The sequence below is a fragment of the Podarcis raffonei genome, chromosome 13 (assembly GCF_027172205.1).
Source record: "Podarcis raffonei isolate rPodRaf1 chromosome 13, rPodRaf1.pri, whole genome shotgun sequence".
Taxonomy (NCBI): Eukaryota; Metazoa; Chordata; class Lepidosauria; order Squamata; family Lacertidae; genus Podarcis; species Podarcis raffonei.
The window spans coordinates 29,257,731-29,385,362 of NC_070614.1; the positions used below are offsets into that span (position 1 = coordinate 29,257,731).

The 127,632-nt window shown below is 42.1% G+C and overlaps 8 protein-coding genes and 2 pseudogenes across 10 annotated transcripts; 4 read left to right on the plus strand and 6 right to left on the minus strand.

Annotated features, from left to right (window-relative positions):
- Positions 1-943: 943 nt before the first annotated feature.
- Positions 944-3,707, minus strand: LOC128400340 (olfactory receptor 14J1-like). The gene is made up of 2 exons (XM_053362491.1): positions 3,636-3,707; positions 944-1,924 (listed from the first exon to the last, which is right to left on the minus strand). Exons 1-2 carry the CDS (start codon positions 3,705-3,707, stop codon positions 944-946), a joined length of 1,053 nt encoding a protein of 350 aa, XP_053218466.1.
- A 5,557-nt stretch (positions 3,708-9,264) lies between these two features.
- Positions 9,265-11,577, minus strand: LOC128400341 (olfactory receptor 14A16-like; annotated as a pseudogene).
- Positions 11,578-16,851: 5,274 nt separating this feature from the next.
- LOC128400342 (olfactory receptor 6C4-like) lies at positions 16,852-17,805 on the plus strand. Its single transcript, XM_053362493.1, has one exon. It carries the CDS (start codon positions 16,852-16,854, stop codon positions 17,803-17,805), a length of 954 nt encoding a protein of 317 aa, XP_053218468.1.
- Positions 17,806-24,075: 6,270 nt separating this feature from the next.
- Positions 24,076-42,269, minus strand: LOC128399280 (albumin-like). 2 transcript variants are annotated; one of them, XM_053360565.1, is made up of 15 exons: positions 42,117-42,269; positions 40,683-40,740; positions 38,621-38,756; positions 37,330-37,541; positions 36,428-36,560; positions 34,981-35,078; positions 33,649-33,778; positions 32,290-32,501; positions 31,167-31,299; positions 30,639-30,736; positions 29,789-29,927; positions 27,715-27,938; positions 27,432-27,564; positions 26,039-26,095; positions 24,076-24,293 (listed from the first exon to the last, which is right to left on the minus strand). In XM_053360565.1, the coding sequence occupies exons 1-14, from the start codon at positions 42,199-42,201 to the stop codon at positions 26,048-26,050; spliced, it is 1,839 nt and encodes a 612-aa protein (XP_053216540.1). In that variant the 5' UTR covers positions 42,202-42,269; the 3' UTR covers positions 24,076-24,293; positions 26,039-26,047. The 2 variants fall into 2 exon arrangements, with proteins under 2 accessions (XP_053216540.1, XP_053216539.1); XM_053360564.1 differs by having other exon boundaries at positions 24,076-24,297.
- Positions 42,270-44,212: 1,943 nt separating this feature from the next.
- LOC128399285 (olfactory receptor 14A16-like) lies at positions 44,213-50,340 on the minus strand (annotated as a pseudogene).
- Positions 50,341-52,466: 2,126 nt separating this feature from the next.
- Positions 52,467-68,514, minus strand: LOC128399279 (albumin-like). Of its 2 annotated transcripts, none has more exons than XM_053360563.1 (15): positions 68,374-68,514; positions 67,782-67,839; positions 65,868-66,003; positions 64,626-64,837; positions 63,702-63,834; positions 61,752-61,849; positions 61,105-61,234; positions 60,184-60,398; positions 58,811-58,943; positions 57,989-58,086; positions 57,261-57,399; positions 55,996-56,219; positions 55,015-55,147; positions 53,921-53,977; positions 52,467-52,642 (listed from the first exon to the last, which is right to left on the minus strand). In XM_053360563.1, exons 1-14 carry the CDS (start codon positions 68,456-68,458, stop codon positions 53,930-53,932), a joined length of 1,842 nt encoding a protein of 613 aa, XP_053216538.1. In that variant the 5' UTR covers positions 68,459-68,514; the 3' UTR covers positions 52,467-52,642; positions 53,921-53,929. The 2 variants fall into 2 exon arrangements, with proteins under 2 accessions (XP_053216538.1, XP_053216537.1); XM_053360562.1 differs by having other exon boundaries at positions 52,467-52,647.
- A 4,821-nt stretch (positions 68,515-73,335) lies between these two features.
- Positions 73,336-74,319, plus strand: LOC128400343 (olfactory receptor 11L1-like). The gene has a single exon (XM_053362494.1). It carries the CDS (start codon positions 73,336-73,338, stop codon positions 74,317-74,319), a length of 984 nt encoding a protein of 327 aa, XP_053218469.1.
- A 10,310-nt stretch (positions 74,320-84,629) lies between these two features.
- LOC128399282 (olfactory receptor 6B1-like) lies at positions 84,630-85,619 on the plus strand. The gene has a single exon (XM_053360569.1). The coding sequence runs from the start codon at positions 84,630-84,632 to the stop codon at positions 85,617-85,619; it is 990 nt and encodes a 329-aa protein (XP_053216544.1).
- A 4,371-nt stretch (positions 85,620-89,990) lies between these two features.
- Positions 89,991-118,319, plus strand: LOC128400344 (cytosolic phospholipase A2 gamma-like). The gene is made up of 20 exons (XM_053362495.1): positions 89,991-90,235; positions 91,767-91,785; positions 92,088-92,276; positions 97,442-97,492; positions 98,151-98,194; positions 100,339-100,377; positions 100,502-100,613; positions 101,344-101,486; positions 101,739-101,941; positions 102,816-102,929; positions 103,735-103,875; positions 104,109-104,162; positions 105,459-105,491; positions 111,791-111,919; positions 113,153-113,278; positions 113,546-113,587; positions 115,316-115,408; positions 115,841-115,995; positions 117,289-117,460; positions 118,067-118,319. Exons 1-20 carry the CDS (start codon positions 89,991-89,993, stop codon positions 118,216-118,218), a joined length of 2,256 nt encoding a protein of 751 aa, XP_053218470.1. The 3' UTR covers positions 118,219-118,319.
- A 2,125-nt stretch (positions 118,320-120,444) lies between these two features.
- LOC128400959 (olfactory receptor 5B21-like) lies at positions 120,445-121,407 on the minus strand. Its single transcript, XM_053363711.1, has one exon. It carries the CDS (start codon positions 121,405-121,407, stop codon positions 120,445-120,447), a length of 963 nt encoding a protein of 320 aa, XP_053219686.1.
- Between the last annotated feature and the right edge of the window lie 6,225 nt (positions 121,408-127,632).

Here is a 127,632-nt window from a genome sequence, read left to right on the forward strand (position 1 = left end):
GTAAAATTACTTGTACTTATACTGCCAAATCGTGAAATTAATGTCTTTTACCCAATAAAGAAAAAGAAATTCTCTCGACCTTAGTTAACTAGTCCTTGCTTTAAATTATTTACAAGACGGGGAGGCGGACTTCCTGTTTGCGCCTTCCCCGATGGTGCCAAATTCAAAAAATAAATTTTCTTTAGAAATCCAATTTCCGTACTACTCACAGGTTGTTACTTTTAGAGTCCAATTGTTCACAAGAAGAAGTCAGTGCTCTCCGACCATGGCACGCGGCTTCACTCCACAGGAGGAGCAGTCGACTCTCAGCACCGCACCGCTCACCCCGTCCCCCGTTCCGAAGCCTTTAAAAAGGCTCCTTCGCAGGTCGGGGGGCGCAAATGGTGCCCGCCGAGTCACCAGGTTCACAGGCTTCAGCGCCTGTGATTTCTAAGGGTCCCCGCATCGCCGCAGCGGCAAGACCCAGCTCCTGTAGAGCCGATTCCTTCTGAAGCTCGGAGGGAATCCACCATTAGCCGATCGTGCTAACCCGGAAGTCTCCCCTACATTTTATTTTGAAGATTCAAAACAACCACATTTTCTTTACGTGGCTAGGAAAAAGAGATTAACTGGAAGAACATGACATCGTTCCTAATTGCTTTCTGTGTTTTCTAAACATTTATATTTATTTGGAGAAAATGATTTCAGATGGAGGGTGCTTTAAAAAGGTATATGGGAAAACTGGTGTAAAGTGAAAAATGGGAAGTTTAGAAACTTTAAACATATGTTTCAGAATACAAGAAAGTTAAGAGATTCACTGGAAGATAATAAAATAGAGATAAACTAACATGTAAGTTGCTAAAGGTTTATACCGTATTTTCTTGTAAGGACATAAGATTTCACAGTGGTAATTAAAAACAGGAAAACAAACATAGTGGTAATTAAAATGAGAAAAATTGCATTATTATTTCCTTAAGAGCATTGATGATTGTGCAAAAAAATGAGCAAAAACGTTGGAAATAAACTTCCATAATGCTAATTTCAGTTCCCTATTCCTAATGCTATAGATTAGGGGATTCATGACTGGTGGCAACATGCAATAAAACACTGAAAGTACAAGATCTATTGATGACAGAGACTTAGAAGTTGGCTTTAAATATACTAATGAACCAATGAGAAAATATAATGATGTTACAACAAGGTGTGGCAAGCAAGTTGAGAAGGCTTTTTCCTTTCCCTGGGCAGAAGGAATTCTTAGAACTGCCCTGAAGATCTGAACATAAGAATACACTATTAGAACAATATAAATGAAGGCCAGAGAAGCAGCAACACACGTATTCCAAAATGCAATGAGATATGATTCAGAGCAAGCAATTTTGATTAACTGTGGAATTTCACAGAAGAACTGATTGATGTTATTGGAACAAAACTCTATTGTGAATGTACTAGCAGCGTATGATGCAGAATACAGAAGCCCAGCAATCCATGCACCGATTGCCATTTGGATACATGCCTTTCTATTCATGACAGTCTCATAGTGCAGCGGGCAGCAGATGGCAATGTAGCGGTCATATGCCATAATTCCAAGGAGGTAAAAATGAGATCCAGAGAAAAGGACAAAGAAGAAAACCTGACAGATGCATCCATTGTAAGAAATGGTCTTGCTGTTCATCAGGGAATTTGCCATGGATTTGGGGACTGTGACAGATATGGAGCCAAAGTCTTGGAATGCCAGATTGGCTAGAAAGAAGTACATGGGTTTGTGAAGCTGAGCACTGTAAGAGATGACTGTGATGATGATGAGGTTTTCAGTGACAGCGATCAGATATATGATCAAAAATATAATGAACTGAAATGTCTCCGATCCCTGAGTATCAGAGAATCCATGCAGAATGAATTCCACCAATCCTGAAGACTGGTTTAACATTGTGTGAGTGTGTGGTACCTGCAAGGAGAAGACAAATCCATTTTAGAAAGGAGGCGGAGAATGCTTTAATGCATGTTCCCCAATATGATCGTGTGGATTGACTTAAGTAAGCAATAAACAATTGATTAATAAACAATTCTTCAGGTTTTTTTTAGTTTTAAAGAAAATTAAATGGCATTAAATTGCAAAATAGTAAAGCAGTCAATATGAAATATAGTGAAATGCTTTTTTCAAGGAACACTGATAAAATCATCAAAAAACAACATTTTTATCAAAAAAATATAACATTAAAACAGCAAGTCTGGGCATATTTCATTGAAATAAAATGATTTTTAAAAGCCATTTAAAATAGTCCACTGAGGGCTCTTGTCCAGAATTATGTCATTAGGCAGGGAATTCCTAACTGCCCAGTGATCCTTGGACATAGAAACTTAATGTAATAAAGAACTGTAGGGGCTACCACAGTAAAAGTCAGTTTCTGTAAGTGTAGATTGACTATTATGTGTCACCTGTAACACAGCCAATTCTGCAGACTGAAATAGTTGAGTGGGCATGTATTGGTAAACAAATAAACAAGCTCTAAACCAGGGGTCAGCAAACTTTTTCAGCAGGGGGCCAGTCCACTGTCCCTCAGACCTTGTGGGGGGGGGCAGACTATATTTTGGGGGAAAAAAGAACGGATTCCTATGCCCCACAAATAACCCAAAGATGCATTTTAAATAAAAGCACACATGCTATTCATGTAAAAACACCAGGCAGGCCCCACAAATAACTCAGAGATGCATTTTATATTAAAGGACACATTCTACTCATGTAAAAACACGCTGATTCCCGGACAATCTGCAGACCAGATTTAGAAGGCAACTGGGCCGGATCCAGCCCCTGGGCCTTAGTTTTCCTATCCATGTTCTAAGCTGTAAAAGGCTTAACATACTATTTATATTACTTTGAAATTCAATGCTGCCACCAAAATTTCGCTAAATTGAACTTCAGAAAATGAACCTGCAATCTATCTTCCAGGAGAAATATCTGAGAGGCTTGAAGAGAAACTAGGGGACCATTGACTTTATTTATCTACAAGAGCAGCACTGTCCCAGTTTTTTTTTTTTTTTTTGGTGTATGAATGTCTTGCTTTTGCTTAATCTAAGTGGAGGTCTGAAATTCTTACCCCCACACCTGATATGAATCCACCACTCGTCCTTTCACTCCCAGAGGCAAGAATGAAAAGCAGGCATCAGTTCTCAAAATGATCCAAGTAACCCCAATGATCATCAATCTTTGTCCAAATCAGGTTTCTGAGATGCACAAGCAAAGTGGGACTTCATGGGAGAGGTGCCCCGTTTTCTTCTTCCAGTGTGTGCATGTGTGCTTCTGCTCATTCTGCTAACAGGAAGCCTAGAATCATGCCTTCCCAAACCTGAATAGAAAGAATACAAAGCAGACATCAATTTCCAACATAATCCAAGTAATGCTATCTGTCATCTTTAACCGTCTTTGTCCTTGCCATGTTTCCAACATCCATAACCAAAGAGGGACTTACTCTGGCCTGTTCTCTTCTATGTGCAGGCAAGAATATTCCCTTTATTGAATGAAATTGTATCATTCTTGGTGACATGGTGACTCTTCTGCACACCTAATCTTTGCAGACTCTGGACTAGATAATCAATAAATAAATTGTGATAAAACTTTATTTCTATTATGTAGGTCACCAATAACTGAAAAGACTTACCATGCTGTTCATGGGCAGAGATTGCATAATTTTATCTGCTTCATTTTCATACCTGATTGAGATCTGTGGCATTTTTTCCTGGGCAGCCAATGTGATTTGCCCTTTCAACGTATCACATCCTTCTCTCTCCACAGCTGTTTGAGAGGTGATACTGTTCTCTGTACTGGCAGAAATGTAAAGGAGAAGCTGCAATGGATATTTATTTCCACCACTCCCAGGAGTCTAATCAAACTCAGAAGGAAACACTCACAGGTATTTGTGGTATATGTGTGTATTTTACTGTTTAAATATAGAAACATTCCATGTTCCATGATAAAAGGTCATTTCTGGCCAAGCAATGTGATTTGCCATTTTCTCTGTGGATCACATCCTTCTCTCTCTCACTGTTCTCTGTATTGGCAGAAGTAAAAAAGAGATACTCCAGTTAATTTTACCCATATTTATTTCCTTCACTCCACATGAGTCAGGGGTTCCAACTTGAATAAAGTATTGTGGGGGCAAGGCACATAAGCCCCACCCCACATAATCAATCACATGGTACAACATGCACACAACTTTTGAATGGCAATGCCCATTAATTTTGGGGGCTCACATATTTTATTGGGGTGTTTGTGTGAAAGGACTTCAACTCCTAGAGTTAGCTCCTTTGACATGAGTCAACAGTTTTATGCAGCAGCAGCAAAAAAGCTAATATTATTCAAGGCTGCAACAGCTTTTTGTCTACTAAGAAGGAAGCATATTCCCACCCACCTCTGCTTTAAAAATCACTTCAACAAGTTTGAAAATTTTTCAGATATCCCATATTCTGTGTTCTATTACCATCTGGACTCATAACCTTTTGTAGGGTGGAAAACAGCTATTGATCACCTGTGTAGAGTAATCAAAAAAATTTATTTTTTTTTAAAAAAATTTTTTTTTACTGATTTTCTTTCCTCATAACAAATATCCAATATCCTTACTAAACATTCATTTTCCGATTTCCCCCCTCCCTATTGACTTCCCTCAGCTTCCATTTCAGTTTTGTTACATCAAATGATACATTCTGCTGTTTATACATAATACTATGTTATCACATTGTTATACTTCTTGTTCTCTGTAAATAAATTTGTAAATGTTTATTTAAATCCTGCCAATGAGTCCATTTTTTTTGTTTCTGCAAATATACTGTAAAAGGTTCCCATTCTTTTTCAAAATCAGTACTGTATTGTCCTTTTCACACAGTTTGCCCGTTAACTTTGCTAACTCTGCATAGTTCATCAATTTTCTTGCAGTCGGTCTTTTGATGGTACTTCTCCAGCCTTCCAATTTTGGGCTATTGAAATTCTAGCTGCTGTTGTAGCATAAATAGTGTCCGTTTTTCTTTCGGCAACTCTTGTCCTAAAATACCTAACAAAAAAGCTTCTGGTTTTTTAACAAACATTATTTTAAACACCCCCCCCAGTTCATTATATATCATTTCCCAAATGTTTTTAATAACGAGTAATCAATTAAAAAATTGGCTGGATCTCTAGATCCAAAGGATGGCGCTCGGTAGCTCAGGCACCATGCAGGCCTGATTCCCACAAGCAAGACATATGCATCACTGGCTGAATGTGATTGTCCTCAGACTGATGTGAGTTAGTGGAGATGGCCCCATGTGGAGTAATCACTCAGCAGATCAAATTTTGGCGTAGAATTGGACAGTACTAGAGAAGGGAATATCTGCTTTAGCCTGGAAAGGCAAGAACAAGACTACTTTTTATTAACTCTGTGAGGGCACATTCACTCAAGTTCTATGCTTGATCACCTCCTGCATCTCACCACAGAAAACAGCCATTTGGCAGGGCTGCTTTTACGAGGCCAACACCAACACACATCACTATATATATATACACACTATTTACAGATGTTACAAGTAGTCTTTGCTCTCTGAGCCCAGAGAGGGTTCTTTGCTGCAAAGTCCTTGCTGTGTTAAAAGTCCACAGCCAAGTCCTTAGGTTCAGTTGCTTGCACAGTCCTGCAACTTCTCTGAGTTCTCTGAGTTCTGAAGTTTGGCAATTTCTCAACTTCTTCCTCAGACAATCTCTTCAAAAAGTCTTCTTTCAGACCCACCGTTCCAACATATTGCAGGAATTGTTGAAGGCTGTCTCCTACCACAAGCCACACCTGAGCCCTTTTATGCACAAAGTTACTTCCCAAATCTGTTCATTAATACAGGTATCAGTATCACAAGATGCCTGTAGGTGCACTGTGGGGAATGAATGATCTCTGCTAGTTCATGGAGAATTAACCTATTAACTGTATTCCTTAACAAACATATTGGCAGTATCCGTCTTACTTTGGGTGCAATAACAGCACCATTTGCTGATCTGCCTCATAGCAAGCTGTTTTGGACTGAGCCTGATTAGAAAAAATATATATTTGCAATAGTTTCTAATTAGCAGGTGCATTTTTTTTAAAAAAGATAAAAATAATTTGCTTGGAGAAATAAGGATTCAGATCACAACCAGTTACAGATAGGTAGCCGTGTTGGTCTGCCATAGTCAAAACAAAAAAATTTTTTTTCCTTCCAGTAGCACCTTAAAGACCAACTAAGTTAGTTCTTGGTATGAGCTTTCGTGTGCATGCACACTTCTTCAGAAGAAGTGTGCATGCACACGAAAGCTCATACCAAGAACTAACTTAGTTGGTCTTTAAGGTGCTACTGGAAAGATCACAACCAGTTTCACACACCCTTTTTGAACGACATGGAGAAAGATGGTCAGACAGCTTTTCTCACACAGTTGGTTAGAGTGTGGTGCTGATAATGCCAAGGTTTCAGGTTTGATTCCTGTATGGAACAGCTGAATATTCCTGCATTGCAGGGGGTTGGACTAGATGATCCTCTGGGTCCCTTCCAACTCTACAATTCAATGATTCTATGAGCTACATATGGGATGTACACAGGCCACAATATTTGCCATTTCACTGTGTGATTTGTTTTGTTTTGTTTTCAAACTGTTTCCGAGTTACCCTGAACTCTCTCTATATTGATCTGTGTATTGAGTTCCATGCCACTCTGTTTAAAATGAATCTGTGTGTTCTCCATTCAATATAATGGGAAATCTAAAAATGCATATAGCCTTTTCCCTGGAGGATTTTTACAAACACAGCAGCCTGTTCAGGGTGGAATAAGGCCGCCAGATTGCCAACACTTTGGTCCAAAAGCTTTTTGTGCAGAAACTAAAAGGGATTCACTTTGCTTCATTTCACCTAGAATGCTAACAGCTGGGTTCTGAAGACCTATGGACTGCTAAAGCAGAGCACTTTAAGATCTGAGTGCAAGAGCAAAGTCCCTAGTAATAAATAAACATGTAACAATAACAAACAGGTGGCAGCAGATAGCAACAGTCAGAGAACCAACAGCAACCAAAAAGCCACAGCTAAGTAATCAATACAGAAAGATACATTTTAAACCTTAATTTTCAAAGCAAAGTGCTATTCCTTATTAATTAATTTCATGAGGGACACACATCCCTCAAGGAGCTAAGCAAAATTATTGTGGATACAAACATTCCCCAAAGGGATTCATTAGAAGAAAATGAAATAGTTTCTAATTAGGAAGTGTGTTTTCTAACTGTTTGCAGCTTTGTCAGAAGAAACAATGACTAAAAATAATGTCCAGTTTCAGACACATTTTTAAAACTTAAGTGAGCAAAACCCAGAAATGTTTGGTTTTATTTAAAAAGTATTTATTCTATAATAGTTTTAATAAAATATTAAGTAAATGTCAAGTGCCCCCCCCTACAATCCAGGAAAGGGGATCTGGATGGTCGACCAGATATGCTATCTCCCTCTCCCATCATGCTCCAAGTCTTACAGGTGGACAGAGCTTCCCATCTGTCAAACATCTTCTCATCTGTCAATCTCAATGGCATCCGGTGACCCTTTTTTGCCTGCAAGGGTCTTGCAGACTCCCTTTTCAACATGGTGTCTTGCACAACAACTTGAAATGGGCTTTTGATTATCTGGCAGCATTACCTTTCATAATGCTTTGCAGGCACCCTTGAAAACCCCCTTGTGGCTGAGCAAGATTTCTACCCCTCAAGTCATATCTGAGGTTAGATATAGGTTAGGTGAGTGTGTCTTTGCCAAAATGGGATCAAATAAGGAGGCTTGCTGAGTAATAGCTGGCTAAGAATTTGGGGAAAAGACTAGCCATCAAATTCCAGAATGCCACTTTCAGTTCCTTATTCTTAATGATCAATAGGTTCATTACTGGTGGAAACATGCAATAGGACACAGAACTCATGAGAGCCATTGTTTATAAAGACCCAAATGTGGGCTAGGCAAATGAACCACTTATGAAATATAAGTATATTACAATAAAATGCAATTTTCAATGGCATTTTGCTTTCTCTGGACAGAATGGATTCATAAAATGACCTGTAAAATCTAAACAGAAGGAAAAATGATTAGAACAAGAACATTCCACAGACCCAACAATTCAGACAACACATAATAACTGTGGAATTCCATAGACTACTATTGACACAGAAATTTTTTCAGACTATCTCCCATGTATGCTGTGGAATAGAGCTCTGCAGTCCACACACTGATTGCGTTCACCTATGTGCAGAAGGTATTCTTTGAACTATCCTTAAGATCTGGACATAAGAGCAACTATTAAAGAAGGAGGACAAACCTAGACAGCATCTTAAAAAGCAGAGACATCATCTTGCTGACAAAGGTCCGTATAGTTAAAGCTATGGTGTTCCCAGTAGTGATGTATGGAAGTGAGAGCTGAACCATAAAGAAGGCTGATCACCGAAGAATTGATGCTTTTGAATTATGGTGCTGGAGGAGACTCTTGAGAGTTCCATGGACTGCAAAAAGACCAAACCTATCCATTCTGAAGGAAATCGGCCCTGAGTGCTCACTGGAAGGACAGATCCTGAAGCTGAGGCTCCAATACTTTGGCCACCTCATGAGAAGAGAAGACTCCCCGGAAAAGACCCTGATGTTGGGGAAAATGGAGGGCACAAGGAGAAGGGGACGACAGAGGACGAGGTGGTTGGACAGTGTTCTCGAAGCTACCAGCATGAGTTTGACCAAACTGCGGGAGGCAGTGCAAGTGCCTGGCATGCTCTGGTCCATGGGGTCACGAAGAGTCAGACATGACTAAACGACTAAACAACAACAACAATTAAAGAAGGGTTATTAAGGGCCATGGTCTGTAGATTAATTCATTATATTTGTCCCTTTTACATCTCTGTTTGTTCTGTTGGTTTCTAGCAATCCAATGGGATTTGTCATTTTCTCCATTTATCACATGTTCCTCTCGCCACATTTGTTTGGGAGGTGATCACATTTATTCTTCTTTCCATTAGCAGAAGTGATGTGGACTGAATCCCTATATAGTTCTTTCACCTCCACAAATTTAATCAAGTGAAATAATTTCTAAGAAAGAAGTCTGAAGATTTACTTGCAAGATTTCAGACAAGTGCCAAGTTCCAAAATCTTTTTATATGTAGAGGAGAAATGCTGTCCAGCTTTAAAATAATAATAATAATAATAATAATAATAATAATAATAATAATAATATTTACAATTTTAGAAACATTTCAATGAAATTGAGGGAACTTTGCAGATACTAAGACCTGTCCACTAGTCAATGACAACTGGGTAAGAACGGAGTGGAAAGATTGGCAGTCAGCTTCCAGAATGCCATTTTTAGTTCCTTATTCCTAAAGCAATAGATTAATGGGTTCATAAGAGGTGGCAACACACAATAGAACAATGAAGCTACAAGATCCATGGTTGATAGGGACCTCGATGTTGGCTTTAGATAGGCAAAAGAACCACTTATGAAATATAAGGATATTACAACAAGGTGTGGCAAGCAAGTTGAGAAAGCTTTTTTCTTCCCCTCAGCAGAAGGAATTTTTAAAACTACCCTGAAAATCTGAACATAAGAAAAAACTATTAATGTAAGGTAAATAAAGGCCACAAAAGTTCCAACCCAGACAGCAAAAAATGCAATGATATATGAGTCAGAGCAAGCAATTTTGAATAGCTGTGGAATTTCACAGAAGAATTGATTGATATCATTGGTACAGAACTCTATTGTGAATGTACTTCCAGTGTATATTGTGGAATAAAGAAGCCCGATGCTCCATACACTGATTGCCATTTGGATGCATGCTGTCCCATTCATCACAGTCTCGTATTGCAGTGGATTACAGATGGCAACATAGCGATCATACGCCATGATGCCAAGGAGGAAAATGTGAGATGCAGTGAAAAAGACAAGGAAGAAAACTTGACAGATGCATCCATTGTAAGAAATGGTATTGGTCTTCATCAGGGAATTTGCCATGGATTTGGGAACTGTGACAGATATGGAACCAAGGTCTTGTAATGCCAGATTGGAGAGAAAGAAGTACATGGGTTTGTGAAGGTGATGACTGGAAATGGTAACTGTGACGATAAAAAGGTTTTCAATGGCGGCCATCAAATAAATGGCTAGGAAAGTAGTGAAATGAAATGTCTGCAACTTCTGATCATCAGAGAATGCATGCAGAACAAATTCAGTCACTCTTGATGATTGGTTATGCATTGTCTGCTTCTTCAGTGGCTGTAAAAAGAAGACATATGCAGTTTAGAAAAAGAGAAGATGGAAAACGTGCTGATGGAGACATGCCAAAATGCTCAAGTAGATTGAATTAGGATATTAGGTTCTTGCTGAGAATGTAGTGCCTTAGAGAAGAAGGAAGTCCCCTACGTGGTCAAGAAACTATCATTAGACCTGGGGATACCTATTTTGCAATTCTTGCCCAGAAATTAGCCAGGTGGGTTTGAGCATTGCAGAGTGAACTAGATCCTAAGTGGCTGTTCTTTCTGCGCTATTCCCAACAGAGGCAGTGCTTTCTTATACAAGTTGGCAGTTGATACATGCCTATGGAAAACTCTCCTCTAGTAGAATTCTGAATGAAATTATGTTTTCCCTTCCAAACAAATTATTTGTGGAATTTTAAGATATGCTACACAAGTTTTGAAAAGGTTGCCAACATTTCTCACTACAGCACTACTCTGCGTTGACAGAGCTATAATTTGGTTGTCACATCTGACTGTGGAGCACTGTTCTGAAACAATTCATTCTCAGAATGAAAAGCAGAGTTGAACACGACTGTAATTCATGTATCGCTTTCCTTGCAGCTAGGTAATTTAATATTTTATTCAATGTTCTTATGAGGTGCAGGTCTTTAGACGGTAAATGTATAATATATCACCCAAAAGTGATGCATTTAGCACCACTTGGTTTGAAGGCCCTTCTGTTCATTCTTCTGCATGGAAGCCTGAAGTTTTGTCTCAAAGTCCTGTGCTGATGGCACCACTGCCACTTTTTAATTCCAGAAGCAACAACATCAGATCCCATCCCATCAGATCCCATCACAATCCAGCTAAACCCTGTGAGCCTGATCAGTCTATTCCTTATGGTTCTGACATGCACAAACAAAGACGAATTGCTGAATTGCTGCCACTGTCCTGTTTTCTTCAATTTTTTTTGAGAAATGAGTGTGCACTGGTAGAAATATTTTCTTTATCAAAGCCCCAGTTTAGATGGTGGCTTTATACACACCTAACCCCTGAAGATATTTCTTGAGAGTATTCAAAGTATAATGAACTTCTGATACAATCAATCAAATTGGTAACAAATAAGATAACTGAAACCACATGAACTTACCTAGCTGTGCATGGGTAGATTCTGGGTTACCTAATCTTATTTTATTTCTCTCTCTCCATCGCTGATCATGCAGTTCATTGGTGTAGCCATCCACCAAATGTGAGCTGCTGTTTCCTCCATTTATCATGTTTTTCTCACTCTGTCTGTTTCAAAGATGATCTGTCTAATTGCTCTTTGCATTGACAGAAATGAAAGAGACATGGCAATGAAGTTTATATTTGGTTCATTCATTCCCATGGGTCTAATCAAGCATTGAAATAAATATTTAGAAGTGATTATGTGTGTTCTGTTGGTCATATATTAACTGGCAGTTGTTGAAAGACAATGTGGCAAAGAACTTTATCAATATTTGCCTCTTATAGCTCTTCAGGAGCTTCACTCCCAAGAGGCAACTCAAGCTGAGAAGAGAAGATTCTGTAGGGGTGGGGGTGGTATGTGTACTCATGGGAGAGGGAACCTATTTTACTGTTTGATTTCCATGTGATATATGGTTATAGAAGTCTGAAGCATGCAGCTTCATTTCAGATACCACATGAATGGCTGTTGAGTGAATATTCACATATTCACTTAGTCAGTGGTTTTCAACCAGTGTGCCATGGCATCTTGGGGTGCCTTGAATTATAATCAGGGGTGCCACAGGCAACACCGGCCTCTGTCCCTCTTTCCTTTCCTCCCTCCTCTGATGTCCGCTCGCATCTCTGCCTCCAAAAGGCTTGCACAGCTGTTTGTTGCAGCAATCTTGACGACAAGCTCTGTGGGCAAATTGTGCCTCTGGGGCTGGCCAGAGGGTGCTGGTTGCCAGAAGCTGATGTGGCCCCAGAATAAGCAAGCAAGAGGGCGAGGGAGCCCAGCCAGCCAGTCTGTCAGCCCTTGCTGTTGGGAATGGACAAACCCCTGTGGAACAGTGTGAGGAGGCACCTCTCTCTGGGGCGGGGGGAGGCACCTCTCTTTAGGGCAGGGGGGCAGCTCAGAGACCAGGGGTGGCAGCAGTGGCTGCCAAGAGGACTCCCAAGGAGAGGGTAGAGGAGAGGAGAATGAGGGAACACTCCACAATGGAGGGTGTTTAAGAAAGAGCGAGGGGCTGCCACCTCTGCAGGCAAGGGGTGACATAACTGGGCTTCTGAGTCCCACAGGGGTGTTGCAGAAAGAATGTAGTTGGTCAAGGGAGCCATGGACTCAAAAAGGTTGAAAACCACTGACTTATGTCACTTGATTGGTTTCTCTGTCTTTTACACCATCTTGACACCTCTGGTCAATCCTTATATATACAGCCTGAGGAACAAAGAGGTGAAGATGGCCCTGGGGAGAGCTATCAGAAAGTGGGCAAATTACTTCACATTGTAGGCTTCTTCAAGCTTTGCTGCTGTGAGGAAGCAACATAGATACAACAGTACTGCAAGCCCACACCTTTACCTCACCTCCATGGCATTTTTTTGGTAGCTCCCATGTTTAGTTGCTACTTTTGAAATGGGGTCATTACTGTACACATGGAGGCTCCTTGTGTAAGGCACATGGTTTGTTGTAATGTGGATTTGCATTCACAGATGTGGGAGACACAAATATCTAAGTGTCTCCTGTTAAAATGGCTTCAGAGGGCACTTTGTAATGTGGTTAAGATGCAAATGTTCAATAGCATTAAGATGTAATGTTGTGAGACATGCATGGAACTTTTTAATGAAGTACAGTCATACCTCGGGTTACATACGCTTCAGGTTACGGATGCTTCATGTTACAGACTCCGCTAACCCAGAAATATTACCTTGGGTTAAGAACTTTGCTTCAGGATGAGAACAGAAATCATGCAGCAGTGGCGCAGCAGCAGCGGGAGGCCCCATTAGCTAAAGTGGTGCTTCAGGTTAAGAACAGTTTCAGGTTAAGAACGGACCTCCAGAATTAATTAAGTTCTTAACCCAAGATACCACTGTAGTGATTCAGGATGACTCAAAATTCACATCCAGCAGATGGCAGCAGATTTTACCAGCAATCTTGTTCCTGTGGTTTGACAGCACATAACAAAATGAGCAAGGAGTCAAAATCCCCACCCTATACTTTTGTGGTCTTGTGTTTTCATCAGGTGTCTCTATTAAGTGGATTCTATTTTGGATCTTGCTGGGGTTGGATGACTTATTTTGTATTCATCTTTGGCTATTACTTAGGGTTGCTTTTTTTGGCAAAATCACAAAAGAATGCAGTTTGTAAGCTATTTTCAAGGGAAATTGGCAAAAATGGTGTATGGCAACCTTACTATTTCTGCAGTCTTTTGCCTAAAGCTACTAGGAAACTGAGCTAAAATTAATCAGTGTCCAACCAGAAACTGTGTGTGTACAACAAAGAACTTGCGTTTGTGAATTGCAATGTAAAAACTCAGCTTTGGGCTCCATAGAACCATTCACCATAAATTTTTAAGAATTGGATGCAGGGGGCATTGTCAGGGTGCTGACGGCAGCTGCAGCCAATTCCCAGGAAAGCAGTGTTCTGTTTATTAATACAAGCTACAGAGACAAATTGAAGATGCTCCATGATGCCTAACGTTGCCTCCAGTGAAGCTCCACCCCTTCTACGTTACTTCCCTATTCATCGCTATTCATCTGACTCCTCCTCCTGCCTCCAATGGTGGCTGGTACGTGACAGTTGCCTCTGAGCTCTCTGTTCTCTATCCTCATTCAACTGCTGCTCAGGCTGTGCCAGTTGAATGCTCTCCACTTCCCCCTCCACCTCTCCTATTATTTCCCAACTTTTGCCCTCATCTCCCTCTGAGGTATGCCCTGTGCCAAACCACTCCTGGAGGTCTATGCTATCTGCCTCTTCCTCCTCTCTAGGCAATGCCTGGGGCAACGGTCTCCACCATTTCCTCTCATCTACCCAGTCCCTGACAGGGGTGAAAATTCCCAAAGGATCCAGGCTCATACTAGGCTGCAGCAGCATAACAACTGGTGGTGTATTTTTGAAGAAAGCTACACCGTACTTCATGGTAGTGGAACTCTTCATTCTACCCACAATTCCCTGGGAACAACACAACTTCCACACAGAAGTCTCTTCAGAATGACATTATGTGTGATGAAGCATCATTTCCAGAGCATTGTCCATATATAATAATCTTAATAATAAGCACTAATCAATCTTTTTGTTTGGTTTTTCCAAAAAAAGTGACCGAAAGTGATTTACATAATGAAACAAAGGTTAAAGCAAAGTATTGTTGCAGTCTACCACCATCTCCAAATGGTGCAAGATTCCAAGGGTTCCAGGCACTTACCAAGGGTTCGTGTTTCCTTTGGAAGTGAGGCACAGAAGAGACTAGGGTATCTTTATGAAATATGGTTTATTTAAATAAACCACCATTTCTTCAGCTGCTGGCTGCTCCTCCAGCATGTTCACACATACAGTACCTCCAATTCCTCCTGCTGCACCCCTTCTTCCACAGCAGGCTCCCAGAGAGTGGCAAAATCAATCAGCTGCAGCTTCTCAGCCCCAGTTAGCTCACCCTTCTGAGGCACTTTCCTCTTTGCATCTACACTCTGGACCGCTTCAGCTTGCTGCTTTGCTTCTGACCCAGATCACTACAAAACTCTAGGGAGGGAGGGGGCCCACCCATTTCCCATCTCACACCAAGGCCCTTAATCCTTTGTCCTCTATTTTATTTTTTCAAAAATAGTTTATTTGACAAACAACAGTAACTTACACGACAATCCACCATACGCCACAATATACAACACTGCACAACAATACGGTATGTACATTACCAATCAGAAATTTTACCTATATCTGTTTTACAGAACGATAAGAAGAAAAGAGAAAAAGAAAGAAGATTAAGAAAAGGTTAAGAAAAAATAAAATTGACTTCCGATTAAACTCATTGTACTGTTACTTATTTTGTTGTTTTACACACAGCATCATATTATTATTTTGCTTTCCTAGTTCTTATCAAAAGAAATTTATTGTTTGTCACCTTTATTTTACAAGAATCATTCAAGGTCTGCCAGGAGATTTTTGTTGTAGTAGTAATTTTTCAAATAATCTTTGAATATATACCATTCTTTATGTACCTTCGGTATCAGATACCCTCTAACTCTCCCTTTCATCATAGCCAACTGTAAATATTCTATCATTTTGACCTGCCATTCGGTTATTGTAGGGATCTTTTCGCTTTTCCAATTCCTTGCTACCAGGATCCTATTAGGTATAATGTCATGAGATTTTTTTTATATTTTTTTTAGTGTTAGACCACTCTTCATGTATGCAACAACAGCAGCCAGGATCCTAATCCTTTGTCCTCCTAATGGCACATCACCCAAGTGATCATCTCATCAATAGCCTAGCCTGGCTTATATTTTAACACTTGCTGGATCCAGGGTTTAGAAGACTATTCACTCCCTACTCATAACAGTATTAAAAACCAGAATGAAATAAAAACCTAGAGATCTAACTCAACCAAGCTGCTATTGATAAACAAAAGCAAGCAAATCATACATCGAATATCCTCCATTTTACCTTGGGTAAAATAGAAATGTATACACCTGACACCTAAAAATAGATAATTGTGGTACCACATGTGGCCCCTGGGGGAGCATTCCACAAGCAGGGAGCCACCACTAAAAAGTTTCTTCTCATTTTTGCCTCCTTCCACACCTCCCTCAGAGGAGGCATGTGGAGAAGAGCCATATGATTTCACTTTTTAAAGCCTGAATTTAGTTGTGGGTTTTATGGGCTTTTCAGGAAGTGCAGGCAAGCCAAAAGAGTGCAGATTACCAGAGAAATGATCTGTAGAACAAAAGATAGGAAATTCACAAAAGTAAGTGCAACATAAAATCTTCAACCCACTCTTGAGAATTTCACCAACATTTTTCTCTCAACAATTTCTGAGTGTGTTTTATTTTTTTGTGGAGAACGGGTAGGGGGAAAACACAGAAGACATTTTTCACACAGCACTAGTTTTTTTAATGAATTGTACTGGGGGTACATATTCCTTAAAGGGTAAAACAGATTTGTTGGAACTAGGAGCAGCAGTACTGCCTCAAGAGTTCAATTAGGACAAAAATATTTATTTTCCTCATAAACAGTAGATTCAGAACACAGATCAGGAACAATGGGAATGGTGACTGCCAGATCTGAGAAGATAATCAAGTCCTTTTGCAATAACAACAGAGATTTAACTGCTATATAAGTACAAGTCCCAAGCTTTAGATTTTCTGACTAAGGAATACAGGTAATTTCTATTGCTGTTAATTCAGGTGAGCATCATAATTCACCATACTGTGACAGTGAAATATCTGAGTGAGATACTGAAATATCTAAATAGATCATATTCAACATGCCTCTTTAATGAACTGAAAACTCTGGCCTGACCTCCTTCCTCCCCCACCCCACATTAATTTACAGAACTGGAATGAGAAACTGGGCCTCCATAGAGAAAACTATATGATCTATCCTAGAACCATATGTTCTATTCACCAGAATTGCAATATAAACATCATTGCATGTCTTTTATTTTATTTGCCTCTAGGAAAAAAAAACATGGTAGAATCAGAGTGGGTGAATCGAACTATGACAACTGAATTCATTCTCCTTGGATTTGGGGATCTCCAGCACCTGCAAATTCTTCTTTTCTTTCTCTTTCTAATCATCTACGCTTTGACTATGACTGGGAACATCCTTATCATTGTCCTAATTGTGACCGATCAGCGCCTTCATACTCCCATGTACTTCTTTCTGGGGAATTTGTCTTCTTTGGAGGCCTGCTATACCTCAACAATCCTGCCCAGAATGTTGAATAGTTTATTGACTGGGAAAAGAATAGTCCCTGTCCATGGCTGCCTTATGCAGTTGTGGCTTGCAGCATCCTTAGCAGCATCCGAATGCTACCTTCTTTCGGCGATGTCTTACGATCGCTATGCTGCAATATGTAAACCCCTGCATTACACAAGAATAATGAACAACAAGGTTTGCCTTCAACTGGTAGCTGCATCTTGGCTGTGTGGTTTCATAGAAAACACTATATTGATCGTTTTTGTATCTGAGCTAACATTCTGTGGCCGCAGTGAAATAGAACATTTCTTTTGTGATTTCCTCCCTATCATTCAACTGTCCTGCACTGACACCTACAAGGTTCAACTTGCATTGACCATCATGGCATCCTTCTGCACACTTCCATCATTTATCTTAACCATTACATCATATGTTTACATCATTAATGCCGTTTTGAGAATTCCCTCAGCAACTGGTAGGCAGAAGGCTTTTTCCACCTGCTCTTCTCATTTGGTTGTCGTGTCCATTTTCTATGGAACAATCATTATTGTCTATGTGCTACCGAAAACAAAAATACTAAAGGAGCTGAATAAGTTTTTTTCTGTATTTTACACTGTCCTGACACCTCTGGTCAATCCCCTTATATACAGTCTGAGGAACAAAGAAGTGAAGGAAGCTTGGAAGAGGATTGTCAGCAAATGTAAAAGTAATGCAGTGATGTGAGGGTGCTGAACTCTTATGGGTGAAGCCCCTTTGTGGGATTTGCACATCATTTGACTTTCAAGGACTAGTAAGCATTGCAAACAAGTACTGAGTATATCTTTATTTCAGGAGTACATGGAATGAAGCAGGGCCTTTTTGTTATTTCCATGCAACAATGGCAATGCCAACTCTCCTTTATTGACATACAGTGGTACCTTGGGTTACAGACGCTTCAGGTTTCAGGTTACAGACTCCGCTAACCCAGAAATAGTACCTCGGGTTAAGAACTTTGCTTCAGGATGAGAACAGAAATCGTGCGGTGGCGGCGCCAGCAGCAGGAGGCCCCATTAGCTAAAGTGGTACCTCAGGTTAAGAAGAGTTTCAGGTTAAGAACGGACCTCCAGAATTAATTAAGTTCTTAACCCGAGGTACCTCTGTATTTCCTGGATTCTACATTCTAACTGTACCCAAACTCATTAATTGTGGGAATTTACACTATTGAATTTGCTGGATCATGGCTGCTTAAAGAGATATTTTAGTGCCTTCAATGTATGCTGTGGATTTGGTCTGAGGACACTGACAGACAAAATATATTTGTTGTGATTATTATTCTGTGATATCTTCTGCCTGCAGATGAACCAAATTTATTAATTCATATTTTCATGACTGAGCCATGTTGAGGAATGAAATGAACCACCCAGTTTTGTCTGAAGTTTAGAATAGCTATGTTTTCTTCATTAGAGGGGGAAAAAAACTTTGGATAATGAAAAGTTAGTTTTATTTAAATGGGTAATGTGCTATGGCTTGCTGTATAAAGAAGAGGTATGGTTTTGGAAATGGTATGGTGTCCTTCTCCCTACCCTCAAGTCAGATTACCAGTTCAGTGGTGAACACTGGCGAAGGAACGGGGTGGGGGGTGGGGGGAGCACACCACACCCTGCACCATCGGGGAGGGGGGTACCATCACGCCATGCGCCCGCCTGCTCTCCGTCCCCGGTGCAGACTATGCAGCTTCACCACTGGTGGTAGGCTTATAAATGTCACCATTAGAATCACTCTAAGCAAGAAAGCATGTATGCAAACAAGGAAAATACGGATGTGTGTAGCCATGCAAATGACAATCACAAACCACTGGGCAGTTCTAAACTCACCTTTTAAAAGCTCTGCAATGAACAAGGTGGCAGCTGCTCTCCTCTCCAGCATATACTCATGCTATTTGAAAGGTTATGGGTAGAATTCTGAAGAGATCAAAAGCCACCACATACTTTCTTTTGAAGTAATAGGAGGGATAGGGAACCTTTGGCTCTCCAGATGTTGGTGATGTACAACTGACATAGCTCCTAAGCACCTGCCATGGTAGCTGGAGCTGATGGGAGCTGGAGTCAAACAACATTTGTAGATCCACAGGCTATCTATTCCTGCACTATGTTCAAAGACATGTTAAGCTTCCATTCCCCCACTGAGCTTTCTGCAAGGGCAATATCAAGCAGAATAGCCTCTCCTCTCTCTTGGATGTAATTCTACCTATCATGGTATGTATTGCTGTGAAAAGTTCTCTAAACTCTGTGCTTGTGGAAGCCAATGTGATAGAGCTGTCTAGTCCCCTTAATGTTCCCAGCAGGACCTTTCTGTGTACCTGCTTAGCCAGTGTCTCCAGGCTCTATGTATGTGTGTGCATGCACACCTCTCTGTCTCTCTGTGTGTGATTACTTCTGCAGAGGCTGCAAAACTGCACAGCCCTCCAGAGCAATACACATGCATGAGCCCTAACTGTTTCCCTGTGAAAAATTTCACCGTATGTCACTGCTGCTAGAGAAAAATTTTACGTATAAAATAGGCACATAAAACAGTTTCTTCAAGTATATCAGATAAAATTGCAGAACTGCCTCCAGGTACAGCAAACATGTTGCCAGAGGAGATAACATCTTCTGTTGTAACATAGCTAATAAAGTCCAGGCACAAGCAGGCTGCCTTTCTGTCTGGCATAAAACCATTCCCAGCATTCTTGGAAGCGTAAACAACTTTTCAAAAGGAGACAGGATACCCAATAAAAGTGAAGTTGTAGGGGAAGCACAAATAACAATCTCTTTTCTGTCAAGGAAAAAAAAAGAGAGAGGCTAGTTTCATCCTGTCCTGGATCCAAGAAGCATGAAAGTGAAAGTGATTGTGAAGTCATTCTTGACTTGATTCTCCTGCTCTAACACAAGTGAATGTAGCTTTGCCCATTTTTGATATTTCTGTACATAGGATGAGTGCACAGAGTGGCCCATTTCCAGGTCAGAATTCACTCTGATTTCTGTGGACTTCACCAGACACCCCCCTTTTTAAAGTTTTGTGCTGACATACTGAGTAACAATGGCAATGTTCTTCTTAACTCTATGAAACCATCCCTAGCTATTTTATATCAAGCCACTGAAACCCGCAGCCATTGATAGTAGGATATTTTGTATTCAGATGTACATAACACATAATAGCAAGTCACCCCCAAAGGCAAAGTACCAGAAAATACAAGAGATGCTTTCACTAATGCTCAATAAGCAGCCAGTTAAGAATGCACTTGACAAACCTTCACTGCCAGGGCTGCTACCGGGGGTAGCACAAACACCTGAGACGAGGAAATACATGATTTATTAAATTAATAATGTAAGCATATCACATTAAGAAAGAAACAAAGTAACCAAATGGTAATAAGGTATCACATTGCATACAAGTATAAGACCTGTCATTCAAGAAATGAAATATATATTTCATTTACATAACATAAAAACAATAATACAGTGGTACCTCGGGTTACAGACACTTCAAGTTGCAGATGCTTCAGGTTACAGACTCCACTAACCCAGAAATAGTACCTCAGGTTAAGCACTTTGCTTCAGCATGAGAACAGAAACCACGCGGCAGTGGCGTGGTGGCAGCGGGAGGCCCCATTAGCTAAAGTGGTGCTTCAGGTTAAGAACAGTTTCAGGTTAAGAACAGACCTCCAGAACGAAGTAAGTTCTCAACCCGAGGTACCACTGTATTTAGATGGATAGAAAGAGTCATAATTAAAAGCACACTAAGTGCACAGTTTCTGTGTATCATTTCTTATGATCTGTGTATCAAAGACGTGCCCTCTCAACTAAATCTCACCTATTGTGTAATATCCAATGAATTCAGTTGGTTTTTTTTAAACAGAGCATTCCCCCCGACACACCGGAACACATTCACCTGGTTGGCTAGAAAGCATCAGAAAGGATTTGAAAGACAATGACAAATGCTGAAGGTGCAAATGCAGACAATTTCAACGAGAAAGAAAAGAGGAAGGCATCTAAAGAAAGTTGTGTGGCTGCATGAGGAGCATACAGTTTAACTGAGATTTAATAAGGTCATGTATAAGAAATGGAAGAAAGAGGAAATCACAAAGGAAGGGTATATACAAATAGCCAACGTCTGCAGGGAAGTCGAGTGGACCAAAGTTCTAAATGAGCTCAGGCTTGCAACAGAGTTCAAAATAAAAGTTTATTTGGCTATGTTCAAAGCAAAAGGAAGAACAAACAAATGGTAGATCCTCTGCAAGGTGAAGACAGAGAAATGCTATTGGGTGACAGAGAGAAGGCGAAACTGCTCAACACCTACTTTCCCTCTGTCTTCACCCAAAATAAAAGTGCCCAACTTGGTGATATCAGAATAAATTATGCAAGGAGGGAGCTGTAGCCCACGATATAAACCCCAGTTGTGCAACAACTTGGGGAAGGCCCCAAGAAGTCAGACCGTGCACTGCAGCTGGTAGCACATATGTGTTTGCATTGCTCTGCTCACTGTTGCTGTATTGTGTCATCTGTTTAAATGAGCAGCAAGCAGGTGTCAGGTGCAACAATGAGCACATGGTATCCTGTGCTACTTTTTGTGTGCTGTGTGACCTGTTGTGCACCCCTCAATATAGCCTGAAACCTTCATATGAAGTGAAGGATGCTATCGCTTTGCCTGTGCTAAAGTAAGGTTCAACTACCACTCCATCCTGCTTATCTATATAGAGGTGCAGGCATCTTGTCATTCACACAGGCAGCAAAATGTCTACATATTGGTTTGCGCTCTCTCCCTCCCTCCCTCCCTCTCTCTCTCTCTCTCTCTCTCTCTCTCTCTCTCTCTCTCAAGGCTTGCCTGCCAAAGTAAATTGGCAGGACACATAACATTGGTAAGTTAGTCCAATCAATAATGCAGTAAGTGATTTCTTCATCAGCCTATAACTTTTATACCACCCTTCCCCCTTCCATTAATGTTTCATCCAAAGCTGAATTGAAATGATGGCAATGGATCACTAGTTAGAGTCCAAGTTCAAAGAAGAGTTCTGTGTTCTTGGCATCCAAGGCTGCTGAAGAGTAAATATTTGATGTTTAACAACATACTCTGGAAACTTGTACTGGGATGAGATAACGAAACAGGATTGTGATAGGGATCTCCCCTCTAACCTATGCGCATCAGAAAAAAAATCCCCAAACTGAAACAACTGTGGTCATGTTCAGGCCATTATTCTGATTGTGCAATGTAGAAAACCAGGAGTGGATGTAGGGGTGCAAATGCAAGCCCATCGCTCAATGACCCTGATCTTCCATAGTGTGTGGTCAATAATAATAATGTGTGTTTACATTTTTTAAAATTCTAATTTTGAAACTAGGCATTTTAGTTCAGTAGTTTACTCAAACCATAAATGCCACTATTTCTACTTACCCCAAATTAGAATACAAAGCAAAACCATCTTTTCTTATCAGCTGAAAGAATAATTCACTTGGAGTACGTAGTGGGACTTTGCCATGCATTGTGGACATTGTAGCTCTATATTTTTGCTTTGTGAGGAAATATAACAGTAATGGAGTCACCATATCCATATAGGAGGCGGGATCTGGAAGGGGTGTAAAGGTCAGAAGAAAGCAATGCAGCCTGCTGAGGTACACAAAGCCAGGGATGAGGAATCTGTTGTTCTCCAGATGCTGATGGACAGGGCCTTAGCTAGGGAGTGGTGAGGTGGGCCCCCGACAGGGGCACATGCAATGGGGGTGGGGGTGGGGCTAAATCAGATAAAAATATGTCCATAAATATAAATATTGATTATTGCCTCATAAGAAATGGTTTTAAATAGAGGGTGAATTGAATGGGTGGAGGAGGGTGGGTTGAAGGAGAGGTGAAAAGAAGAGCTAATTTGTCCGTGGCTAGGGGGCGCAATCTGGATGGTTCTACCAAGGGCGCAAGATCACCTAGCTACAGCTCTGCTGATGGACTACAACTCCCTTCATCCTCGGACATTTGCTATGCTAGCTGGGGATGATGGGAGTTGGAATCCAAAAATATAGAGAGAGCAACAATTCCCAATCCCTGCACAATGCTCAGATCTAAAGGGAGGGAACACAGCAGCTTTTTCCTGCTTCCAACAGTTGCAGATTTATCTGGCTCAGAGTTTCTGACTCATTCTGACCCTTTTGTGATTAAGGACTGTGTGGAAATGAACTTTAACCAAAAGTATGCTTTATGGAGATCGAGTAAAGAACAAGAGCTTTTGGAATGGCGCAGCAATAAATACAGAGTCGCCATCTTGGCAGGTTTTGCCGAAGGATTTATAACCGGGAGGAGGAATGGATTTGTTTTCAGACTGTATTCCTGGTGAATCTCCTCAGAGGTTTGAGAAAGGCAACAGATTTGTGAAGATTAACGACGGTAAGACTGTTTTGATTTATGGAAGTGATGTTATACGGAAAACGTCTGGATATGGCTCTTGGATAAAAGAATATCCACACAGGATTATAAACTGTTTTAACCCGCTTGTGGAGATCATCAGAGGTCATAAAGAGAAAGGAAAAATATATGAAAATAACAAGAAGAGATGTGGAAAATAATAAGAAAGGACTGGATAGTACTGTGAACATCATATGGACAGATTTGTGGACATTAAAGCAGCAGCAAGAAGATGATTGGATCCCCTTCAGAACTTGAAATATGGGTACCCCCAACAAAAATTCAAAATTCGGCTTTGTAATTTGGAATTTATGTAATTTGGTTTGATTTGATGTGATTGGTCGGTTAATAATTTTTTTCTTAAAAAAAACAACACATTCTGACCCTTTTGCCCTGCTCTGCACACACCATGATTAAAGCCCAGATGTGGGAGAGCAGACACTCTAGGGATGAATAGTCAAATAGAGAGAGCAAGTCCATGGGAAACAGAATCTTCTGCTTGTCTGCTTGGTAGCAATAGTTACAGAGTGCTCCCAAACTTCCAACACACCTCCTCCTTTCACATGCACACACACACACAAGCCCATATGTTATATTTTTACTTAACTGAATCACTGTACTACAACAGAGGAAGATTTTATTTAAACACTTTATTAACTCTCAACAGTAAAACTATAGTGAGAGATGAAGATTATGGAAGAATCAAATCCTTGTTTCCTGTGAATCAGAAAGGTGATGCGTCACAAGTGAAGAAGCAACCAAGGATGTTTGAGCTTATTTGGGCTTTATTTCCAGCGTTCTTCCTTTCTTGAGCAAGAAGAAAACAGCAAATAATTATTTGCAGCAATCAAATAAGAACAAGCAGAACAATTTAGAGAAAACGAGATACCCCTCATTTCACATCTAGTGGTCAGTTCACACAGTCCCATTATTTTGAAACGACAATAATTTTAATTTAAAGGCACCCAGCACACACACACTTGGTGTACTTTCTTGTAAGTTGGGAGACTAAACTCACCCTGGATGGACAACTACTTCAGCAAATTCTATCCATTTATGTCAAAAGAAAAAGAAGTGATAGCTGGGTTATGTTTTGTTTTCTTTGTTTGTTTTTTTACTAATAATGAAGGGGAGAATTTGACATGCCCTTCTGGGAAAAAACCCTGCTTCTATTATTCTGAATTTTTCCAGGATTCATGCCTTAAGAATGAAAGGTACTCCAAGGGCAGGGAGAGGATATAAAGCATAAAAAAGAGCAATAAATTAGGAATAAGTATAGTTGGACAGGCAAACTGAACTAAGCAACCTACAAAGCAATTCAGTAGCAAGTAGTATGTTTTAAAAGCCCAAAATTGAAATTTTTCAGCCCTACTGACAATCAGGTAGAAAATTTGAGAGGGAGGTAAGACCAGAATGTACACTTGAAAATGTAAAGTGTGAACTATGTTTCTGTTTGTTTCTGTGTATTATACTTGGATTACCTCTGAGTGTATGTTTGTTGGCAAATGTGGGTTTGCCGCTGCATAATCAGAGGCCCTTTAAGTATTTGGTTTGGAGAAGCCTCCCTACGGCTGTAGACATAAAAAGGGGGGTGGTGAGAAAGGCATTGGTTCCTATTGTGTGTACAGTTGTACATTGGTTCTTGAACGGAATCTGCTCTGGAAGTCTGTTTGACTTCCGAAAACCAAGACATGGCTTCCGATTGGCTGCAGGAGATTCCTGCACTCAATCGGAAGCTGCGGAAGCCACGTCGGATGTTTGGCTTCCAAAAAAAGGTTGCAAACCAGAACTCTCACTTCCGGGTTTGTGGCGTTTGGGAGCCAAAACCTTTGAGTCACAAGGCATTTGAAAACCAAGGTATGACTCTATATACATCCCCTCTTTGTTACCTCTCATTAGAGGCACTATTTTCTCAAGAGCCTGCCCCCCTTGATTGAGGGGACCCAGGTAGCACATGATGTCACATGTGCAATGTTGTGCAACGTCCTGACATTGTGTGTGCAACACTGCGAGGAGCCGGGGGCAGAGCCAAAAGCCCTCTGAACATTGAGGGGGCCTGGACCCCTCAAAAAAAGAAAACATGGGGGGCTGAAACTGCCTTGGCCTCTAGGAGCTGGCACATATACCTCAACTGGGTGCAAGCTTCTGAAATAATTCAAAACTCTGAAAGTTTTATTTCTTGGAGGCAAATATGTGATAGATGCAATAGAACCTCCAGGGCATGATCCCCTTTGAGATATCTGAGATAATAAAATGGGTCCCCAGAATCTGAGTCTCTCTGTATCCTAGAGGAGGAAGTGTTAATCATGAAGACATGCATTCTGAGTGGTTCAAATATCCATTCTTTTGTCATAATGCTATGTTCTGGCTATAAATAGATACTCCAGACCTTGGGTAGTGGTATAACATAAATAAGAACAGGGGTTAAGCAAGGCCCTTCATACGTAATACTTTCACTGCAAGTAGCGGCAGATAACATTCATCCTACATTGTCAATGTTGAATCAGTTAAACCTTTTCACACAAGCCATGCTTGCACATCAGCTCACCTGAGATGGCTACTGCTCTCCAAAAACAGCTCTACTGCGCTCAACCAGTTTTGGCCCCTGGAAGAAATGACAAACACCCTTTGACATTCCTAGAGAAAGTGCTCCAAGTTGACCATAGATCTCTGCATTGAACAATTGTGCCAGTTTAATTCTAGTAGCCTATTGTGAACGATACAGGGGCTCATTCCGGCACCTTGCAGAAACTTAAAATCTCCACCCACAGCCTCCCACTAATTTTATAGCAAAAATGGTGATTCCAATTATATATTTCTAGAGCAGTGCATTCAAATACAACCATGCTTTCTTCCTAAGCCCCTGTTGCTCCCACCTCATCCTCCAAACTTGGCCTTGCATTGCTAAACACACCACCCCATCCTAACCACATTCCTATGTAGGTGGGCATATTTTTTACATGGGATACCAGTTTCTCTTTCTTTTCAAGAGAGAAATTCTGACTTGGTTCTGCCGGGGGGGATAGAAGAGGGCAGGAACTGCTGTTTGAATAGTGCTGTGAAACCTTAGGAGAGTCGTGTGGGGGTAGGGGTGGGGTTGGAATGCTGGAGACAAGCAAACTCCAGGCAACAAAATATATTGGACTGGAACTGGTGAAATCTCCTTTTCCATCACATTCTCTAGAAAGCTTGATCAGGATACATTTTTTCTTATGACAGTATTTACTGTAGTGAGCAACTACTGCCTGGTTGCAAATACTCCCTTTGGCGGCAAGGTATTCAAGAGGGTAATGAGAAAGCAGCTGCAGGCATTCCCAGAGGAAATCTAGACACATTTCAATTTGGGTTCAGACCCAGGTTTGAAACTGAATCTGCCTCGGTCGCCCTGACAAATGACCTATATTGGTAGAGGAACCAGAAGAGCATGACACCATTGCTTTTACTAGACTTTTTCATAGGCTTTTGTTACCCCTAACAATAGTATCCTCCTGGACCAGAGGTGTTGGGTTGCCCCCAAGACTGGGGTGGGGGATGGGTGGGCATCATATGTTGCATGTGTGTGACGTCACTCACATGGCATGCAGTGTCACACATGTCTCTGGATGCTGTGCAGGCCAGTGCAGCCTTCTGCTAGGCCACGCCAGTTCCTGCAGCATACTCTTCCTCCACCTATGGCCTCATTTTATTTTTTTAAAGCTACAAATAGCAATTGCAATGCTATATTTCCAGAGCCCCACTTTCAAAATATGGAGCTTTTCTTCCTCATTTCTTTTGTCCCCACCACAACCCACAACCATGAGAGCTACTTTCCACTCTTGTCATTGAGGGGGAGTCCAGGCCTAGGTACTCATATCCCAATCAAGCACTTGGCTTCAGCCTCATCAGGCTGTCAGTGAAGAAGAAGAAACTGTCCCAGACATTTGTCTTTCTAAGAAGTTTACCTCTGTCATAAAGCATTCCTCATGATTTTCAGCTTTGCAGCATTGTGTCACCATGGCAGTGAAATATCCTGTCACTTCTGCTATTTGCTCAGTGGTGCTATTGGGTTGGTGTTTTATTAAGTGGACAAGCTGCCTGCAATGAGAACAGTGAGTGATAGGTTGGAAGCATATGTGTAGAGACTGAATAAAGGACAGGTCTTTGTGGTTAGGAACAGAGGTGAGGAAGGCTAAAGGTATTAGATTGCTTTGAAGTAGCCAACTAATTATTGGGCTGATTTCTTACTTTTGCTTCCTTAGTAGCAATTCATCTGGGGTAGCCGAGCATAGATCTTGGTGGGAGGTGAATAGTTCGGAAGAGAATGGTACAGGGACATAATCTGGATCTACTCCTAAATTGCTAAAGCAGTCCCGGCGGAACTCATAGGAATCTTCACAGCAGTTGTGCATTTGTTTGTTTAGTGGTTTAACTTCATGTCGCTGACATACTTCTCCTAGTAAAAGATCTGTCTAGAGAAAGAGAGATAATATTGACCTTTGATGAACAGAAGAGTGATCAAAGCAACTTGCTTGCCACATAAATTAACCACTATTTCAATACAATGAATGCAAGTGATGTAACTTTTGAAGACACGGTGCTTATGAGATGCTAAAAGGTTGAACAATCCCATATTGCCACATGCATTGAATTTATTTCAATTTTATAAAATTACAATACCAAGTGAATATAAATAATAGGAAGATAGACAATAATAGCCATGATCAAGATTATCAATGAAATTGGGGAAGGCGGGGGGGGGGGAGTCTAATGGAGCTGCACTGGCAACTACAGAACAAATTCAATAATGAACAGACTTCACCACACAACACACACCTGAAGTTCTATATTTTCAACCAATCCAGGTATGCGTGTCAGCCTGTTCTGGATAAGGTAGCACACTTACTGAAGGATCAGATACACAATGGTAAGCTAGTTGAGAGGCTGTTGAGGTCTTGAATGCTTTTTCACAGTTTTGGCTAGCACACAGTGGTGAACTACCAAGCTACCAAACTTTCCTCAGTAACTCAACATCCCCCATTGCCAGAGGTTGGACTGAGGAGGAATGGTTGGAGCTGCTGCCCCCTTCTCCTGAACCTTCCCAAGGGCAGGAGGACAGTATTGATTTGGAACAGTGGTTTGCAGAGGGGCATAGTCCAGAGGGGGAAAGTTGGGAAATATTGGGTGAGGAATGGCTAGAAGAGGAAACACCAGGAGAGAGACAGCTGGCAGATTCAGTGTCCTTGGATAGCATTCTTGACCCCCCCCCCTTCACCTAAGACTAGACGGGCTTTGAGAGTGATAGAACAGAGAGCTCACTGGCAACAAGCTCAAATTACCTGACACAGGAGTGACGTAGATTAATGGGGATGGAGGGGGTGAACCTTTACTGGGACCAATGCCATTTCTAGAGAGATATGCATTTCTTTGTCTCTTGCTGTGATTATTAAAGAAACTTACTGGTAAGAACGCTCTTTTCACCTGATCTACTTATTTACTGCCACTGGTGGGAGGGATCTGATTCCCCGAAGCCTGACACCCATCCAGTTTTCTGTCTGCTGCAATATGGCCCTTAGAAAATAAACTGTGGAGAGCACCAATGGATATAAAGTGATTCTCACCCTCACTGTGGCACTCGGATGGGCAGAAAGGTTTCAAGCTCTTCAAAAAGCACATTGCCACAATGGGAATGGAATTGATCTCCTCCTACTCCTATTAAACATTTGATATGAATGCAAGGGCTGATTTCTACTTTCATCCGTTCTCAGATGTGCAGGGAATATATTCTGCCCTCAACTGATCTTTACTGATCAGCAGATGAGCTGTGTGTGCCATGTGTGTGTGTGTGTGTGTGTGTACTCTTTGTCTTGTAAGCTTGTGTGGAAGAGGTGTGTGTGCAGGGTGGCCACACCTACTGAAGGCATGCAGACCATAGAGTATTCCCAAGGGTGGGTGTGGTTCTCCAGCCAAGAAACATTCAACATATATGTAAGTGGGTCAGCTGTAGACATACCGGGAGAAGTCAAATTTAAGCCATTGTCAAACATCCCTGTCCTTTAGGTCACATTCAGGCTACATTATGGGAAATAAGTTTTAGAACATGTTCAGAACTGTCAAATTCCATGTAAAAAAAATCAATTTGAAATGGATTCCTCCCCCATTCCTAATTATTCCACTATTAGTTATGGCATATTTGTTTACTTGTTTTTATCTGAGCCCAATTCAAAGACATTACATTTAAAATAGTATTTAATAAACCCTGCTGAAAGAGAAAAAAATGTGGATGGAGGAAAGAGGGCAATAAGGAGGATAAAATACTCACATTCTCATCAACACACACCAGTATGTGTGCGTCATCCTCCTTACAGCATTTGGCAACAACACCTGAGAATTTCATTGTGTACTGGTACAATTCTTCAAATGCCATCTCGGGAGCTCTCTTCGTATAATGGACAAGGACTCTGCAAAGAACCATAACCGAGAAGATTTTAGTCAATGAGAATTTGGGATGCAACCCTTGTCAGGGGTGGGGGGTTGCAGTAATGCTCAAGGTCTCAGAAAACTGCATTGTCTTCCACAAGTTGACAGGTTATTGGAACAAGTGAAGTCACTTTTAGGGCTGCACTGTTGGGACCATTGGAGCTTCAATTTAAGAGTTCTCCCCATCTCGACAAAGTCTTGTGTGCCTATGCAAACAAACAAATTAATCACTATCCTGGATTTGATACACAGCTGCTGGAAGTTCATATAACTTGCATATGCAGACAAAACACAGTTAACCGCTGTTTTTTTCCTTTCCTTCAAAATGGGAGTAGGAGGAAGCAATTGTTGTTTCTTTGTGCCAACAGATTTTATTTCAGACTCATTTCAGTTTCTGCGTAGCATAGATTCCTCTAATTAGGTCTGCTTAAACTCCACACCATCCTGGTGTCAAGATACACCAGCTATAGACTTTGTGCCTCATACATCATGCCCATATTCTCCTTCCCACCCCACATCTTTTGGGTTAACATCCATCCACATGAATTCTTCTCGAGAACTCTAAAGCTATTCTTTATTGCCTCTAATAAAAGTATCCATCCTCTGCATTCTGTCTGTACAAAGAGGTTATCTAAAACTAAATTAGCCCAACTAAATTGACCCCTATTCACAAGCTATAATCTGGAGCATACTCATTTTGGAAGCCGTGGTCTCCTGCTTTCTCATACAGATTGCAGCGCATCTTAAGTGTTTCCAGGGTATTGTCAGCGTATTGTCTTAGCTCTCCTTCCTAAAGGAAAATATAACTGCTATTAAATATTTGGAAAAGTGCCTAAAACCAAAATCTCATACAGTCAAAACACACTGGGTTCAATGGCAGATGTGATTGTCAAAGTCTTTTCCCCCCAGATGCCTGTCCTCTTTCCACCCCGTGTGTGTGTGTGTAATTTGCCAAGCATGTAAAGCTGAATGCACACAAGTTAAATGTGTGCATGTTATGAGTCATTTAAGGTGACCACTTTTAATAGGGAATGGTAGCTTCAGCTGCATAAAAGCTTCAGTTCTAAAATAATGATAACAATAATAACAACCCTCCATGTGTCAGTTCCAGTGAACAAAAAGATCTGGGACTTGGATCTGTTTGTTCACTGGAATTAACACATGGATTTATTTATTTTCAAATGAAGCTATTAATTACATGAAGATGACACGTAACTCACCCCTTGATGAAAGCATTCTTCAGGATGCTCACTTTCACAGCACTTTTCCAACAAACCCTCATATTTACTGCCAACTTTCAACAGCAGCTGCCTAGAAAACTCAGGGTTTCTCCTTCCAGTCTCATAAACAAACCTGGAACACAGGGAAGAACACATGGTGATTATGATGTTGTGTTATCTACAACAATAATAGCAATACACGTAGAAAGTGTTGAAAGTACTTCGAATACATCAACTTAGCAATTCATTAGGCAAACGCTGTAAGTTGGGTATTTAAATTTTATTGCTGCTGTTTGTTTTTTATCAATATAACTTCAATATTGCAGCTGCAGGAGAGTTGCAAACTAAAACCAGGTTCAAGGGCTGCAAATTAAAATCAGGACTAGACTTTGAGCATCCATCTCCACAAAAGTTAGGAATTTTTGCAAAGTGATAAGGTAGCATGGTTTTTAGGTACACTGTATGAGGGCAGGGGGGTGGCTGTTTCTCATAGACCCATGGGGACACTGGTGCCATATCTAGAGGGCCCTGGGGGCCTGGGCACCCACGATTTTTTTGTTGTGGGTCCCCGGCCTCCACTTCCAACTGCCGCTGCCTACTGTCCACTACCATGCACTGTCTGCCGCTGCCACCCACTGCCTTACCTCTGGTGCTCCAGTGCTGTGGCAGCAACTGGGACAGGTCTCTGTTGGGGTCCACTGCCCCCACACTGGGCAACCACAGTCTGGGGCCCAAGTTGGCACCATTGCATGGGGCAGCCATTATTTCCCCTGCAGAATTGCTCTGAAAATAATGCTACATGATCACATGGTGTCACTTCCAGGGACATTCTTCTTGGCCTATTTGGATAGAGCACAGCAGGAACTGTGCACCTAGCTGTTCAAGGTAGTTTTTTTTAATTTTTAAAGAACTTTACCCTCCCCTCAGAGGGGGAAAAATCATGGGAAGCAATCAGATTGGTTTTTAATTGTAGGTTACAAAGTATCCATCACATGATAATGAAGTTACATTTCCTCTTTCCCTTCTGATACCACATGCGTTCTTCTTGCCCTCAGTATGCTTGGCAACCCATTATGCTTTATAGAGTTAGGATTGAGACCAATCTGAATTCTCTATACCATACTTTTCTAGAAGAGTAGACTTGTTCTCCGTGAAATTTTGGCACACTTCCTTAACCCCAAACTCCTTGAAAGTGGAAGGCAAATCGGCAGGTTTGTCATCATTTTCCGCATTTACGAGACATTCTTCTCGATCCAGCAGTTCCCTGTCACAGCAGTCCTTCACTTTAGTAGATATAGTGTCTTGATGGGTACAGATATACTCTGTCAAATCTGCCTGTAAGAAAAGAGGCTCAGAAATAACTGCCGTATTTTTCGGTCCATAAGACGCACCCGACCATAAGGCGCACCTAGTTTTTAGAGGGGGAATGCAAGAAAAGAAATATTTTTAAAGGGAGCACTGAGCAGAGCCTGTATGCATCCCAGGCTCTGCTCAGCACTCCCTTTCACGAGCCGCGTGGAGCGTGTGTGTGGCGCTTGCAGGATTTTCCCCAGGAGGGAGAAGTCCCCAAGAGCCGCACACACGCTCCTCGCGGCTCATGAAAGGGAGTGCGGCTCTTGGGGGCTTTTCCAGGAGGTGGGGGAAGGGACTGAGGGGCTGCCCTCTGTCCGTTCCCCCACCTCCCACAAAAGCCCCCAAAAGCCACACTCCCTTTAAAGAGTGCACGGCTTTTGGGGGCTTTTCTACGAGGTCGGAGAAGGACAGCCAGTCAGTGAGGGGCTGCCCTTCTCCCTCCTCGGTGAAAAGCCCGCAAGAGCCATGTGGAGCATGTGTGCGGCTCTTGGGGGCTTTTCCTGCCTGCCTCCCGCCTGCATTCGCTCCATAAGATGCACACACATTTCCCCTTACTTTTTAGGAGTGAAAAAGTGTGTCTTATGGAGCAAAAAATACGGTAGTTATTTTAAGGCAGGAGCTTTCAAGCTGACAGACAAAGAGCAGCTTGGTGTGCCTGATCACTGAAATGCTCGCATTAGCAAAATAGGCCAGAGTCCACAGCTTTATACACTCAAATGGAATCCGATTTACCCCTGGTGCCACCTGACCCCAGCTGAGGTAGAAGAAGCAATAGTATTCTTTAGCCAATTAGAGCACTGTTAAGTGAAGTGAAGCAAGGAGTAGGTCAGCAGCTCCATCTTCTGTCAAACAACCAGTGTAGTATAGAAGAAAGCAAGGGAGAGCCCCACCAGGATCCTGTTTGAGACTCATGGTGTTTTCACCAGAGGACACTTTTGTATTCTGTGAGGCCTCCGTTCTTCACAGCTCAAAGTCATTTAACTAAGGCTATGCAAAGCCCCCAATTTGCTCCCTGGCCAGAATTCTTCCCATAAGGCTTTGGGCCAATCTGGAGATTATGACTAGACAATGCCAACATCCATGTTATTCTTGGTTTGAAGTAAGTTACATTAAAATTAACAAAACTTACAACATCAAGGAAATACTCCAGAGTATCACCCTTGCAGAACACTTCATGGATGTGTACAATGTCACCAGCAAACTTGAGAATGATAGGAAAGTCTGCCTTTGGGAATTTCCGGCTCAGGTCAGCAACTTCCCTGGAAAGAAAGCAAACAAAATGTTGAGATTGTTTCAAGACAGATGCATATATATATATATATATATATATATATATATATATATATATATAAAATTTATTCCCAGCAACACTGGCAGTTTATTCATATTGTGTCCTGTAGTCCACTATATACCTACAGTACCACACTTCTGAACAGTTGCATTCAAGGCTTCATGTTTCTTTCCTTCTATTTCATACAAGCAGAAAAAGGTGCGGAAATTGGCACCGGCTGCTTAATTCAGTGCCCTGATAATCACAGCTTTTTTCTGGAAAGAAAGTTTTTATCACTTATTGGTTAATGTGAGTAGACAATGCCAGGGCCAAAGAACTTTACTCCTGGTCATTTTCAATGTCATACATGCCACATTACACTTTTTTTTTTTTTTACCACTAGCAGAAAGCAGACCATACTATGGAAATTTTGGAATAGCTGCCTAATTCTCAATCCAGATCCTGGAATGCCATTGGGGATTGTTATCCTTTAACCAAAGTGTACACATGACCCTATTTATATCACTGGCTACATTTACGTTTGAATGGCTGAATCACAATCTAATAAACCAAATGTTGATGCAAACGTGATAAACAAATAAAGAGAAAACAAAACCTAAGAGGGTTTAAAACATGTGAATTGACTTTGCTGCCTGAAACATCAGAACTATAATTCTTTACATCCCCAGGCACCTTTCAGTAGCACACCACAATCCAAATTCCTGTGGGGAATGTTAAATATAGGGGTTTTGTTTTTTGTTTTGCCCTTTTCTGATCCAATATTCCTGTGGTTCTTTGTGGGGGAAGCAACATGCTTTCAGTGTGCCTTAAATGAATGGGGTGGATGTGACCAGATGCCTCTGCTCTCTTCTTATAGCACCTCATGGTTTTAATTGCAGTACCTGGCAATATGTTTTATGTGTGTTAAATAAAATGCATTTTGCTTTTCCCCAATGCTACAATTCTATGAGCATCTCACCACCCAGGTAGGCCTTCCAAGAAACTGCTGTGTAAAAGAGATGCTGAGCAGGGAGATATATCTAAATGAGCCTCATCTGGGAAATTGTTTCTGATACCTGAAAAAGTTTAATTTGTGCTCAAATGTTCCTGTAATTCTCAAGAATACTTGATCATCCATGTAGCTAATGTCACACCACCATCCCCCCCAAAAAAGAAAGCACCCAGACTCACTGAAACCTCAGGGATCTTTTCCCAAACTCTTTCAGGATGGAACAGGTGTGTTTCTGCAATCCGATGGCATAATTCTTTTGCTCTCTCACAGCCGGCAACTGTCAGAGAAAACAACATATACAAAGCAATGAAAATTAATTCATTGCAAGGAGCAACTTGGAGAAAAAGCAAAACAAAGGGTTTCTGATAGTGGCCCAACCAATACCGGGCAACCAAATCTACAACTGGTTTACAGCTAATTGAACTGAATTCCTTCTCCTTGATCTATATCTCCTGATGAATCCAAGCTTTCAGAATTCTGACTTCTGCTCTGATAAACATATCCAGTAAAGTCTCGGAAAGAATTGTGGGAGGAATTGCACTTCAGTGAGAAAGCACCTGCCTTATACTGTATTTCCAGGCTCATTGTTTGCCATTTCTAGATAAACAGAACAGAGGAAGGGAAAGACTCCTAATTGAAACCTGGAAAAGTAACTGTCAAAATAGGTAGTATTTGGTTTGATCAGGAGTGGGTAAATGTTTTTAGGCAAGGGCCACCTTCCCTTCTGGGCAACTATTGGGTCCCTGTATGCCAATTGTGGGTGGGTCTAGAGGCCAATGTGGGTGGAACAATGAATGTGAGCTTTTCCTGTGTACAGTAGGCTACTTTCTGTGTGTGTGTGTGTGTGTGTGTGTGTGCGCATGCGTGCGCCCGCCTGCGCGCGCACCCCCCCCCTTGTATTCTCCATCTTGGCAAGCAAGAGGCATTATCGGAATTCAAGGACACATTTCAGCCAGTGTGAAACAGGGCCAGTAGGGTGGTGGTGGTGGTTGGGGAGTGTTTGTACCATGGGGAGAATCCTGAGGGCAAGACGGAGAAGCTTGGAGGGTCACAGTCAGCTTCAGGGACTGAAGGTTCCCACCCTGGACCACTGCTCTGAGAAGATGTAAAACAGCTCCCTATCAATCTAGCAGAAATACCAGACCCACCAAGTGTCCCTATTTTCCAGGGACAGACCTGGATTTATAGAAGCCAGATTTACAGAATGTTCCACTCTTCCTTAAGACGTCCCTATTTTCATCGAAGAAATGTTGGAGGGTTTGATAGGACATCCCTATTTTCATCAGAGATGTTGGAGGGCATGGAGTTATACGACTCCTGAGCCAATGAGATAAGTAACGATACAACCTTTAGAAAACATCTGAAGGCCGCACTGTATAGTTTTATTATGTTTTTATATGTGTTGGAAGCCGCCCAGAGTAACTGGGGCACCCCAGTCAGATAAGCAGGGTATAAAAAATAAAAGTGTTATTATTATTATTATTATTATTAGTAGTAGTAGTAGTAGTAGTAGTATTGAATAGGATGTCTCTATTTTCATTGGAGAAATGTTAGAGGGTATGAAATACATTATGCAAGTGTCTTTAAATAAAATATTGAGGTGTTATGTGGGCTAAAAGGAAATACCTTTTCTCTGAAGCAGGCATCCTTGTCAGTTTCCAGACAGCAAGTTTGCAGTACCTTTTCAAACTCTTTAACTGTCTTATAGAGTACGGCAACATTTGCAAAAGGATGTCTTCTGGAAAGCTCATAGTAGTAACTGGGTCAAAAAGGAAACTTTCATTAATCTGGGCTGCAATTACTCTAAAAAAAGTAAAAAAAAGTTGAGGTGCCAAGATCCTTTATAATTAAAGCTGTTGTTAAGGAGAGGGAGGACAATTATTAAACCTATGTTACTGAAAAGAATGACAAGGCAAAAAGATTCCAGTTGCCACACAGGATACTCAGGCACTCAGCTAGGCCACTTAACCATTGGCCTCAAGGTAAGAAATTTGACAGCATACAGTATATATAGGTAACATTACATGTCATTTCCTCTAATTGCAAGCCCAAACACTGTGTCCAGATAGCTATGGTCTCAAAATGGGGCCAGTGAGAAGGAAGAGAGAGGCACCAACATGATTGGTAGGACCCCATGGCTTACACAGGTCCAAAAAGAAGGAACTCCGTCCCCACCCTCCACCCCCCAAAAAACAACCATGCAAGCAATGCCTTCCTACTCAAACACAGAAAACAGCCCAATGAGGACTGAGTATGCTCAGCAGTAACATAATGTTGGGTGTTGGAGGTGGGGGAAGAAATGAGTGGATCAACAAATCCTGGTAGAGGACATGGGGGGGGGGCTGGATTGAACCCTGAAGTATTTTATTGCAGCTCCAACCTAATTTTTAACATCTTGCATGAAATAGGTGAGAGTATTTGCAAGCGTCTGATTTGTAGGAGAAAGTCATATGTTACACATTATTTTCATTCTTCTCCCAAAGGAGAACCAGTTCAGCAAAATGACTACATCAACTCAATTGACTTACTTGGCCAGAAATTCAGCTCTTGTATCTTGGTATACTTTGCATACGTTCTCTCCATCTGGCATTGCAAAAGGAGGAATGAATCCAGAAGTTTCATTTTTATGAGTTAGAAAGCAGTCATTTCGTTCGGGATCAACTTTGCCACAACACTCAGTAAATCCATATTTCTCTGCAAGACCTTCTTCATGACAAATTTCATCCAGAAAAACAGTACGCTGAAGGAGAGATGCAAAATGTTTTCATTTATTAGACATACACTTGCCTGTTTACTTGTTGCAGTTATATCAAATATCACATGTTTTAGGGGACATCTGTATAGTTGTCTTAAATTGTAAGCCATTGTTAAGTGCATCTAGGCAGCTGTTTATATGATCAAGTTTACATTTTATAAGAGATTTAAAGAAGGACAATTTCCAGATAGCTTTATGGAAAAGTCAAGTTTAGTTTATAAACCACCATAGTACAACATTTCATGCATAGTACCTAATACAACTTGTTTCACATGTTTGTTCACATATTACACTGAACCCGGGTACAAGTTCCTCTGCACATGTATAAGTGTGGGAAAGAGTGTGTAACTCAACTACTATGTTCATAGTTAGAAAAGGCAGTCATTGAAAATTACATGTGATAAACTGTACTAGCTCAACTATTTCTCTACACAGATACGCATGTTACACATGTGTGAACACCTCTGGGTAAAAGAGTGTACATTTGTTGATTTGTTCAGTTAGGGACCTGCATCCACACTGTGGTGTGTCCTGCAAATCAAGTTGTCATTAAAGGTGAGTCCTCTTTATCCCAGGCAGGGAGAGAGCCAATGGGGAATTAATTACTATTTCTCCACAGCTACATGTTATGGAAGGCACTGCCCTGCATCAAAATTTTTGTAATTAAGTGTGGCAGGTTGTCAGGAGAGAGCTTAGCTCAGCAGTGGGCCATATTACCATCAATGCGCACATTTGCTACCAATATGCCTTGCCAAGTGCACATTGTTAAGAACAAGCACCTTATGACAACCGGGCATACTAGGCAGACTTTTGTCTGATCCAATATGCCTAGCTCTGTGCTTTTAAACCAGGTATGTCCCCTATTTATGACTGTTATGACTGTGCGTGCATCTCTACATAAACTAGTTTCTTTATAAGTGGAATGTTTTCTGTCTAAAGTTCCCGGTTTGGTCATTTAATTTCATAATCAATCAGAAGAGCATCCATGATGGTCGAGGGCTCCAGACTATGCAATTTACCAATATTTCAAATCATAACCTTCAAATTTAGGTCCCAAGGCTTACCAAAGGCTTTTCACAATCTGGGGTTGCTTGATCATCACTAGAACATTTCTTGGCGAGCTGTACAAGATTGTCATTCAGTTTAGCCACCTCATCGTATGAAGCTCTCTGCAGATTCTGAGACGACAAGCTGATGATGCTGGGAAAACACATTATTTATTTATTTATTTATTTATTTATTTATTTATTTATCTATTTATAGATAGGAATATTTATTTACCGCTTTATCATAAAAATATATATCACAGCAGTTTACAATATAAAAATATAAAACCAGCCTCCAGTTCCGGTCTGCCTTAATGGAGGCGGCTCCCATGAAATTAGGAGATTGTTGGTGAAGGAAAAACAAGGATGATTGAGGATAATCTTCCCAGTTCCCCTCAGGGACAGGGGGGAATGGGCTTCACTCGCAGTTCATCTCAATACTTGGCTCTCGCTCCGGCATGGAATGTGGGAGGCAGGGAGGTGCTGAGTGCAAAAGCACTTTGCCTGCTGATAACTATCCTACTCCACCATTAAGAAGCAGAGGCTTAATTTGAACTAAAGTACAGGAATGTGCTGGAAGAGATGAGATCATAAAATTTGGAACAGAACCAGCTGCAAAGTCATTGAGGTTTGAACTTGAGAGAAGATTTCATTCAGTGCAAAAGACGGTGTGGGGGGAGGGGAGCCTACGATTTCTTGAAATAAAGTTGTTTCTCTACATTTATGATTCGGCAACCCTCTCTTGAATATTAGTTCAATTTATATATGTGCAAGTGAGGAGGGATGAAACTGGATTATAGATATGGACTATAACATTAAAGAGAACTGTGTGTGTGTAAAAAAAGGAAAAAGGGAGGGAAGCTCTATTTTGCAGAAGGGTTACGATGGAAACTTAGAGCTGAGTCTTCACCATCCTTTATTATCTATGGTGTGAACTGAACAATGCTAAAAGGACCTGGAATTTAATTTAATTGGAAGTATAAATGCTTATTTATCTTCAGTTGAACGAAAGGATGAAAGAAATCTGCGAGCTTGCCAAGGTTCATTACTGAGTCATGTGCAGTTTGACAGACTACTCTTCTTCCCAGGCTGAGAGGGTGAAAATGGTGAAAACAGGTTATTTATTGGGCCAGAGTGATTTTTGCAGCTGTTGTTAAAGTTGCAAAACAACAAAGCACAGGATGGAGCAATGGAGAAATTTCTGAAACAACAATGGGATATTAGCTCTGCCCAAGGCATGATGGAGAACAGCAATATCCAGGAAAAGATAGACATATCATTTTACAAGGTCAGGAAGAAACACCACGGACAAAATAATTGCCACACACAGGAAGAACAAGAATATAATTTGAGTGCCTCACTTGTAGTTCATTTAATGTGTCAACACGAATAGAAGTTATTAATATTGCAGCTCTTGTATAAGGGATTATTATTTCAACTGGAAAGTAATTGAAATTAATAAGATTTTGGAACACAGAAATAAAGAAATAACCAAACCATCAAATCTAGCATGTGGGGGGCCACCTAAATTATATAATTCAGTATTTGAATGATTGGTATTAGTAATTGTATAATAATTTGGTATTGTTATAATGAGGCAATGATTGGACTGTAATTGAAATATATATGTACACACACACACACACACACACACAACCAAACAATAAAGTAAAAAAAGATAAAAACAAGTTAAAAGCAAATGGGAATTAAAACAAACATGAACAGACCATTGTTGAGAATGTACTTTTAATCAGCAACGAACCGTATGCTAGTGCCATCTGGGTGGGCATGCAGGGGGTGGGGGTGGAGGGGAGGGGCATGGAGGGAGCCCGCTGTGACTGTGCCCAGGACCACAGCCCCTACAACCCCCCATGCTACGCCACAGTCTCCCTCAACAACACCCTCCTGATTTTACACAATTCCACATATACGTGTCAAGTCCGGGAATGTGACACCCATGTAAGTGGGGGGGGGGATGCCTGTATTAATCCTTTAATAGCCTTTGTATTTATTACTCCTTTTTGTTTTTGCATGTGAAGACTGGAGGTCATATCAAGGAAAACCATCTGAAAAGACTTACATGCCTGGAAACTGACCCTCTGCTATTTTAATGAAATGTCTGAAGGTGTCATGGTGTCCTGTAAAGAATACAAAAATCAAATTTTCAATTGAGACATCTCACACCATTGGCAGTTTACCATACAGTGGTACCTCAGTTTTTGAGCATCTCGGAAGCCAAATGATTCAGAAGCCGAATGCTGAAAACCCAGAAGTAATTGTTTCAGTATCCAAATGTGCCTCGGAAGTCAAACGGCTTTTGAGGTGCGTTTCTCAATTTTTTCAATGGATTTTGCCGACTGCCCATTGATCCTTGGTTTTCAAACGTTTCGTAAGTCAAATGGTCTTCCGGAACAGATTACGTTTGAAAACCGAGGTTCCGCTGTATAAGGTCAATACCACACTATGGCGTGGAAGAGGGTGGTCAGAGGGAGAAGGTATTTTATATTTGTTTTGAATCCCCATAATAGTGAATGGAGAAAAATGTGCTTCAGTTTTCAGAAAGCAGATCAGATCTGAATCCAGAGGCAAATTTCAGAAGAAGGTGGATGACTTCCTGGAGTGAAATATCCATATACAAACTTAATCATGAGGCTGGTGCATATCATTATATATACAGAAGTGTTTCTTACGTAACAGTCCTATACATATGGATATCAATTCATATGATAACAGCCAACATATCCACAAAAGATTGCAAATATTGCAACATGCCCCCAGAATGCTTCCTCTTTGCCGTGTCCAAAGTTACTAACTCTTAGTTTGGAGAGGAACTGACTGTGGAACTCTCTGCTGCTTTACAGACAGGGAGCTAAAAAGGATTATAAAGGTACCAGGTGGAGACACCCTTAGAAGAAGAAGAAGAAGAGTTTGGATTTGATATCCCGCCTTTCACTCCCCTTCAGGAGTCTCAAAGCGGCTAACAATCTCCTTTCCCTTCCTCCCCCACAACAAACACTCTGTGAGGTGAGTGGGGCTGAGAGATTTCAAAGAAGTGTGACTGGCCCAAGGTCACCCAGCAGCTGCAGGTGGAGGAGCGGAGACGCGAACCCGGTTCCCTGGATTACGTGACTACCGCTCTTAACCACTACACCACACTGGCTTTTAGCCTTAATGACTTTATTATGTATTATTAAACAACATATTTATTGTGCACTTTATAAAGAATCAATGATACTTTTAAACTGATAAATGTTAACATCAAAAGGATTTAATAATAATAATAATAATAATAATAATAATAATAATAATAATGAGTTTTGCACAGGAAAACCTCACAATGGACTGAGCCCCTAGTCTTTGTTTAAAATAGTATAATGAAGCCAGCAATAATCTGACCATTCCAAATAGCTAGCTACTAGAAAGATAGATAGATATAGAACTATGCATATATTATACATAAGCACAAAATTAATAAGTTTAAAAAGCAAACATATCACAAACCCCCACAACATACCTACATCCCGGTACCTTCTGGGCAGCTGTTTAGACTCAGCTGAGCTTATCAAAAAAAGACAAGAAATTAATGTGACCCACTTCATAGTTTCAAATTATTGAGGGGCTGGGATGTGGAAAACAGCAAATGTGTAGATGAGCTTTTTATACTTTTGTGCATGCATGTTGGGTTACTGTCACATTCCCAATTAGAATCTCAGAAATACTCCTGCTAATAATTATCAGACTCCCAGGAGGTAATGCAAACTTTGTTTGTTACCCGATAACTCTTAGGTCAACTTCCCCCCCCCCATCAATATTCTGTCCAAAGGTGAATTGAATTGATGTGAGTGGGCCTGGTCAATTTAAAGAGCTTAAGTTCAATGGTATCGTGTGTGACATTTGTTCTCAAGGCTGTTGAAGAGTAAATATTTGCCCTTTCAGAACAGGGGCTGAAAATCCAGACTGGAATCTTATTCATTAATCTATGAAAGTCAGAAAAGAAATGTCGAGTGGAGCTAGAGATTTTCAGACCAGCTGTCTTCTGATGACAGAAATCCTACTATTTTTATTTTGTTCCCATCCCACACTGATGTTTCACTGTGTTTTATATTATGTTGGAAGTCACCCAGAGTGGCTGGGGCAACCCAGTTAAATGGGCGGGGCAGAATTTCATTAGAACTTTCTTTTTTCTGGCTCTCACTTTCCATCAAATTATTATTGCAATGATGCATTGAAGGGTCTTGATTACATTAGAGGGGAAAATGAAAGCGCTTTGGGCTAATCACGTAATGAAGAAACAGTGAACCCTGTATTGTTATTTTAGACAACATCTGAATGTGTCTCAACAGACACTGCTTTAGATTGATATGCTTTCTTTCTTCCTTGTTGAGGAGGCCCTTCCTGGCCATGGGCAGGAATTTACTACAGAAATTTCTTTTATATTCAGCTAAAGTCAGCAATGATTCCCTGCAGCACTGAGCAAATATAATATAATCCAACTTCCTGTTTACATAGAAATGAACAAATCCGCCATTTTCAGTTTCTCTCTCTGTCTTTCACCTCTTGATTACATTCAGCTCCTAAGGTGTGAGAATCACATGTGGCACTCCACTCCTGCTAAATAGCTAGCTGGGCATCTGCTTCTTCACACCACTGCTCTGAGGCACACCTCCAACTGCTGAGACAAGCAGTTGGAGCATCTGCACACCCTGCCTCCTCCAGCATATTTAAACCCCCTCTTCTAATGTGGTATGTGGAAGTAACCGGAAACTCCCCCTGTGTACATTTCCACCTGCTCCTCTTGTTTTAAACCCCTCCTTATCCTTGGAGGCAGGGAGAGGAGCTGAGGAGATTCGAACAGCCCAAGTCAGTGTCTTCCACCTCTATGTTTTCCTGTCTCTGCCTGCCTGCCTAGCCTCTTCCTCTTCTCCCTGCCTCACAAGTGGCACAGAACCCCACAAATCACTGGTCCCTCCCCCTGGATAGTTCTCCTGTGCCTCTGCCTCCTCTACCCACCCTTTGGACTCTTACCTGTCCCTCCTTTCCCAATGAGCGGCAGCTTGAAATTGTGCAAGCCTTGAAATGCTGGTTCTAAGTATCTGAGAAATGCATTTTCTAACATGGATCTTCTTCCTGCTGTCCATGGGGTGGCGATGGGGAGACTAGCATATGTTTTTGGCCTCCCTGTAGGGTCCCTCAGACTTTCAAATTCCTTGGCTAGTTTCTATAGGGATAGGTGAAGCTGAAGAAGTAGCCTTTTCATTAACACAATATATCAATCTTTCCTGGTTGAACACGTTATTTAGCCACGTATTTTACAATTCATAAAGGAAGAATAGCAAAGATTGATAACAAAGTCGACAGCAATGAGTGGATTTAGTAAGAGGTGCAGGCGATGATCAAGTATAGAATTTGATGGAATGTGTCCTCAGTTTAAAAAAGGAGATTCCTTCTTGCCTTTCCTGGTTAAAAAAGATATTCCCTTTTCTGGTATGGTTTACCAATTCAACAGCAAAAATTGGACTTGGTGGGTAGTTTGTAGCTCCTTTGCCAGAATCTTTGTGAATCCAGAAAAAACACTTTTCATGGGTCTATCTCTTTCAACTCACATGAGTCTAAAAACAACTACACCCATTCAAAGATGCACAGATCTTGCTGGTGAAAATCTGCTTTATTAGGCCAATATGGACCCACATCTGCAAAGGCATGCATATAATCAAGCTGAAAAATATAGTTCTGACTTACCATGGATCTGACACAATGCAGCAGAACAAACAGAAAACAGTGTGAGAAAGTAAGTACAAAATAAGCAAATTGACAAAAATGTTTCCACTCTTTAATATAGAGCACAGGAAAACAAATATAGAAATTGTTGATAGTTAGAAAGTGTGTTCTTCAAAGGATTACATTTGGTATGCAAATAGTGATTTATGTATAATAAATGTTTAGAAATTATTTTTAGTTTTTTTGATGGAAATATAAAGGCAATCCATGTTCTGGCCATTAGAAATTGGGGAAGAATTGGTAGAAGAGATTTGCATTCAACTTCCATAATGCTGTTTTCAATTCCTTATTCCTAATGCTATAGATTAATGGGTTCATAACTGGTGGAAACATACAATAGAACATAGAAGCAACAAGATCCAAAAGCTCTGTGTCACTTGATGGTAGTGACACAGAGCTTTGCTTCAGATAAACAAATGAATCGCTAACAAAATATAAAGATATTACAATAAGATGTGGCAAGCAAGTTGAGAAGGCTTTTTCTTTTCCCTGGGCAGAAGGAATTTTTAGAACTGCACTGAAGATTTTAACATATGAATAAACTATTACAGCAAGGTAGATAAAGGCCAGAGAGTCACCAACACAAATAATCCAAAATACAATGAGATATGAGTCAGAGCAAGCAATTTTGAATAACTATGGAATTTCACAGAAAAACTGACTGATGTCATAAGAACAGAACTCAATTGTGAATGTACTGCCAGTATATACTGTGGAATAGATAAGCCCAGTAATCCATGCACTGATTGCCATTTTGACGCATGCTTTTCTTTTCATCACAGAAGGTCTTGGAATGCCAGATTGGCTAGAAAGAAGTACATGGGTTTGTGAAGCTGAGGACTGAAAATTATGACTGTGATGTTGATGAGGTTTTCAGTGACAGCAATCACATAAAGGATCAAGAATGTAATGAAATGAAATGTCTTCAGTTCCTGTGTATCAGAGAATCCATGCAGAAGGAATTCCACCACTCTAGATGACTGGTTGAACATTGTGTGGCTATGTAGTACCTGCAAAGAGATGGCACAACCATTTTAGAGAGGAGGAGGAGGAGGAGGAGAATGTTTTGACGCATGTTCCCCAATGTGATCAAGTAGGTTGACTTAGGTCACCAATAAACCATTGCTTGTTTAATAAATATTTTTTGTTTCTTCAGTTAACAAAATATATAGTCTGTTAAAAATGTAAAATCTCTAAGTGTTTGATATAGAATATTGTATTCCCTCCTGGAAAACCCCCCCAGATAACGCAACAAAAATTAAAAACTAGTAGACATAATAAAATTATTCCACGTGTGGGTTAACTTTTCAACAGAAATAATGTTTTAGGAAACATTTTAAACAGTCCAACGAGAGATTCTATTTGATGTTCAAAGGCAAGGAGTTATAAATATTGGTGCTACCCTGAATATTTCCTCCCTGATTAAGAACAAAGTTTACATGGCACTGGTACAACTACAAATTGCCACAGGTTGGAGCTATAGAGTATGAATGTGTGGGGCCAAGCAAGTCTTCAGATAAACTGACCCCAATGTATTTAGGGCTTTATATGTTAACAGTAACTCCTCAAACCTGGCAGCTGGTACACTTATTTGAGCAAAGGTGCAATGTGCCCACATAATCTCACTGTTGTTAACAATGATGCTGCAGCATACTGTCCTAACTGTAGTTTTGGTACCAGACACAAGGAAAACCTCGCATAGTATACATTGGAGTAATACAGTCTTGGAGTCACCATTGACTTCTCTCTCCCTGTTGACAGAAGTGGATGAAATTTGCAGGCATACTAGCCCCTCCAGAAAAATATATATATCCCGAATTACAAGAAAATAAGTCAGGATCTTTTTTGATGGGCAGCTTTGTGTTAGTTTTTGTGTTAGATAGTTAGTTTGCTTGCTTGCTTGCTTTTAATGAAGTGTCTATTTATTTTTAGGCAGAAGTGGATTTTATTCTGAGCAAGGTGACCCTGAAGCCACTATTTCTGCCAAATTTCAGAAGGATAGTATTTTTTTGAAAACGGTTAGAAAATAGCCTACATGAGAGAGGCGCTGCTTGGTAAGAAAACTTCCATTCAGACAAACCTTCCATTTCAGACAAATACCATATTTTTCGCCCTATAGGGCGCACTTTTCCCCCTCCAAAAATGAAGGGGAAATGTGTGTGCGTCCTATGGGGCGAATGCAGGCTTTCGCTGAAGCCTGGAGAGCGAGAGGGGTCGGTGTGACCAACCCCTCTCGCTCTCCAGGCTTCAGGAAGCTCTGCGCAACCCTTGGGAGACCGGCGCGACTTCACTCCAGTCTCCCAAGGGTTGTGCAGAGCTGCCTGCAGTCCCAGGCTTCGCGCAGCTCTGCGCGACCCTAGGGAGCCCAGCGCAAAGTCGCGCCGGTCTCCCAAGGGTTGCGCAGAGCTGCCTGCAGTCCCGGGCTTCGTGCAGCTCTCCGCAAGCCTGGGGAGACCAGTGCAACTTCCCACCGGGATCCCTAGGCTTGCGGTTAGCAGGCTCTTCTGGGGGCTGGGGTCGGGGGAAACTCGGGCTTCCCCCGCGCCAGCCCGTGCCTGGGGGTGAAAATAATTTTTTTTCTTTATTCCCCCCCCAAAAAAAAACTAGGTGCGTCCTATGGGGCGGTGCGCCCTATGGGGTGAAAAATACGGTAGATCCAGACTTCCGGGTTGGTGCCTCCAGTAATGGCAGAATTCCTCTGATCGGGAGGAATTTGCCTCGTGGAAATTAGGGTCTGGCCACCACGGCGAAGGCGGAGACCCACTAAAAATCACAGGCGGGTAAAGCCTGTGAATGTGGGATTTGGCTGGCACCTTTTGCGCCTCCCCTACTCGCGGGGAAACCCGGTTTCGGGGATCCAGAGCGACGTGGGGTGAGTGGCGCGGTGCTTCGAATTGACTGCTTCTTCCACAGAGCGAAGCCGCATAGCTGTTGCAGGAGAGCGCTGACTTTTTCCTGTGGACAACTTGATCTTAAAGCAACTACCCGTGAGTAGAACGGAGAATTGGATTTTTAAACGTCTTAATTTGGTGTCAAAACGGGGAGGTCCAAAACAGGAAGTCCACCTTCCCCTTCTGTAAATAGACTGAAGCAATGAGGATGCAAGCTGAAGTCGCGGAAAGCCCATTGTAAAGGACTAAAGTTCCATTGGTAAAAATACTAAACCCCCCTTGGTGGCAGGAGAAGAGGGGGGAAAGTTTTGGACTGAATATACCTGCAGGAGAGAGCGAACAGAATTAAAATACCACTGCTCCGATCCTGGAAACGGGCTGCCAGCAGGACTGATGTGCTTTAGAATGCTCATTGACTGTGATTAGAACGTTCACTGACAGCTAGTTAAATAAGAGAAATATATTGTTTCCATTGTCTCCGTCTGCGTTTAAAAAGGAGTAAAAGTAACTGAAAATTGAAACTAACTTTATTGTTTGAACTGTGTTTAAAGGGACCAATACAAATAGAAACTGCTTCCCTCTAGAGGAAGCCTTTGAAACTGTTACAAGAGCTGAGCTGGGGAAATTTCCAGCTGCAAGATAAAAAGCTGTGAGATTCTGGGACTGACCTTGAATCGGTTAAGAATGTCGACAGAAGAGGCCTTAGTGGTTGCATTAAGTAAGATAAATGACTCACTGGAACAGCTCAACAAGAAGGTGGATGTGGTAACTACCAAAATCGATAATTTGGGACAAAAAGTGAACATCAATACAGAAACTATTCAGAAATTGATACAGGAATCTACTTTGACATGGCAAACTGTGGAGAAGGCTAGGGAGAAAGTTGTTGCCGTTGAACCTAAAGTAACACAATTGGAGAGAGAGAGAGCCCCAGCCTTACAGATGCAATTTGATGACCATAAGTTGATGCCTTCTACGATTGAATTTTAAAAAAATCAGATTTTGAGGATCAGAGCCCTACCTGAACTGGAGAAGGAAAGTTTGATAGATCCCCTCACACAGGAATTTGCTGATTTTTGGGACCTGGACTTGGGTCAAGAAGAGATTAAAATTGTGAGGGCCTTCAGATTTGGAGGGATCTTGAAAGACGTCCTGAAATATCTTTTGGATCTTAGTTTTAACTACAGAGATTTGGTTGCCCTGTCGAGAAGGAATAAAATCATCGCTAGGTGGGAGTTTCCCCGAGATCTACTCTTCAGTATCAAAGGAAGGAAAATAAAAATAAGATCAGTAGAAGACAAAGTAAAGTGCATGTATAAATATGAAGAAGACTTGCAGAAGGGACTTGGAAAAGAGTTAAGAGCCTCGAGCAGAATCCGAAACCAGGGAAGAGAAGCAGCGGAAGAAGAATGGAAAAAGTTTAAGGACTATCTAAAGAAATATTACAAAATTAATGAAAGTTAGAATGATGTTGGACTGGAAAGTAAATGGTTACTATTAGCAATGGTTAAGACAAGGAGAATAAGGAAGATTAGCTTAAATTTAAATTAAAATAAGGGAAGATTTGCTGAGTAATTGATTAGAATCTGGAATACAGAAAAGGGAGGCATGAGGAAGTCGGGGAAGAAAGGTATAAGAAATTAAGATATGAAATGGTACTTGTTTTTTGTTTTGTTTTTGTTTTTGTTTGTTTATGTATTTGTTGTGTTTATGTTATGTTTGTGGGTCATAAAAACTTCTTAATAAAAAATATTATAAAAAAAAAAGAGTTAAGAGCCTCAGACAGAAGATTACCAGGTTGATGGACTATATGGAATTGGCAGAAACGACTGGCAGAATCTGAGACCAGGGAGAAGAGACGGTGGAAGAAGATTGGAAAAAGTTTAAAGACTATTTATAGAAATATTGTAAAATTAATGAGTGTTAGAAAAATGTTGGAATGAAGCTATACGGCTTTAGTAGAAATGTTAGAAGGAATTAAGTACAAATAGATTATTGGAGTAATAAAGGGAAAATAACGTTAAAATATGTTAAGACAACTATATGACAGAAAATAGAGGAAGATGGAAAGGAATTGCTGAAACAATTAATAGAAGTGGAATACAAAAAGGGAGGTGTGAGGAGGTCGTTGAAACAAGGGAATGTAAGATATGATATTGAAATGCTATAATGTGTGTTTTAAATTGTTTTTGCTTTGTTTTGTTTAGTTTATTGTGTTAATGTTGTGTTGTGTACTGTTTATATATTGTATTGTATTGTTTTCTCTTTTTTTCTCTTCTTTTTTCTTTCTTTTTTTCTTTTTTGTAATGTTTAAAAGTAATAAATATTTTTTTTTAAAAAAAGAAAAATACGGTAGATTCAGGAAACTTTGTGCTAAGCACCTTTCAATTTGCTGGGGATGAGAGATCTAAAAGGGAATTACAGTACTGGAGTATCATTGCCTCAACAACTGTGGCCAAGCTATCCCAGTGCAAGCAGCTATTATGATACCAGCCAAAACTGGAAAAAGGCATTTGAATCATCCCACAGCAACTATGAACAAGGAAGGGGTAGTGGCAGACTTTGGGGGCGATCCCTGTATGTCTTTTCCCATGTCAGGTTTCCAGTATGCATAAACAAAGAGGGACAGACTGACTCATTCTCTTCAATGTCCTAGGGGAATAAGGAAGTGCTGAAAATAATATTCTCTTTATTGAATGAAATGGTACCATTCCTGGTGACATGGTGACTTTTCTGCACATCTAAACTTTGCAGACTTTGGACTAGAGAATCCATAAATATGTTTCACTTGGAATAAAACTTGCTTTTTATTAATAGGGTCACCAGCAAACAGACTGAAAAGTATACCATGAGATTGACTTACCAAGCTGTTTACAGGTAGATCTTGGGTAATTTCATGCATGTTTACATGTTTCTTTTTTGTGCCTGATTGTGACCTGCGTTTTCTTTCTGGGTAGCCACTGTGATTCGCCTTTTCATCTGTGTATCATATCCTTTTCTCTCCATAGCTGTTTGAGAGGCTCTCTCTCTTACTTTTCTCTGTACTGGCGGAAGGAAAAAGGAGATGCTGCAATGAATTTTATCCATATTTATTTCCATCACTCCCAGGAATCTAATCAAACTCAAAAGAAAAGTCTCATGGGTATGTGGTATGTTTGTATGTGTTTTACTGTTTACATGTAAAAACATTCCATGGAGTACCAGATGATATAAAAGCAATAATCACGATGTCACATGGAGTTTCCCTCTTTCTTGTTCCTTTGTCATTGACAGTCTTGGGTTTGCCACTGAATAATGTGAAAAAATGCCTTCGAGGTAACTGCTTTTCAGCATCATCCCTACAACAAGAGTGTTTGTTATGTCCATAGAGACTATTAAAAGGAAATTTGGCTCCTATGAAATAAAAACACCTGTTTTTTCTTCCATTGACACCCCTCATCCAACAAATTTGGGAAGCCTTTGAAGTAATCCAAAATCCTGACAATCTTGTTCATAGTGAAGCAAATGTGTGATGGATGCAATAGACCAGGCACGGCCAAACTTGGCCCTCCAGATTATTTGGGACCACAACTCCCATCATCCCTAGCTAACAGGACCAGGAACTGTGAATTAATAACATATCTTAGTATCTCAACATCTGAGTTCCCTCTATCTTGTTCCTTTTTTTTTTTACTACGTGTCTTAAGACCCCAGGTGCCCTTCCCAGCATGTACATTCCTGCAGCATCCAGCCAATCCATTTTACATCCCAAATGTGGGGTGCACTTTTGACCATATGACTCTTCTATGCCCTTAGGCCCTTGTGTGAGTAACCTTCTGCCACACAGAATCTCAACTGCATGGGAAGCTTTCATGGATATGCTGGGCTCATGGTCGCAGAAGTTTATTTTACTCATATGATGGGCAGGGAGGTGTTGCATGGCCCTTGGATAGAGCTATAACATCCTCACAGCCTGTCCCTACCCAGCCAAGAAAAGGAGTCATTTTGCAGAATATTCTCTTGCTAGGACCAAGATGGAGAAAATAAGAAAACTGAGTCAGAAAGCAGAGATTCTGGGCTATTTTCCTTTCCCTTACTAAAGGGAGAAGATGGTTTTCTTGAATGCTTCCACACATATAAAATTACTATATGTTTAGAAAATGTTCAGACCAGGAAAAAATGGTTTTACAGAGCCTTCATCCTCAAGTGCTAGCTGTTTCCATGGAGGGAGGGTTTTTTGTGTGTTACAAGAACATTGTCCCTGAAATCTTATTCCATACAATCTAGTCCTGCCCTTTCAATCTATAGCCTGACATGAGGCAATGAGTAGAACTGACCTACTGTCAGGGGCTGGTGGCACTCCAAAGAGTGTGGGGTGGAGGCAGGGACCAGGCCAGATACCCAGGAGAGGTGATTTGTGGGGTTTGACACCACCTGCAAGGCAGGAGCCAGGAGAGGACGGAGAGTCGGGGCAGCCTGAGATGGAGGAAAGTGTGCTAGATGTAGCAGAAGAAGAGGCTGTTGAGCCAACAGATGGGTCAGTAGACTCCCCACCTTCCCCCATTCTGCTGACTCCTAGAACCAGGAAGGTCTTGAAGCAGTGACTTCCATGCAAGAGAAATATCAGGTTGCAGGCACGTAACCCATCAGGACAGGGTATGTAGGCTGGCAGTGGAGGATGGAGTCTCCCTGTTGCTGCAACTATTCCACAGGGCCTGGACCTGTGGACATCTGCCTTGAGGCTAGAAGTGTGTATGAGTGTGTATCTGGAGCACTGTGGAAGCTACTGTACACGCTTTTCTTGTCAATAAAGACTTAACTATCAGAGGTGTGCCTTACTTGGCTAGGAAGGGCAATAACACCTAAATCTTTTTCCATTCATCCACACATGGTGAACATCTCAGATGGGAGTCAGGCTGCAAACATGCTTAAGAAATCTGGGACAAGATAATGGTAAAGGAGCTGGCACTTCCATGTTGGTGGGAGCTCTAGAATTGGTGGGTGAAGGTGAGAAGCAGGTAATGTGGCCTGCTGAATTGCTCTACACACACACCTGAAAAATGTCTTCTGGCAGCAATAGTTACAGAGTGCCCCCAAAGGTCCTACACCCACCCCACTCCCCCACACTAACAAAGCTAACAAAGTATCCATGCACAAAATCACAGCACATTTGTTTTAGCTCTGATTAAATGAATCACTGGACTGCAAAGGGGATGTTTATTTGTTTAAAGACTTTATTCATTCTCGACAGTACGACTGTCATGAGAGATGAAGATTTTGGAAGAATCACATCCTCATTTCCTTTGAATTAGAAGGGTGACATTTAACAAGGAAGCAAGCATTCGAGGGCGCTTGAGCATATTTGGACTTTATCTCCAGGATTCTTCCATTGCTGAGCTAGAAGAAAATAAGAACCAATAAATGATTTGCTGCAGTAAGCGAGAACAAGTCCCAAGGCTAACTTGCAGAACATTTTAGAAAATAAAAGCTACCTCACTCAATTCATACAGTCCCATTACTAGTTACATAAAGATCTTCCTGTAAGACTGAGTTGATTCGTCCCACTTAAGAACGTTCCACTCATAATGAGGGAAGATAAATTCCAGGAAGTCTCAGATGTGAGTTTGGGGGGACCTTGTACCATTCCAAGTCTGAATATCAAGTTGAAAATGTGGGTGCTGGGACAGGGGGTTACTTGAATTCAGATTGTGCACTTGATAATGTAAACAGTTAACTGCATGTAGGAACAATGTGTGTTTGTTACCATGCATTTCACCTGAATGCTCTATATTGCCACTGACAGACTTGGGCTTGCCACTGAATAATGTGAAAAAATGCCATCGAGGTAACTGCTTTTCAGAATCATGCTCACAACAAGAGTGTTTGTTATGTCCATAGAGACTATTAAAGGAGAAAAATTGGCTCCTATGAAATAAAATCACCTGTCTTTTCTTCCACTGACACCCCTCATCCAACAAGTTTGGAAAGCTTTTGAAGTAATCCAAAATCCTGACAATCTTGTTCATAGTGAAGCAAATGTGTGATGGAAGCAATAGACCCTACAAACTTTGGTTCCTTTCAGAACTTTGAAATAATAAAATCTTTTAATATCTCAACATCTGCATTTCTCTGTATCTCCAAGGGAAGTGTATTATATGAATCTGGAAGGCATGATTACTAAATGATTCAGATATACAGCCTTCTGTCATAGCGTAATTATGCATTACACTGAATACATGTACCAGTTGTGTCTACACATGTACAAATGTTCATACGTTTGTGTGCAAGAGCATACACTTCTTTGTGTAGCTCAGTTATTGTCTATACAGGGGCACAGACTATATACCTGTTGAATGATACAAGTGAATAACTATACTAGGGTTTGCCCCAGTTATTTGTGAACACAGATATTGTATGCAGATTGTGTGCTCATATAATGTAACATGAACATCCATAATGTCATGTTTGGCTATGGATATGTATCAGGCATGTAGCTAAAACAACAGAGAACTAAATGATTCTGGAAGGACACAGAACAATCCACTAACTTTCAATGCAATCATAGTCCCCCGTGCATAACTGCCTCCACAGCAGGTACCAGTTAGGTCTTTTCATCAGTACTAAATCACGGAGACACCTTGACACAAGCCTCTCTTCCACATCTGCTCACCTGAGATGTTTAGCTTTCTCCAAAAGCAGTTCGGGTCCTTTCAATCAGTTTGGGACCCTGGAAGAAAAACACACAATTCCCTCAGACATATTGTTAAGGAAAGTATTCCTCATAGTTCTTTCACTGGATGAATAGTTAATCATGCTAGTTTAACAGCCTCTCATAAATTATATGGAGAGTCAATTCTTCACAAGCAAGGAACTTAAAACTCTGTCTCATCACCCACAGTCTCACTTTAATTGTTCAGCAAAAGTAGCAATTACAATTCCATATGTCCAGAGCATCACATTCAAACAAAGAAACATTTTGTTGTTGTTGTTCTCTTGCTCACACCTTAACCTTGAGACCCAGTTCCTGGTTTCCGGGAAACTCATTGTTAGTTGTTTGACTACTAGATTTGGACAAACTGAACTGTATTGAAGTGATTCAGGAAAATCTGGGCCTTGGTTTAGCCAGGCCCCAAATGGCTGCAATTTGGACTGTCCAAAGCAAACTGGGGCTGTCAGAGGGTGTAGTACCGGGCAGTAAGAAGGAGAAAGTATGAAAAGGAGTGACCTAATAGGCAGTTATGTCTTTGTGGGAAGGGTGGGTAGATGCCAGTCCTATTCTGCCTCTCCTTCTTCCTGCCAGACTCTTCCTTTTTCCTGTCCCTCAAAGCAGCACCCCACAAGGTCAGATCCTCCCACTTACCAGCTGAGCATATGGGTTGCTACTCCTTCACAAGTGGCTTCCCTTTCATGCAGGGAGACCACACTTGAAGCAGCAACAAATCTTTTGCTGTACCTTCTCAAGCAGCCTCCTTGTGTGCAGGGAAGTCACTCAAGAAGGTGCAGTACCCCGCAGGATTAAATCCAATTGGAGGGGGAAAGAAGGAGATGCAGCATCTCCTAGCTTCTCCTGCCCCTTCCTTACTATGGGAACAGATCCAGGGTGGGATAAGTGGTTCACAGAGCAGCAGAGGGTGGTTGGCCCAAGCTAGGGATTGTAGATTGGGACCACAGGATAGGTCAGAGGTGTCTATGCCCATAGCCTTGTCACACTGCCAGTGAAAGAAAAAAAATGCTATGGATACTTGTCTTCATTTTAAAAAATACCTCTGTTTCAAAACATGTCTTATGGTCAGCAACTTCGCAGCACTGTGTCATCATGCCTTGGAAATCTACAATCACGCCCGCTAGTTGCTCATCAGTGATTGTGGGCTTGTGCTTGATCAAGTCGACAAGCTGCCTGCAACGACAACAAAAGTAAGTTGGGGGATGGAATCATTAGCCTTATGAAAAGTGATGAGAGAGTAAAAGCAGGCCAAGCATGTCCTTTCTTCAAAGCATCACTTCAAAATTGGGTCATTATAATCACTTTAGGTCACCACTAGGGATATTATGTGGGACGTGGGTGGCGCTGTGGTCTAAACCACAGAGCCTAGGGCTTGCCGATCAGAAGGTCAGTGGTTCGAATCCCTGCAATGGGGTGAGCTCCTGTTGCTCGGTCCCAGCTCCTGCCCACCTTGCAGTTCAAAAGCACATCAAAGTGCAAGTAGATAAATAGGTACTGCTCTGGTGGGAAGGTAAACGGCGCTCCGTGCACTGCTCTGATTTCACCAGAAGCAGCTTAGTCATGCTGGCCACATGACCCAGAAGCTGTCTGCGGACAAACACTGGCACTCTCGGCCTATAGAGCGAGATGAGCACGCAACCTCAGAGTTGTCCGCGACTGGACCTAACGGTCAGGAGTACCTTTATCTTTAGGGATATTATAGGGTTGGAAATGATGTTACAAGGCAGGAGACAATGCTTCCCCTCTGAAATGGAAGGTAAAAGGTCCTAGGGAAGAGAGGGGCAGGAAAGGCAAAACCCCAGGAAATATTGAGGGAGGGGGGCTGGGAAGACAATAGGATAAATAAAGGAATGGGGGTTCAAATAGGAGAACTTTCTGAGAAGCCAAAGAGGGTGGCAGAGTGTAGGCAGCAAGGTGCATTTGGTCAGAAGTTAAAGTGGTGAAAAAGGCTAAAGTCCATAAACACTAACTGATTTGAAATAACCAGCCAAATATTGGGCTGCATGCTTCTGGTTTCTTACTTTTGCTTCTTGCGCTTCAGAACTTCTGGATCAGCTGTGCATAAATCTGGATGGAAGGTGAACAGGTCGGAAGCAAATGGTGTAGGCTCGTATTCTGGATCCGGTCCTAAACCACTGAAACATTCCCGACGGAAGGTTAAGGAGTCACCACAGCATTTGCACACTTGTTTGTTGATGTGATGCATTTCATGCTCCCGACATATCTCTCCAAGCACAAAGGAGACCTGGAAGAGTTTCAGAAAACAGTAACCAAAGGGATCAAAAGGCTGAACAACACCTCTTTGAAGAAAGACTGCATTTTAGTTTAGAAAAAAATGCAAGCAAATTGAAGTATATATCATTTGGGGAGGGGCAGTGATAATACTAGCACTGTGGAGGGGGATGTGTGAAGAGTACCTGTAGGGCAGAGTTATTTTCATCTGTATTCTAAAGCTGAGCTAGGCATTCAACCTCTCCAAAAAGTCCATTGTCATGATAGGGATAGAAATTGCCCCTCCCAGTCATTAGCTTAATAATCAGATATGCATTCTCATTGTAATGCAGGGCATGGCGAATGTGTCTAATTTTGTACTGCACACGTGCGAATGCTCTGTGTGTGTATCTTGCAATTTTTTGAAAGGTGTCGCCTTGGGCCATAGCCACCATTGGCATGAAGTCCACACCCAGCCTGAAATGTTTGACATTGTACTATGCTTTTATATGTTCTGTAAGCCACCCAGAACGGCTGGGGACACCCAGCCAGATGGGCAGAGTATAAGTAATAAAATTACTACTACTATTATTATGTCACATGCAGATTAGATTTTTGCAACATGCAAAAAGGAAGGGATGTTATGGGGGGTAGAGGGTCTCATGGTTTGGAGCATGATGCTCCAGCATTTGTTGCTCTTCTAGATGGCCCATCCCTAGGAAGCAAGTGATGAGGGGCAGGCAATGGGCACAGCTCTGCTTCTATGGCCTCTGACCAAACCTGTGCCCTTAGATGCAGTGGACGATGCTATCCTGTTACCAGCAAGAGCCTGATGCCATTGTGACTGGAATTCGTAAATGGAATAAGAGGGATGTCATTTCGTACTTCATCAGAGACGTTGCAATATCTTGGGCTGACCATGGCTGTTCTGTACTTCTCAGCCCGATTCCAATAGCTTGCCATTACATTTAAATCCCCAAACAGTTTGGGCACTTAATGGAATTCTGAGGTGGTGGGTGGGAAGGAAAGGGGCAAGGACAGACAGAGAGGCAAATATGGAGAAAAAAATGCTCACATATTTCTCAGCACATGGCAGCTTGTGGGCTTCATCTTCGTGGCAGCATTTGGCAGCAGCTTTCGTGAGTCCCTTGGTGTATTCATACAGTTGGTCAAATGTCAGCTGGGGTGCTTTCTTGGTGTACAAGACGAGCAACCTGCAAAGAGATCTTAGTCAGAGGACATTTGGGATGCCATGCTCATCTGAGGTGGGCTTGCAACAGTGCTATTTTTCTAGAAAAGGAGGTGCCAGAACTCGTTATGAATGCCTCCTTCATTTTCTTTGAATGGCAATGGCGCCCACCTGAGAGGTGCTGGAACTGAGTTCCTGTAAGTCCCGGCTTAACCCCCCCCCCCCCGTGCAGTAATGAGGAAATTTCATTGTCTTTCTCAGGTTTGACAAGCGAGGCTTCTTTTAAGGACTATGGTGGGACTATGGGGAAAAGGAGTTTCATTTCATGAGCTCTTCCCATCCCCACAAAGTCTTCTGTTTCTACTTAAACAAACACACAGATAGTTTTTACCCTGGTTTTTGTTACACAGCTAGTAGGACATCATATTACTTAGCTGACGGTGAATTCCTGAGAGATGCGCAACAGCTAGAATTTTTACTCTTCAACAGATGCGGGGGCAATCATTGAAGTTGTTTTGTCTCAGAAAGGTTTTTTGCATCCTGAGCTCACATGAATTTTTGAGCATCTTGCCCCCTTTCACAAGCTGGAAATCTTATGACAATAAAAAACATACTCATTTTGGAAGAGGTAGTCTCCTGCTGTCGCATGCAGTTCACAGTTTTTCTTCATCACTTCTAGGGTGTCAGAAATGTGTTTTTTGAGCTCTGCTTCCTGAAAGATAGGAGAATTTCTGATATATGTATATTTTTAAGAGCAGAACTATAAGAAAAGATGCAGCTTTGAGATGAAATTTGAACAGGCTCTGTAACATGCCTTTTATGCAAAAGAAGACAAGAGCTTTATTGAAGGTAAACATAGATGAGGATTGACAAAGGCATTTTTTAAAACATAAAAATGGCTAAACATGAAATTTCACAGCATCATTTCCTACAGTGTAAGAGGCAGCACAGAAGAATCCATTTGAGGGAGCTAAAGGATGGCAATAGCCTATTATGAGGCGACAAAGGAAAGTCATATTTATGGCAAAATATGTCTTTAAGTGCAAATTTTATCTTAACACTCACATTTCCAAACATCCCTTTTGTACATTTTTGGTACAGGATCAAACAATTCAGAGAAATGTGAAATCCACAGGGTGATTACATTTAGTTCTATGCATTACTCTGAGTGGAGTGAATTATATCATTTTGCTTAAAAACATGCACCTTAGGAAATTTTCTTTCCGTGATCTTAACATAGGCAATGCCTGACACCAAAGGGTTGCTTTGCCATCCTAAAGTTCCCAGGTCCAATTCTTTGCATCCAAGGTAGTCCTAGGAGAGATCCCTGCTTTGTAAGAGCTAGTTCTACCTGTCCTACAAAATGTTCACAACCTGTCTTCTGCGTATCAGGAAACAAGCAAATATCCTTTGTATGGAGATGAATCATAACTCACCCCATGGCCAAGGCACTCCACAACATTCTCAAGAGCGCAGCACTTCTCCAACAAATCACCGTAGCCTTTGCCAAGTCTCACAAGCAACTCTGGGGATAACTCAGGGTGTCTCCTTCCATATTCATGCACAAACCTGAAACACAGGAAATATCCCATTAACAGAGTATGAAGATGAGGATGACAATGTTAACACCAACAGAAATAAACGCTGAAAGGGAACACTTTTCAGCCCGAGGGCTACATTCCCTTCTCGGCAACCTTCGGTGGATGGGAGGGAGGGGAGGCACTGCCAGGGGTGTATAGGGCTAGAGTCAAAAGTAATTGCAGCAATATATTTGAATTGTACATTTGTACAGCATTATTTGAGTTAAAGGACATGTTCTGTCCAGGCAAAAGTCCTCGAAGGAAGATGAGGCTAGTAAGGGGTGTGGCCTGCATAGTTTGTTTGCTTGTTTGTTGTTGTTGTTGTTGTTGTTGTTGTTGTTGTTGTTGTTGTTGTTGTTGTTATTCCCAGCCAGATTGCCCTAGCCAATCTGGTGCAGTATGGAAGCTTTGCAAGTCACATTTGGTCCCTTGTCTGAGATTCCCAGTTTTGGCTTAGTGTTCAAATAACTTCAAATATATCTCAGCAATACTTCCAGCTTTCATGTACATTAGATATGAAACTCCCAATTAATATTCAGGTGTGTGAGAGAGAGGGGGGGGGGGAGGGAGGGAGAGAGAGAGGGGGAGAGAGAATGTTTCAGGCACTCCTGATCCAAATAAAGGACAGAGGTTTTTTTACACAACAGAGGAGATTTGGCAGAGTGATCACATTGTGTTGCTTCCAGGAATATTATATGAGGAAAAGATGGATGTCACTGTTGGGCCGCTCTCTGCCCCTCTCCCCTATCAAATTTTGCCACATTAGCCTTGGAAAGATGACTCATAATGATATCAAGAACAACTACAAAAACTACTACTGATGTCAACAACAACAACAGCAAACGCTATCTGAGCTCTCCTCCCTCCCAGAAAACTACTGTGATCATACAGAAGTCCTAGTCTGTGTGCCGCTCTCCCTGTGGAGTAAGCCATTTGAGTGGACAGAGTGGAGGAAGAATTTCTGTACTTGCTTCTGTAGCAACTTAGCTTTCCTCTTCCCTGCCCCAGCCTGCTCCTTCTCTACTCCCTCTTTCATGCCTTCTCTCTCTTGTCTTCCTGCAACTTTGTTCCAGTCCTTGTTTGGGGAGATTTATTTGCTCAGATCGTTATATCCAACTGACTCTCCCCCCCCCCCAGTCACACTTCAACACCCTGTTTGCATGTTTAGCTGAAACTCAAAACTCCCTGTAGGGTTGAATGAAAGATTGTGTGGGATTTCTATGGCATACTTTGCCTGATGAAGAGTATGGTTGTCAGCATAGTGTTGGCACACTTCTTTGTTATCAATGAATTCTCTGACAGTGGGAGACAGATCTGCAGGCTTGTCATCATTTTCCGAATGGGCTATGCAATCTCCTTGTTCCAGCAGGCTCTTTTCACAGCAGTCGTGCACTTTAGAAGATAGAGTGGCTTGATGTGAACAGATGTACTTTGACACGTCAGCCTGTAAGAAAGGATCTGGTCAATATTTATGGCAGTGATCTGGCAGACCCAGAGTAGCTGGGAAAGTTAGTATCTGTTGTCGTATCACTATTATTATGCAATATAACAATTATTATCCTGCATATTAACGCAAGTCACAAAACCATAATTGAAATAAACTTATTTCAACTGAAATAAATTTATCACTTTTACATTGGTCTGACTGGGACCAAGGCACAATGGGCACAGGAATGAAACTTGTCATTGTTTCTGGTCAGTAAACACAGAGATTCAAATGCAGTTCATTTTCTTACAGCCGATTCTTTCACAGCAGAGTTTATAAAGACAAAGACTACTTTTCTATTCCCACAGGCTTTGGAGCACCGACTGATATATGTTCAGTTTTAACTTTATGAATGTTTAATTATTGTTTTTAATTATTGATTCCCCACCACCACCACATGTTCTTTTCTGTTACTATTTTATCTGTAAGCTGCTGGGAGTCCCAGCCAGGGAAAAAGGCACAATAAAAATAAATATGATGATGATGATGAAGAGGATATGCATAAATGAGCACACATAAGCACAGAAAAGAATAGGTCCTAAAAGCCTTATGTCTGCCTGACCCAGCTCTGTTCTAAATTCAGCAAATGCCAAACAACTGGCTTTTCTGAGCAAGAACGTATTGCTGAGTTGAAGTCAATTACATTGAAATTGACAAAACTTACCCTATCAAGCAAGCACTCCAGAGTATCGCCCTTGCAGCATTCTGTGTAGGCATGTACAATATCCGCAGTAAGCTTGAGAACTGTAGGGAAATCTGCCTTTGGAAACTTTTGACTGAGCTGAGCAACTTTTCTGAAAAAAATAATAAACAAAATGTTGTGATTGTGCCAAGAGAGATGGATAACAGCTACAATTTAATTCTAGTATTATCAGTAGGATAAACATATTGTGCCCTACAATCAAACATGGTGTGTGTGTGTATGTGTGTGTGTTAGAAATGCTACCCATCTGGGCTGTGTGTTTGTGTGTGTTGCTTTCCATGGCTCCACACAAGCAGATAAAAGCTTCAAAATTTTGGGTACAAAATTTAGCATCCTGTGAACCCCCCATATTCTTCCTTTCTTCCTTGTTGCTAGATAAAGTGTCATGTCCCAGGAACTTTCCTGATGTTCACATTGCTCTTTCCTGATGCTATAATACTATGAACACCTCAAAAGGATGCTGTCCGAGAAACAAGTGCATTTGGCACATGGTTTGCAGGGGTATATTTTAGTCTCGTTTTTGACTTTCTCAGGAACGCTTAATCTATGTAGGTAATTCACTCTGCCCCACCTCACCCCCTTACTACCCCCAATGCAGCTAAACTTACAGAGCCCGCAGGGGCAGTTCTCCAAGCTTCCTGTGGACAGAGCATATCTGCTTTTGTCGAGCAAACTCTTTTCTCAAATACTTTGAGACTTCTGTTGCCTGTAGCAATAACAACAACAACAACAACACTTTAACAACAATAACGATGATGGCAACAACAAAAATGGAAATCAGAAGGAAAGTGTGCTTGACTCATTCTAAAAATGTTAGGATAGGGTGGAAATCGTGTCCTCCCTTAAAGAGGGCATGTGTTGCGGTGAGACTTGGAAACTGAATCCCTGTGTTGTGGGTGGTTAAGATTGGTAAGCCACAACACCTGATTGGTAGGTCCCTCATAGCTGGGTTCAATCTGGCCAATGGGCGCAGTCCAAATGGATCGAGGGACCTTTATATACCCATGCACGTGACCCAGAGCTTCCTCTTTTGGCGCGTGCATTTGGAACACCTGCCCACCTCTCTCTACTTTTAGGGCTTTGCGCTTGACCTTGCTATGCCGTTGTGTGTTGTCTGTTGTTGGGACAGGGGCACGGTAGGAATTTCCCCCACTTGGCTGATTGGCTGTTGCCATTTGGGTTTCACCTGCCACATAGCAAATCATCACAACTTGTAAGGTTGCAGCTAGGCCCTGGTTCAGGATAGGCAATCCCTATGTGAAGGGTATTCTGTTAAAGGAATCCAGAGACTCAAATGGTTTGGTCAACCCTTGAGAGGGGGTTGTGCCCATGCCTGAGTCCAGGGGGACATTTGGGTGGCGGACATAGTTTGTTCCCGACTTTCTGCCTATCCAGGTTTTTACCCTTGGCTGACCTATGCTGGAATCCTGGGTCAGTGCTACCTGCATGGCAGGGAGCTATTTGAACTGGAGCCTATGCAACCAGTCACTTTCTGTAATCAATAAAGTTGTGGCCTAAATTCTGCCAAAATCCAAACTAAAATTTCAGTCAAGCATGAATTTATTTAGGGGGGAATTTCTGGGTCTGAACACGCAAATGTAAAGTATTTTTTTTATTAAAAAAAATAGTGCCATAACAACATCCATTGCAAACTATTGGGCAAGTTAAAACACTTTTAAGTTTCATTGAATTCCATTGGAATCTATCTATCTATCATCTATCATCTATCATCTATCTATCTATCTATCTATCTATCTATCTATCATCTATCTATCATCTATCTATCTATCATCTATCATCTATCCATCATCTATTTCTCCTTCCCTTCTAGTGACATTAGTGGCAGCCAAATGAGCAACTAACATAGCTGGATAGGAATGGTAATTGACAACTGCTTCTAGCATCAAATTGGTACATAGTATTCAATGTTGTATAAGCTTGTATTAGTATAAGGGCTAGAAGACTTAGTTTTGCCTTCAGTGAGTGTCCAAGCAGCAATTATGGCAAGAGAAGGGCAGGAAAGAGTGGGAGAGAGCATGGGAGAGAGTTTTGACTTGCATTGGGCTGGCTTAGAGGTTGGGGCATTTATACTGAGGGAGGGTGTTCCAGTTAATCAGGGCCAATGCTTTTTTATTGCAAAAGGGATTTTTAATAAGTTTATTTAAAAATAAGTAAATTACAAGTTGCATCATGTTACTTAGTTTTCACAAAAACCAGGAAGTGCCATAGGTTCTAACATTTTGCGTTCTGTTATTCCACCCGTACAGGGGAATGCCAAAGTCTGAGGAAGAATTATGGCAGAGACTGTGCTTCAGGGATAAAACAGCTGCTTTATATGCAGAAGGCCTCAGGTTCCAATCCTTTGCATTTAGAAAGAAAATGTTTAGATTGGTGCAGGGAAGGGAAAGAAAAAAAACCTACTGTGTGAATCCCAGGAGTAGACAAGATTTGGCTAGATTGACCAGTAGTCTAAGCAGGTAGGAAAAAAATATCCTAAGAACCTAGCAGAGGTAAATTCCTTAACCATCAGCTACATTATTTGGATGATAACGGAATACCTTTTCTGTAAAGCAGGCATCTTTGTCAGCTTCCTTGCAGCAAGTTGTCAGTACCTCCTTATATTTTCTAGCTCCTGCAAAGATGCTGGAGGTCTTTGAAAAAGGGTATCTTCTGGCAATTTCATAGACATACCTAGGATAAAAAGTTGCCTTTCAATAACACGAACTGCACTTTCTTGCATGAAAGAATGTGGTAGTCAGCACCTTTATAAATTAAGATGATGATATAAAGCAGAGGGAGGGCAATCATTTATCCAAGACTACTAAGAAGAAGGAAAGACAAATAAATTCAAATTCCCGCAATGGAGTCCCGGGCTGCAACTGTGCACGCAAGTGGGCTACTTAAATCCAAGAGATTTCATTGCAGGAGATTTGTCAGTTTGTAGCATTCCACATCACTTCCTCCAATAACAAACTCAAGCAATCCTTTCAGATGCCTATGAAGCCTAAACAGAACCACTGAGAAGCATGGTCATGCCACCCAGATTTGCAGATGCCTACTTAAAACAAACAAACAAAAAAACAAAACAATGCCAGATATCCCACCACACACCAGCCTGGTAAGCACTGAGCATCCTCAGCTGCCACAGCATATCAAGTGTTAGAAAAGAAAAAGAGGAAATAGGTGAGAATGGAATGGCAAATCGTAGACGAGAGTGTGTCTGGTCAGCAAGCTAGAACCCTGGCCAGGAGAAGGTGGGGATAAATTACAGACTGGCTGGCTAAGACATTGATGAAGGAGCACAGCTGTTTGGAGGTGAGGTTATCTTTCATTTTTGACAGCTTGCATGAAGTAGCAGTCAGAATTTGCAATTATCGGATAGATGATTTGAAATAGAAACTTGTACGTCTTATCTTCGTTTCATTCCTCTCACAAAGGGCAACCAAATCCTCAAAGTTACAGCACTGAATCAATCTACTTACCTTCCCATGGTTTGATCTGGGTCTGCTTCAAATGCTTTGCAGCCCTCCTCTGCAGATGGTTTTTGAAAGGGAGGAATGAATCCTGGAGTTCCATTTTTATGGGCCAGAATACAGTCTTTTCTTTCTGGGTCAACTTTAGCACAACAGTCAGCAAATCCATATTTCGCAATAATTTCTTGCTCGTGACAAATTTCATCCAGAAAAACGGTACCCTGGTAGAGGGAAGCAAAGTGTTCTCTTAATTGGTTGCAATTGCAGTCGCCTGTTTGCTTAGTCCACATAAAGAAAACATCTTTTTTTGGTGTGTGTGGGGGGCATATAAGCCTCTTAAATGTTAAACTGGCAGTTGTCCATAGAATTAAGTTTCTATATTCTACATGGTTTAAAGGACAGTCACCAGACAGATTTATTGAAAAGTTAAGTTGGTTTATAAACCGCTAGAATGCATGAGCCCTTATTTTCCTGTTTGATCACTGAGATCATCTGGAAGAGTTGCCCTCTAGTTTTCAAAAGCCTGATTAGCTTCAAGTAGAAGTTGGACATATAGGGTCTTGGATCCCATGTTGTGGAAAACTATTCCAGCAGAAATTTAGCAGGGATCCTCACTGCTAATCGTCAGACATTTCTTGAAGACATTTTTGTGTTGGTAGGTCTATTCTGCTGAAACTTTTTAAAGATGAACTAGTCATCTTTATAATTGTTCCATATTGTTGTTATTGTACTTTGTACATTTTGTATATGGAAACTTTGTTGTACACTGTCCTGATACGTGGTGGGGTCTACGAATATTTTTGATAACCTATAACTCAAAATGTTCCTGCCAGTGAACAGAGGCAGATATTTTGAGCCAGGAGACAGAACCTGAAAACATAGGCTGTCCCTCCTTGGGGGTTTTTAAGCAGCGGTTAGATGGCCATCTGTCATCTCCTGCCTTCCTCCAAAGTCTGCTGCACTCCCCCTACCAAAGCAGCTGACAACATTAAAATGATAGAAACCATAAAATAAAAGCATAAAACATTAAAAACAATCTGAAAGCAAAATACTGTAACATGTATCTTACCAGATCCCTGAATATCAGATAGTAGACCTGGATATGTTCCAACAAGAAATGTAACCTGCTATTAAACTAATAAGTTCACCATTTTAGAGCGCTACATCTCTGCATAGATCAGTTCCCAATATATTTGCATTTCTTTACAGTTTTATTTCTATGTTCTCTAAATTCAGCTCCCAAACACTTACCAAAGGCTTTGTACATTCTGGATCTGATTTTTCATCAGCAGCACATTTCTTCTGAAGTTCTACAATATCATTCTTTACTTTTGACACCTCTTCAAATGTCGCTTGTTGCAGGGCTTGAGAGGATATGACTAGGGCACTAGAAAATGCATACATGATTTATTTGAAAAAATGTTCCCTCTGTGTATAACAATATTCTACATGACTTCTAAGAGCAAGCACATTCTTTTGGGTGGTTAAAACCAAATGGGATAGTAAGGAGATTAAAAGAGATCTCTCACAACTGGGTAGACAGACATTAAAATGACATTTATACAATTCAATGTAAGCAAAGATTCCATTACGGTGGTACCTCGGGTTAAGTACTTAATTCGTTCCGGAGGTCCGTACTTAACCTGAAACTGTTCTTAACCTGAAGCACCACTTTAGCTAATGGGGCCTCCCGCTGCTGCCGCGCTGCCAGAGCACAATTTCTGTTCTCATCGTGAAGCAAAGTTCTTAACCTGAAGCAATATTTCTGGGTTAGCAGAGTCTGTAACCTGAATCGTATGTAACCTGAAGCGTATGTAACCCGAGGTACCACTGTATATATATTGGGGCAAGAAATCCTAACTTCATAGCCATGTGGATAGGGTCTCAGTTTGTGTAACAGACCAGGAATGGGAATGCATCTGAGCTCTGGTTTTCAAAATATGCAATGAGAAATATTAGAGGGGAAATAGGGGCCTCATGAGACAGAGAAACTAAACAGTCTTTAGGAAGGAGCTGACCTTATTTATGTAATCAGCTAGTACAAATAGTTATTGATGGAGAATAAGTCAAGCCAGGATTATTGCACTATTTAATAAGTCCTCCCAGATTCATTATATGAGTTTGAGCAGATTAATTGACTAGTAGTGCATACAGTGGGACGCGGGTGGCACTGTGGGTAAAACCTCAGCGCCTAGGACTTGCCGATCGTCAGGTCGGCGGTTTGAATCCCCGCGGCGGGGTGTGCTCCCGTTGCTCGGTCCCAGCGCCTGCCAACCTAGCAGTTCGAAAGCACCCCTGGGTGCAAGTAGATAAATAGGGACGGCTTTCTAGCGGGAAGGTAAACGGCATTTCCGTGTCCTGTGCTGGCTCGGAAGTGTCCTGGAAGTGTCTGCGGACAGCGCTGGCCCCCGGCCTCTTAAGAGAGATGGGCGCGCAACCCTTGAGTCGGACACGACTGGCCCGTACGGGCAGGGGTACCTTTACCTTTACCTTTAGTGCATACAGTAGCATTTAAATAAAAATGATTGTGATTGCTTTCAGATAACTTTAAACAGTTATGCCATAGGAAGATATTGTTTTAGGCTTGTTGAGAGGACTAACTTTGCTGAAGTGGTCATAATGGTGGGAAAGCTGCCATTTCAAATTCCCCCCAACACTGCAGAATACACCGCAGATTTTCTGAAATCTTAAAAAAAGAAGCTTCTCAGACGTAGCCGATTAATGCAGGTTTGCTTATGAAAGACACCAACAATTGTGGGCTCCACAGAGGTGATAAGATCTTGGCAGTTTCCCAAAGGCGCCTACTGGTGACACCAAGCCTGTCCTTAGGGTCATCAGAGACAATGGGGAGTGACCTTTCTAAGACAGTTCTTACCCTCTGTGGGGTTGGGTTTTTTTATAGTAAGGCCTTATTTGATAAATAATTATAATTCTTGAAAAAATAATTGAAGGGCAACCCGATTTATTTACCAAGTGATTTTAAATCAATTAATCTGATTCGTCAACTCAATATTGGATTATAATGTTTACCAATGTGTCTCGCTTCATTTGATAATAGCTTCATACAATTTTGTTATTGGCAGTCCAGAATATTAAGCTAGTGGTAGTTCATAGCCTCTGTATCTGCTCAAGTCATTTGGAATGAAATTTCCTGAAAAGACTTACATCCCTCGAAACTCATCAGGCGTCACTTCGGTAGCTTGTGCTATGGTGTCCTGATGTCCTGTAAAGAAGACAATAATCAAAATTTCACTCAGTGCTTCTAGTAGTACAAGCCTTTGCACATATGTTCAGACCAAAACACTACTGAGTTGGGTAAGCTTTACTCAGTGGTAAATGGGTATAGAATTCCAGCCATATTAGTTAAAGAGAGAATGCAAGCACCCATCATGACTCTGGGATGCATGAGCCTTGCCTAATATCAGCACTTCAGCATCAGAAATGAAGTAGCAGTGGACCCCTCCGTGGAGGGAGGAGACATTGGCTGCTGGATCTTCCTTTCTCCGTACCCTCAAGAGTGGAAAGTCTAGCTGATCCTATGGACTTTGGACAGCCTCCCATGGACCACAGGACTGCACTCATTGTGACTTTAATATGTATTAGTAATCCCTGTGTTTATCGTGCACTTGACTTACTTTTCTATCACTATTAAAAATGAGGTTCAACCCCCACATTAAAAAATCACAAAGGCAACATTAATCTTACCAACCAAAGCAAACTGGTTTATGGCATTATATGACATAAAATGACATCTTACCTGCATGCCGGTACCTTCTGGGTAGGTGTTTTGACGCGGCCAAGCTTGCCAAGAAAAGAAAAGAAATGAATGTTACCCACTTCATGGTTCCAAATTGTTTAGGGGCTTTGATGATGCGAAAGGTAGAAAGAGCAAAGGGGTAGGGGAGCTTTTATACTTTATCGCATGCATGTTGGGTTAATGAGAACCCACCTCGCGGTCGTATACTTGGTTAGGACACAATAAATATCCCTGCTAATAATTACATTAATAAAATATTTACACATTATATTTGTTAAGAGGGTATCTTGTCACACAAAGTCTGCCAAAGTTATTCCTCCACCCCAGAATCAGCACAAATAGACATTGGCCTTATCGTACTTCAAAGAATTTAAGCAAACTGCCCTTTGGGTTACCCTATAACTCATATACCAACCTTTCCCCTCTCAATATGTTGTCCAAAGGTGAATTGAATTGATACAAAGTGGGCCTGTGGCTCTTTGTCAAGTTAAAGAGTGCATGTTCAGAGCTGTGGTCTCTGACGTTAATTTCCAAGGCTGCTGAAAGGTAAACATTTGATCTTTTGCAACAGAGTCTGAAAACTCAGACTGGAGTCTTATCCACCTATCCAGGGATATCTGGAAAACTTTTCCAAATTTGATAATATGTTGTATCAAATTAAGTTTTACATAGAGCAGACCTAGGAAAATATATGAACCTACATTAGTCATGTGTATTAAAATAAAATTTTAAAATAGGGAGCAATCCTATACATGGGAAGCTGGCATAAAGTTATGTTAAGCCAGGGTAAAGCATTTCTGATTCAAACTCTTTTCTGGAACAGGGCTTTGGCTGACTGAGCTGGCCTAAGCGTGGCAGAGCCTTCAAATACTGTTTAGGTTGTTGTTGTTTAGTCGTTTAGTCATGTCCGACTCTTCGTGACCCCATGAACCAGAGCATGCCAGGCACTTTTGTCGTCCACTGCCTCCCGCAGTTTAGTCAAACTCATGCTGGTAGCTTCAAGAACACTATCCAACCATCTCGTCCTCTGTCGTCCCCTTCTCCTTGTACCCTCCATCTTTCCCAACATCAGGGTCTTTTCCAGGGAGTCTTCTCTTCTCATGAGGTGGCCAAAGTATTAGAGTCTCAGCTTCACAATCTGTCCTTCCAGTGAGCACTCAGGGCTGATTTCCTTCAGAATGGAGAGGTTTGATCTTCTTGCAGTCCATGGGACTCTCAAGAGTCTCCTCCAGCACCAGAATTCAAAAGCATCAATTCTTCGGCAATCAGCCTTCTTTATGGTCCAGCTCTCACTTCCATACATCACTACTGGGAAAACCATAGCTTTAACTATACAAACCTTTGTTGGCAAGGTGATGTCTCTGCTTTTTAACTGTTTAGGTTAGACCACCCTATTTGTTGGCTTAATTTATGTGGGGTTGTCAGGTCAGATGTATGGGTTTAGGGACCAGTCCCTCGGATTCTGCTCTACCATTTCCCCAGGATTCTCCCTTTTTAGGGCTTATGCCAGCTTAAGATCTGCCAGGCTCAAGTCAGCGGTATGGGTCTTGACTTAGCCATGATGAGGGAGATATGGCAGCATATCTCCAGCTGAACTGTGAACCATATGGAGAGGAGGGTGATGTTGGTTTGTCAGGGTGCTCAGATAGGGTCACCATATATCTAGGAAATCCTGGGCATGTCCTCTTTTGGGAGGCCAACATATTCATCTGGGAGGGGGGGATTTTTACATTTTAAAGGAAATGTTCGATGTGTTGTTTATTTATTTGGTGTTTTTTTTTTTGGTTCAGGAGGTATTACCAGGAGATCACCCAGAACAGCATGGGGGAGCAGAGATCATTCCATCTGGGAAGCTGATAGGCTTGCACATAAGGAACATTTGCAGGGACAGTCCATCCCATTTCACCACGTGCTCCCTGCTCCCTTGTACTCCAAATTCTTGTGGTCCATTCGCACTTCCACTTGTGTTGCACTCCATCTATATTTAAAAGATCTGTAGCAATGTTGGTGTTTATTATGCAAGCACTGTGTAACCAAAGATTGTAACAACTTAACTGCATCCATGTTTTTCTCTATTCGTAATTAAACAAATCATTTGACGACAGCATGTATGCTGCCCTGATTTCCTCTGATAAAAGACAAGTTTAAAAATGCATTGAGAGGGAAACCTCTGCTGGGAGTGTAGCATAAATCCCCATTAACTATTTCGTATGGCATCAAATTCTAACCTGGAATTTTATAAAGTGGTCTGTTCCAATAATGTTGTTGCCAATAATTTGAGCACATCACCTAGTGTTATAAGATCAGAGATATCACACTTTGACTCCTGGTGTAATGCTTTCTGCATTGGCATATTCTCATCAGGTGATTTTATGTGAGCTTACCATGTCATATTTCAAATCTATAATTTTAAAAGGTACACAAAAAACATGTACACACTGCTTCTCTCTCTCTTTAATAATGAGTTCTTTCAGTCAATTCCCCCCCCCCCAGATATTTTTATTTTCTAAAACGAGTGTCCCAAAAGCTCAACAGTATCCTCTGTGGCAGAGGTCTCCAGAGACATAGCATTTTCTCAGAAAAAAAAGATAAATAGCCACAAGAGGTAGTCAGAGAGTGCAGGCTGGAACATCTCACTTTGTTGCTTATCACATAGATAGACATTTTGTGTAGGAAATGAAAATATACCATAAAATCCATATACTGGGTTGCTGATATGCTGAGAGAGGAGGAATCTTGTTTGAAGGTACAAAAGTCTCTCTCTCTCTCTCTCTCTCTCTCTCTCTCTCTCTCTCTCTGTGTGTGTGTGTGTGTGTGTATGTGTGAAAAAGAGAGAAGAGTAGAGAGAGTTTTAGAGGTATTACAAAATTATCACGTTGGGATCTTGACCTCTCAGAACCTTTTGCAAGTATTCTGTTGATTTTACAGCAAAGAAAAGAGTGCCAATGAGAACATTTATAGAACTGTTTACATAATACAGAATAGAATCACTCTTAAGGGAGTTCTGTTTCATTATGTGAGGTCCCATTGCATGTTGCTGAATCACAGAAGTGCTTAAGTTTAATCTAGCATTTTGCAAAGAAAAGGATATCAGGTGATACAGCTATAAAAGTCCACTGGTTGTTATATTTGAGAGTCAGAAGGGACTAGATAGGTCAGTGGTTGGTGGCTGCTTTAAAATATGTGTTGTAATCATTATTGGTTTACAAATAGCTACCATAAAAGATGGGTGAATCTGACCATTTCAGTTCTCACAGTTTCTCATTTTTCTTCAGTCTTAAATTCTGTTCTCCACAACAATTTACACTTTTTACCAGAAATCCTGTAAAAAAATATCAAAATATACAGATTTTAATATGCAATTTTGTCTCATGTTCATTTTCGGAAAGCAATTTCCCCATATGTAATGCATTTTGGTATGCCGTTTTCACTTATATATGCATTTAAACACATATTTTACCTAAGAACATGTATTTTTGTGCACATTACTTGGCTGGTAAACTGCACTGCAAAATTCACTACAAATTTTGAAGGATGGATGTGTTTCAGATTGTGTATTATTTTGGAATCTGTCAATCACGTAAATTTGCCTTTAAATGTAAACTGAATTCAATTCTCTCTCATTCATCACTGCTGTATCTTATAATTGCTTTGCACAGGAACTAGATTCTTATAAGATCTCAAGACAGTTGCTATGCCTTATTTCTTTGTGCCTTGCAGTGCATTGCTCCCTCCTCCAGCTTAATATGGTAGTTAGCCAGCAATCCCAAGGCAGCATGCTATAATGGGGTCTCACTGACTTCTGGAAACAAAATATGGATGACATATTGTCAGAAAGTTCAATCCACATCTCCTCAAAGTGAAGGTAAAGTCTACCGGCATGGGGTGGGGAGACAATTATGCTGCCAATAAGTTTGATTTGTGAAGTGTTCAATTTGGTCATGATTACATTTGAAAAGAACAGAACTGTATGAATAGCATTTTGAACATTTTGAGCCACCACCGATCCAAGGTATTGTGGATTATATTTGTATATTTCCAAATTCAGTCCTTCCATAGTTGCCAGAAAAGGGTGACAACCTCTTGTTCACATGAATGGAGTGACATGATGATATCTCACAAGATATGTTAATTTAGAACTATCTTGTTCCTGCTTGTGGACTTCCTAGAGGCATTTGTTTGGTCACGGAGGGAAATGGGATGCTGGCCTAGATGGGCCACTGATCAGCTGAGATTTTCATATGTTCTTACATAAATCTCATAAACTGCAATTTACTGCCTCTGTTCCTGGAATTAGACTGAACAATAGTGCTTTTCAATAAAATGTCTAAAAGCTACATTGGTTCCAGAAGTGGAGGTGCTGAGCTGGAACATCTTTACCATGATATGTATCTACTAAAATTTGGTATCTGTATCATAAAAAATGAAATGCCCTTTCTTTCATGAAATATTTGTATATTGATGATGCACATTGTAGCTAAGCTTTAAAATTAATTGCAATGCATCTCTCCTATGATGCTAATGGAACTGTGTCAATTGTATGACCACAGGAATCACATAGGAAGATTATCTGGGCCATTCTTCTTCCTATTTTGCATTAGACATAAGCTCTAGAAAGACATGATCTCTAACAGCATGTGGCCAATGGCTGTTTAACTTTCCCATCTCTCCATCGCATAACATACTTTTATAATAATGAGAAACAGAATTTGTCATTCTCCACATGCTAAGTATCCAGGGGTGTTAATAAAGGATCTAATGAGCTTCCATAAGTGCACCAAAAGGAACTCATACACAACACAACTTACCTGGCCATTGTGGGCATCAGTTTGGAGTGGTAACCAAATGTAAACACACACAGAGAGAAAGAGAGGGGGGGCGAGGGGAGTTGTGAAACTGTCATTCATTCAATTTTTTTCCAACTATTGGCTTTTTCCATTTTTTATCTTTTTTAGTTATTGGATGAAGCAACTCATGGAAAAAAGAGAAAAGGATAATCAAACAACAGTGACAGAATTTATCATCCTAGGGTTCAAGTCGCTTCCTGAACTGCAGACTCTGCTCTTTATTATATTTTTAGCAATCTACGTGGTGACAATGGTTGGAAACCTCCTTATAGCTGCAGTAGTCCTAGCCAATCATAATCTCCACAAGCCCATGTACTTTTTCCTGGGGAACCTGTCTGTTTTAGATACCTGCTACACCTCAACAATCCTCCCTAGAATCTTGGCTAGTATTATAAATGACTACCATAGAATTTCCTTTAGTGGGTGTTTCCTCCAGTTCTATTTCTTTGCTTTCTTGGCTGGAGCAGAAAGCTATCTTTTATCTGCAATGTCTTATGACAGGTATTTAGCCATATGCAAACCACTACATTATGTGACTCTCATGAACAACAGGTTGTGTGTTCAGTTGTCTCTAGCTTCTTGGATGACTGGCATTGTGGCTAGTGCATTTACAACATTTTTTGCTTCGCAGCTGACATTTTGTGGCCCCAATGAAATTGACCATTTCTTTTGTGATTATGAACCATTGTTAATGCTCTCCTGTAGTGAAACTCAGCATACAGAAATTGTGATGTCAGTCTTGGGATCGGCATGCACCATGCCACCAATGATGCTGACCTTCGCTTCATATGTTTGCATCATCAGCACCATTTTGCAAATCCCTTCAAACAGTGGCAGGAGTAAAGCATTTTCTACCTGCTCCTCTCATCTTATTGTGGTCACCATTTTCTATGGGACCCTAATCATAGTGTACATATTACCTAAGTCTGACACACTGAGGGACCTGAACAAAGTCTTCTCTGTTTTCTACACAATCCTGACTCCCATGTTCAATCCCTTCATCTACAGCTTGAGGAACAGAGAGTTCAAGGAAGCCCTTAGGATAACCATCAACCATTTAGTGCCATTGAGTAGAACTCAGGGAATTCAGCCCCAGTAGAAAACAGTAGAACTGTTCAGTAGTGATCTGCAGCTTGCTTATCTTTTTTTCTATTAAAAAGACCAATGAAATCAGCCAAAATATATGCATGCAGCCTAATGAATGGGAATAAACAGGGGGACACTGTGCCACTCTAGACTGTAGGCAGGATATCAGATTTTAATGTTCCACTGCATGCATCTCTCCCCCATCTACAGGTAGAGACAGAAAACAGCAGCAGGGTGTTGAAGGTAGTGACCCATATTCACCTTTCTTCTAACTTGCAGGGTTGTTGTTTGTTTGTTGAGGAACATTCAGTAACGCGTCACATCCCCAATCTGCAGGCTGAAATGGTAAAGCCTACTGTACCATCTCAGTCTTCCATATTTATTATTATTATTATTCTTTTATTTGCAGATTCATAGGCCCCCTTTAATTTTTTTTTAAAAATGCAGAATAATTAAAAGAGCATTACACACACAGAGAGAGAAATACTAGGGGCTGCTGCCCATGATCACTCTACCAGCCAATCCCTTTGCCAATCCTCCTCCCTGCTAACCTAGTGAACCCTCTCCCGAAATTTACACCTGGCAAAACACCTTCCCTTTATACCTCACCAATCTCTATCCCTATCCCCTCTCCAATCCTTTTCTCTGCCCTCCACAGCTCATTACAACAATCTCCCACTTTTAAAGAAGGGAGGAGGAACTTCAGACAGCAGTTTTCTGAAGAGTCTCTCCTCTCCATTAAATCTCACTGCAACCATGATTAATAAAAAGGGAAAGCCTTCACAGAGCAGTTTTCTAAAACTCTCTTTTAAGTGCCTCCCCCCCCCCAGGTTAAACCTTGATGCAGCCATGTTTGAGGTGAGGGAAGTGTTTCACTGAACAGTTTACTCTTTGGCGGCTGCATGAACTGCAACGTGACAGAAGCCTTACCTTTTTTATATAAATATAGGGAGATATATATATTCAGTAGACCTTGTTCCTGTGGCCAGTGGCAGAGACAAGAATTTCCCTCCCCTCACTTTGACAAAGGACACTTGACTTCTAGGTATTCTTTTAGGAAGAGAGGAGGAAAGCAAACTCCTTACAGTTGCTCATTCACTGGCCCATAATTGGGGCCATGCTGGTCTTTGCAAATTGTGTTCTTCCAAGGACTGGGGAATAAGTCTGCTTCCAAATTCTACTGCATGCTTAGATTAGGCCTCATGGATACTCTTAAACTGCAAGCTACAAGCATCATTTGCTCCAGAGAAGATACACTGGGATTAACAGAACCACCTTGGAGAACCACCTCAACAGACAATATTTCTCTACTCATTGCTCTCTTTCTCATCTACATAAGTGAAATAAACAATATATTGTTATTCTGAGAGGGTGTCCTTTGCAGTTTCCTGGACAAGATGACATCAGAGTTTATTTGTCCAAGTTATTGGATTATACCATCCCACCCTTCTAGATCTCCTACTTCCTTTTTCCTTTTGTTTTGCTTCAGATCATGAATCTGATGGAGTGAATGCTGTTATTTGGCACAACCTTAGCTTTGTAGCAATCCCCTTCCAGCAAATGTAGTCTGGAACAAATGGCAATGGTCTCAGATGTGTATCTATGACCTCAGGGGAATTTCAGGATTTAGCCCATGGAATTGTATGAGAGAACTCATGCAGCAGATAGACGCTCCCACTGACCTCCATTCCTCAGCACCATGCAGAGGAACTTCTCAATTTATATCTTTCTCATTAAGGTTTAATGGATAAACAAAAGACATAGATGAGATGGGTAGCCTGGAGTTGTAGTCCATCCGATCGAACCACCTTCTCAATGAAGGGAATCCAGAGCTAGAGTATCACCAGCAAATTGCTGTACAGACTATTAGAAGATCCCTAGTGCTTGAGAGCCCTCCCTCTCCCGTGGCAGTTCTTTTCATTGTTGTACTGTCCTATCCTCTGGTAGGCAGCAGAGACCAAATATTTTCAATCTACTATGGGAAGGAAGAGAATTTTCATGTGGTAATGAAATAAGAGATAATAAAACAAGTCTGGGCTGGTTCAGAAACATACATAGAATCTCATATCACACATACATATCACACATTGTGTATCCCTTCTGGTGGAGCAGCTTCTTACCAGTATTGTTTTAAGGGGGGGAAATGGGGTGGCATAGGATGTTGTGCTGAATTCATTGGAGAGCTATAAATGCATTCATTCATTCATTCATTCATTCATTCACTCATTCATTCATTCGTTCAGTCAGTCAGTCAGTCTAGCCGAAGTCTTTCCAAAGGTAAAATACATTAAATAGAATAAAAACAAAATAAAAAACATTATACAGTTAAAATAATTATTAAAACCAGACATTCTGACTGATAGAATGTGCTCCCCTGAGGAATTTTAAAGGGAATCCCCCTTTAAAAACATCCAAGCCAGTGTCCATCACTACTGCCTCTTGAATCCTAATTCTACACTGTGTGAAATGTTGTTGTTTTCCTTGTTGCAGTAGCAGTAATTAGATTTCTTAACCAGCCCCACACCATAAGGTCCCAAGACTAGTTACAACAATATAAAAATGTCAAGAGTTTAAACAATTATACTTGTGTGCTGAGTCTATTGCCATCAGTTCTACTTTGTGACCTCATGAACTAGGTTGGGGTTTATTTTAGCTCTCATTTAGACTTCCAACTTTTATTCTTTTTACCCACTGACATGTTTTCATTGGAGAATTTCATGTGTCTTATCTGTAATACTTCATTCCAATTTATAGAGGGGAAGAGGCAAGGAAGCTTTGCTACCAATTTTAGAAGAAAGATGTTCATTCCATCACAAGGTCCCCTTTGTCCTTATATTGCATGCCCAGCTGCATAGTCCTCACCCCCCACCTGGCACACCTAACTCCTAGGGGGGGGGGTAAATGAATGGACACAACAACTGTCTAGGATTTAAAATGGCCACAACTTTATTGATTTCAGATGTAAGAAGCCTTGGCACAGGCATTGGGCATATATCCCACTTAGCTACCTGTTGGGGAACTGAGGGATGACAGGGTCTATTTGAGGGTGGGTCAATTGCAAAATGCAGGTTTATGCAGATGGCCCCCCAAATGCTGAGGGAAACTCTATGGCCCACTGGCCCTAAGCAACTGGCTCTTTGGACAGAGACTTCCCTCCAAACCCCTCTAACCAGTTACCCTGTTATCGCCCCCACAGAGACCGGGGCGGGGGGGGTGAATCACCACTCCACCACCCCACAATTGGATGAAAACTATAGGATTCTGCCCAAGGCCTAAAACACCAACTTGTGACTAGTGCTGAAGGAAAGGCGAAACTTGCAGCGCAGGGAAAATTCCTTGCTGGCCCCAAATATAGCAACCGTCATAAGACCAAAGCAAAGCCCTCCTAGCTGTAAGGGAAAATGGTTAAAGCAGCAAGAATTAATGTGAGGAGGGAAAGGATGGGTGACATGCCTGACCGACTGGATGAAGAGCACAGTGTCAGCTGGGATATATATCTGTGGGGCAGACCTACGTGAAGCCTGCCCAACTCAGGTCCGCTCACCAAACCATGTCCCCCCCCAGGCCACCGCAGACTGGCCCAATTTGAAAACCGGGTTTGGTGGGAGCCTTTGTGGTGGCCGAGGAGAATGTGCACAGTGTCCACTGTGCGGTGTGTCCACATCGGAAGTGCCGCATCGGGCTGCAAACTTCACTCACCAGCAAAGCTCATTATCTGAAACAAGTGTTTGCTAAAGACTTAACCTGGAACTCCCTGTTGCAGTTTTGCCCAGAGAATTTACATCATCTCAGAGGAAAAAATAAAGAACTGCAAGATGTACCGTAGTTAGAGAAAATAGGCTAGAATGTCTTGGACAGACCTTTATTATAGTCATGTTTTGTTTGAGGAAAGAAATGGAAAAGTACCATAGTATCTATATCTCGGTGTCCTGCTACTTTGAAAGAAGAGGTCAAAGCACTGGTGGGGAGAGCATGTTTGGAGTTACAAAGGTCTGTGTGTGTTAGAGTGAAACAAGGGGGCAGTTCTAGGGAGATTACAAAATCATCAGATGGAGTGATGATGTCTGTCAGGACCTGCTGCAAATATTCTACTGATTTTATAGCACGGTGATGGAGCTCTGGCGATATTTTAGCAGGAATGATAAGGAGGAGATCCTTTATGGAACTAAAATAATTGAAAATATGTTCTAAGGGAATGGGACATTGGGTAAACCAGTTGAAATAAAGGACCTATGATAGTCCTCTGTCAGTCATGTCAATTAATTAGAACTTTGTTGTTGTTGTTGTTTAGTCGTTTAGTCATGTCTGACTCTTCGTGACCCCATGGACCAGAGAACGCCAGGCACCTCTGTCCTCCACTGCCTCCCGCAGTTTGGTCAAACTCATGCTGGTAACCTCGAAAACACTATCCAACCATCTCGTCCTCTGTCGCCCCCTTCTCCTTGTGCCCTCCATCTTTCCCAACATCAGGGTCTTCTCCAGGGAGTCTTCTCTTCTCATGAGGTGGCCAAAGTACTGGAGCCTCAGCTTCACAATCTGTCCTTCCAGTGAGCACTCAGGGCTGATTTCCTTCAGAATGGAGAGGTTTGATCTTCTTGCAGTCCATGGGACTCTCAAGAGTCTCCTCCAGCACCAGAATTCAAAAGCATCAATTCTTCGGCGATCAGCCTTCTTTATGGTCCAGCTCTCACTTCCATACATCACTACTGGGAAAACCATAGCTTTAACTATACAAACCTTTGTTGGCAAGGTGATGTCTCTACTTCTCAAGATGCTGTCTAGGCCTGTCATTGCCCTTCTCCCAAGAAGCAGGCGTCTTTTAATTTTGTGACTGCTGTCACCATCTGCAGTGATCATGGAGCCCAAGAAAGTAAAATCTCTCACTGCCTCCATTTCTTCCCCTTCTATTTGCCAGGAGGTGATGGGACCAGTGGCCATGATCTTCGTTTTTTTGATGTTGAGCTTCAGACCATATTTTGCGCTCTTCTCTTTCACCCTCATTAAAAGGTTCTTTAATTCCTCCTCACTTTCTGCCATCAAGGTTGTGTCATCTGCATATCTGAGGTTGTTGATATTTCTTCCGGCAATCTTAATTCCGGCTAGGGATTCATCCAGCCCAGCCTTTTGCATGATGAATTCTGCATATAAGTTAAATAAGCAGGGAGACAAAATACAGCCTTGTCGTACTCCTTTTCCAATTTTGAACCAATCAGTTGTTCCATATCCAGTTCTAACTGTAGCTTCTTGTCCCACATAGAGATTTCTCAGGAGACAGATGAGGTGATCAGGCACTCCCATTTCTTTAAGAACTTGCCATAGTTTGCTGTGATCGACACAGTCAAAGGCTTTTGCATAGTCAATGAAGCAGAAGTAGATGTCTTTCTGGAACTCTCTGGCTTTCTCCATAATCCAGCGCATGTTTGCAATTTGGTCTCTGGTTCCTCTGCCTCTTCTAAATCCAGCTTGCACTTCTGGGAGTTCTCGGTCCACATACTGCTTGAGCCTTCCTTGTAGAATTTTAAGCATAACCTTGCTAGCGTGTGAAATGAGTGCAATTGTGCGGTAGTTGGAGCACTCTTTGGCATTGCCCTTCTTTGGGACTGGGATGTAGACTGATCTTCTCCAATCTTCTGGCCACTGCTGAGTTTTCCAAACTTGCTGGCATATTGAGTGTAGCACCTTAACAGCATCATCTTTTAAAATTTTAAATAGTTCAGCTGGAATACCATCACTTCCACTGGCCTTGTTATTTGCAGTGCTTTCTAAGGCCCATTTGACTTCACTCTCCAGGATGTCTGGCTCAAGGTCAGCAACTACACTACCTGGGGTATACGAGACATCCATTTCTTTCTGGTATAATTCCTCTGTGTATTCTTGCCACCTCTTCTTGATGTCTTCTGCTTCTGTTAGGTCCTTTCCACTTTTGTCCTTTATTATGGAAATCTTTGTACGAAATGTTCCTTTCATATCTCCAATTTTCTTGAACAGATCTCTGGTTCAAATAAACCTACTATGTAAGGTTCAAATAAACCCCAAGAAATATGAGCAACTACCACAAGTTTCATGAGACTAGTTCATGTGCAAAACCAAACAAGCATAAGGTGAGAAAGCTTTGACATATTCCAGATCACAGCCTTGGACACCTAAAACATATTACATCACAAGAAAACTAATAACAAGTTGCTTTAGACCACTGATCAGCCCAGTCCATTCTGATTGAGGACTTGAGCTCTTGAGGACCTCAGGAATAAAACCTTTCTCTGCTGTATCACTTGAAGTCCTATTACTTGGGGACTGAATATTGGAAAGTCTGCATACATGATTTATAGCCAATGCTAGTTCTAATTTTATATGCCTGTTGGACAAAGACAACAGGCATATAAAATTAGAACTAGCATTGGCTATAAATCATGTATGCAGACTTTCCAATATTCAGTCCCCAAGTAATAGGACTTCAAGTGATACAGCAGAGAAAGGTTTTATTCCTGAGTTCCTCAAGAGCTCAAGTCTAAAGCAACTTGCATTAGCATGTGGAATCCTTGGGCAGCTTCCAGTGTCCCCATCATTTAAAACAATAAATCTTAACTAAAAGCTGGAGGGTTTGATTAATTAATTCAAAGTGTTGGTGCTGACCTTTAAAGCCCTAAATGGCCTTGGTCCAGTATACCTGAAGGAGCATCTCCACCTCCATCATTCTACCCGGACACTGAAGTCCAGCGCCGAGGGCCTTCTGGCGGCTCCCTCACTGCGAGAAGCCAAGTTACAGGGAACCAGGCAGAGGGCCTTCTCTGCCACCCACCCTGTGGAATGCCCTCCCACCAGATGTCAAAGAGAACAACAACTACCAGACTTTTAGAAGATATCTGAAGGCAGCCCTGTTTAGGGAAGCTTTTAATGTTTGATGGACTACTGCATTTTAATATTTTGTTGGAAGCCGCCCAGAGTGGCTGGGAAAGCTCAGCCAGATGGGCGGGGAATAAATAATAAATAATAAATTATTATTATTATTATTATTATTATTATTATTATTATTCTGCCGTCATCATCTCCATCTTGTTACAAGCAGTTCAAGTAATTAACTGATGACCCTCAAAGTATGTGTGAGGGAATAAGGTGTGGAAGGGGCATGAAACTATGTACCTCAGGCACATTGTCAACATCCCCATTCCTGCTGATTCTACCTTGGCCATCCCATGTTGAACAGGAAATTCTGAAGGGAGATTCTTCAAGCATTTGGGTGAACACACCAAGAGCAGCAAAGAGCACTGTCTGCACAGGATTCTCTTCAGAGGATTGTATGAATACTACTACTACTACTACTACTACTACTACTAGTACTACTACTACTACTACTACTAGTAGTACTACTACTACTAATGAATTTTATTTATACCCTGCCCTCCCCAGCCAAGGCCAGGCTCAGGGCAGCTAACACCAAATATATAATACATTAAAAACACAAAATCAAACAATTGATTAAAACACAGCTCAAAATTACAGTAAAATCAGAATAAAATTAAGTGGCCATCCCACAAATCACAGCCACGAAGGTCGGAATATTAAATATTTGCCAGGCCCGGTAAACCGGGGTGGTCCCATATGGGCCAATAGAAAGGGCCAAGAGGGCCACTTACATACAGGGTTTCATGGAAAGAAGGGGGTCAGACTGGGCCCGGACCAAAGGCCTGGTGGAACAGCTCCGTCTTGCAGGCCCTGTGGAAAGATGTCAAATCCCCCTTCAACTCAATGCATGGAGATTGTGGTGGAATCATTGGGGACATTGCTGGCATGCACAGTCCTGTGACTCTACTACAGTTTATTCCCCCATATGCCAGGCCAAGATCAGATCCCAGTTTGCTTGCCTGAATACCGCAAGCTTCTCAGAGCCCAGAGAACCCGGGGGCAAATGAGATCCCAAGTACCTGAAGACATACTTCACTAGATTCCAGTGACTGCCTTGGAAGGATGCTTCTAAGGCGTCCCATATCACCAATGCTAGAAGATTCCCCATCTAAGTTAGAGTAGAAGGCTGAACTGACCCAACCCCAGAGAGCAGAAATGCCTGGAAATTCAGGCTCATGTGGCCACTTTGTAACAAGTGCATACCCCAAAGCCCAAAGAATCTCCATGACTTGAGGACCTCCTTGCAAGTCAAAGAATCAATAGCAGAATTAAGTGCTTGCAGCTACTACTGAGTGTGGTCTGAGAAATCAGTTTATATAAGCCCTCAATTCAGATGTCATAGCTGCTAGAAAAGTGTAGGTATTTTAGTTTCCAGAAGCTGGTAGCCTAATCTTCCCTATCTCTTGGCCGATCTCCTGTTTGCCATAAGCTCTGTTTGCCAGAAAAAAAAAACACCTTAATTTTGGACAGCTTTATTGTGCTTTGACCTTGGCTTCACCTAGATACCATTTTTTGGACTCAGCTTCTTCCGGACAGGTGATTTGAATCACAGCCTGTGGTTGACCTTGTTGTATGGAATTGCTCCAAGGAATGTTCAAGAACTGATATTTAAACTTGTTGGAACAGGGCACTCTGTGTTCTTTTGGGGGTTGCACATTGCTATAGTAGTTAGTATGGTGGCCAGATGATATTACAATAATTCCAAGAAAGGAGGTGCTCAATGAAGGCAGTCTCTCAAGAGAGCTGATGGGACTGGCCCTGCTTTCTATCTCTTCCTTTGTGTTAGCTATATTATTTTAAGGGTTTTTTTCTGCCACATTTCCTGTATTTTTTTTGTGGAGGAGGTGTTCATTTTTGTAATTTGATGTCTAACTGCCTGCAATGCAAGAATCTTTCACCCAATGTGGGGCTTGAACTCATGGCTCTGAGATTAAGAGTTTTAGGCCCTACTGACTGAGCTATCCCTTCCCAATAAATGGTACACTATCTTTCTCATTCAGGTTTGCATGCAATTAATGTTGGATAAACAAAAGATATTCAGATATGGAGTGGGTTGTAGAATCAAAGAGGCTGACCAATCCGAGTACCTGCTCAGTTAAATAATTCACATCTCCAGCATTCCCTGCAGATGCTGCAATCTTTGAAATTGACATTTTGTCTTTGGGGAATTTCATGTGTGTTTACCATAATGCTTATTTCCGTTCTATAGAAGGGAGGAGGGAGGGAGGTGGAGGACATACAATCAGCATCGGCTTGGAACTCCCTGTGGCTGAATTGCCCAGAGAACTTACATTGTGTTAGAGAAAATATAAAACATCGCATGATGTAATCAAACTAAATAGACTGGAATGCTGTGCACAAACCTGTATTGTAGTCAGATGTTTTGTTTGAGGAAATGGAGAAGTACCATAGAATCTATATCCAGCTATTCTGATATTTTGAAAGAAGAGGTCAAAGCAGTGATTGGGAGAGCATGTTTCAAGGTAAAAAGGCCTCTGCAAATGAATGCAAAAGATGGGAGTAGTTTCAGGTGTGTGTGTGTCATAATCAGATGGAGTGTTGACCTCTCTCAGGATCTGCTGCACATTTTGTATTGATTTCGTAGCACAGTGATGGGTCTAGCAGGAGTGATGGTGAGGAGATATTTTATGGAACTGGTTAGATAAATATGTTCTGTGGGTCCTCATTCACTATGAGGCAAGGGATATAGGGCTGCATCCAACTGCGTTCTACTCAGAGTATGCTCATTGTAATTAAGGATCTGACTTACTCGTGGCCTTATGTTTGTGTATCAACATAACCAGTCTCTCTCTCCATCTCTCTCATACGTATGTGTGGTTCTCTATGGCTCTTAAGATTTTAGGTTCAGATCATTTATATCTGGGAATAGACAGGGGGAGGGGAGGAGGAACTATTTCCAGTAAGATGATATGAATTAGTAATATCAAGCAAAATGGTGATTTCAGGAGCTCTTCACAGTCCTTTGGCTAAAATAAAATGGAGATTATATAGGGTGTTGGCCTTCTAATGTCATCAGATGTAAGTGCTAGAAAGAAGTGAACTCAGCAACACAAAATATATTCTGAGTGATAGAATATATTTTCTGCCAGTGGCAGTTTATGTTTCCCATCTCTTCTGACATAAGCTTTGATTTTGTTCAACATCGTTATTCATTTTACATTATCTTAGTCTCCATATTTTTTTAAAGGAATTATTAATCCAGGCTACAGAGATAGAATATTTATAATAATTTGATTAGTTTTCATAGCTACATCACTAAGAAGTTATACACCATGTGACTTATCTAGAGGGTGTTGGTTGATAGATAGATAGATATATTCTATTCATGGAGTTAAGCAGATGGCACTAACAAAATGTTTATATCTGTGCTTTCTGTTCCAGTACTTATTTAGTCTCAGAATGGAACAATTTGTGACAAAAAAAGAAAGGGATAATGAAACAGTGGTCACAGAATTTATCCTTCTAGGATTCAAGACGCTTCCTGAACTGCAGACTCCACTCTTTGTTATATTTTTAGCAATCTACATGGTGACAGTTGCTGGAAACATTCTTATAGCCACAGCAGTCCTCGCTGATCATCATCTTCACAAACCCATGTACTTCTTCCTGGGGAACCTGTCTATTTTAGAGATCTGCTACACCTCAACAACCCTTCCAAAACTTTTGGCTAGCTTGTTGAGTGACTATCATGGGATTTCTTTTAGTGAGTGTTTCCTCCAGTTCTATTTCTTTGGCTGTTTTGCTTGCACTGAGTGTTACCTCTTATCTGTGATGTCATATGACAGGTATGTAGCCATATGTAAACCATTACATTATGTAACCCTCATGAACAGAAGACTATGTGTTCAGTTATCAGTTGCTCCTTGGATTATTGGGGCTGTACTTACTGCAATTACGGCATTCTGTGCATCACATCTGAATTTCTGTGGCCCCAATGAAATCGACCATTTCTTTTGTGATTATACTCCATTGTTAATGCTCTCCTGTGGTGAAACCAAGCAGGCAGAAATGTTGATGACAGTGGTGGGATTCGCAGGCATCATGCCACCATTGATACTGACCTTGACGTCCTATGCTTGCATTATCAACACCATTTTGAAAATCCCTTCAAACAGTGGCAGGAAGAAAGCTTTTTCTACCTGCTCCTCTCATCTTATTGTGGTCACCATTTTCTATGGTACCCTTATCATAGTGTACATGTTACCAAACACCGACACACTGAGGGGTCTGAACAAAATCTTTTCTCTTTGCTACACCATCCTGACTCCCATGTTCAATCCCTTCATCTACAGCCTGAGGAACAGAGACTTCAAGCAAGCGCTTACAAAAGCCTTCAGAAAATTTGTGTCTGAGAGAACAATGGAAGGAAACCAAATGCAGCAAAACTAAATGCTTCTGTAACTGAGGAGACAAACTGAAAACAATAGAAGCACTTTGGAGTAAGTGATTTGTGACTTGCAATTTCAAAAATCCACCAGTGAAATTAGTGAAACTAACAACACTGATTGCTTTTTTAAAAGATGCAGAGCATATACATGTATAATGTCACTCAGAAGAGTGGAGACATTTCCAAAACCTAGTATTCCACCCTTTGTCGTCTGTTGGGACTACAGAACTGAATAAAATGAACCATAGGAAGGAGAAATGGGGTTAATCCAACAACTGTGACAGAAATTTAACCTCCTTGGGTTTAAGGTTCCGCCTGAAATGCAGGGTTTAGATTTTGTTGTGATTCTGGAAGCCTGCATACCTAACAATGGCAAGGCACCATTAACACATGTCATCTTCTGACAACTGTTGAATTCATCATGCCAGACAGGTCCCACAACTTTTGACTGTCTGGGCCTGGGGCTATCTCCCCACCCTGCCATGAACTGGCATTGAATTATCTTACAATGACCCATCATATTGTTGCATTGGGGGAGAAATGCACCATTAAAGGGTGCCCTAACTAGAGATGTATCAGTCTGTTTTCATCCTGTGTCAGTTTTGCATGTGCTCATTCATAAATCTGATCCAGCATGCCACCATTTATTTACTTGTTTTCAAATCTATATACTATTCATTGCTGGCACTCAAGAATTTGTCAAATTGCCGTTCTTGAAAAAATAGCTCAGAAATTGGGTCCTCCCTCAAAGAGGGCACGTATCACGGTGAGACCTGGAAAACCGACACCCTGTGTTGTGGGTGGGTACGATTGGTCAGCCACAACACCTGATTGGTAGGTCCCTCATAGCTGGGTGCAATCTGGCCAATGGGATGCAGTCCAAACAGTTCGAGGGACCTATTTATACCCATGCACATGACCCAGAGCTTCCTCTTTCAGCGTGTGCATTCGGAACACCCACCCACCTCTCCCTACTTTTAGGGATTTGCACTTGACCTTGCTGTGCCGTCATGTGTTGTCTGTCTTTGGGACAAGGGCATGGCAGGAATTTCCCCCACTTGGCTGATTGGCTGTTGCCATTTGGGTTTTGCCTGCCGCGTAGCAAATCATCACAACTTGTAAGGTTGTGGGTAGGCTCTGGTTCAGGTGATAGGGATGGGAGAATGCTCTCGCCATCCCTATGTGAAGGATATTCTGTTAAAGGAATCCAAGGACTCGATGGTTTGGTCAAACCCTGAGAGGGGGTTGTGCCCATGCCTGAGTCCAGGGGGGCATTTGGGTGGCGGAGTTGGCCGTTCCCAGCTTTCCTCTTATCCAGGTGTTCCCTCTTGGCTGACCTATGCTGGAACCCTGGGTCAGCGCTACCTGTATGGCAGGGAGCTAGTTGAACCAGAGCCTATGCAACCAGTCACTTTCTGTAATCAATAAAGTTGTGGCCTACATTCTGCCAAAAACCAAAACCAACATTTGAGTAAAGTGTAAATTTATTTAGGGGGGAGGTATCTGGGTCTGAACACGCAAACTAAAATATCTAAAAGGCAGAGCTTGAAGGACTCCCCACCCCTATTTTGTGTCTTGATTTTATTTCTTATAAAAGGAACATGGTCACTCAGTGCCATCATTGTATGCAAATGTCTGGCTCTTTTAAGACTACATAAAATATTTATTATTAATAATGATGGAACTAACAGGTGAAGTATATTTTTATTTTTTATAAACCTTTATTATTTGTAAAGGGGATCCTTGTATGAATTAATACTTGATTATCTCTTTGGAACCACAACACACCTTTGTACTTTTGTCGTTCCAGGCTCTGATGCTTTATGGTTTAAATTTCTTATTCTTTATCTTCTTACTTGTTGTTGCGTTTGCAATTTTTTTGTTCACAGATCAATAAAATATTTTAAAAGATAGAAGGAAAAGAATCCTCTCTACAGCAAAGGGCACTGACTTTACAGGGTTCCCAGTTGCAGTGAATGCTCTCTTTCAGATCTTTTGCCTCAATGAATGAAGACTGGGGTGGAGCCAATGAGGACATAGCTGGCAAATGCAGTCCTGTGACACCACCACAATTTATTCGCCCATCTCTATGGGAAGATTGGCATGAAAATTCATTTGCCTAAATTATTGCAGCATATAATCCCACTCTTCAGGGTCTTCTGTTTCAAACATTTTTTATTATTTTAGATCAGGAATGCCAACTTGATGAAAAAAATGGGGGGGGGGGGGCGGGTATGCCCTGCCCTGCATAATCAATCACATGATACAGCACACGCTCACCATTTGAATGGCAATGGCCATCAACTTGGGAGGGGCTGCCCCCATATATTTTATTGGGGAGGTGAAAGCCCCTCAGCCCCTTGGAGTTGGCTCCTATGTTTGAGATAAAGCACCCAACAGAGGAGATGCTACTATTTGGCACAACCTTAGACTTGCAGCAAATGGGGGCGTTGAGGGGAATTCATGGGGTTGGAGCCTTAATATGTGCACCCTTAGCCTCAGAGGAATTCCAGGTGTCAACCTGATATCTGAGAGCTCATACAATAGATAAACTCACCCAGCCAGCTTCATTCCCCATCCCTAGCAGAGTGCCTTCTCAAGAAGAAGAAGAGGAGTTTGGATTTGATATCCTGCTTTATCACTCCCTTTAAGGAGCCTCAAAGCGGCTAACATTCTCCTTTCCCTTCCTCCCCCACAACAAACACTCTGTGAGGTGAGTGGGGCTGAGAGACTTCAAAGAAGTGTGACTAGCCCAAGGTCACCCAGCAGCTGCATGTGGAGGAGCGGAGACACAAACCCGGTTCACCAGATTATGAGTCTACCACTCTTAACCACTACACCACACTGGCTCTCGCCAGTAGATAATAGATGGCACACTAGTTTTCCCATTAAGATTTACATGTACTGTAATTAGTGTTGGATTTAAAAAAAAGAGAGATACTCTGAGATGCGGGGGGTCATGGAATGAGAGAGCTGTATGAGACCTTTGGACCTGCCAGTCCAAGTGATGGCTCAGTGAAGGAAATTCAGAGCTACAAAATTATGGGCTGTTTCAGGAAACACATATATCACTATTGTGATTGTTGTTGTCCAAAGGAGGGTACAGCTCTTGGGGGGGGGAGTGTGTGATTCCATGTAAGGGCATCAAAGAACTCATACAACAGATAGACTCCCAGCTCCATTCCGCACTCCCTTGCAGAACAACTTCTCCAGAGATGTCACACTAGATTTCTCTTTAGGATTTAGACATAATCAGTATTGGATTCTGAAAGGTGCATTTTGTGGCTTGTGAGTGCAGCAGAAATAATTTAGACAGGCACCAGTGTTGGGTGGAAATCAAGCCAGATTTCTGAGGAGGAATCATGGCTCATTAGAAATCTCCTCCTGAGACTCCATTGACAAACATAATTAGGTGGTGATTAATGATAACCATTAGCTATCATATTATCTCTGAGGAACAGAGATAACAGGGATTAACTTCCAGTGCTGTGGAAGGGCTGCTCTCTCACTTTGGGACTGAGAAACCTTCAAGGAAGCTGTTTGGGTGAGTGACTGGGAAGAGGAAGTACTGCAATCTTGTCCAAACCCCACTTAATAGCCCTAGGAGGGTCAGTCCTTGGGCAAAGATTGACTAAACCTCCCTTTCTTCAACTACTTCTGAAACTGCTATAAATTATGACCGAGGTTTTCTGTCTGCTGGTTAAACGGCTCATCTGAAATAAGTCCTGACTGCTGGACTTAAGAGGAGATGACACCAGAGGGCTGAAAAGAAAATAGAACAAAAAGCATTATTTAAATATACGTACCTACGAAAGTTTCTAAACAGCTAAGAGGAGCTCTGAGTTGTTTTGATTTTATGTCACTTTATTTTTGATCCTCCACCTCACTGGTGAATCTGCTGATTGTAATGTGAAACTACATGGCCGTGCTGCTGTGGGAGAAGAATGCTAGGAATGTACTTTTGATAAGAAAGGACTGTGTGGATCTCAAAGAAAGCACTCAGTATGGTGAGAATACTGAAAAACATCCCACTGACTGCAGAGATGCAAAAAATGGTGAATAAAAATGTACTGGACAAGCTGAGGCTGGAGAAGTTACAGAGTACCTGGGAAAAAATACTGATGGAGGGTTTCCAGAACTGGAGAATGGAATGGTAAAGCAATAGATAATGAAATCGAGAGGACCTCCACAATGTTTCCTGGAGGAGTGAAACAACCCAATGGTGGAGTTATGATGTTGGAGAAGGGGAAGGAAACCATGGGTGGAGACACTAAGAAATATGCTGAGCTGGCAGAAATAGAGTTGAGAAAGAAAGGTCTCTGAGTATATTTTGGATTGAACAAGTCAGAGCTTGTTATTATGGAGGTCCCATTATGAATTCTGATTGTGCTGTGCCTGCTGGCAAATGCCTCATCAAAGGCAATAGCTACAGCACCCCCAGCCAGTACCTGAGCCTTGAGAAAAACACCCATATGGTTGTTGAGGTGCCAGTAGTTTCGTTTGGAGTAGGCCACCTGGAAAACGCTCTGGAACACCTGATAACCCTGCACCCAGTTATCAGAGGATCTCCTGACATGCTTCTTGAGGCTATGTCGCCAAGAGAACTTGCCCTTGTCTCGTAACACCATGACCCCCCCACCCTGAAGCCGGAACCTTAGAAGAGTGAAAGCATCCACAAAGTTGCTATCAAGGGTACACTTATGCACCTTGCAGGAAAGATGCAAGCTAGGGAGGTCACAGGCATCTTCCACATGTTGTCTTTTTAAAAATATATAAATAATTTTTATTAAAGATTTTCCTCGTTTACAAAAGCACATGCATTGTCTCTTTCTTCATGTTGTTTTTTCCCATCCAACTCTGCCAGGCCTGCAATTTCCCTGGTAGATGCAGTGCCTCATGTGTCACACATAATTGGGCATATTTTTTCTTCTTCCCCATAATGCTTATTTCCGTTCTACAGAATGGAGGGAGGGAGGGAAGTGTGAGAAATTAATACATTCCATTGAAAGGTCCCCTTTGTCCTTTTATTTTCTGAAAGGAACTTTCACTAGAAACTTTGGCAGAACTGCTCAGAGAAGTTACATCTTCACAGGGTAAAAATAAAGAACTGCAAAATGTAGTCAGAGAAAGTAGGTTGGAATACTGTGTACAGACCTTTGTTGCAGTCACACATTTTGTTTGAGGAAGGAAATGGAAAAGTACCAAAGGATCTATATCCAGCTGTCCTGATACTTTGAAAGAAGAGGTCAAAGCACTGATGGGGAGCACATCTTTGAATGTACAAAGGTTTGTGTGTGAGAGGTTGAAAGAGAGGGAGATTTCTAGGGATATTACAAAAGCTGTTTGACGGTGGAGCGGATTCCCTCGGAAGGTGGTAGACTCTCCTTCATTGGAGGTTTTTAAGCAGAGATTAGATGGCCATGTATCATGGATGCTTTAGTTGAGATTCCTGCATTGCAGGGGGTTGGACTAGGTGACATTCAGGGTCCCTTCCAATTCTACTATGTGATGGAGTGTTGACCTCTATCAGTAGCTGCTGCAAATATTCTGCTATTTTATAGCACAGGGGTTAGGAGACCCTTTATGGTACTGGTTACAAATTGCAAAATATGGGTACTCGTTCATTATGAGGCAAGGGACAAAGGGTTGTGTTCAACTTAGTTTTACTCAGAGTATACCCATTTTAATTAAGTACCTAAATTGCTTAACCATAGTCATGGCTATTATTTTCAATGTGTCAACTCTGAGTAGAACTATCATCACATGGGAGCCAACTCCTAGGTACAAAGGGGGTCTTTGCCCCCCAAGAGAATATTTAAGAGGGCTGGGCCCCCCAGTGTTGATGGGTGTTGCTATTCAAATGGTGTGCATGCACTGCATCATGTGATTGATTATGCTGGGCGGGGCTTACCTGCCCCCCCAAATATTTTATTCAAGTTGGCACCCCTGTATCATTGGATATAACTCAGGATTGTAGATTTTCCAAGATTCAGTCTACAGGTGAAAATTTTCAAGTGACAGAGCAGAGACAGTCCCCACCCCCAACCCACTTGAGGTGCTCAAGAGCTACTGAAAATTAGACTGGACTGGACTGTTCAGTAGTCTGAAGTAATGTGATATTAGTGTTCCCGTGATATATTCTGTTTTAGGTGTTCAAGGCTGTGTTCTGTAATGCATAAACATTTTCTCTCCTTTTTTATTTGGTTTTGTGCTTGAACTAGTCTCATAAAACTTGTGGCAGCAACAGCTGATGTTTCCTGATGTTTATCTAAGCCTTACTTTGTTGTTTACACATTATAGCATATTTCTACTGTGTAATGTGCCACTTGGTCTGAAATCCCTATACAGCATACCTGAATGAACTCCCACTGATTTGTGCAAGCAATGGGAGGTAAAGTCTTGGAAAGATACCAACGGTCAGAGATGATACCAAGAAGTTTAATCTGTCAAACTTTCATTTCATTTTTCAGGAGTCAGAGTTTGTAAATACATCAGAATTGTACAAATCTTATGTTGCAGCTCCGATGGTCAAAACTTTCTGCCAAGCACTAGGAACTATATTTATAGTGTGCACTTTGGATCTGATGCATAGCTCTTGCGAAAAAAGGTTTATCTCCACTGCCTTACATACATGTATTTACATAAGCAAATGCTACCAGGTATGTTCATATTTGACAAATCTCTGTCTCTGTCTCCATATGCATTTCCTCATAGACACTTTCCTTTTTTAAAAAAAATAGCAACCATTGACTAATTTGTGGTCTGTCCTCATTTTGTAAACTTCTTCATATGGCTCTGTTTTCTACACTATCCTGACTCCCATGTTCAATCCCTATATCTACAGCCTGAGGAACAGAGTGTTTAAAGGCATTTTTAGAAAAGTCTTCAGCAAACTTGTACCTATGAGAAGAATTTGAGGAGTCTAAGTGCAGTAGACAGCATCTGGGTTGTATATATTATAGCTGACAGCATTCAGTTTAATTGTAGTCCCCAACCCCCAAATGTGCTGTACTAGAGAAAATTCCTCATCCTCATCCCTAGCATTCTTTTGGTAAGGATTTTTGTTACATCCTTTGGGAATAAGCACAAACATTTTAAATTGTCAGTAGCAACATATTTCACATGGGTGTGAGCTACACAGGTAGAACAAAGTCAAACGCACAATAGACAACAGATAATCTACCATTTTGAATGCTAATTAATAAGAAGTGACAGAAACAGTCCCATTGTTCAGGCCTTCTCATGTCCTGTGGTAGACAGATAAGTAGTTTATTTGCCTGTGCCTCCGTCATCTCCAAAAGTAAGAGAAGTTTCTACCCTGGTGCATTACGTGAGTCAGGCTACAATAACTTTTCATACTTTTGGAGATGACACAGGCAAATAAATCACTTACCTGGCTACCATTGGACACCAGAGAGCCCAAACAATGGTACTGTTGTTTGCATAATTGTAGGTTCAATTCAATTTACTGCGCATTAGCAATGAATTTCAACAGAAGCAGTCAAGTGTCCGGATGTTATTGTTGATTGTTTCAACAATGTGGAAGTGGCCAGGCTGTGGTGTCACTGACAGTAATGCAATGAACCACATCCTATACACCGTCAAGTACACCACTGTTGTGGTTAGTGCAGGATACTACATATGAAGTAACCAACATGTGAACTATTGCACCAGAAGTAAAGGAGTTGCAATCCTGCATTTACATACATACATACATACATACATACATACATACATACATACATTCACTCTTGAAGTCAAGATTGTAGCAGGAAAGCACCACTCTTTCATGGCTTATTGCCCCCAGGCACTAAATCCTGAGCCCCTCTAATACTTTACCTTTTGTGGCAAAGTTTTCAGTAGGAAGGATGGAAAGTGCTCAGATTGTGTGCCTATAAAAATGTGATGGTTTATTACTGAACTTGTATGTTGTTGCTTCTTTGCCTGATGTATCAGATATTGCCTCCTGATTGTTATAGATAAAATGCCAGGTAGATTTTTTTCACAATAAACATTATTTACTTTCATATTCACTCCCCTCCAATTCCATTTCCCCCCATCAAGATCCATACTATGCTTGCCTTTGACATAATTGCAGATTGCTTCCTTCCCATTCACTTTGCTTGACCCCCTTACAAATATAATATTATATTATCCATTATTACTTTGTTGCAATTTAATATATGACCTGCTGTTCAGGATACAGATACTTCCAAGCCAGTGAACAAAGTAACCTAAAACTTCATTTTTAAAACAAACCAAGCAGTAAACAATATTAACACATTTAAAAGTTATCAGGATCCTTCCTACAGAAATAGACTATGAGAAAGCTAGGGCTTTCTCCAGATACTACCCCGTCCTACCAGGCCTTTCATTCTCCCATGGAATCCAGAATCTCCCATGGAATCTACCCAGAATCCAGGGTAGAACAGGGGTGGGGGCAGGTGGAACAGGTCCTGAGGTGGTCATTTTGACATCCCCTCTCCTGGAATCATTCCCACTGCACAGTTGATAGTAGATATTTCATCCCACTTTCCCTTGCCATGCTTTCGGATAAGGAAACCCACTCATCTTTATCAGCTGTTGTTAAGTTAGATGCACCCTCCAATGCGTCCTCAATATGATACAGATGGAAAAATAGCCATCTGATTACAGCAACCGTGTTACAGTCCTATTGTTACACACTACCCCTATCTCTGAGCAATACGAGATTCCAGGGGTTGCAGGAACTTACCCAGGATCAGTGCTTCCTTTTGTAATGAGGAACAGTGAAGACTGTGGTGTTTTTATGATATATGGTATATGATATAGGATATGATATAGGATATGATATATACATATATACAACCTGAGCCTATGATGGAGGGGCTGCCAGCATTAGCACCCCAAGAAGTTCTTGCTTTTCCCATAGCCACAGCTTTGGATTCCAGCAGAAATCAGACATGGCTCCATCTCTCAGCTGCCCAGGCTGCTTCTAATTTATAGCTTCTAGCTCTCACACCTCAGCTCTGGCGTTTTGTCTTTCTAACTACCAGAGAATCGAGGGAGAGGGTATACCCATTTGGCCTATGGCACAGAGTCACTTCCTTTGTTACCTTAACAAACCATACTTAGGGGCCATTACCAATTCCAGCAATTGAAGCTTTGTTGGGTCCAGGAATTTGAAGATACCCAGGCATACAGCCTCCCCCCCCCAACTCACAACACTGTGTATACTTACTAGGAAGTAAGTCCTATTGAAATAGCTGTGATTTACTTTTCAAATAAATTTGCACAGAGTTTTATAGTTAACTCATTATCCGTATGAGTTTTTGTTTATTAATACTTCAGTTAACTTTTTCAGTCTGAATGAAAGAAAATCAATCGTTTGAAAGAAAAATGATTTATTTCTTTTAGATAATGCACACATATACTGTAAAAGTGTTGAAACAAGTCCTCTACCTAATTTACAATGCAATTCTCAGGTTGCAAACACTGAGTACCTTTAATTGATTGGAGGGGAGAGTAAAGGTAAAAATGTAAAGGACCCCTGGACGGTTAAATCCAGTCGAATTCAACTATGGGGTGTGGTGCTCATCTCCGCTTTTAGGCTGAGGGAGCCGAGAGAGTGGAGAGTAATATTTTTTAAAAAGATGGAGAGTTTACTGTTGGTAGCGGTAGTGTTTTCTCCTGGCAGTTGCCCATTTGCGGCTGTCATACTCCCCCCCCCCCAGCCATTGGGATAACATGACATCAACACTAGAATAGCATGCTGTAGCATCATTCTGATGGGCCTCTGGGTAGAAATGGCTGCTAGTTTATATGTATACATGCAATGCACAAAGAACAAGATGCAACCCTGATATACACACACCTTAAAGATATAACTTCAAGGTCAAACTCTATAATCCCCAACTAATTCCCAGAGATAAAAAAGGACAAATAAGAAACTGCAGTTACCCGAAAAGACAGGTACCAGGGATAAAAGGGGGCTGCCCCTTGTAAATAAGTGCTGATGGAAGAGATGCATGAATACGCACATAGCTCGTCACTCTTCAGAAACTATTGCAAAACTTCTTACCTTAAATGTAAAGAAACTACTGCCACTGGAGACATGGAATGACTCAGGTCCTCTGTGCAATCACTTATCTTCCTTTTTCCACAACACTTATCCAGGCCAAGTGGAGAATCATTGCATTGAACCCCAGGTGAACACCGTGGTCCATGCAACTCTCAAAGGACAGAAATGTAAGTACAGCTCTTTCTAATTGCTGTCTTTCCTCGTGAATAGATTCAAGCAAATAGAGGATTATACACAATGATATGCAATGGGAGGCTTTTTTTAAAAATTCTCTTATAATAAGAGAGCAGCCACCACCACAGAGATGGCAAGTGTGCTGTTAGACTCACACACAAATTCATCCTGCATGCTTGTGTGTTTGTTATTATATCCCACCACCAATCTGTGAGTTGTTAAGGCAGAGAGCTAATCCCATGGTCATCACCTTCATGCTTTGCTTGTGAGCTTCCAAGACACACCTGGATGACAACTGTGGGAAGAAGGATTGACTTGATACAAGAGGTCTTTTCTCACGCTCTTTGTCAAATTAAGTTCTTTCAGTTTCCAGTTTTTCCAACATTAAATTTAGTTCACCACATTTCCACAGAAAATTATGGTGATTTTTTTTAAAAAAAACCCTCATGAAAATGCTTCAGCATTTAAGTGTGAATTTATTCTAATAAGCACATTTTTGTCTGCTGTTTTGACTAAAGTGTACATTTTTGCAAGATTCTCCTAATAAAATACTGAGGCTGAGAAATGTGGTTGCTTTCGTAGTTGCAACATCATTTTATTTCTACACAATCATCCCAAAGGTTTTAGGCCTGGGGTGATATGGGTGGGTGACTACTGCTGCTCCTTTTTCCAGATCCATACCCTTCCCCATTTCCAGCCTCATGTCCTTTTCCCTCCCTCCCACTTCTTGTGACCAGCTGCTTCTCAGCCATTTGAGTAGAAGTGGAAGATGGGTCACCAGCAAGAGACATTTTAACAGTTTATTTCCATCATATTTTTATCTCCAACTACCAGCTAACCCATACACCCGTCCTCCTGCTTCTAGTCCCCATGTTTTCTTGCAACAATTTTTCAGCTTGCTAATATATGAAAGAAGGACCCATTCACATACTCAACTCAATCCCAGTTGTGCACAAATTAGTTCACTTTTTTTTTTTAGGCAGGAGGAGGAGAGAAGCTTTAAATTAACAGTTCTTTATTGGTTGCAGAGCCCAGAAGGACATTTATCTCCCTTTTCACTTTCCAAGCTTTGACAATGGCTAAAAAGCAGCTGACTTGAATCCCCTTCTCTATCTTCCATTTTCCTTTTATATAAACAATAATTTGTGTGCAATAGTCATTTCAACTCTTGATTAGTTTAGCGTAAATCAGAAGATCAGAGCAAAAGCCTTCTGAAGCAGCCCCTTGCTCGAAATTTACATGATGACTGACTAAGGTAAAATAAAGGGAAGTAAGAGCTGCTAAAAGAAAATCAGGGCAAAACCACCACCACCACCCCTGTCCTAATGATAAGTGTGCATTACCTAGCCATTTTGGAAGTTTCCATGGAGCAATAATGTCTGCAGTTAAAGGGGGAAAGGTATGGGACAACAATGGGAGGAGGAAGATGTCGTGTGGACTCCTCTAAATTAATGAAGAAACAAGCCAGTGCAAATCCATGGTCTAACTTCCATGAAAACAAATGAGTATGAATGTTCAATAAATTGGTCATGTGAAAACATCCTGTAAGACAAATGCTGAAGACTTTGTGAAATTGTTTCTTTGTCACAGAAAACACTGAAATCTGTGGGTTACCCAATAAACAAAGCAGGAAGAGAAATGGTAAGAAATCTATCCATTATGGAACATTCTCCTCTCCCTCTTGTTTTCCAAATCAGTTGAATTGTTAGAGACCTTAAAAAACATGAAATCATATTTTATGTGAAACAATGAAATACAAAGCAAGTGAGCAAAACCTGGGTAGTGGACCAAGAAAGGAGAGAGAAAAGCAACAACCAATCCTATATTACAACAGCAAATTCATTAGCAGGATGTCAATCCTGAAGAAATCAACATGGCACTGTCAATGCACAAGAAGGATTGGTGAAACTAAGTATATTGGGGGGGACGGGACCTGAAGCCACATTTCTTCTGAGGTAACTTTCTGGGGGCCACAAGACAGTGGTAGGTAGGGCCAGAGACAAAATATCAACACATTTCAATTTGTGCCTTTGTACAGTGGCTCGTTTCTGCACACAACCCCTCTCCGTCCTCCAGGCAAGCGAGAGGCCTTATCAGAGTTAATGACACAGTCCAGCAAGGCAATAACCACCTGAAGGAGGGCAGTGAGAGGTGTGTTTGATGACCAAGGGTGGCTAAGGAGTGGGGTGTAGCTTGGTGCCTGGGGAGCCACATTGAGGCCTCAGGACCTAATGTCCCACACCCCGATTTTGAAACATTATAGACTCACATTTTCTTTCTGTTTCTTCCTTTATTAAAGGAAAATGAGGCTATTAATGGAGAAAGCTTGTCTCTTAAACAAAGGTAAGGCAAAACAGTTCAAATTCATTGCAGGTGCTGAAGGTCAGCCAGTGTTGACATATTGTCTGGTTTGGGCCCACCGGTTGCAGTTTACCTTGCAGTGAAGAGCTGCAAGAAAAGGTCTGCTTGGGAAGCAGAGAAAATTGGGTGGATCATAGCCTCCCTCCCTTGAAGTTTGTAGCACATCTGCTTGGCTGCCACTACTCCTGGTGATCCCACTGAGGATGGCTGCTGATACTGGGGAGCCCATAGGATGTCAGGGGCACGATCAGATGGAATGAATGCTCCTCTGTACTGGCTCTACTCATGCATGTCATCGGTCAGAGAGTACTCCCTCTGCGCATTCAGCTGTATGCATGGTTTGTGTATGTGGGGATTTTTCTCTGGCTCTGCAGTGGACCTGCATATATTTGGGTTGGAGCCCCCTGCTTTCATTATACATGCACTAACATTTGAAGCAGGAAACTGTGTAACAGTGGATGGTGCATGGCTAATACAATGTGGGTCCCATCAAGCAAAACACTGCTCACCAGTCAGTGATAGGAACATAGCAAGTTGCCTCCTACTGAATCAAACCATTTGTCCATCTACCTTAGTGCAGTGTCAGATAGGCAGAGCATTTAGGGGCCCCCATGACAACAGATCAAAATAATATTAATTTGATATTGAAATTGGTTTATTAAAATTGTTGCTTGGTAAAACAAAAAATGCATTAGGAGATAATTTGCAAGCCCCCCCCCCCCCGAGATTTCGACAGCTGAGGAGCCTCCACATTTAATCTGCACTGACCAACTTGTGATTCTCCAGACTTTTTAGAGAGGGTTCTCTTTCCCAGCCCTTTCAGGAGATGCTACATATGCAGGAGATGCAGATGCTCTGTTACTGAGCTATGGTGCTTCCTCAAGTAATGTGGACTTCTGAGTGCTTAAATCCCCTTTCTGCAGCCCCACACAGGCAGCCAATATAGCCTTTCTGAACTGTCAAGCATGTCTATTGAACTTCACTCAGCTCGAAAGGTCACAGGTTATGTATGCCTGGGTCAAACCAAAGGTAATATTTATCCAGATGTTGTTTGCTAACTAACGATTACCAGAACTGTTCTTGCAAAACCGATGGTTGTGTGAAGAAACTGAGGGCTGCCTTTGTGAAAAACAAAGGGGAAACCCTGTAGGATTGCAGAAATGTTTCCTAACTTCAGAACTGTTCTCTAGCATGAGATGTAGCAGAAGGGTGCACTAACTTTGCCTGACACTCTTGTAAATACTGGGGGACATGAAAAATATACAGCTGTCTCAGAAAGTAGCTTGAAACATGTTCTTGCTAGTGTCCAAGGAGCATGCTTTTAAACAGGCCCAGCTCCAGATTTTGCAGGGCCCCTGGGAAGATTGCTCTCAGCTTCCCCACCAGTGTTCAGCAGCCTCCTCAATACTTGCTACCAGTTACCACCACCCCTGCAACAGCAGTGCTGATGCACCTGCAATCTTGCCCTCACACACTTGCTGGCTTATCTGGTTGTAGTGGAGATCGTGCCAGGTAAGCCCACTCAGAAGTAATCATGAAGGATGGGGGTGCATGCCTGTCAACAGCCAGCCAGGCTGTGCACTGCCCAAAAGGTCATAGAGGTCGCTCCCCAGGCTGACCTAGCCACACCACCATTCAGGTCCTCAAATGCTTTCAGAAGCAGATGGTGGTGCCACTTTTGAATGTGAGCCAAGTTCAGCTCCCATCTACCCTACAGTACCCTCATTTGGGTGGTGGTGGCATCACTGGCACTGTGCTATCCCACCCATGCTCCCCCCCCAAAAAAACACCCTGATACCAGCACCAAAGCAGTGGCTTTCTCCCCCACATGGTTACTCAGTGGTGCTGTAGGGGGCTAGAAGCTGGGCAGGACCAACAAATTCACTGGTAGTGTGACTATTTCTCCTACTTTGATGCCGACTGCAGTCCTGGGCAAAGGTTTTTATCCCTGGGGAGTGGACCTGAGTGAAGACTCCATGAGTGTAACCTTCTATGGCCACACTGTCAAGCCAACCCATGATTGGCCCAAAATTGCAGACAAGCAAATTTGAATTTTGCGGCTGGGGGGAGAGGCTGTAGCACCTCCTGCTGCAGCCAGAGACCAAGCCGTGGAAATGAGGATGGAGGTTGGCACGGGGCCACAATCTTCATGTCACCTTGAAGGGGTGTGTGGACTTTATGTTTCTATGAAACTTGAAGCACAAAATGCTGGGTTGTCTGTATGTGCTCCACAGATGACTGGGGTAGAGACTCCCACTTTGAAATGGTTGACTTTTATTCTTAAACTAGTGATGTGATCCGGATTTCCAGAGATGTATCTGATGAAGAAAAAACAGCTGTTGGCAGAAGAAAAATCAAAGTGCACAATTCATTTCTGAAGCTTGGGGTCAACACCGCCATGGTAAAGTTTCATGGTCTATATTGCAATATGCTTTAGGGATGCAGCGGTGCTCACACTTTGGGTAATAGCGACACAAACTCTGGCAATGATGTACATAAAGCCCTGATATTTTTGGGAAAGGGGGCAGCCTGTCATTGGCTGAGCTGCTCAGGTGCTCTAAATGGACAAAGCAGGCAAATGACCAAGGCAAAGGGGCTTGAAAAAATGAATAGACAAAAGGCAAAGTGAATGGGTGGGTGGCTAAAATATGGGAGGCTGGGAGAGAAGATGGCGGGAAGCAGAATTTGAAGAGGAAATTAGGGATACAGTAGAGCTGAGTTACGGAAGCTTAAATTGCAATAACTAACAGCAATTGATTTCCCATTGTTCTTCCGAAAGCTACACAATCAATCAATATTTCATGAAGGAAGAGATTATACTGTTCCCTACAGAACTTAACTTCACCAGTAGCAGACAGCAGGTTGGGATGGCAGCAGTCTCCTGACTCCCTGTTGATCAAATTGCTTTTGCTTACAGGTAGCTAGAGAGGGGTGGATCTTGCAGCCAGCTTGCCCCTCCCACTCTACCTCCTGTTAAACAGCAGGTTAGGAAAGCCCCAATATAGCACCATGTCTTCTGCTACCATGCACCATCTGTTTTTAGTTTCACCGCTTGGTGTTACGTTGTAAAAAGTATTTGTGATCACATATTTCAAAATATGACAGTTATTTGTCTTTCCCTGTTTCCCTAGAGTTCTGTTCCTAATGTTGCCCTATTGGGATCTGGTGGAGGGTTGCGGGCCATGATTGCACTTCAAGGGGTTCTGGGAGAACTTCAGAAAGAGGATTTGTTGGGTGCTGTGATGTATCTCTGTGGAGTATCAGGTTCTACCTGGTAAGTGGACATAAACTATATTCAATGATGACTGGCATAACCATTTGAAGAAGTAAGAACCTAGGTTGTCTCTAATGGCTAAAGGATTTGATAAAGAAAGCTCTGTCCAACATAGAAACATGCTAAATTGTATTATATTGATTCAGGCCTTTGGTATATCCATCTCAGCATTATCTACAGTGATAGGCAATGTTCCTCCAGGAAAAGTCTTTCTTCAAAGCTTTGTTCATGATGCTTTGTCTTTTCTCCAAGGTGTATGTCATTCATCTATGAACATGAGGAATGGCTGGGAAAGCTTCCTATTTTGGAAGCAAAGATGTGTGACAATCTTGTAAATCAATCGTGGGATCCCAGCAAATCCCTCGATGCCCTTGTAGAACCAAGTAAAGAGAAGACATACTCCTTGACCGATTTCTGGGGCTGTGTCATTCTCTATGCAATGTTGCATGAGGCAAGTATACTACCTCCTTTCCACAGATACTTTGTTGTTGCACAGAATTGTTGTTGGTATTTTTTTTTGGGGGGGGGAGACTTGAAAAGCATTGTATATGCTTTTTAAAAAGCTTTTTAAAAAACATACACACCTATTCCACAGTCCAACTCTTTTTGTACATCCCATGTTCCTTCTTCCCCACTGAGAAACCACAATTACAACACAACCACTTCCAGATCACATAGTAAACTGATTTAGAGGCTGCAGGAAGATCCAGATGCAGTTTATGGTGCAGCTTGTCAGCAAGGCACTGCCTGCAGGAAGCCTTGTAGAGATTTTCCATCATTCCACCAAAAATGGCAACGTATATTTTTACTCTAATAATAATAATAACAAATTTTTATTTATACCCCGCCCTTACTGGTTCAAAAAACCGGGCTCAGGGTGGCTAACAACAAATTTAAAACAATTGTAATACAACATAGAAGCAGCATAAAATACAGTATAAAAACTATGGTAGCCCAGAGCCTTTTGATTCATCTTGGTACATAGCAGAAGTACCCAAGTGATCAGTTTTGCTGTTTTAAATGTGACATACTCAGTAGGAATAGCAACTTATCTCAGGCTATAATCCTGCTAGCTCTCACCAACTGTGCGTCTCAAGCTACACATGAGATCAAAAATGTGTTTGCTTTCAAAATGTCATTTGTTTATTGTTAAATGCAAAAAGCATCAGCTGGCAGGGCATATAACTTACCAAAATCGCAGCAGGTACAGAGGAGGAACTTAACACTTGCCTTCCATGCTTGGAACTGGGAAAAATCCTTTCTCTGAATCTGTTATTTGCATTGGGACAATATTCTCCCTCACTAATGAGTCGCTTTCTCTACAGCTAGATTATGGTCATTTGTCCAAAGAAAGGATGGTCTCTTTTAATGGGGCAGTTCCTTACCCCATCTATGCAGCGGTGGATTCAAACAAATTAGATGACACCAGTAAAACCCATCCAGGTAAGAAACAAAACAAATCAGCAACTATATATGGCCATTTTTCATGATGCCTAATGTTCCCTTTGAAATCAATACTACTTAAAAGGGCTTGGATCTTATCCATATGTTCGTGGGTCTTCTCTGTGCTTGAAATCACTGTCCATTGGGTCTCCTTGGAGCCTGATTAACATAGCCTATAACCCAACTGTTATACTCTTCCAACAATAATCTCTATGTGTGCTAAACTTATCCAAGGAGCATGTGCAACTGTTATTGGAGACTGCCCTTGGATCAATGCAATTGACAGACAGTGGGCTGAACTAACATAAGAACATTAGATGAGTCCTTCTGCAACAGACCAAAGGACTACCTGGAACAGCATCCTGTTCCCACAGAGGCTGAACAGATGCCTCCAAGCAGGGCCATCGTACCCATAGGTGCTAGGGGTGTGGGGCACCCGGGTGCCAGGCTCTCAGAGGCTCCAGGCCGAGAGTCCAGGGCCCGAGAGTTGAGTCTGGGAAGAGCCCGCCCATCGGTCGGAGTACTGCGGTGGGCTCTTCTGCTGCGGGCAGCTCTGCGCCACTGGGCAAGCTGGGAGGGGGGGTACCGGGTGGATCTTTGCACCCCGGTGCCGCATATGCTTAAGACAGAATGGAGACAGAACATAGCCAGCCAATTAACTAAATAGAAAATTCTATAAACAATAGTTTATAAGACGTCAAAAAGAAACATGACAAATACAGAAGCTGATACAGCAAAAGAAGTTTATGTGTGTAAGCAATTATTTCCCACACTTTCTGACACTGATTTTCATTTTTTTTTAAAGGTATCTGGTTTGAATTCACACCCCATGATGCTGGATTCTTTCACCCTGGTGCATTTGTTGACATGAGGCTGTTGGGCAGCACATTTGAGAATGGTGTGCTGAGAATACTGAAGAATGAAAAAAACATTTCTTACTTGAGAGGTACTGCTGACTTGACAGGGGGAAGAGGCAGCAACACGACAGATTCATGCAGTATCCAAACATCAGACTAGTTTACATGCTCAGTGATTCCCCACCTTCCCGCACTGAACCGAGCATGTTCCCTCTGCTATGTTTAGTGGCATACAATTTGGATTAATGTATGCCACTAAACATAGTGCTATCCAGTAAATTTCCTAGAAAATGTCATTTCCATTTCCTTCCTTCTCTTTCAGGCTTATGGGGAAGTTCATTTGCAGATCGCAAAGAAGACGTCAAGGAAATAGAAGGTTTTGTATGTTTAGCCTATTGGACCCAGCTAGGGAAAGTTCCTTCCTGGTATGGATTCCAAAGGCACAGCCCATGTGTGCACACTTGGAAGTAATTGCGTAGCTTATGTGGAGCTCTGAAGAAAATGCTCTGGCCTTCTATGTCCTTACAACACTAACATGCTACTGTGGCCAGACTGCCCTCACTTAATTTGCCAACACTTGGCAACTTGTACTAGTACACAGCAACACTTTTTTTGCGGGGAGTGGTTGGGTCCATGGTCCCCTGCTCCTCTGGGCCACTTCACCCTGACCACAATTCTTCTCTCTGCCACAGGGATGGGAATCCTGAGGGCCCCAGCTAGCATAGCCAATGATTATGAATTGCGTGTGTAGGTCCCCAGGCCACCCCTCAAATAACTTCACACATAACACATAATTTAGTTTTGGTTTTTGGGCACTATTTTGGCCACAACTTTATTAAAATACAAAATCAGTGAGTGGTTGTTTAGACATTGGTTATGACTATCTGTCCCCCCGCCTGGGACAGAACTGACATCCCGAGGTCCGATCGGTAGCCAGTAGAAGGGAAAGTCTAACTTGGGGATCATTTGAGCTAAGCGTCGGACCCACGCCGCTCACCCCAGCAGCTCCCCGAAAGCTTGCCGGCCCAGTCCTATGACAAGGATTCCCATGACAGGGATTGGGCGGCCCTGGTCCCATGACAGGGATTGGACGAAATCATGGCAAGCCCCAGGATTCCTTTAACGGAATTCCCTTCAGCGCAACGGGAGGGGCAGGCACGGCCTAACCTGACCCCTCCACCACCAGCATATTATAACCAATGCCTAACCACAACCTTACAAGTTGTGACGAATTGCTGAGTAGTAGGCAAAAACCAAATGGCACAGCCAATCACCAAATGGCAAAATTCCTACTAGGCCCCTGCGCCAAGGCAGACAACCCCATGACAGGCAAAGCAAGGTCAACCGGAAAAGAGGGTGGGCGGGCGGGTGATCCGATGCACTCTGCAAAGAGAAAGAGAAACCAGAGTGCACTGATATTTAAAGACTATGGTCCCACCCACCCAATTTGCAACATACAATTTGCCCCAGCAACCCGGTTATCCAATCACAATGCTAGGCAACAACTATTAACCTGCCTGGCAACCAGAGGCCTGGCCTGGCAGCCCACACCGCAACACGTGCTCTCATTTATTGGAGAACACGCTTAATGGAAAATGCAGCTCAACAGATTCCCCATCTAATAAAATATTCCTATAGCTATGGAAATATAATGTACTTCTCACATTTTCAGATTATATCAAACACCTGGGAGAACAAGCTTCAGGTAAGTCCTTGACATTGCTTGAATTTTTTGCCATCAGTCCGTCTCAAAAGGATACATCTGTTGATGCCTTCTTTATTCAGGAACTTTGCAAACCTATATGCACATGTTTGCTCTACACAAAATGGAAAGTAGTTTCAGAAGAAAGGGTCAAAGGTAGGAAGGTCAGCCTGTGAGGAAGCAGCCTTAGCCACTATTTAAGTTAGGAAAACAGTCTGTTATCAGGAAAGATTTGTTGGGCTGGAAGATAAGTATCGCTGTCTCCTGAAGTATTATGCAAAAGCAGGTTTGCATTTGACTTATGGCTGTGTTTCAGCAAGGGTTATCCAATACTATAGAAACCCTGACAAGTTCTGCATTTCCCATAGCTATCAAAGGTTTAGAGGAGGTGTCAGGGAACTGCCATCTGAGACGCAGGAGGTGAAAGGGCTCACGGAGGGTGAGAGAGACCATTCAGCTGAGGAGGGAACCAGCAGGGGGAGAAGGGGAGTTCCAAGGGAAAGTGAGTCGGAGGGAGGGCTCAGAGACACTTCAAGCGAGAACAGTGGGGAGGTTTCAGGACCTCCTATAGGGACACCCACTCCTCGCCGGAAACTGTCACGCCGAGAGTCCAGAAGACACGTTTCCGTTAAGGAGCTTTTATGCTGGAAGAAGTTCCGTAAACGCCCACTGTCCGATTCAACGAGCGACTGATGGAGCCATGCTTAAGGAGCTCCGTCACAGACAGAGGTTTGTGGACTTAGCCAAACTCTGAGGGACTAGGATTTTACGCACAAGCAGCTCACCATCCCATCACAGCAATCGGACAGTCCCTGAAAGCAGCTTGTGCAGAGAGGCATCATGAGCAACCCAGCCGGAGCCGGGGGAGCAGGAGGAGCTGGAGAGGGTCCAAGCCTGGAAGAAAGGTACAGGGTGTTGGAAGTCCAGCTAGCACTGCAAACGGCGAGGCTAGAGGAAAGGAGGGCGCAGGATGCAGAAAAGGCAAAAGGCGCTACACTAGCAAGAAAGATGCCAGGATTGGTGCAGAAGTTTGGGGGGGACCCCAGGAACTACCAAGCCTTTAGGACAGAGATGCAGTATGCTCTCGAACTGCAGTTTAACGACTTTCCCGACGAGGCATCGCGAGTGGCGTTTGTGATTGGCCATCTCGAAGGGGGGGCGAGAGACTGGGTTAGACCCCTGATGGCAGGGAATAGTGAAATGCTGAAGGACACGAGGAAGTTTTTTCGCGCCATGGATTTGATGTTTTCCAGCGAGATTGAACAGGGACTGGTGCGCAGACAATTGATGGCTTGCAAACAGGGTAGCCGATCGGTTCGTGAGTACTGGACTGAGTTTACAATGTTGATACATAAATTGGGGTGGGACCTATCGGCGGAACCCATTCAAATGCTCTTTGAAGAGGGGCTTTCTTCGGCGGTGAAAGACGAACTTTCCCGGGCGCCCAGGGCGGAGTCTATGGACCAGCTGACCAAATCAGCGCTGACCATTGGAGCGCGCCAGGAGGCAAGAGCCTTGGAGAAGTGGGAGGGGAAAGGAGAGCGTTGGAGGGATTTCCGCATTCCAGAGATTCCAGAGCCAAGTTTCCCGCCAGGAGAGCCGATGGAAGTTGGAACAGCGCGCGCGCGCACAGTTTCAAATCCCAGTGAAGGGAGGAAGAAGGAGGGAAAGAGCGCCAAGAAATGTTATCTCTGCCAGCAGCCAGGTCACTTTGCCAGAGTCTGCCCGCAAAGAAAGGAATGGCAAGGGATGGCGGGAGCTGTTGGGGGGAAGGAGGAGGGAGTCCAGGAGCCAGTAAAAGCCAACGCCTGGCTGCCACCGTCAGGGCACTGCAGCCAGGCCAAGGAGCAGTAAAAGTGCCCACTCCGGAACCTCCAAGACCAGCCCTAGTAATAGAGGTGTTGCTAGAGCTGGCAAACGGATACCCACTAAAGACAAAGGCGCTGTTGGACTCAGGCAGCTCCTGTAATTTTATGAGTAAGGAGTTTGCAGCTGAACACCAGATACAGATACTCCCTTTAAGCAACCCCCTGCAGGTGACCACTATCGATGGGAGGGAGCTGTTGGGAGGAGAAGTTAGCCTACAGACCGTCCCAATGGTTATGAGGGTGGCCAGGCACACCGAAAGGATAGCGTTCAATGTGGCCACCCTGGGAGGGGCTCCCGTCATTTTGGGAATGAGCTGGCTAGCGTTGCATGACCCGCTAATGGGCTGGCATCAGAGAGTGGTCTCCTTTGGGTCAGCACATTGCCTGGAACACTGCAGAGAAGGAAAGGTGCCAGAAGGGGCAAAAGCCTTTCTAGCAGGGACGGAAGTGGCGGACAAAGGGAAGGTGCCCAAACAATACGCTGACCTGAGCAAGGTCTTCAGCGAAAGGGAAGCAGATAAACTACCACCACATAGAGACTTTGACTGCCAAATTAACCTGGTCCCTGGGGCCCAGCTCCCCGTGGGCAAGCTGTACGCCATGTCAGACAGGGAAATGCAGGAGTTAAGGGAGTTTATTGATAAAAACCTGAAGAGGGGCTTCATCAGAGAGTCCAGAGCGGTGGGGGGGAGCCCAGTGTTTTTTGTGGACAAAAAAAACACGGATAAACCCAGGCTTGTAGTGGACTACCGGCGGCTAAATGCCGTGTCAGAACCAGTGACTTTCCCCATGCCCAGGATTGATGACATTTTGACCAGGGTGAGGAAGGGAAAGATATTCACGAAACTGGACCTGAGAGGGGCATACAACCTGATACGAATAAGGAAAGGGGATGAATGGAAAACCACCATGTTCACCCCTTTGGGGGCTTTTGAATATTTAGTTATGCCATTCGGATTGCAATCAGGCTCCGCCTGTTTTCAATCGCTCATGAACCATGTCCTGGGACCTTTGCTCTACAAGAATTGCGTGGCCTTCCTCGATGACGTGCTGATATATTCAGAGAATGAGGAGCAGCATGTAAAGGATGTCAGGGAAGTGCTGAGCCAGCTGCAAGCAAACCAGCTGTGGGTGAAATTGGAGAAGTGTCAGTTTCACACCAAGGAGGTGGAATTCCTGGGGTACCGCTTATCAGACAAGGGATTAGCCATGGATCCAGGCAAGGTCCAGGCGGTGCTGGAATGGAAGACACCGAAAACGAAAAAGGATGTGCAAAGGTTCTTAGGGTTTGGGAACTTTTACCGTAAATTCATCAAGAACTTTGCCCACTTAACGGCTCCCATCACGGACTGTCTAAGCAGCAAGAAGAAATTCGTTTGGACGGCGGAGGCGGAGCAAGCATTTGAGGAATTGAAAAGGGCATTCGCTTCGGAAGAACAGCTCCTGCATGTGGATTTACAAAAACCCATGAGAGTGGAAACTGATGCCTCAGACCGGGCGGTGGGGGTGGTGCTGCTTCAGCCAGGGAGCAATAAGTCGGAATGGAGACCGTGTGCCTTCTTTTCGCGTAAGCTGAACAAATCCGAGAGGAACTACACCGTATATGACCGAGAACTACTCGCCAGTCACGAAGCATTCCGGAGATGGAGACATTTACTAATTGGCGCACAGCATAAGGTGCAAGTGTGTACGGACCACAAGAATTTGGAGTATTGGAGAACGGCACGAGTGCTCAACCAACGACAAGTGAGGTGGGCCCAGGAGTTCTCCAAATTCCATTTTGAAATCTGCTATGTGCCAGGTCCAGAAAACATCAGAGCGGACGCTCTCTCACGCAAACCTGAATATTTGGAGGGGGAGGGAGCGCCTGAAGAGAGACATATTATCCCAGAGGACCACTGGGTGTGTGGGGCGGCCTGGGTGGGGCAAAGAGAACTGGTAGAGGGAACGGTAAATGATGAATACGCCCAGGATAAGCTCAGAGGTTTAAGGAGAGAGGGAGAAGACCCCGGAGGTTTTGAAGAAAGAAACAGGGCATTGTATTACAAAGGGGCACTATATATACCCGAAGGGGAATTGAGGGGGAGAGTACTCAAACAGCTGCACGACAACCCCACAGCGGGGCATTTTGGGCAACACAAGACCATGTGGTTGGTGACCAGGGAGTTTTGGTGGCCCAAGGTGAGGGAGGATGTACGGGAGTATGTGAGAAGGTGTGACCAATGCCAGAGAGCCAAAGGAGAAAGGCAGGCGCCAGCGGGGTTATGAGAACCGTTACCCACACCAGAACGACCGTGGGAGGCGGTATCGATAGATTTTATGACTGATCTGCCTAAATCCCAGGGGAAAACCGCCATACTAGTCGTAGTAGACCTGTTAACTAAGATGGGTCACTTTGTAGCTTGCTCACATGCAGTCACGGCGGAAGAGACAGCGAAATTGTTTGCAGAACATATTTTTAGGCTGCATGGCGCCCCCTTGAGGGTGGTCTCCGACAGAGGGAAACAGTTCACGTCCAGATTCTGGAGGAAACTTATGAGCTTGTTGCACGTAGAGGTCAACTTTTCGACTGCCAGGCACCCTGAGACCAATGGGCAGGCGGAGAGGGCAAACGGTATCCTCCAACAATACCTGAGGTGTTATGTCAATGACAGAGAGAACAATTGGGTCGAAAAGTTGGCGCTAGCGGAATTTGCTTACAATAATGCAGAGAATGTGTCCACCGGGATGAGCCCCTTTTTGGCTAATTATGGGTGCCACCCCAGGGCGTTTCCAGGGGGAGGAGGGGAGAGATGGAGTGTCCCGGCCGCTGAACATTTTGTAGAAGAAATGGAAGCGATCCATCGTCAACTCCAACTCAACTTAGAAAGGGCCAAAGAAGAATATAAGAGGCAGGCAGACAAGAGCAGAAGGGAAGGTGAAACCATTAGGGTGGGGAGTCAGGTCTGGCTATCAACCCAAGGGTTGCCGTTCAAGGGGGGTTGCAAGAAATTGAGACCCAAAAGATTGGGACCATTTGAGGTCATCCAACAGGTCAACCCAGTGGCTTTCAGACTCCGGTTACCGAACCACATGAAACTGCACCCAGTATTCCACAGGTCATTACTGTCACCATATAGGGGGGAAGGTGAAGGGGTATCCACACGGGGGCCAGCCATAGAAGAAAGGGAAAGCAGCAACCATGTGGCGGAAATCATCGACTCCAGGTGGAAGGGTAATCAGGTGGAGTATTTGGTCGCGTGGGAAGGGGAACCGGAGTCGGAAAACACCTGGGTGACGGCAGAGGAGGTCCGTGACAAGATCTTGATCGAAACGTTCCACCAAAGGTTCCCCAGGAAACCTCAGCCAGTAGCGAGGTTCCGGAGGGAGTACTTTGGCACCACCGACGATGAGGAGGAACTGGAAGGATTCAGGGAATCGGAGCTGGAAGAAGGAACAGACTCCGATGAGGAGGAGTACTTGGAAACCGGAAACAGCAACAGGTGGAGGGAAGTGTTCGAAACTTCGGAAGATGAGGGAGGTTCCTTCAGGGGTTTTGCTCCCTTGCCTCCCGCAGAGGAGGGGAGGGAAGGGGGTGAAGGGGGCCCTGGAGGGGAGGTGGATGTCAGGGAACTGCCATCTGAGACGCAGGAGGTGAAAGGGCTCACGGAGGGTGAGAGAGACCATTCAGCTGAGGAGGGAACCAGCAGGGGGAGAAGTGGAGTTCCAAGGGAAAGTGAGTCGGAGGGAGGGCTCAGAGACACTTCAAGCGAGAACAGTGGGGAGGTTTCAGGACCTCCTATAGGGACACCCACTCCTCGCCGGAAACTGTCACGCCGAGAGTCCAGAAGACGCGTTTCCGTTAAGGAGCTTTTATGCTGGAAGAAGTTCCGTAAACGCCCACTGTCCGATTCAACGAGCGACTGATGGAGCCATGCTTAAGGAGCTCCGTCACAGACAGAGGTTTGTGGACTTAGCCAAACTCTGAGGGACTAGGATTTTACGCACAAGCAGCTCACCATCCCATCACAGGAGGGTAGTTAGAAAAGGCTGCAGAAAGAAATGGATTTAAGGTGCATTTGCAGAACTTTTTGAATTGAGGTGTTTTTATTGCTACGTTTCCTTCCCAAGGGAGAAATCTGTCAATGATGTCATGGCTCACCTATCTTATAGGCAATACATTTATTCCAGCAGTGACATAAGGATGGGATATCTAGGAGCTGGGGCTTCTTGACTAGAGCCAGCATGTGGGGGGCGGGATTTCAGGGATGATCCAATAAATCAGGCATATCTCATTAAGCATGTTATTCTCGCTGTATTTTGAAGCCTGGCCTGCCCTGCCCATTTTTATCAGCATTGTCACATTCCCTGCAATATGTTGCATCCTAACTTTTGGAATAATCCAACCAGCTTTATTCCTTTCTTGTTGCTTGCATTTTGGGGCTCTTTTTGAAGCTTCCAGTTGTCACTGTATATATTGTCAGGCTGCTTCACATGCAATAAAGCTCCTGATTCATGCCATGGAAGGGACGACACATGAACATCAGGACGAAAACATCACAAACATCATGGAACTTCTTAAAGGTAAGAGGAAGCCGAGGAATGACTGGTGTCTATTTTTCCTACACAGATCTTCATGCTCCCAGCAACCCCTTCAAAGTGTATAGGGTGTGTGATTAGGACTATGATTATGGCAGCAAATTGTACCCATGACTTAAATCAATGATGGAGAATTGAATCTTACCAACCAGCTAGATTCAGATCTCCTTTGACACTCAAGGGACACTTTGGCAGGTGGGCAGGGGCAACCACCTGACAATCACTTGGCAATGCCACAGTGTCAGGTGAAGCATTTTCCTCGGTCTGTGTAATTTAATTTCAAACCATGCAGGCAAAGAAAATGCTTCCCTGCAAGGTTTGCTGTAGGCACCAATTAAGTAGGGGGTTCTTGAGCAGCCAACATTGCATTGCCACCCAGCTCAAGAGGGTATGTGTTGACAGGTGCTCTTGGGACCTGGGACCATTGTTCTGCCAAGTGCTGTCATCTATGTATGTGCGTGTGAGGCAGGGATTTAGAGGAGTCCCCTCCGTTCATCTTCATGGTAAGTTGCCAATAGAAAACCCACATCAGGCCCATTGCTGGGTGGCATTGCCCATGTGAGAACACAGAGGGAGGAGTTGCCTGCAGGTAGCTGAGTCTTTAGTACGTTTGATCACTGTATTACCAAAGTGGTGAAACTATGGTCCTCCAGATGTTGTGTGGGCCCTAGCTCCTCAAAGCCTCAGGCAGACTGGCCAGGGATCATAGGAGTAAGATTCCAACAATATTTGGAAGGCTGCTGACTCCCTACCCCTCCTTTATAGGTTAATTGATAAAGTTGAGACATATTTGTACTATACATTGGAGCCAATTTCTAGGGACCAAGGGGGCTTCACCCCTCAAGAAAATATTTGAGGGGGCTACCCTCCCCAAATTTGATGGACATTGCCATTCAAATGATCAATTGCCATTCATGTGATCAGTTATGTGGGGTGGGGCTTACTTGGGCCCCCTCACTATTTTATTCAGGTTGGTACCCCTGATACCATACAACTGTCTTGTGCCTTCACTTCAGGTGGCAGTGCAATTCTTCCCTATATTGGAATTCCTCCAAATATAATTGGAGGAGGAGTATTTGAGAATGAAGGCTGAAATCTCAAAAATGTGAAATACAAGTGTTACAAAGGTTTTAGTTTCGTGAAACTTAATTTTAATATGGTTAGACCAGATGGATATGCTTTTTCATTATTCCAGTCTCATCTTACGTTCTTTGATAGATCAAGTAGGCAGCAACACCTACAACTTCCTCAGTTTATTGAAGGACAAACACAACACTCTGGACAAGCCTGGAAGAGTGGCACAGTTTTTGACCCTGGCTGACATGTTTACTCAAGAATTTGCAGGTAAGTGTGGCTATGAATTTCAAAACTTCCAAAGAACTCTCTTATAGAGCAATCTTAGATATGCACATTATTATTCAAAAATAAGCCCCACTGTGTTCAATGGAGTTTGATCCTACATAAATGTGAAGGACTGGAACCCTAACCAACTTCTGCTCCATTTACAAGAAGCATATTGTAACCATCTTACAGTTTAGATGTCTTATAGTGCACCTATTTTATTGCATTTTATCCCTTAGTCTCAATGCTATGATGCTTTGCTTTTGACAGCTAGGACATCTCCATTCACGCATCATGAAGAAACAAAGAGAAGTAAGTAATTCACACATTTTATACATCATTTTCAAACCAACATTTTGCAAATTATTTGTATATCACAAAGGTTTGTGATGAGAATCTGCAGATATGAAAATGAGATTATAAGGTATACAGACAGTTTTATATCCATTCACTTTTAATTTTATTAATATTTATTTATAAGGGCGTTTATAAACCACAAACTCATTAAATTATTAATGCCATGTACAATAAAAATAATCAAAATATCATTGAATGATTACACATTTATCAGTATGTATTATACACCATGGGGCGCGGGTGGCGCTGTGGGTTAAACCACAGAGCCTGGGACTTGCCGATCAGAAGATCGGCAGTTCAAATCCTCGTGACGGGGTGAGCTCCCGTTGCTCAGTCCCTGCTCCTGCCAACCTAGCAGTTTGAAAGCACGTCAAAGTGCAAGTAGATAAATAGGTACCACTCCGGCAGGAAGGTAAACAGCGTTTCCGTGTGCTGCTCTGGTTTGCCAGAAGCAGCTTAGTCATGCTGGCCACATGACCCGGAAGCTGTACACTGGCTCCCTCGGCCAATAAAGCGAGATGAGTGCCGCAACCCCAGAGTCGGTCACGACTGGACCTAATAGTCAGGGGTCCCTTTACCTTTACCTATTATACACCATATTGGCTTCATAATAGGACTAGGTGTCACCCTTCCCATTTTTCACCTTTGCCAATCATATAAAGCTGGGCTACATGATACACTTACCACAGGGATCAGCAGTCCCACAACCTCCTACAATTGGTGTAGTGTTTTAGGACCATTAGGTGAATGAATCATGATACATGTAAGGTTTGTGTCTCTCCCACACACGCAAGATGACTCCGGCAGTTAATTATTCAGATTTATTAGGCAATTTTAAAAGCCCTGGTTGGAGCTCCGCGAATCTCCATCATCCTCAGATAGTACAGTTGCTGGAACTGAGCTCCACCCCCCTTTCCCCCCAACAGGAAAACCCCCACCTTCACTTCCTGTCCTTTTAGTGCTTCTCGGCCAGTCTTGTGATCCTATGAGATTTTGGAGGTGGCGATTCCTGTATTTTTGTGTCTGTCTCACTGTCTGAGCCTATACATTGCATTCTTTCACTCTGGCTCTCTCTTTCGTTTTTCCTGTGTCCAGGGATTAAGTTACGGCTGCTCCCTGCTTCTTCTCCCTCCCCTTTGCCTTCTACTCTTATCTGTTCTCTCTCTATGCCTGCATTTTCATTTCCTGTCAGTGAAGGAACGTAGCTGACGATACACTGAGATCCCCACCCCTTCTGGTAGAGTTCAGGGAAAGTAACATGATGACCAATGTGTGTGTAGTCCTAAGCAATAAGGCTGAAAAAGGAAGCAAGGACCCATCCCTAGGACACTGATATGCATTTAATATGTTGTTAAGCTTCAGTTACCACCTTCTATACAACTGGTAGCCTTCTATACAACTGGGATAATCTAACAGGGATGAGCTGTACCACATGCTGTGTGAAGCAGCCACCATATAGGTTGCCTATATGCTATGCCTTTAAAGCACATTTGAAGCACTTTTTCAAAAGAATTCTGAGCACTGTAGTTTGTGAAGGGCTTATGGGAATTTAAATTCTCTAAGGGGTAAATTACAAATTCCTTGAAGGGGGGGACATGCATTCAATGTGTTTTAAAAGTAATAATAATAATAATAGAATTCTCAGACATTGTGTTCATTTCTAATCTAGTTTTTATTTTGCAGGTATTTGGGATACATTGAGAATACTGTCAAAAACTGTTTATTGCCTCTTCAAATGGAAATGGGGGACCATCTCCAACTATATTTACAAATACTGTAAGGAAAACCACACACACCATTAATTATTGTAATGATGGTGGTGTTAGTATTTATTTGTTCATCACTTTCTACAAATATGCCTCAAAGCAACTTACAAAAATACATTTGGAGGGGAAGAACCAGAACCGCCCATTGAATTTCTTGGAGGACAGAATAGAAAGAAATGGAGTAGCGGGGGGGGGGGGGGACTCAGCAAGTATTAGCCTGTCTGCTTAGCAGCCAAAAATAAAGAAATAGCCACTACAAAATGGAAATAGGGCTGGCCAGGTCATTGGGGGGTTGTATAGCCTTGGCCAGAATCTGTGCAACAGGCTTTCACACACTGCGTCTAGTTTGCCCTGACACCTCTTCAGATGGCAGGGAATTAATGCATATGAAACAACTCCTGAAAACAAATTATCAAGGTAATGCCCGACTCTCTCCCCTTAGCCAGCCTTCATGACAAGAATCTCACAGGCAAGGAAGAACTCCGTTTGGCCGACGCTGGTATAGCCATGAATTCTGCTTATCCGCTTGTCCTCCGTCCTGAACGGGAAGTGAAACTCATTCTTTCCTTTGACTTCAGCAGCGGAAATCCTTTTGAAGTAGGTTTGTTGTGTTGGCTCATGATTTCTTAATTACCGTATCAGTGCTGGCAGCAAAGCTCACTGGGCTCAGAATTGGTGATGAGATGCAAAGGCTTGTAATGCTCACCTCCAAGAAAAAAAGTGAATACTGCACATTATATCTCAGCTGGAGAATAATTCCTGATTTACACAGACAATCCCTAACCTCTCTTTCTCCCATCCATGCTGCTCCCTGTTTGTTTCTTCCTTCCTTCTTCAATTTAAATGAGGTGGTGAACTTTTTTTTTTAACAGCTCAGGGGATAAATACCCTTCTAGAAAACTTTTCAGGGGCCACATGCTTTACAACCACTACACTACACTTGCCAAAAGACAAGTGAGCAGATTCAGTAGCAAAATTGGTAACATTAATTTTGTCTTTGCATGGTAGGGTTTTTCCCCCCTGTACATGCACACACACACACACACACACACAAACACAAACACACAAAATCCTTCTCCAGCCTCCATCTAGTCAAGCCAGAAGCATTGTCAGAGTTTAAGGAAGCATTCTTGCCAGCAAAAAAAGAACATGCAAAAGGGGTGGATTTGCAAATGCCAGATAGAGAAATCTGAAAGGCTGCCTTTGTCCCTGCTTTAAATCACTGTTAGTTGGCTGGTACAGCAGGTATAGTGGTGTTCTGGGCATGGAAAGAAGAAACAAAGTGTAATAAGCCACACATGTGACTCAAGGCTACTGAGCCTCTGATGGGTCACCAGAATTTTAGTAAGGGTACTTTAGTCTAGACAACAGACAATTGCTGTGCCTGGATATTGCTGGTATGTAGCTCACCTTTTCTGGTGGGTGGCGTTGCGGCCAGGCATCTGGGCCCCTGCATTGATCAAGGTTGCTATACCTACTTCTTTTTAAGTGGAAAGATCAGAAGTCTTTTCTGTGTAGAGGTAATATCTCTCTGCAGAGCCATATCATCCATGGTGCCCCAGTGGTGTAGCATAGGTTGCCAGCATCTGAGGTTGTGGGAGGGAAATGGATGGAGCACACATATGCATCCAACTGCCTACTGGCATGCACATCACCAACGAGATTGCAGCAGCAGAGAAAAGAAGAGTCGTTCCATTGTTTGGAGAGGTCACTTCCTGGTTCACATGGAGAAGCCATTTTCAATGGAGCCCAGTGACAGAAGTATTGGGGCAGCACCATGTATTGAAATTTTACACACCTAACAATTTTTCTCCTGGGCAACCGCCAGTGGGGTGTCCTGCTCAGACAACAATTTCCACATTCCTTTCCTGCATTTTCTTCTCATCATAGACTGTCAAAGAAGCAGTCCTGTACTGCAAGGAAAATCATCTTCCTTTTCCTGATATTGATGTCTCAGAGTTGGACAAGAGTAAAGACAGTCCCTATGACTGCTACGTTTTCCAAGGACATGATTCTCCAACTGTCATGCATTTCCCTCTCTTCAATACAGTGAACTGCAAAGGTATATTGTGTTTGGGGATTGCTTAGAAAGGGGCATGCATTTATTATTGTTTTTGATAATTTATTTATTGTCCGACCTTCACTCTAAGGTCCCAGGGCAGGTTACGGCATTAGAAAGATCATTACAGACAATTAAAAACAAATTTCATTGTTTAGTATGGGCTAATGATCTCCTTGGATCTGATTGATCCCTGGAAGATAAATCTGGCAACTCTGGCCAAATTGCTACCTTGTGAAATTGGCTCATCCAATAATTGTTATAATTGGTCGCCCTGGGAGGAAGATGCTGGACTAGATAGGCCTTTTGGTCTGATGCAGCAGCAATCTTATGTTCCTATAAAATTGAGGGGGGCAGATTCCATGTTCAAGTTCTACTGAAGTTTTACAAGTTTTTTTGTTTTGTTTTTAAGATAGCTGGGATTGACGTTGGAGTTCTCACTAGCTCCACAGTCAATAGCTCAGCCTATACAATATAAGCTGGACATGTTCCTGCCCCATCTGTTTATGCAATAGGTGCTTTGAAGAACATGTGTGGTTAAGTGTTATACAAAGTGTTTCCAAGTGAATAGCAAGGCACTTGCTTATGTACATCCTCTTTCTTTTAAAGATAAAGTAGCTGAATGGAGAGAACAATATTCCACCCTCAAAGTTTCTTACAAGGAGCAGGAGGTCAAAAACCTCCTAGAAGCAGCAAAAGCAAATGTGAGGAATAACAGAGGAAGAATCCTGCAGGCGATGAAAAGCATGCAGGCTCCTTAACAGCTTTTCATTCCAATTTTGAGTTTGGAGGTTCTGGTCAACATTTTCCTTTCGCCTCTTTTCTAAGTGGGAGCTACTCAGCACTACATGATTCTTTGCAGCATGCTTCTAATGTCTCCACTAGAAAACAATATTTTCTAAAGAAAAAGTTTGCCCCCCAATAACTACTGTATTTTGCCATGCATGTTGCCTTTTCCTTCTCAGCTGCTTCACATTTTAAAACACATTCTTCTTTGTATTATAAAGAGTATTCTTCCCCCCCACTTTTGTTAATCCTAACCTTTTCTTTGTAGAAAACATATTATTAAAAATAAAAGTTTTGCAACGGAATTGATGGCAACAGGTCATCAAGGATGCAGGGAACATGAATTACAAAAAGACATTTATAATATTATATACAAAAACTTTCCTGATGTTTTTAAAAGCATACAGAGAGTAGATTTTAAAAATGGACTTTAAAATTAAAAAGTAATATTTTGCTTTATGAAATTTAATACTTTTCACTCGGTTGTTATGGGAAGGAAAGTAGATATTATCTTGTTGAAGTATTTTTCTGTTAAGTATATTTTTTCTGTTTTAAGTTGTAATAAGAATTTGCTGAATGTTTTCTTCATATTGCACCAGGTGAACCAAAATTGTGTACCATATGCATAATAAACAGAAGGAATGAACAATTCTTGTTCATTGCAATTTTGTGTGTGCTCATGATGAGACTAGTCAAAGTCTGTTTTGGTTCAAAGTCTGATCCAAATCCACTTCGTTGGTCTCCTAACTGGAATCTCCAAATGACCTATTTCGTGAGCATTCATGTTCGCTTCCACAGAAGTTTGATTATACCAAAATACAGAATTTTTCAATTTCAGTTTTAAAACTCCAACTTTCAATAAGCAAATATCTATTGCTGTCCTGTTTCTCCCATCAGCAGTGGTATGTGAGGAAAGTCACACAAGTAATTTACCATCTCACACAATCTGTGGCTAAACGATCATGTATCAGTTTTGCCATTTGTATTGATGTAAACCTCAAGAATGTATTTTTTATAGCTAACTATTTAGCTCTATCCCCAGTATATTTTATCTGATTGCAATGGCTAGTGGCTAATGCAAATAGAGTTTCTAATCCACACAATCTGTTGCTGAGCTGATGCGAAAACAATGCAAAGTAACCCTGATTTTTGGTACAATTCAATAAGCAACTATCTCATGATTGACCACTGGATGGCAGCAAAATCATCACCCATGGCTTAGTTTCTGCCTTCCACAGCAAATAGTACTACAGAGTACTTGCTAAATTGACAGTTCATTCTCATTTTTCATTTTTAAACAGCTTCACATTCAAAAGCCATATAAACACTTATCTGAGGTGAGTTTCTATGGGGGGAATCCTATGCCAGGATGAGCAGCTGAGGATATAGCAGCTGATTCCTGGTTCAGTTCAGTGGGGTTAAGTTCCCAACCCTGCCTCAGCCACAGGTACTCTGCTTGCTCATTCGGACTTAGCTGGCTGAGCCAATGCTGGTGTAAATCCCCCAAAGGGTGGGGGTGGGGTGAGACCAGAGAGTGGGTATTTGGGCTGGATCTTAGGCCCATTTAGCTCATTCACATTACCTGGCAAACAATCTTAAATAATGGTTTTCCCTCTGTCAAGCAGAGCAGCAGCAACAGCCCTATTGGGTTTGGATCCGTAACTTTATGCTGACTTAATTTACACCTGCCTGCCTTGCACCAGTTCCTTAGAAGTCACCTCAAAATCAGAAATTCTGTCTGTTATGACAACTGAAGGCAAGGGGATTTGGGGGCGAACAGGGAGAGAGGATCAAATCACCTCATATTTCTGGAATCAGTGCTATTTTTCTAAAAAAAAAGGTGCCAGAACTCACTATGAACACCTCCTTTGTTCTCTTAGAATGGCAATGGTGCCCACATGAGAGGTGCTGGAACTGAGTCCCAGTGAGTTCTGGCTGGAGGGGAAAAAAGCCCTACCTGGAATCATAAGTTGGAATTAACAAAACTATTTTCTCGTCCCTCTTTGAAAAGAGTTCCAAAACCCAGTTTCAAATCTTAAAGCGGGGAGGGCAGTCAAAAGTGCTAAGATTTAGTTTCCCAAAGACCACTAACTGAACTCCTGGTGGTAGTTAATTTTGAACCATAAATTTATCTTAAACATATCCATACAAAACATTTCAAAAAGAATGGACAGAATACCCAATGTCTGTTTGCTTTTTAATCAGTTTTTATTCAACCCATGCTGTACCCAACACTTATGAAGAATCCTTCTCATTGACTCCTTGACCTCTCGGTTCCTCAGACTGTAGATGAGAGGGTTCACCAAAGGTGTAAGAATAGTGTAACCCATAGAAAAGACTTTGTTCAAGTCTACCAGGTCATTGGTTTCTGGCAACATGTACACAATTATGAGTGTCCCATAAAAAATGGTCACAACAGTGAGGTGAGAAGAACATGTTGAGAAGGTCTTTTGTCTTCCTGCAACAGATGAAATTCTCACAATTTTAGAAATGATGCAGATATAAGAAGTCAATGTTAGAAGAAAAGGAGGAAGAGTGAACGCAGAACACAGAAGGAATATTAGTGTAAAAATAAGTTGTGCATTACTGCAGGAGAGTTTTAGAATTGTATAAGAGTCACAGAAGAAATGGTTGAGTATATTGGGGCCACAGAAAGTTAATTGTGACATAAACAATGTTACTATGGCACTGGCAAGAAAGCCATTGAACCAAGATCCACAAGCCAGATGTCGACAGACCGTGCTATTCATAAGTGCTGCATATTGCAAGGGTTTGCATATTGCTAAGTAACGGTCATAAGACATTGCAGAGAGAAGATAGCATTCAGTGCCAGCCAAGCCACCAAAGAAGAAATATTGTATGATGCAACCCTTAAAAGGAATGATTTTATTGCCAGAAAGGAAACTGGCCAGCATCCTGGGCAGGATGGTTGAACTATAGCAAACCTCTAGGCATGACAAGTTCCCTAAGAAGAAATACATGGGGGTGTGAAGACGTCGATCAGCTACAACCAGTACAATGATAAGAATGTTTCCAGCCATGGTCACAATGTAGATTAAAAGGAAGAACAGGAAGAGGGGAATCTGTAGATCCCGGAGATCTCCGAATCCAAGAAGAATGAATTCTGCGACCTCTGTTTGGTTTTTCATTTCCATGTCTCTCATAATATTACCTAGGGAAACAGTAAGTGCAAAGAGAATTCAAAAATAATTACAAACCTATATGCTTAAAGTAGTTGCACTTAGTTGCCACTGAAATAAATGGGACTAAAGGTAAGCCTTGTCTAAGTTGTTCCAATGATTTCAGTAGGACCTTAGTTGAACCAAGTCAGGACCCAATCAATTCTTTGCCCCCGTTTCATTCATTTCAAATACAGAGAGAAGTTAGGAACTATCATTTTCAGATAGTTTAGATGTATTGCTCCACATCATCATAGTGTTGTTGATAGTCTAAGAATTTCATATAATTAATATTTGATGGACTCATTAGAGTAAGTGTGATTGTGCTCTGAATATATTTCACCCAAGCCGCTGTTTCTGCATCATTCCTGCAGTGTTTACTTACAGCAGACATAGAAATGATTGACATCATGGTGAATGCGGATAGACAAATATCTACTGTACTCTGCCAGGTCTCTGAAAAAGCCTTTAGTTGTGCAGTCTCATGCATGCTGTAGATCAGAAAAGAATTGATAGGGTGACATTTGTATTCTTCCTCTCCCACAAACAAACAAACACAAATGAAACCCTTTATGTCTGTGGAAGATGCCATAAATTAAATTAAACATGTTTAGGAAGTAATGGCTAGTCTCTCTCTGCCTTTTTCTCCTACACACATTATTTCCACTGCCCAGAGGTTTATGGGCCTCTGCAGCTGATGTTATTGCCTGGCTTTCACTCTTTCCTCCCTATATACTATACCATCTGTATTAAAGCTATACATCATGCATAAGATGCCTCCATCTTGGTAGACCCCTTTAACATGGGTTGAATCCTGAGAAGCTTAATCAGTCTGGGGAAACATCTCTGGATCCAACCGCAATAATACTAAAATACTAATATTAGCACTACTAATTATTTATACCCCACCTATCTGGCTAGGTTTCCCCAGCCAAGCTGGGTGGCTTCCAGCAAAACACAAAAACACAATACAACATCAAATATTAAAAACCTCCCAATGCAGGGCTGCCTTCAAATGTCTCCTAAAAGTTGTGTAGTTCTGTATCTCCTTGACATCTGATAGGAGGGCATTCCACAGGGAGGGCACCACTGCCGAGAAGACCCTCTGCCTGGTTCCCTGTAACTTCACTTCCCATAGTGAAGGAACCACCAGAAGACCCTTGGAGGTGGACCTCAGCTATTTGAATATCTGATGCACCTTACGATTTAAAGATCCGAAGCTCCATTATCCAGGCAAGACATGCCTTTCTTCTCTGTTCTAGGTCATTATATAAAACATTCACTGAAATAGGAAAAACCTTTACCTTAAACAGGTCTACTCCTGATGTATTTTTATTCCTCCACTAAAAGGGAGTGAGCAAGCAATGCCAACTGTCTTCCTTCCCCATACACATCTCTGATGTGACCTCATTCAACCAAATATGATGTTATGGTCTTCTGTTGTCCTGATACTGTTCTTATCCTCAGCTAACTACCCATTGCTTCACTTATTGTTGCACTAATTCCCATCTGGATTAATTACTTGTCCTCTCATGAGAAACAGTTTGTTCTTTTAGCAGATCAGTAAAGGGTCTTTTAATACTGCAGTGGGTAGAATACTGCTGAGAGAAAGTCGGTGAGAAACTAGTTTCCAAGGATTGCTATTTCCAGTGTACCTAGAACTGTCAATTCTATCATACTGTAGCTATAAGGATTTCAGGCAGACAAGCAAGCCCCAATAAGAAGTAATGACTCTCTGGCAGTTTTATGCACATTTATTTACAAAAAACAACACATCCAGAGCACAGCTTCTTGCCTGCTCGCATTGATGATAGTTGGTCAGTCTGAACTCCACCACTTCCATAGCAGGAAGGAAGCCAAATTTCTGCCCTTCCCCTCTTGCCCTTCTGTTGTCCTCTGATCTTATCCAGTCTCCTAGAACGGGGGCTGAGAGGCTGGCCTTGCCCCTCCCAACTTTCACCTGACACAATCTCAGTCCTCTGCTTATCTGCTGATTGCCTAGCCACGCTCTGGCTACCTCCCAACTCTCCCACTTCATGACAGCTGACAGTGTCTTCTTCGGGAAGGGGGGTCAAACTGCCTCTTCTCGGCTCTGTCAGCCAGCTCTCAACTGCAGAGTCTTTCTCCCTCTCACTTAGCTCAATTTCTGAGTCTGACTCCTCCCCTGTGCTCTGGTGAGCCACGTTCCTGACAATAGCAGCATTTCAAGTGCAAGGGAGAAAGCGAGTGTGGGGAAAATGATAAGGAAGAAAGAGGATATGGCCATTGTGTGAAACCTTTTCACTATGAATGGTCATTAATGTAGGGGGAAACTCAAGAGGACACAACACAGCTGATGGTATGGGAAGGCAGAGCTGAAGGTGGATGGAGTCAGAGCCAAAAGTGGTTGTTCTCTCTAGGATTGCAGGATGGTATGGATCTCTCTCTGTCACCCCATGTCTTCAAGCAGCATAGGCTGATGGCTGCAAATGTACATTGAATAGTGACTTCTCCACCCCAGAAAATTTCCTGGTCATGTTGACAATGTAGGGAGTGGTGGATGTGCCATTCCCAGAGGTCTCCAAATCCAAGAAAGATGAATACTGTTTGGTTTTTCATTTTTTGTTCACAGTTGTGTTATTTAGGGAACTAGTGGCAACAGGGGTAAGATGGATACATAATCCTTTACCCTTCTGTCTTTTCCTCTATACATGAGGAACAGCTGCTTGAGGATACTTGGTGGATGGGTTAAGTCTCACCTCCCTGGTGGAAGAAGAGAATGCTAAACAGCACGTTGTGGGCTGCTGATGGAACATCTTTTTCTTTAATATTCAAGACATGCAAAGGTGCATGTGTATTGTGGGGGGGGGGTTTGTAATGATGGCTGCTAGTCTGGACTTCTTACACGGTTCATTTCTATGGATGAGCCTTGAGTCCTGTATGCCATATAGGACTTAGAAGACTTTGTTTATGCATATTACTCACTGACTCCATCTCTCCAAGTCTCATTTGGAAGGGTTGGGAGCAACAAGTGATTGTGTTTGTATGAGGGCAGTTGAAACCTGGACTTCTTACACGGTTCATTTCTATGGAGCGTGGCTAGGCTGACATAAGTTTAATAAGTAACTTATGAAGTATTTGTAAGCCTGGTACATCTCCTATCTCATACATTACTTGAAAGAGGAACTAACATTCTGATCGTAAGAGTTGCAGAAAAGATCAGAGCACTAATCTTTGTATTTACCAGGAAGATTCAGTTATGTATTCCTGCAAGCTGAACCGGACTTCAAAAAGCAGCACATATGTATCCTTTCTTTCCTATCCTTTCCCAATTGTCCTATCCTTTCTAGACATTGGTCCAATCAGTTTTGCCTTTGCTCTGCCACTTCCCCCCTAAAAACCTACTCTTTAGCGCTAAATCGGAACAAGCAGCAATCCACAGAAAACCCAAATTGCCATTTGTTCCAATTCAGTGGTGGGGCAAATGGAGGTATGGATGAGCCTTGAGTCCTGTATGCCATATAGGACTTAGAAGTCTTTGTTTATGCATATTACTCACTGACTCCATCTCTCCAAGTCTCATTTGGAAGGGTTGGGAGCAACAAGTGATTGTGTTTGTATGAGGGCAGTTGAAACCTTGGTCCTATTTGTAGGACACAGAACTAACATCTATTTCAAATTCTGCTAGACTGACAAATTGATCTCAAAATTTAAAGGAAGTGAGAAATCTTTTATCATCCTTTAGGGCAGGGGAAGGGAATTCATGACCTACCAGCCACATGCAGCCCACGAATTCCGAGGAGTTACGCCCACATTTCCCAATTGCTCATGGACAGTGGGGAAAAGATCACTGTTCCCATACAGTGAATAGAAGCAGGCGCTCTGGGTTCCACTCAACGGTAGGAGGCCCACACAATAGTTATGCACTGTACTGAAGAGTGACACAGTATGCTCAAAGGCTTACCTGGGAGTAAACCCCATTAGTAGACATGCATATCCTCCAACATGTCCAGGCCACAAACTGGGCTGTGTGTCTTCTGGGCAGTGCTCCTGGGCAAGTGAAGTGACCCAAGTGAAACCGTAACCCCCCAAAAAAACACTTTTGTGGGGTGAGATCTCTGTGGGCAAAATGGCCACTGCGCTTTTGCACAAAAAAATGGTATGTTCTGGTTTTTCTGGGACAGTTGATGGTATGGACATAGTTAAGATTCAGGCAGATGGAGGCTTCACCCCAACCCCACAGAGTCCTTGAAGGGATGAAGCATATCTGCTTTAAGAGCCAATATGAAAGGAAACAATGATGGCATTATTATGTAAAGACTAGGACTGTGCACAGCACCCTAAGGTCCAATCTAGGAGGCATCAGGTTGTCCCAATGTTAGGGTGCCATTACTGAAATTACTGTGATTTCAGTGGTGGAATTGATTGGATTTTCCAAAAAAAGTGGCTCAGCCACTTTGGGAATTTTATAGATATAGATATAGATATAGATATAGATATAGATATAGATATAGATATAGATATAGATATAGATATAGATATAGATAGATATAGATATAGATGATATAGATATAGATTAGATAGATATATAGATAGATATAGATATAGATATAGATAGAAAAAGCTCAACAATATGGCAAGCCTATCCATCGTGGGTCAACCTGAGGACCCTCCCCCTCAGTATCCATTCCTGATTAAGTTTGGGAGTGGGGCTCATGTTTAATTAAGGGTTTAAAACTCTAATTGAATATATAGATGGGGGAGAAATGGAGGAAGATCTTGCATGGGGGTGATGACCCACAAGGAGCAGGGGCAATTCTCTTTACCACCCTCATGCTGATATATCACTCTCTTCTGTCAACAGGTTTTGAGAGGGGAGAGAGATCCTGGGAGTGGGAAACAGGTAGTAATGAGACTGCTCCAATATTCTGCATGAAAATAGGGACATTCTATTTGCTTTAGCCCAAAGGAAGTTATTGCAGTTGAGGGGAAAGTGCCATACTCCCCTTGGAAAATCTTGCTTCCTTAAGTGCCTTTCCTTTTCCCATATATAAAAGGCTCATTATCATAAATGTCTGGGGACACTTTCAACTTCATGATGCAGGATATAAACAATTCTATATAAATAGTCACCTCATTTTGGACTAATGCAGACCTTGGTATCCATGAAACAGAACTCTTTCAAAGAGGAAGAGAGAGGTAAGCAAATCTTTGTTAGAAGAAACTCTAAAGGCGGGGGGACTCTAAGCAGGGAATTCCACTATCCACCCTCTATCCGTGTTCCATTTTTCTTCTCAAACTTCTGCTGTACATTTCATAGCTATAAATTGTGTTCAGTACCTAGCAAGCTGTTTTGTGTTTTTGGAAGAAAATTCTTCAAGAGTTTGTTTGTTTGTTTTTAATACCTATTTGTACTCAAGTAACCCTCTGGATTTCTCCAAGCATGCTTCTCTCTTATTTCTCATTGCTCCCATTGGGTTTACAACCCTATTGGTGCCAGAATGTTGTGGAACAGCATCTCCTTTCTGCTCCAGCCATCATGGCCAAGGATTAGGGATAATGAAAATTATAGTCAAACAACAGTTCTCCATCACTGAGTGAAACATCTTGTTGAAAATCTGAAGCCTACTTTCTTAAGTATACTTCTTTAACATTTTGCAAGAAACATTTACAGAAACCATTGAAATGGTTAAATTAGGTATTGTTCATATAAGAATTTTACTTATTGTGCAGGTAGTTTAGGTGAATGTGAATCTCTTTCTTTCCTTTTTTCTTTGAAACAATGAAGACATGAACTGTATTATTTTGTTCTCCCCCCCCCTCAGATTCAGCGCACATGGCAAAGAAAGTATCGCAAAATCAAACAAGAGTTTTTGAATTCATACTCTTGGGATTTGGGGATCTACCTAAACTACAAGTTCTTCTTTTCCTGCCGTTCTTGGTGATCTATGTGGTGACCATGGCTGGGAACCTTCTCATTGTTGTGTTGGTTGTAACCGATCGACATCTTCACACACCCATGTACTTCTTCTTGGGAAACCTTTCCTTCTTGGAATGTTGCTATAGTTCAACAATCCTGCCTAAAATGTTGTCAAGCATCCTGGCTGGGGGGCAAAGTATATCTATAAAAGCATGTTTTTTGCAATTTTTCATCTTTTCTTCTCTGGCTGGAACTGAATGCTACCTCCTAGCCATGATGTCTTATGACAGGTACTTAGCTATTTGTAAACC

What these genes read in the sequence shown, in the direction of transcription:
- LOC128400340 (XM_053362491.1), bottom strand. Translation starts at nt 3,707, where the DNA reads ATGCCACAGATCTCAATCAGGTATGAAAATGAAGCAGATAAAATTATG. An exon ending in CTCTGCCCATGAACAGCATG is followed by an intron (nt 1,925 to 3,635) that starts GTAAGTCTTTTC and finishes TTCTCCTTGCAG; the next exon opens with GTACCACACACTCACACAAT.
- LOC128400342 (XM_053362493.1), top strand. Translation starts at nt 16,852, where the DNA reads ATGGTAGAATCAGAGTGGGTGAATCGAACTATGACAACTGAATTCATT.
- LOC128399280 (XM_053360565.1), bottom strand. Translation starts at nt 42,201, where the DNA reads ATGAAGTGGGTCACATTAATTTCTTGTCTTTTTTTGATAAGCTCAGCT. An exon ending in CAGATTGTGAAAAGCCTTTG is followed by an intron (nt 37,542 to 38,620) that starts GTAAGCCTTGGG and finishes TCTCTCCTTCAG; the next exon opens with CGTACTGTTTTTCTGGATGA. An exon ending in AGGAATGCTTTATGACAGAG is followed by an intron (nt 26,096 to 27,431) that starts GTAAACTTCTTA and finishes CATTTCTTCCAG; the next exon opens with GGGCCAAAACTGGTTGAGCG.
- LOC128399279 (XM_053360563.1), bottom strand. Translation starts at nt 68,458, where the DNA reads ATGAAGTGGGTAACATTCATTTCTTTTCTTTTCTTGGCAAGCTTGGCC. An exon ending in CCAGATCAAACCATGGGAAG is followed by an intron (nt 63,835 to 64,625) that starts GTAAGTAGATTG and finishes TTTTTATCCTAG; the next exon opens with GTATGTCTATGAAATTGCCA. An exon ending in GACTACCTCTTCCAAAATGA is followed by an intron (nt 57,400 to 57,988) that starts GTATGTTTTTTA and finishes ATCTCTTTGCAG; the next exon opens with GTTGCTCGTCTTGTACACCA.
- LOC128400343 (XM_053362494.1), top strand. Translation starts at nt 73,336, where the DNA reads ATGAAGCAACTCATGGAAAAAAGAGAAAAGGATAATCAAACAACAGTG.
- LOC128399282 (XM_053360569.1), top strand. Translation starts at nt 84,630, where the DNA reads ATGGAACAATTTGTGACAAAAAAAGAAAGGGATAATGAAACAGTGGTC.
- LOC128400344 (XM_053362495.1), top strand. Translation starts at nt 89,991, where the DNA reads ATGAATTCTGATTGTGCTGTGCCTGCTGGCAAATGCCTCATCAAAGGC. An exon ending in AGCTTGTCTCTTAAACAAAG is followed by an intron (nt 98,195 to 100,338) that starts GTAAGGCAAAAC and finishes ATGAGGATGGAG; the next exon opens with GTTGGCACGGGGCCACAATC. An exon ending in TCATGAAGAAACAAAGAGAA is followed by an intron (nt 113,588 to 115,315) that starts GTAAGTAATTCA and finishes TTTATTTTGCAG; the next exon opens with GTATTTGGGATACATTGAGA.
- LOC128400959 (XM_053363711.1), bottom strand. Translation starts at nt 121,407, where the DNA reads ATGAGAGACATGGAAATGAAAAACCAAACAGAGGTCGCAGAATTCATT.